Source organism: Manis pentadactyla, chromosome 1 (genome assembly GCF_030020395.1).
Source record: "Manis pentadactyla isolate mManPen7 chromosome 1, mManPen7.hap1, whole genome shotgun sequence".
Taxonomy (NCBI): Eukaryota; Metazoa; Chordata; class Mammalia; order Pholidota; family Manidae; genus Manis; species Manis pentadactyla.
Window position 1 is genome coordinate 92,741,769 of NC_080019.1, and position 144,179 is coordinate 92,885,947.

The following is a 144,179-nucleotide window of genomic DNA, read 5'->3' on the forward strand; positions in this document are numbered from 1 at the left end:
GAAGGGCTACTCCTCTTATAAATTATTTCTTTAAAAGTTTAGCTTATATATTCATGAGCTTTTATTTTTACATATACACTTTAGAGTAGGTTTATTATTAAGTTCCTCAAAAGCGTATTGGTAATTTGTATTGGGATTCATTTGAATATGTGAATTAATTAGAAGAGACTTGAGCTCTTTATATATTAAGATCTTCCATCCAAGGGCATGGAATATGTTTCTATTTAAATTAAATCACTCTGTGTTCTAGAATAGACTCTTAAATTTTTCTCTAAAGTCTATGCTATACTTACATTAACTCAAGCAATAATCACAGCAACCTTATAATATGGGTTATTTTATTATCATTTTCCAAATGAGGAAACTGAGACCAAAAAATAAGTATCTTACCCAAGAACACACAGCAAGTAACAGAACCTAGATGAACCTAGCTTCAAATAGTTTAGAGTCCATACTCTTATCTGTTTATTTATTATCCAGTATATTATTTTATTATATTTTCTAATCAATTGTTGAAGATGTAGAGAAATTTGGATGATTTTTGAAAGATGATATTTGCATTTAGTGAAATTGCTGAATTCCTTATTCAAAGGTCTGCTGTTTTTGTTGCTTTTTTTGTATATCAACTGTAAATAATAATTTTAACTTTTCCTTTCCAATTTTTGAATCTCTTATTTCTTTTTCTCACCTTACAGCACTGGCCAAGATTTCTAGTACAACGCTAGACACTATGTAGGAGTGATTGTCAGCAAGGAAGTTCTCTTAAAGAAAAGTAATGTTACGGAGAAGAAGGTTTTCACTTTATCTTGTCTAAAGTATGTGCAGCACAGCAGAGAACTGTACTACAAAAGTATAAGTCAGAAATTGTGTCTGGAGGCCAAGAATCTATTCTGAGCAGAGGCCCTGTGCTCATCCATGTCCAGAAATTACTTTCCATAAGAGACAGCCCTTCCAGGGGAAAAATAGCTCAATACAATAAACTTGACTTCATTCTGATTAAATCCATCCCAAGACCATATGGCCACAGCATAGCTCTACACCTGTCATTTGCTTCATATGATCTGCTGGACACAATTGTTTCTGGCAATGCATTGGTTTCTATCCCCATGGGGGGATTCATAGGCAGCAGCATTGGAAGGAGCTTTAGAGATCAACAATTACTCTTATTTTACACACATCTAAAATTCCCTATGGTGATGCCTCATCAACCTTAAGCCATGACCCATGTTGGGAGCTGGTGCCAACAACTGGAGAGTTCTTGATTCGGACCAGGAGATAACACAGCTTTCTCCTAAGTGGGTTCATCATCCCATCTTTAGTAGAGGCCAGTCCTGTGTAGTGTTTGTGGTAGCTATGGGATGCTACCTCATCCATCCTGACTTTAGTGGGGATCCAGAGGAAAGGAGGAGGAACCACCCACTGTTCTCTCCTGTGCCCCAAAAGGCTTTTCCTACCCAAGGTAGGTGCATCTACACAAAGGTGGGCACTGGTGGCTCCATAGGGAAGTCCTAGGGCCTGAGTACCATCAAACTCACAGAAGTTCTAAGTGGGTGACCAAACACACCCTTCCTTTCCCACACACCCAGGGTGACTAACCCTTGAGGAAGAAATGAGTGAACTGAAAAGTCCCACAGGAACCTCAAACCCAGCACATCTAAAGTGGAACTTCTTACCATCGCCTGCAAATTCAGTCTCCCCTTACAGTAACCCGTGTAGGACCTGGAACAACTTCCATTCAGCCTTTCTCAGAGCCTTCCTGCCCCTTATACCTGAGGACTTACCAAGCCTTGCCCCCTCCAGCACTGACAATCCCTCCTATGCCCTTCGCTTTCCATTCTTAAAGGAGCCTTAGCCACATCTTCCCAACTGCTCCATCCACTCCTGACCCCAATCCATCCTCCACACTGCTGCTAAAGGGAGTCTTTCATCATGCGTATCTAACCATGTCTCCTGCCTAACACCCTAGAAAGCTCCCCCACCAAACCTCAGAGCAGAACATGCACTCCTTAGCATGGCATCTCCTAGCACGGCAAGGCCATGGCCATCTCCAGCCTCACAACCTGACAGCAGGACTCCCCCTTGACTGTGCTTCTTGTTCCTGCTCCTCCCCTGCACCCCTCCCCCTGAAAGTGCCCTAATGCCTACTCACCCCTCAACACTCGGGCTGGGGGCTCCTGCTTCTGGGAGCCTTTGCTGCCTCCTCACCCACATTGTTCCTTCTGAGGTGCCCTCTCTCTGGGCGCCCAGGACCCTGTGCATCCATTACACTAAACTGTAATGGTTTTCTCCTGGACACTGTCAGAAACAGGATTCTCTAAAGGAGTGATTATTGCATAGACAGTCTGGTTTCATCCCTTTCTTGTTGAAAATGGTACCTGTGCACAAAACACATAGAGTTAATTCGGTGTGGAAGTGCCCCAAAAGGACCTGTTCATGGCTGGGTGTCCCGCACCTGCCACACTGTCAGCCTGGAACACTGTGGACGGTCTGAATAAAAAAATGATGAGTGAATGAATGAAGAATGATGAAGGAATGATTTGCCCACCCCCATCCAGAACTAGGCGGGAGGGCAGAATCAGGGCATCTCCTGCGAACAGCAGAAAAGTGGGGCCACTCCTCGGCGCCCCATCGGGAGGGGGCGCAGCAGGACCGCAGGGCGAGGGCTGGGCGGCTGGGGACGGGAGCTTCCGAGGCCGGGGGATGAGGGTGGCGGGCAAGGGGTCGGGCTTGCCCGGAGACCCAGCGCCGCGACAATGCCGGAATTTCGCTTTCCCTTTGGGGCAGCCGGAGGCGGCGGGGCCGTCCCGGAACGTCTGCGGCCAGGCTCCCGGGGAGTTAATCCGAAAGCGCCGCAAACCCCGCGGGCCGACCTCCACGTGTCACTAGAAGCTGATGTAGAGAGAGACCGAGAGAAAGAAAGCAAGAGACCGAAGTCCCGGGAAAGTCCTGTCGCGCTTCGGGGCAATTATAAAAATGTGACCCCCTAGGCCGGCATCCCAGCCACCGCCTCCCCTGTCGCGCCCGCCCGTCCGCGTCCAGCCGCCAGCTCCGTGCACAGCGCCCGCTCAGCATGGGTCCCACTCGCAGTGAGTTAGCAGCCTGAGCGCGGCGCTGGGGTGGGGAGGGCGGCCACGGGGGCAGGGGAAGCACAAAGTTGGGGCCGCTAAGGCGAGACTAGATCAGCAGGGCCTTGCCGAGGAGAAAGGGAGGGAAGACTTAGAGCGTGTTCACCGCGCACTAAATAGGAACGGCAGTGTCCTTTGAAACAGCCTCCCGAGCTAAGTCCACTTAGCAGTTTTGGAACTGAGGCCCCCAGGGGTAGATTTCTTGATCAGATTTCCTCTGCGACAGCTGTAAGAGGGTAGATCCCAGCCAGCTTGAAAGTTAGGCTCTGTCACCCCACTGTTCCCAAAACACTAGGTCATGAGTCTGAGCCAGACACTTCAGCACCTGACCTCGGTTTCCCTACTGGCAAAATGGAGGCTTTTTCTGGGTGAGCTCTGAGTCCAAAACCCTCATCCAGAGCTCATTAGGGGCTCTCATAGGGTGGGCTTCTAGCCCTAGAATAGAGCACCACCCTCCAGGAACTTGATTCCTCTCTCAGGTGTGGAAGGAAGACTGGGAATAAGTGGAGGTTGGTGCCCGGAAAGAGTGGATGGGTGGGTGGAGATGCCCAAATGGACTGAAGTGACAAGCTCAGCCTGCCTCTCACTTCCCTTCCAGGGCTCCTCTTCGTGGCCATGCTGGCCCTCCTAAACCACCTGGGCCACCCCGGTTTGGCCAGGAGCCTCCCCACAGCCACACCAGGCCTAGGAATGCTCCAGTGCCTCAGCCACTCCCAAAACCTGCTGAGGGCCGTCGGCAACATGCTTCAGAAGGTGAGCTTTTCGGTGTCCCTGTTCCCACTTTGCAGCCTCTGTAGGGAAGGGGCTTCTCTGAACCCTCGGTCACCTGAAGGAACTGCAGAGGAATTGTGGACGTTAATCAGGAGCTGTCAAGAGGGGGAAAGGGAACTTTACAAATGGCCCAACTAATAGCCAAAGAATCTCAGTGAAATTGTGTCCCCAGAGAAAGCGAGAATGGTAATAAATTATAATGGCATTTGTATTGGCTGCATCCACACAGGGGAAAGTGGATATTTACAGTGTTCCCGGTAGCTTGCCAACAGAGATGAAATTGTGTCAGGCCCACACTGTTTCTCTGACACACTTATCAATCCAGGAAACTGTTATGAGGTGCAGTCTCTGTGCTCCCAGGGGCTACAAAGATGAACTAGACTTGCCCTTCACGTTGCTCACCAGCTTCCAGTCTGGTGACGCAGTTTGTTGTCAGAGTAACATTTCAGTGGGCCCGTGATGCACGTCCAGACCTCATTTTCTAGTGAGAGAGCTATCTGATTTTTTTTGACAAAGAGTTTACCTATTTTTATGTATAGAGTTATCTATTTTATTTATGAATGAATTTCATTCCTTTTTTTAGGTTTCATATTTGATGCAAAAAAATTTTTTTTCTTTTAAAAGTGGCCCAATAAGCCATTGCTTTTGCCACAATGGCCAAAACCAATGTTTTTAAAAGCTGTCCTATTGCCTTCCTGCTAGCCAGTAAATCTTCCTTGAATATTTTCTAGCTTGTTGCTTTATGACTATCTCAAAATAAGTTCAATGCCACAAGGCCTCTTAAAGAATTTTCTCCCTTCTAAATCTTTCATAATGTGCTGCCTTACAGTTCAATCAATCTTAATTAAAAGGCGACTCACCAAGTGAAAACTGAAGAGATGAGTACTTTGATTCCTGAAGAAAGGTTCAATATTGATACAATTTTAGAGCTCCAATTTAAATAGATGCTTTATGTGAAAAGCTGACTCTTCTACTCCCAGGTACTGCGCTAAAGGTCAAAAAATCGTAGAACTCAACTTGATATTTTTATATCATTCCTTTGTCCCATTTGCCAGAAGAAGGCAGCTGGCTACTGCAGACAGGTAGCACATGCACACAGTTCACAGGCCATAAGCAGCCCACAGACTTGTATGGTTTGGCCCATGTCTTTCATACTTTATTTTGATTTTTGAGTTTGTTGGCACTGAAAAAGTGCAACTTTTCTTATTCTTTCATATAAGAATACAAATTTCCATCTTCCCTTTAAAAGCATCTGAAGAATGTTAACAGAGGGCCTGCATTTCCAAAGCTCTCTCTTTACGACCTGCTCAGGACAGTGGCTGCCCAGGTCTGCTTCAACACCTCCAGAAAGACTGCACCATTCCCTGTTGATGCTGTAACTGATTACCACAAACTGAGTGGCCTTACACGACACAAATTTATTATCTTACAGCTCTGGAGGCCAGAAATCCAAAATGGGTCACTGGGCTAAAATCAAAATCAGCAGAATTCTGTCCTTTTTTGGAGTCTCTAGAGGAGTATATGTTTTCTTGCACTTTCTAGCTTCTAGAGGTGTGTGGTCCCCTTCCCTCTTCAAAGCCAGCAATGGCCAACTGAGTCTTTCTTATACTGTGTTACTCTCCTGTTGACTCTCCGGGCTCTTTCCCTACACTGGACCCACCCTGGTGGTAATCCAAGATAACCTTCCTACTTTAAGGTCAGCTGATTTTGTCCCTAATTTTATCTGCAACCTAAATTCCCCTTTGCCGTGTACAAAACATATTCCCAGGTTCTGGCGATCGAAAGTGGGTGTCTTTTGGTTGGGGGACATTATTCTGTCTACCACAGGTAGGGATTTACTACTTGTTCCCAAACACATTCTGCACCCTCAAGCCTGGACTCATGCTTGCACAGTTCCCTCCACCTGACAGAACTCATTCTTCCTCCTCTGCCTGTCACCCTTCTAATCCTCTTAATGCAGATGTCCCATCTCTCAGGAAGCTTTTGCTTGCCTTCCAGCCAGCTCCTCAGAGCCTTCTTACCCTTCTTAGTACTTTTTACCTCCTAGTCATTTGGGCACTTGCCTGTCTCTGCAGCTGATCTTGGAACCCTGGGGCTGTAACATAGTGCTCTTGTTTGTCGTATCCCTTAGTACAGCAGTCCCCCCATAGCGATGGGGGTTGCATCCTAAGACCCCCAGTGGATGCCTGAAACCATGGGTAGTTGATAAAATGAGATGATAAAATGACTATGTGATGAGAGGAAGTGAGGTGAATGATGTAGGCATTGTGATGTTATGCTACTATGTTTGACCTTCTCACCTTATGGTCAAAGGAGAAGGATCATCTGTTTCTGGCCTGTGGTTCATCTTGGGTAACTGAAACTGGAAAGTGAACCCTCAGATAAGGGGGGGACACGTATGCCTAGCATAGTGCCTGGTACACATCAGTCTTATTAATTGGAAAAATGACCTTGATCAACTTCTTAAGATAAATATCATAGTTCAACAATCCTTTTCCAACATGCTTGTAAAATGATGTGTGTGTGCGTCTGTGTGTGTGTGTCTGTGTGTGTGTGTCTGTGTGTGTGTATGTATACAAACCAAATCTCCACTTATCTTTAGGATTGCATGTCTATTATAGCAATCAAGTTGTGACCTTAACAGGTCCCCCCCTTTAGAAGTTATACTTGAAAAAGATATTCATAAAACACAGGAGGTTTGGCAAAAGAGAAAAACTGTTTTCACCAAAAGCAAGTGTCACAGCATGGTCTAGATGCTGATTAGCACAGGCTGCTGAAATGATTTGTAGTGTTTACATAATGGAAAAACGTATCATCCAGAGTTACATGTCCTAAGTAAAGAAGAGGAGGTAAATGACCTGTTCCCTTTTGTCTTATGAAGACCCCAAATTTCTTACAGGTCAGAGAGACAGAGGCCAAGGACCGCCAGTTCTCTCTTTGCTCATGGGAGCCAGGAGCTTATTGATATTATAAACTGGGTTTCTCTTTTTATGTTCTCTTAACAGGCCAGACAAACCCTTGAATTTTACTCCTGCTCTTCTGAAGAGATTGATCATGAAGATATCACAAAAGATAAAACCAGTACGGTGGAGGCCTGCTTACCACTGGAATTAACCACGGTATAGCTGATTTTCTTCCCAAAGCATGTAATACAGTTAAGAACTAATAAAACCTCTTCTTCTTTCAAAAATTTTCATGGTTCTGGTCTCCATCATCAAGGGCCTTGAACAGGTCCTGCTTCAGAAGTTAGATCTGAAAAAATATTACAAAACAAATATGTTTTTTCACAATAATGTGAATATACTTACCACTACTGAACTGTACACTTAAAAATAGTTAAGATGGTAAATCTTATGTGTTTTTATTACTACAATAAAAAAAGATATTTTGGGGGAGAAAGTTCAGAAAAACATGTATTAAGAATTAACATCTTTGATGTGCAATTTTTTTTTTCTCTAGAATGAGAGCTGCCTGGCTTCCAGAGAGATCTCTTTCTTAACTGTAAGTCAGAAAATTCAAGGTTTCAGCCCATATTATGAATTCATATCATTGATGTCTGATTATTTTTTCTTCTAGAATGGGAGTTGTCTGGCCTCCAGTAAGGCCTCTTTTATGATGGTAAGACACAAAACTCTTTCCTCAAACACAGTGCAGGGAGATGGGGACATTTTTAGCCCATCTCAATGTTCCCTTCCCCATTTTATCATATCACCCAGACCCTGTGCCTTAGCAGTATCTATGAAGACTTGAAGATGTACCAGGTGGAGTTCAAGGCCATGAATGCAAAGCTTTTGATGGATCCTAAGAGGCAGATCTCTCTGGACCAAAACATGCTGGCAGCTATTGACGAGCTGATGCAGGTAAGGCCTTTCTATCAGTGAGAATACCTTCATGCTGAGACAGCCAGCCAGGGTCCCTGATGGAGAAATATAAAAACCAGCCCTTTCTGATTGGGAGACGCCTGAAATCCCCCTTCTAAAATCCCTGTAGAGCCATAGCCTTGAAGGTGCCTTCTAGAAAGAGCAAACAGGAGCATATCATGTTAAGAAAAGCAGCCTCCCATTTCTTGACTGTGTAGTAGGCACCAGAATCTCAACAAATGTTTTCCTCCTTATGTCATCCACAACACCCATAGCTGGTCTGTCTGTACACAGGAGGAAACCAAAACATAAGAGAGCTAGTCACTTGTCCAAGGCCACACAGCTTCTAAGTGGCAGAGGCAGGATTTTAACCCCCATCAAAGGGATTCCACTACACTTCGCTTCTTGTTCACTTCTGAAGGCTCCAGGATGTGCACATGAGGGGCCAGCATGCAAATTTCTCTGATATTACTTGAGAAAACAAGTGGGGCTAGGGTCTGGGTATGACCCCCTTTTGAACTAAAATGTGAATAAAGTAAAAGAATGACCTACCACTGAGTTCATCCACAATTGTACTCACAGACAGGTACTACTTTGTAATTTTCTCAGTCACCGTAACACATGATGCTGATACAAAACATAGAAATATCCACGTAAGACAGGGTGAGTGCTTCGGTGATCAGGGCATGGGATAAAAAATACGGTGTCAGGAATCATCTAAAAAGGAATCTTCCTTCCTTCCTTTTCTTTCTTTCTTTTTTGTGCCAATTACCTATTTGGAAGGCAGTGAACTTCACATATGCATCACAGAATGTCACCATACAGAGTTGTTATGATATTCCATTTCAGGTCCAAGAGTCAGGTGATCTGGGTGCTGGAATCAATTCTAATATTAATCAGACAGTTATGCTCAAGCCATTTCCCTCTCTCTGCCTCAGGCTTTTCCTCTACAAAATGGGATGGCTTCACTCACCTTACCTTTCTTTTAGGCTTTTTTGTGAGGAACAAACGAAAGTTCTGATCATTGTGGAAATATAAGGTCTTGCATTATGTTATCAAATTAAAGGGCTGAACCTGGGAGATCCATTGTCAGGGGTATTGATCTGACACAAATGAGTCTGTACTAAACAGGTCTATTACTGATAGAGAGTTCCAGTCAATAGCAATCTATCACCTCCCTGTTCTAAAAGGACTTAGCTTCTTAATATAACATAAAAAATTTAATTAGATATTGCAGCAGATGTCATCTTAACAGAATTGTTCCTTCCTAAAATATAACTCCCACTAAATGGTTTTCTAAATAGCTTTAAGGGTCTTTTCAGAGCTCACTGAAGATACACATGCTTGGATAATGAATCTTCCTTCTCTCAGGTTCGCCTGCCATCTGGCTGGGAGTAGATTTGGGTTGGGTTTAGGAGATGTAATGAGGGAGTGGGTTGCGGGCTGAGACATGTATTGGCTTCACCCATTTTTATGGACCGATGTTTTAATTTTGGGATACTGTATATGTCGTGCTTAATATTTCTCCTAGGCCCTGAGTTTCAACAGTGAGACTGTGCCACAAAAACCCTCCCTTGAAGAACCGGATTTTTATAAAACTAAAATCAAGCTCTGCATACTTCTTCATGCTTTCAGAATTCGTGTGGTGACTATCGATAGAATGATGAGCTATCTGAATTCGTCCTAAAATGCTGATGTCTCTCCCAACCTTACAGGCATTTTTATAATAATTTGAACCAAAGAAATTTAATAGGATATGGGTTAAGAACTGGGGACAGGATGGCCTGTCATGGCCCTACTAAGCTAATACAATAATTCTCATGCCTGTTTACATTAGTCACCACCCAAAATTTGAAGGCTCGGACTATAATATCCACATGATTCCTTTGGTCAAGTATATTTCCTATTTACTACAGATAAGTTGTTTTTAAGTTTTCATGAGCAAAATGCTAAGGAGGGAAAATGTCCTCACTGAACATGTTTTTCTTTTCCTTTTAATAGAAGAGCAAGAATTTATAAGCTATTTCTGTACCAAAGTGTTTGTAGGAACAAACACTCAAGCATAATTTATTTTAAAATATCTATTTATATAATTTTATGTTCATGAAAGCATGTGAACTTATATTTATTTATGTAATATTTATTAAAATATTTATTATCAAATGGATTTCAGTATAACATGTTCTAAAAATAAAATGATTGAATTAAAGTAATTCTCATACTTTTCTAATATAGTTGGAATATATTAAATGTTAAAACCACATTGTGGGAAAACTGAAAACTCTAATGAAATTTCAGCAAAATTCCCTTGGAAAGAAATGCCACAATATGCTTACCTATTTTCTAGGTCCTTTAACTCCAGATTTTAAAGGAAGCCTAGTAAGACTAGATAGGCTCTGATACTGAGGCCATTGAATGAGTTATGGTTTTTGAGAGTATGCTTCATGATTGTTCAATATCTGAATCTGAAAGTAAAATATAAAGAAATGTTTTTTCCCTCTTAACCACAGCCCTGTAACTGTGCATTAGACAAATACATAATACCGTCCAACTGGGAAAAACATCATTAAGAGAACTTCTAGTTAACTTATTCTAATTTTTATGACCTGGGTCCTCCAGGGGAACTTGTTTCTAAATTACAATGAGAAAAACTCTCCAATTGCTTTAAAATTCTGCCTAAACCACATGGATGATTGCCTTGCTTTGGCTTAAGAGATGGGCTTTTAATGACCCAAATATTAAATTCCATCTTTTCAATTCTCTAAACCATATAAATTTTAAAAGATTCACCTGACAGAATACCATGTAATTTTAGTACTCTGATAATCATACTCTTCCTTACTATGAAAAGGCTGTAAGAAAGGACCTCGTCAGAGTCCCTCCTTTGCTCCTGTGAATCCCCCTGATCCGTGTGGCCAACTGTCTTGCCAGTGGGTTTCAGCCCCGGGCAAGTTCGCTATGGATTCAATGTGACCAAAGAAATTGACAGCAAAACATTCTCGGGGTAAAAGGGTTATAACCAACTTTATTTCCAGTTGGCAGGTCAGTCACTAGAATCCCATTCACTCAGAGCAAGACTGTGTGCAGCAAGCCGGTCCCTGACTCTGGGCCCCTCTGTCCGCACAGCCATCCTCTGGGCCCCTCTCTCTGCACAGTCGTCCCACACAGCAGTCCTCTGGGCCTCTGTCCTCGGCGCTGCCACCACTCCAGCCTCTGCTCTGCTCTCCTGCAGCCTTGCAGCCCTGCCACCGTGTCACGCCCAGAGCACTGGGTGGAGCTCTTTTTATAGAGTCAACAGCCATGTAGTGTCCACGAATGTGCAGTGAGCTAGTCAACCATGGCCAGGTGAGAATCCTGGCCACAGGAACTCTCATTTTATCCACACTCCACCCCCTCCAGGATTCTCTCCTCTCAATCCATGTGCCCTTAGTCCTCTGCAATGGTCCCTGTGCAAGGAAGCTCAAACATTGTTCTCCAGCCTCTCCAGCAAAAAGTCTTGCAGACTCACAGGCCGGACTTGTGGCTCTGTCTCTAACCTCTGCCTCTTTGGTCTTAATGGCTGGAACTGCTGCTCTGGTTTCAGTTGTTGCCATAGCTCCAGTAAGATCCTATTTGGCTTCCCATCTAATTTCCTTCCATCTACTCCTGCCCATATAAAATCAACCCACATCTGGGTCTTCATAACCCTCATGAGGCCCCTCAAATTCCTCCTGTGAGTAACAGGTCTTACTTCTTTCCGGGTTCTCATTGCTTCAGCTACTGTACATGTCATCTCCCATTTTGTAATCGCTGCCTCAAGGTGGGCTGCACTGTCAGGGAAGACAGCTTTCCCATCTCTTATACCGACAGAACAATTTCATCCACCCCTAAGTCCCACAGCCACCAGCTCAGCCTGAGTATAGGGGTGGACCATAGAGCCCCAAGTCTTGGGGAGGGGCTGCTCCTCTCCTTGGGGAACTTTCAGCTGCTGGGTCTCTATTTTCTTTACAACCATTGGGCACGCTTTCAATACAGGAGGGGCCTGTGCCTCTGGCATCACCCCTTCATCCTTCCCCAGCTCCTCCATTTCTGGGGCTGATGGCACCTTTCTCTCCACTTCCCCAACTGCCTCCTCTGCTACAGTGCCTCGCAACAATGACAGCTCAGTCTTCAAAAGCTCTCTTACCTTCAGCTCAATGCTTCACAGCTGACTTTCTCGTGCCACTCTCCCTCAGGAGCTCATCCCTTTCCTTGATGGCCTCTTCCTCCTTCAGAACACCTGGCAGCACTGCCTTCTCATCTCCAATGGCACCTTGCTGCCAGTGCTCTCGTGCTGCCTCCTCCAGCATCAATGCCATCTCCTTCCTCAGGGAATCCACAGAAGTCTGCAGCTTGTGTTCTCATGCCACCATTTCTTGGGTCTCCTCTGTAGACCTTTTTAAGACTGTGAGAAGCAGCCAACCCACAGTCCCTGCTGCCTCCTGGGAATTTAGCTTCTCAAAGGATCTGCTTACTATACCAAGGGCCACCCCTACTGCCTCAGGTGTCCCCTCCACTTGCCTCCAGTCCTGGGGTGGGGCCCAGTCCTCTAGGAGGCAAGCCATCTCAGACCACATACCCACTGGGGGACAATCCACTGTCTCCCCATTCACAGGGGCAGCCCGCTGAAGCACCCCTCCCATAAGGGCAGCCTGTCTTTTCCTTGATCAACAATGAATCCTGCCAACTACACCAATTGTCTTGCCAATGGGTTTCAGCCCCGGGCAAGTTCACTATGGATTCAGTGTGACCAAAGAAATTGACAGCAAAACGTTTTCAGGGTGAAAGGGTTATACCCAACTTTATTTTCAGGTGGCAGGTCAGTCACTAGAATCCCATTCACTCAGAGCAAGTCTGTGTGCAGCAAGCCAGTCTCTGCCTCTGGCCCCTCTGTCTGCACAGCCGTCCTCTGGGCCTCTCTGCTCAGTCGTGCTGCACAGCCATCCTCTGGGCCTCTGTCCTAGGCGCTGCCATCTCTCCAGCCTCTGCTCTGCTCTCCTGCAGCCTTGCAGCCGTGCCACTGTGTCATGCCCAGAGCCCTGGATGGAGCTCTTTCTATACAGTCAACAGCCATGTATTGCCCACAGGTGTGCAGAGAGCTAGTCAACCAGGGCCAGGTGGGAATCCTGGCCACAGGAACTCTCATTTTATCCACACCAACATTCATTTTTCAGATTCACAGCCTACTTGATACACAATTAGATAGAAATCATCACAAGTTAGATCCCGTCATTCACTTTTTCTTTAGGGATTTCTTCACAAACTTGAATGACCTGCAAGTGAGTCACAGACAGGAGTCCCTTGCCGGTAAACGGCGCATTTAGGGTTTCAGCAGCTTTGATAGTGGTTAGAGCTTGATGGCTGGAGGCGGCTGCGGAGCTGCTGGCATCCCCACAGGGACTGGTGACTTGGCTGGTGTCTGCCGGTTGTCTGCGCCCAGAAGGAAGAAGAGGCAAGCAGATTGTCTATCTTATGGGTGGGCTTATGCAGAGCAAACAGAGGTGTTAACTTTGGTTCTAGAAATTATAACATATGCTTCAAGAACATGACTGGCCCAAGAAACGTCTTCACAATCAATTCCGTTCTGCATTACATGGTTAGTTTACCACTTTTTCCTTTTAAGCTGTGGTCTGCAACTTACAAGTTGTATAACGTGACCACATTGTTCTAACCTCTCCACCTGTTTCCTCTTCTAAGAAATAAAGATAATACTAGAACGTACCTCAGAGGATCAGAACCATGGTTAAATGGAACAACTCATACAAAGCACTAGCATTGCACCTGGCACATAATAAATGCACAATTCATGTGAGCAATTTTGGGAAATTACTAGTCTTCAGGCTTGGTGACCAAGTCAAGTTCATTAAACTCCCTTTGTTACCATTTCCTATATGTGAAATTCAGAAAATTGTATTTCATGGTGCTGTTGTAAGTATTCAATGACACATCACAGTGCTGCCATCTCTTTTGAGTCAGTGTTCTACACCAAGTTTTTTTAATTGTTAGATCATTTGTTTAAAGAGAGTGATGCCATCTCCCTCCATGCACTCAGCATATCATGGGTGTTCAGCAGAGGAGGGTCATCTGGTGCAACATAAGAGGGCAAAAGGCAGGGGCCCAGCCCTCATGGAATAGAGGGTGGGTAGCAAAGCACACTTACTAAGACTTGAGATCCCCCTAAAAATATTCCCCAGTCCTAGCCCATTAGAGATCCATTTGATTAACAAGTTTACTTTTTCAAAAAGAAAATAAACATTGAAAGTGTTTCTTTCACCTAAGAATGACTTAGTCAGAGAATCAACATGAAAAACAACTGACAGCTGCCCCACTGAGGGCCCAGAGGTTTGGAGAAAGAAGACAGTTCTCAGGAGCAATCTGGGCAGACAGTCAAAGGTGGGTATTGGACAACTCTAGGAGACGCAAAAGGGCCTTAGATACCCTGAGGAAAGAAAACATGGAGACAAAAGGGAAGAAAACCAGCTTTGTCTGGGGCCAATGCAGGCAGAGGTCACAAGTCCCCTTGGCCGTATTACCCTGGGCCATTCAGTTTTGACCTTATTTGGGAACTAAACATTTGGTTCTACCTAGAATAACAGCCTTCCAAGTTTAAGGCAAAGTGTATTACAACACTGTTATGGACTGAATGAGTCCCTCTAAAATTCTTCCACTGAAGGCCTGACCTCCAGTGTGATGGTTTTTGGAGATGGGGCCTTTTAGGAGGTTAGTTAGGTCCGAAGCATGAAGCCCTTATTATGGCGTTAGGGCCCTTTTAAGAAGAGACTCGGTGGCATCTCCCCCACCCCTGGTACCACTACATGAGGACACAGTGACAAGGGGACCATGTGCCAACAGGGATGAGAGCTCGCAGCAGACACTAAATCTGCCAGCACCCTGATCATGGACCTCCCAGTCTCCAGAACTGTGAGAAATAAACATCTATTAAGCTACCCAGTCTACAGTATTTTGTCATAGCAGTCTGAGTTGACTTGAGAAACTTACTTTAAATAAGACAAAAACTCAACCACATTTTTCAAAAATTGAATTGTATCAATTTTTTGGTTGAAATGTGCCTGTTTAGAACAAGTCAAAAACTAGTTATATTTATGTATCTTTGGGTATATTAAAATTATGATTGTGAATTACAGCGGCAATATATCAGAGACAATATAGTCAGAACCTTGTTAGAAGCAATAGAAGCTGATGCTCACCATGTGCCTACTAAGTACCAGGCATTTTTAAGTGTTAACCACAAATCCATAGAATCCTCCCAATAACCGTACAGGGAGGGACTATTGCCTTCCTCTTTCTATAAATGAGGAAACTGAGGTAAGAGGCTATATAAGCATGCACAATGAGCTAAAGATTCTGTGATGTGAACCCAGGTGGCCTGCTCCCAGCCTACGCAAGCAACCACTGCACCCTTCTTGCCTCTTGTATTAAGGTCCCAGGAAGTCAAGGGACACTTTCACCATAAGCATGCAAATATCATCACAGTTATTTATGCACCCCCCCACCCCCACCTCACTACACTGAGGGTCTCAAGCACAGGAAATATCATTTACTTATGTATTTGTGTTTCAGGCCCTGGCACTCAACAATGGAATAAAGACAAAGGCGAAAGGCAAATCTTCACAGGTTCCCACACGTCTCATTTCTTTTTCTAATCTAAGAATAAACAAGAAATTCTTTAGTCTTTAAAAACATCACATTCTTCCCAGTTACAAAAAAGTTTAAAATGCACATGCTTGCTTGGTTCAAAACAATTACACATGCTTATAATGGAGGGAAAAATCCAAACTTCATAAGCCTGAGTTAAATAATTTACATAGCTGTGATTCAGAATTACATGGTTACTGTCCCTTAATAACAATGTGCCAACAAAACGTAGCACATTGAAGAACTAGAAAACGGTTCCCTTCATTGCAGATGTTTTAGAACCAGACTCATGGGTGACAGTTTCAAGAGCCCCAAGCAACAGACTCATTCGTTCCCACGGCCGGGGGTCCAGCAGGGCTCCTCAATCACCCCACAGCCCCTCTCACCGAGAGCCACTTCACTTTTGAATGGTTTACCAATGCAAGTTCCTGGTAAGATTTCACAAATGACTTCTACAGCTAAGGAAAAGTTAAAAACTCAATGAACTAGTCCAAGTCCCTCTATGCAATTACATTTTTTTAAGTAATAAAACCACTTTTTTAGATTTCCCAACTTGCCTGAAAATAAAACATGCTACAAATTCATCGAGCATACTCCCTTCTAAAAATAACACTGACACCAAAAAGTATATAGCAAACTGCAATGGACCTCCAGGAAATAAAGATGACTCACTCACTCCGGGTTATCTAGGAATCCACATTCTGACCAGAACCAAAGGGACGTCTGTCCTCCAGAGGCCGTGGAGCAAAGCTAGACATTCCAGCTCAGAAGCAGGAAGGGCATCAGAATTCCATGCTCAGAATTCAACCCCAGGGCCCCTATTGGAGTATCAGCTGCTACTCGGCTGTTACCAGAAATGCTGGAACCATGGTATGTAGGCTGGAAAGGACACAGCCAGCAGTAAAGCCCTGGGTACCCAGATGGGATCACAGCCGATGATCACCCAGGAAGGACCTTCAGCGTGATCAACAGGCTGCGCCAGCTGCAGAAAATCACCATCCCCAAGAGGACACACTCAAAAATCAGCAAATTCAGGGGCCTCTTCAGGAAATTGGGTGAAAACACGCTTCCACGTGACATAGTAGGGAAAAAAGTGTTCGCCTAAAGCAATTCAATAAAATAACAAAATGAGTCCCAAATGAGAGAAATCATATTAAAGAGATCACAGGTAAGGAGCTAGTATGAATCCCCCTGGTTTTAAATAAGAACACACCTTTCCATCACCAGGGGGAGGAAACTATCGTTACTGGCGCAAAGAGGTTAAGGGGATACACAAGTTTTCCTGAACCTGTGCAAACTCCTGGGTGAACTAGTTTATCCTGGTTTACACTCCCTCAGCCTCAGGCCAAGACCTGGAGAGCTGGGTACAAAACCCACTAATGCCCAACAGCCAAGATAGCAGCAACTGAGGACCAGGATGCTTTAAAAAATAATTTGTAAGTAAATAATAATACAAAAAGACACATTAGCACTGTACAAATGCAGATTTATTTCCTTCCCTTCATCCACAGTATGAGTATGATTGAAAATTGTTAGGAAGCCAGCTTACATACAAACCACCTCTGAAATTATGCTTTTCCTGGGAAAACAACTTACGAAAAATAATAAACATTTAAAAATTCAAGTCCTTTACAAGTATTTTACACTTCTAAAACTCCGTGTTTCCTAAAATATAGTACAATTAAAAAAAATTCATAAAGTGACACTGATTTGAACTCCACAGGATCCCTGACAATTAAAAATATGTTCTTCCCTATAAAGTGAATTTGTTCTTCACAGGCAAAACAATAAATTGTGTTTCTTTGATTAATTCATTGAGATTTATTTTACTGTCCAGCTAATTCCTACAGAAGACTAACAGCTATTTAGTTTCTTCAGATAAGTTAACAAAATACATCCAAAATGTTAATCACCACATACGTCATTCTGAGAGTGACAATATCTACACATTAAAAAAAAACAAAACACTTCAATTAACAAGAGCCAATGTGGCCTATCATTCCTTGGAGCAAGTCTTCTTCAAGAAGAGATGACAGTTTTTCCGTGGTCTCACTAAGTCTATTTCTGAGTGGCAATTTTTTTCCCCCCAGAAAGTAAATGATCCCAGGTTGAAAGTCAAGAAATGTAGTGTTTGGCCTGGTGATATCATAAGGCTGATGTAACTTGATGTAACTTGTTCACTGATTCGGTGAACTTCCCCAGTGAGATTAGGAGATCACCTCTGAGCTTACATACCAACATCAGGATGGGGAGGGGATTACATTCCTTTGTAATCGTTCTACGACCAGGTGACATGATTGGCTTAACGGTTTCACAGACCATTAGCCAAACAGGTTAGTTAGTAATGGGAGATGTGAAAATCATATTCCAAATAAAAGGATATAGTATATCCAGGGGCAGGTGTATCTGTCGGAGTGGGAGCTAAAAGAACAGGATACTCTCTTCGTTATTAATGTCAATACGAAAAAGGTGAAAGTAAATTAGGGCAAGTTTAAGTACACCACCACTTAATTGCTAAAAATGTTGCAAACAGTTGATTGGAATTTCATACTTCACAGACTCCAAACGGAAAATCACCACATTTCTCAGCTGCCTGAGTTGAGTCATTTTAAGCACCCTTTGTGAGTATATGTGTTTGTGTGAGTAGGAGGTGCAAAAAAACAAATCCTGATATTATAGAGGTTTTTTCTTCCTCAAGTTTTCCAAATATTTTACATTCTCTTGGCCCCTGAATAATGTGAGCTGCAGTGTCCCTGTGAAAGGAGCTGCTTCCACAGACTGTGAAGTTCAAGGTCTCATCCATCTAGACCTAATTACCAGTTGAAATGGTCTTTTGCTGGTGAAAGTTCCTGAGGTTTCCTTTATCAGTTCATCCTCCCAACTTCACAGGAAACCTAACAAAAGAGAGAATCAAACACATTCAGGGTTTTGTTGCTAGGGGCAAAAGGAGGATGCTTTTAAAGAAAATCAATTTTCCATTTCAAAAAGGAACTTCTGGAAGTGGCTGGGTTTTCCTGCGCTGAAGATAAGCCACTGCAATTTAAAGGCTGTGGTTACAAGATACTAAAATGTCCTCATAAAAATACAGAATTCGACCAATTAATCAGGTATTTTGGCAACACAAGGGCACAAAATACCAATAAATTTGGTTTTTTGTTTTCAACTCACAGATTTTTTTTTCCTAGTTTGAGGAAATTGTACTAATATGTCTTTATGATTCCTAAAAAAATCTCACAAATCCCTTTATAGTTCTAATGAATCAACAAGTCAAATGTCTAACGACGTCAGGGACAGATAAAAACAGAAAACAAAGAAACAACCTGTTATAAGGGGTTGGCGAGATTTTTTCCACCTTTCTTTGATGGGAAGTGGCTGTGCTTATTCGGTTATCAGAACACAGAAGCCATCTTTGTCCACAGGCAGAAATGCCTATATGCAAATGCAGTAAAGGATGTAAATTACTGAGGGTAGGCTCAGTAATTTACATAACTTCAACATATCCAAGAATAAGAATTTAAGTCCAAGAATACTGAAACCAGCTCTTCTATTTACTTGAGGCTTCTGCACCCCAAGTCTACAGGGGCAGTTCAGGAAGCCTGTCCATGCTGCCTGAGCATATTCTGAGATATCATAGAATGCTTTTACTTCTCATATAGACTTTTGAATCATCTGCACACTTTTACATTCTTTTGGAATATAAAGTCCAAATAGAATTCCAAACAAAAACCTCTCTCTGACATACTAAGATTTCTGAGAAGTAACACTCCATTTGTTAACCATGGTAACAATATATAACAATCGGAGCTTTGAATTAGTTTGACCTCAGGTTTAACAATATGCTAAATCAAGCACAAATAAAGAAGTGCTTAAAAACAAAGGAAGGAACTGTGTGGTTTTCTGGATTGAGACTAGAAACAACTCCCTTTAGCCCCCTCTGGGCTCTGCTATGCCGCTTCCAGTCTTTGCCACCTGAGGTTGACTGGTGCCACCCCGTGGCCTCCCTGAGCACTGCTTTGCCCGGCGGGAGTGCCAGGAGGCTCAGTGCTACCAGTTATGTCTCATGTACCATAACGACGTTCGTATCTAAGCCCTTACCAAGCCTCACTACCTGCTTGGAGCTTCACACACATTACCTCTTTTCATTCTCACAACAAACCCAGGACACAGAGGCATCTGCATCCAATTGCCAGATGGGAACACAGAGGCTTAAAGTTAGGTTAAGAATCTGCCTAATCACAAAGCTCGCCAGCACTTGAGAAGAAATCTGAACCCTTCCTCTGACTCCAAGTGTACCTTTGCTTAGATTATGGCAGCCCACATACTTACTGCTGCATTTCCAGAATTCTCTGAACCCCAAGCTTATAAATAACCAATCAAAACATTCTGTGGTAAAATTTAGCTTTTTACATAGACACAGCTTGATTCCAAGTAAATGGCTGATTAAGATAATTTCCTGCTCACCTTCCAGCACATTTTGGATTTCAATGGAGACGGCGTTTTTCAAGCAGTTATATAAATTCTGGGCTGTGGCATTACTCTGCTCCTTTTCTTGCCACTTTTTCAGCATCCTAAACTTCCAAAGGGTAACATCTTCATTCTTCTTCCGGATGTCATCAACATCGTTGATATCCAACTCCAGGTTGGCAATGGCAATTTTTATCCAGTCCTTCCCCAACTTCCCAGCAAGGGTAATCAACTGAGTGTCAGTTAACGGGGTTCTAGTCTTTGCTCCATCTAAAAGCAAATGAGGAATTCAGTAGTTCCTTCCTCTCAACACTTCAATCATTTAAAGCAATTTATAATGAAAATGTATTCTCTTTACATAAAAAAGGATACCATGATTTGTAACTTTAACTGCTTTTAAAATATATTTAGGTGACAAAAATTCCCTGCTTTCCAAATAACTATTATAATGAGGAAGGAAACTATTTCATATAATAACAGTAAATGGGCTATAATGTTCACAATGATAATTCAGTAATTCAGGAAATCAGACTGTTTTACAAAGCAGCACAAATTCGGTTGGAAGGAAAAAAAATCAAGACACCAAAAATAATTTAATTGGGTCGAAAAGAAAAATAAACAGTTCTGCCCTTGCTTACCCCTGTGTCTTTAGCTAAATGTTAGTGCCACATACATACATGACCTTAGTGGCCACTAAAGGGGACACCAAGAGATATGAATTGCTCTTTCCATTATGCCATCTCCTGGCATTAGGGTAAAAAGTACATTTCATGGCAAAGTCATGAGATGGTATCTGTAACATCTACTGATCTCTACAAAATAGTATCATAATCTAGGAAGGGCATGTTTGCCAAAGCAAACCACTGACCCCGTAGAAAATATGAGGCCTACCATTAAGCTAGATTTTCTACTTTCACATTTTTTAGCTGGTTGTGCTATGGTGCAGCAAAGCTCACTGGCTGCAGAACTTTGGTTAAGGGTCCTCAAGGCGTTACAAATCCCAGAGGTGATATCAACAGGTGGGTGAGAGGTAAGAATACTACTTTCTCCCCTCCTCGAGGACCACAACACCTCTGCTCATCTATGTGGACCTAACAGTGGTGCTTGGACTCTTGCCCACTTCAGTTCCTTCTCTAACCTCCTATATTGAAGAACGGGTCTCCACGTGGCCTGCGCCCTCTAGTGGGGTCCTTATACGTGGTGGCTTGCTCCTAGCTCTCAGCTCTTGGCTGCAGTGAAAACTACACAAGGAACCTGTTAAAAATGAAGTTCCAGAACCATCACAAAGCCTACTGTAACAGACTCTGAACCTAAATTTTATCAACATCTCAAGGTGATTCTGTTAAGGTTGAGCACTGATCATATTTTTTAAAGCAACACAGTGATATACTGAGTCTAAAACTACCAGGAATAGTGATTTGATACCTCAAAGAATGTTGAAAAAAATACACAAAATTAAATCTTTATTAATTTAGATACCACACTATCAACTCCAAAAAGGTTGAAAATCCTTAATCTTTCCAGATACTATTTAATAATTTTAATTCTATTTCTAGCTAGTTGATATTGGAACTAATTTTAAATAGCCAAATAATTACATGAAACATGAAAAACTTTCTCTATATACCAATTTAATATAAAATTGTGTCCAAGTCAACTGTAAGTTCTGAGGATCTAATGTACCACATGACTATAGTTAATAATCCTGTACTGCATACTTGAAATTTGCTAAGAGTAGGTCTTAATAAGCATTCTCATCATCCAAAAAAAAAAAAAAGAAAGAAAAGGTTACTGTGAGGTGATAGATATGCTAATTAACTTAACTGATAAACATTTCACACTGTATACATATATCAAATCATCACATTGTACAATTTAAGTATATACAATTTAATTTGTCAATTATATCTCATAAAACTAGAAAAAAATTGTACTCCAATTCAGTTAAGTTGTAGAAATAATTCCAAAGCCTCAGTTATTTTGGGCTTTACTTATTAAAAATAATCTATAATTTCTGCACATGTAAAAATCATAAACATCATCTTCACAGCCTTCTGCTCTAGAAAGTGGATAGCATCTTGTTTCACTTTATAGAAAACGAGTTTATCTGTTTTTACAGATTCATCCCTTACAAGAGTAGCAGAAAAGGCATTTTGATAAAGGGTTAATTTAGAGAGATATTTGAGGCCCCTAAAGCCTTAAGACCTTGTCCCATACAATTTGAATCTGAGTTTTTAAGCTTAGGTTTGTGAATGCTGGTTGGACTTCAATTTTGAGGTACATACTCCACCTTCTGGCTCCTTAAAGAACTGTTGTTAAACATTTTAAATCTCTTTATTGTATTTCACAGCAAGGACCTTTGGTCTTTGCCATTAAAAGAAAGAAATTATGTTGACACTTGCCGCAAATAATAGAGCTGGAGGCTCTCCACCCACTCATGCAGCTACTAGCTGTGAAGCCAGTGAATGCACACAAAGACATTCATGATTTCATTCATTCGATTAACAGGTATCGCCTTCTATATAGAAGGCTCCATGCTCAGTGCTATAGGAAACAGAAAGATGGACAGTCTTCCGTTCTACTCCCACGTAGTGAAGGGAAGAAGTGGGGAGTCAAGCTGGGAAAGCAGGCTGGGGCAGACCAAGGAGGAACCACTATCCAGGCCTGAGATGCTGGGACACAGAGAAAGTTCCGAGGAGGGCAAGAACAACTGGGATGTGGCCCCAGGAAGACTGACCCAACAGCATAGGGTTGGATGAATGTCAATGGGGAGTCCAGGGAAAATAGTTTACAGCCACTGTGACATTTTTACAAACCTGAAGTGTCAACCTGCTTGATTCTTTTATCATAGATCTCCTCATCAGGTAAGCTGCTACTCATTTTTCGTCTTCTGTTACCTTACATAAACAAACAAACAAACAAATAAATAAATAAACAAACTGGCTTTCCCATATGCTCTTGTCTACCAACCTTCAACCTGGAATTTTTTTTTTTTAATCATTAGTCAGGTAGAAACAATTGAAAATGGATTCAACGGTTGTTCAGACAACTGAGAGTTACAGAACACTTAACAGATCCACAGCAAAAGAAAAATTCTGGTGAATCGAAGGAATAAAAGAGTAGGTTCAAACTCACTTACCACTTATGTTGCTTTTCGAGATGTTCTGATTCTGATCATGCTGAACCCAGTCACCTGTTAAAGTACAATAAGCATCAACTGGTAGAAGTAGTATGAAATTTGAATTGAAGAAATTAATTTGTGAAAGCATGTATAACTGTAGAGTCTTGCCGATCTCCCTGAAGTTCAAATATAAGTTTGGGATTTTAACTTGATATGTATGCAAATGTAGTAGACTTGAACTTCTGAGATAAATAATGAATAGTATTCCTTCCAACAGATCTCGTAGGGTGTTTGCCAAATGAATGTCACCTGTCTACCGCTGTCATGATTTTTGCCATACCCAAGGCCAGGTGACAAGTTATTAAGTATTTAACTCTATAACTACTGTAACTAGAACACTTGTACCACTTGCCATATGGATAAGGAAGCCAGAAAAATTAACATTTTTTATTCTAAATGTGTTTATATGTACTCCACCTAAAACAACCTCATATGCTATCATTCTGTACATTGGAGAACACTATACTTGTGAAATTACACATGTCATTGGGATTCTACACCACTTTTCCTGTTTGAAATTTAATCCCTGCTCTATGAAATGTCTGTTTCATGCAGGCCTTGTATGAGCCCCTTTAATGAGGATGCCTTAATATAGAGGTAATTTCAATTAATCATTAGCTTATATAAAAAAAAATAGTGGAGACCAGAAACATCTTACAATATAGAGTATTATTAAAAAGTTCTAAAAAAATCAAATATAACTAAACTCCTTATCAAGTGTTCTTTAAAACTACCAAGAGACTCAGTCCAGAGAACATCTGATCTTCGGGCTGCTACATGTCAAATATCTCTATTAGTGTAGCATTGCTGTGATTAAAAAGTGACATCTTTTAGGTTCATTTATTTGGACAAATAATGAATACCAAGAAAAACAATGTAATCCCCAATAAACAGTCCCAACTAGAATTCTTAACAGCTAAGTAATTTTAGCTTAGATAAAAAGGCCTGTTTTTATAGGGCACTGGCTAATTTATAGGGTACACTGAGAATAAGGTAATACTGAGAATCAAGAATCAATCATATCTATAGAAAAGGCTCATGCTTAAACTAGGACTGAGAATTCCAAAATAATTATATCAAGTTTCATTTCTAAAGTATAAAAACATGATAGGAAATACAGACTCCAAAGAACATTAATCTGTATTTTGGAAATAAAGATATAAAGGTATGCCTGGCACACAGCATCCACTCTATGTCACTGTTAGCAGTCAAATTCATTTGTCCACACAACCCAATGGATACAAAAGAAATAAGCTTAAAAAGAGGATTCAAATGTTCAGTTGATAAAGAGATTCATAGAATACTTAAGTCCTTGATATTATTACATTTGTGCAGCAAAATAAAAATTCTAGAGGATGAAAGGCACCGAAGAGAGTTAAAACTCCCTGAATGTCCAGCTACTGGCACATACCACTGATGCTGCCCTTCAGAATGATACTCTAGTCAACGCTGGACTAGGTGTGATACTGGGAAAGAGGGTATCATAATCCAAAATGAAATGATGCAGAAAAGCAATTCTACTACAAACATGCAGCACTGGCAGGAGGGACCTCAGTGCCATTTGCACTACAGCCACAACTGGGTTGAGACTTGCCCACACTCCCACCCACTGCTTCTGCCTCCCTTTTGGTTCCAAAATTCACTATACACATCTGTTTTTCTAACAACTTCCTCCAAAGAGAACTGGTGGTCAAGCTCAGATTTGCCTGAGGAGGAGGCAAGGGGCAGCGACCTGGTCCCGAATGTCCCCTCTCCCAGAGGCAGTCCACATGGACTGCAGCCCTCTCCCACCTCTCCCAGAGCAGGAGAGGATGTTAAAGAGGTAGCAGCCAGAGGGCTTCCCAGCACCAAAATATGAAACGGGAGGAATGCGCTCCCCCAGCAGAGCTGTAACCACAGAGCAGTAGCTCCCAGCGGGCAGGGTCAGGCCAACGAGACATGCAATCAACCAAAAAAGCAGGTCTCCATCCAGCTCACAGAAGACACTCTGTCACAACACCCCTAATTCACATTAAAATATCTGAGAGCCTAAGCTCAGGGTGGTAAGGGTAAAACAGACTTCTGAAGCCTCACTGACTAAAGTCCCCCAGCACATGCTTGCCGCACCCCCCACGGACCTCCAGGTACCGGGATGGTGGGTGTCTGAGAACCAGAGCCAGGGTACTTCCGTTCCAGGAGCCTGGGCCTTTGTTTCTCTTAATCAGGTTTTCAAACGTTATGGTAATGACAGAGACAATCACTCTGTTGGCCTTTACCTGCCCACCACCTCACAAACCAGAGTTTTCATTGGAGATACAAAAAAACACTTACATTCTCTCAGTTTTGCTTTCCACACAATTTCCTCAGAATCCATTTCAACCAAAAGTAATTTAAATTCCACGGGTTGCTCCAAATACACTTCAATATAACTTTTCAATTTCAAAAGTGAGCCATCAACAAATTCAATTTCCTTTAAAAAAAAGTGATATTATAAACTATTTAAAAGTTGGATTAATTGACAACAGAAAATGTCAAATAAGGAACAACTGAAGGACTCGTGCTTGCTTGACTGCTCACTGCAAGCCTGACCTTGGGCATCCCACTCCTTAATCACCTGGCCTCTTAACCTTCTGGCTTTGGCCCCTCTTTATTGCAATCTCCTTTCCTACTCTCTTTGCGGCTGCCAGTACCTTGGCCCTGTTTTTCTAAGCATAACTTTTCATCCCTTTCTGACTTCAGTGATTCATGCTCCCATACTGGAACACGCTCTCACTCATCAACCACCCTTTCATTCGTGCTTTTAAATGCCCTCACCATCTCCTGCTTAGATTGTTCTACAACCCGAAATTGAGTCAACAACACTTACAGAACTACACCGAGTGTTTAATCCACATTCCCTCATCGGATAAATGCCACCTTTCCCCAACAAGTCCTTTGCCTGCTGTGGATAAAGAATCTCGGAGAAGCTGATTAACATGCCCAATAAATGGATGGTCCTGACCTGCCCTCTCTCTTTCCATCCCAGATCACTAGCATACTCCTCACACGCTTCAGCAGGTCACCAGGGCCTACACAGCCCAGGTAATGCCCTCGGGTGGCCCCACTCTTCCCAAAGCCCTCTGCAGTCTCGTTTCCCTGGAGCTACCTGGGGCCTGGAGCCCAGCTGTGCGTTCCCATCACCTCCCTGAGGCACCTGCACCGCCTTCTTCCAGGAGAGTTCACCTCTGCTCCTGAATCCCTCTCCTCAACCCCAGAACAAACTCCTCACTGTGTGGGGAGCCTCCCTGGAAACCCACGGCGCTTTGCACCATCTCTGTGGTAACACCACACTGCATTAGAATCATTTATTTACATGAGTGTAGTATTTCTCTCACTACACTGGCATCATTTGTGTGAAAAGATCATGACTGACTCATTTTTAATTCTTAGCTCTTATCCCAGGTTGACCTGTGATTGGTACTTTTGATAAATGTCAGTTAAACAAATCATTAATGGTATGTAACTAATAAGAATGCCTTATTTACACAGTTTTACAACTCTCCAAGAGCCCAAAACCTTTACTTTATGTGATCCTTAGAGCAATCCTAGAAGATTATCCACATTTTATAGGCCAGAAGTTTGGTTAAGAGACAGCATACAACTGGTAACACAACTAAATTATTTAAAGCCCTCCAGCCATCAGTATTTGTAACAAAGAATGCTTGGGGCCATCTAGTTCTCTTCCCGGGTGGATTCACCCATTTGATATGTATTATTCCCTCTCCTAGTGGTTCTTACTCCTGGCAGCACATTCCAGCCACCGTTCCCAGCTTTGACGAGCCACATGCTGAACCCATTCCCAGACCAGTGAAATCAGCACCTCTGGAGGTGGGACCCAAGCCACAGACTTTTCAGCTCCCAGGGAATTCCGTTATCCATCAAAGACCAAGAATCACTGTTCTAAGTGAACCCTTCAAATTTAAGTCCACCTTTCCGACAAAGCTACAGTCTGCTTCTGGTGACTGTCTTGAGGTGCCACTGGCCAGGGCTTGATCAACTCGGAAGGGCTGGGAATCAGCCTCTCAGAACCCAGGGGAAAGACCGTGGCATGAGGCACCAAGGACAGAAGCGGCTCGGCGCCCGGCTCGCCCATGGCCAGGGCATGTGACTTGAGCAGAGCCCTGCGTGCTTTGCGCAGTAGTTTCTCCAGCCGCATCGCACTAAGGCTCCAGTGACACTGGGTGCAAAGGGACCGTTTGAAACTAAAAAGGAAGGTTTTGGAAGGCTGTCCGATTAACCTGATTGCTTCTACAGGGTACAAGGCCCCAGATAATATAATAAAAATAATGCAACATGGACCATTACAATTAGCTCTCTCTTGCTTCACATTTTAATATAATGGAATCCAAACATGTTTTCAACTTTTCATAAACTATAAAATAAACAAACAAAAGAGGTGTATAAAGGAATTTCCAACACAGATGTCTAGGCTAGATAAGCTAGGCATACATCCAGAGCACAAATGAAAAGAAGTTTTAAAAATAGTGCAGCAATTTTTGAGAAATCAAAAACACTTATAAATGTCATAGTGTGTAAACAGTTTAAAGCTAGTGACAATTTGTTCATGTAACTATTTTTCAAATGCCTTCCTCCCAGTAAGTAAAGCCCAATATCCCTCATTAGCAAGTCTTTTCCATTAACCTTCAATGCTCTGTGACTTAAACTTAAGGTTTTTATTCCTCTGAAGCTAACATTGTTTGAAGAATTAAATTAAAAATTCAAGAAAATTTGAAATCTTTTTAGGGGAAAGAGATTGGATAATCTATTTTTGCAATAGTTGCAGATTAATCCAGAAATTCAATAGCATCTTTGGAATAAGCTACAAGTTAATCAAAACAATTGCTTTCTTATAAATAAATTTTAAAAAAGAGAACAAAATGCCTTATTTTGAAACCTTCAAACTACCAAAATAATACATCCCTGTTGTTATTCCAAATGGTTTTTAAACTATATACCTCTGGGGTAATTTCAGCTTCTGGCTCACTGATCAGTCTGTATTTCTTCCCGCTCTGTAATAACTTGTGGCAAACAGGAGGCTTGTCGATTTTCATGAATTTCTTAGAGGAGTGCTTCACAGACTTGGAAATATCCTAAAGGTGGAAATAGGTTTTAGTTTTGAAATTCATCAGCAGCAACTGTTAAGAACTGTAAGAGTCCAAGCAGTGCACGTGACAGCCTGTATTAACTTCATCTCCTCCTACAAAATGACAGCAATGTAGTAACATCCACAGTGCTTCAAAAAGAAATGCCACAGAGGCTAAGGCGCCAGGCCTCTCTGCACACTTTCAGGCTCTTAGATCTCCAAACATCTTTCTGCAAGAACACAACAGTCAAAACTGACACATGTCCCCGTGCAGCACCAAAAATTTGCCTCTGAAGGATTTAAGAACGTTAAATTAGCACTAGCAGTAAATATCTGTACTAGTTACATTCCCATGCCTGAAGAGAAAGCAACTATTTTACAGTACACAGATTCAGTTTACTAAGAGTTTGTTTCTACCCAGCACTTCGTTATGTTCCCATCCTTATTTTCACAACCATTCGTCTGACGTGGCCATAGAGGGGACACTGACTTTACATGTATTACTCAAATGTCCCTAAGAGGTTAATGTAACCTTTGACCCAGGCTCACTTATAAAGCAACTGTACAGCTGAACATGAAATTTAGCTTTCCCGAAGGCAAAGTTCAAAGAAATCTTTTCCAACAAAAGAAAAAAGAAATCAACCAAAGAAGAAGGGTGTAAAAAAATAAAACATCAGCCAGGAAGGACATCCTGCCTTAGCACTCCCATTGTTCTAGTGGCACATCCTCTACATGTGCTGACAGTCAGCTCCTTACACCAGCTTCCAGGAAGTGTGAATAATGCCCTTTCAGTTAACTCAATTTACTGTTTAAAAATATAAAGTCCATATTTGATGAACTTAATATTTGGAATTGTACTTATTCTAAATCCAGGCTAATGCTACTTCAGATAGTATCATTTTTATGCCATTTTGAAGACTAGTTTTCCCACTGCAAGTATCAACTTAAATGAGATTACAAGAAGCATAGTTTACCTTCTTAGGAAGAAACTAAAAACCTATTACTTAATAAAGTTCTTAAACTTTAACACACATTGCTAATTATAATCAATATAACTTTATTTTTAAAGCCATGGAAATACATTAGAACTAGTACACTGGAAGTAGCTAGTTTAATGTAAAATCTGTAACTCAAACTATACTTCATCAATTAGTACACTTCAACATCTAATGCTTATTTTTTTAATTTATGTCAAACCCTGACTTCAAATCTGAAAGTGCAATTTTGGTCACTATTTATCTGTCTGCTTTGTTTATTTCAGTTTTCCATCCACCTCTAAGTCATTACAACTATCCTGACAGTGGCTAAAGGTATGAAAGGAGATTCAGTTATCACTATTCTAATTTATACAGGGCTTCAGAAAATGGGCTTAAATATCACAGCCTTGTTCTGTGTTCTGGAAAACTCGTTCCACTCATGGATATTCAAACCCCCACCCCTAAGGCCATGCTGCCTTAAACACAGTAGGTGTTTCATGAAGATTTGCTGCTACAAATCTCAGAATGTTGAATCCTTGAACCACAGGTCAACTTTTATCCAAAAAATTGCTCTGAAATGAGTCGACCTGGGAGTTCCATCTTATTTGAGGAGATTTCGGCCAAGGAGAAATCTCAGGTCACTCTACACTTGACTTGAAGACCTCAAATGGCCCCCCAGTGTATCCAAAGCAGATGCTTCTCCATCTCCAAAGTGCATCAGCATCCCTGGGGGGCCCACCTAGTGCAGGCTCTGATTTGTAGGTCAGGGGCAGGGCTGAGATTTCCCATGTTAACAAGCTCCCTGTGAAGTCGATGCTCCTGGCCCCTTGTTCCCAGATCAGATTTTGAGTGGCAAGGCTGTAAAAACTAGATGGCCTAGGCTGTATGTACATCAGGCAACCGCCTCCAAGGCCAGACCTGCTTCCCTGAGCCATCCACATCCCTGAAGAGCTATTTCACCATCTGTTATCTTCTTGGCACTGTTTACATGTATAAACAACTGTACTCCATGAATCTGAGGACCTGGCACACCTAGGCACTGACTTTATAATCTCTGCAGGTAAGTGCCAAATTAGGCCCACGTGGGGGGATACTTAAACCAAAAGGAAGAGGACCCAACTAAATGGGATGTCATGTTTGAACATAAAATATTCAGCACTTATTGTTTATTTTCATTGACTTTACCTTGATGAAGGACTCATTATTAGTTGCTACGTATACTCTAAAAGACAAGGATGGATTATGGTCAACGGCCTTGTACAGAATCACAGCCCCGTGGTGGTGTACGGTTTCCTCACTTTGAATGACAGGTCCCACAGGAGAAAGAGAGCTGACATGCCATTTGACATGGGTTGCAGAATGATCCACAGTAGATTCTAATGCAGCCCCGGTATTTTTAACATGTAAGACTTTGAATGTCATATTAGCATCGTGGTCTGTTAAAATATGAAGGTAAATTAGTATTCCAGGCATACATACACACATGTACACCCTAATTAAACGTCTAGTGAACAGTACTTACGACCCAAGCAGAGGGAATGTGGAAACTGAATGGAGGTAAGACAGGTTGGGTCACATTTAACATCAAACAAGGGTCCACCGACAACCCAGGGCTTAACAACCAGGTCTGCATATTTGCTCCAGGACAAAACGCAATACTTGATGTCAACTTTTCTGTTAACCTCAAATATCAGACCAGTTTCCGTGCACTGGTAAATTCCCTCGGTGTCCACCTTCAGTCTGCAGTGGGCAGATAAGAACACCCATTTAGTCCTAACGTCTGGTTAGGAGGATTTCTTAAAATTATTTATGTTAATTTCATTCAAAGCACTAGGGAACTCCATAGCATTTGGAAGAAGCATCATTATCAAAGAAAACAATCCAACTAATTACATAAAATGTGTGCAATTAGTTTGCTGTTTTGCATTTCCTACTTGGGGTTATTTTTATGTAGAAGATTAAATTACTGATGATATTAAGTCTCTGTATTCATAATTACTTACAAAAACTGGCCCCGGGAAAGGAGCCTGGGGGTCACTTGTTCATTGTGTTTCTGGAGAAAAAGTACATATATAAGTAAAAAATAAGTAAATGTTGTTCTCTTAAATAAAGGAAATTAGAGAATCACATTTTATAATTAAAAGATACTTACATTTTCAGCACTACAGTGTTCACAGTAAGGTTGGATTTTATTGAATTCTAAATGATAAAGAAAAAGTTTTGCTTATATGAACGTGATTGGCATTTTCAAATAAAAAATTTTAATAAATATACATAATATGCCCAGATTACAAAATTCAAAGATACATGCCCCTAAGCAATAATGATATTTAAAAGAATATTTTGGAAGATGTAAGTTTATACCTGAATTAAAATGATTTGTGGGCAGATCTTTATCCTCCCATCCTTCAGCTGTAAAACATCATCACACTTGTATTGACATCAGTCAGTCACAGAATAAATCATGTACTGCCTAACACCCACTTTCAGCTTCACAACCAACAGGAACTTTAAACATATATTTAAACATCTCTATAGTCGATTCAATGACACGTGACATGTCATCATATCTGTGAATCCCACTGTAAGGTCTAATACATGAAAATAAGCTTGACTGTGACAAGTTTCAATGCACCCCATTTTGTCACACAGTCTTCGTCCGATCCTTTTACATGGCAGCAACAGCTCTGTCCTCATACTTCAAACCTGATCCCCCACCTCCTCCTCTCACACCACAGGAAAGGAGAGAGCAGGATCAGTTAGAGAAAACAAGAGGGCAAGTGCCTTGCCTCCCTCTTACCCTGAGCAGAAGCTTCTTCGGGGGAAGACTCTCCTGGCTCATCATCTGTGGAGACAAGAAGGGTTTAGGGCAAGGGGGGTGGGGGAGCATGAACAAACTTCATTAGTTACTCCTCTCCTAGGCCAGCATCTCACGAGCTGCAGGAGTAGGAAACGAAGCTGCACTCATTATCCCCAAGATAATGCTTGGCTGGCAGCAGCTCAAGCTGCTATAGGATTAGAGAGAGATTATCTTGAGGCAAGAAAGGAATTACATCTGATGTTAGGCATATTTATGGAACTACTATACAAGTCTCTGACGTAGCAGGCCGACTCCTTCCCTGTGGCGCACACTGACCCCTCTCCCCTGTGTGAGCTGGCTCCCCCTTCCTCACCTCCTGTCAGCCCCCCACACTCACTCCCTGCCATTTCTCCACACAAAGCACGCTCCTGACTCAGGGCTTCCGCATTTACTGTCTCCTCCCGCAAAAATTCATGTTGCTCACTCCCTCACCTCCTTGCAGTCGCCGCTTATATGTCCCCGTGGTCCCTGCTCAATGCCGCCTTACCAGAGAGGCTTTCCTGATGACTCCACCCCCAAACAGGCCCTGCCTGACATACTCACTCTTCCCCCTTCATTTTCCTACAGGGCACCCCCATCCCCTGACCTGGCACACCGTACACGTTAGCGTTTCTGCCTCCTGTCCCTCTCCCCAGGAGGATGCAAGCTTCACGGGGACTGTCCCTGGGCCTGGGAAATGCTCAATGACTATTTTCTGAATGACTAGAATTCCATAACACAAAAATGCATTATGAAAGGCAACACAACGGATTTTCCTATTATCTGCACTGGCCACTAGCTGCGTAAGTTTGGGCTCTAGTCATGTTAACTAGGTCTCTCTGTACCTCACTATCCTCAGCTATAAAATTGGATTAGAATAATACAGCCCCACAAAGTTAGGAACATTAAATTACTGGTAGGGACTATGCCTGGCACTCAGCAAGCATCAGGCGAATGTTAGCTAACTGTTATTAACTATTATTTTGCTTTGTGGGACTCATTCAAAAATTCAAGAATTCCAAGGTGACAATGACCCCATCACTTAGGGGTAAGACCCAATGTGTCAAATGCTTGGTTTTACATTTTAAAGGTCTGAACATCCTTTGGGAGACTCACCCCAGAGGTGAGACAGGCATCCCTCCCTCCCTCACAGGTGCAAGACCCTATGCCGACACCAAGGCACAGGAGATGCAGGTGGGCACAGCCCCAGGACAGCACTACGGCCCGGGCCATAGGAGCTGCCCGGTGGGTCGGGCTACAGGGAGCCCAGGGCACCAGGGGCTGCAAGACAGAACCAGCTTTTAAAAAGAGCATTAAGATGACATGGCTAATGGAGACTGAAATCATGCAGAATCCTACACAGAGCACTGCAGACCTGCAGGTTCTGAGCTGCCAACCCAAGTCCTGCACCACACGCCCTCCGCCATTTCCTCAGCCACTGTCCTACACAAGATCATGACATTTTAAATTACTTATTGGCTATGCATCTACATGGCATTTCATCCACATCCCATGATTTTCTGTCTTGCTATTTGCTGTGGCAGCACAGAAAGGGAAAGAAGTTAGAGAATCCTAAGCAACTAGCCAACACAGTGTCTTTAACCAGGTCTTCCCAGCCAAAGCAGAGGAATTGATGCAATTCTCCCCAATTCATAAACCACAGTTTCTCTTCAATCCATGTGACACAGGTGGCCTCCGAGCTCATGCCTATGAGAGGAAGGCACGTCCAGTCACAGGGACGCTGGGCTAGTCTGCACCGCCAGCTAGACCACAGAGGCGCGGGCATCCCAGCGTGGCCCACTTGGGCCTCCCGCTGACCTGAGAACAGAGGCCAATGGGAGGGAGCCACTCCAATCTCTTCCCCCATGTGGAGAATAAAAAGCCTTATAACAAAGAGGCTAAGTTTAGGGGAAGGCAGGGCCCCTTGGATGGACCTGGGGCAGCCAGGCTAAGCATCCTCAGTTCACCCACAGAAGATGCCAGAGCACCTTCACTACCGGAGAATGTTCCGACTGTGTGTAATCCAGCCAGAGCCGGAGCCAGTCACTCCCTGGCCCACACAGGCCTTGCACCGACCCTGGCCCTCAGCCCAGCCATGAGCCTACCTTGAGCCTTACTAACTCCAAGTGCCTCCCACCTGAGTTGCTTGCCTCAGTGAGGCCCTGGCCCAGGTCTGGCTTCTGGACTCTGTGTCCCCATGGCCTTTACCCAGTTATTTGCCAGGGACAGCATCAAACACCTGATCCCAGTACACAGCTTTCTAATTTCATTTCTATCTTAGTTCAGTCTATGGAGGCAAGACTTTTGACTACATTTTGAAGGCTGAAACAATCCATAATGCATAAAAAGGACTGGGAGTAGGAGGGGTGGCACATACTATTTCCTTATGGGTGTCAGAATGTAACATCTACTCCGTAAGAGTGATGTAATTACAGATTCTTATCAATACATTACACATCGGCAAGGAGCCTACAATTACCTTCACAGGTTCTCCATCAGGAAACTGCAGAGAGAATTACATTAAATACAGAAGGATTTCTGAGTGAAGAGATTTCATTTATATTAAAGTATTACAAAGAAGCCCTGGGACTGCTCTGCTACAGTATTTGTGTTCACAGGCAGATATACTCTAAGAACTGGGGGAAAAAATCCTACAGTAAAATAAGTTAAAACATAAGCTTAGTCACTCACAAAACTTTTGACAAAAACCCTATTTTATATTTAGAAGCTATGTCCATAAAGTGGTTTCGGACTCAAGTTCCTCATAAATAGCAACAGCAAGCCAGAAACTTCAAACCACAAAATGGTACATTTTCAGTATCAAATAATTTGCTCTGCAATAATCTGTGAGCAGTGACCACCACAGAAGGAAGTCAAGGCCACTGCGGCTACGCTGCAGATTAGAGGCAGCCTCCCAATCTCGTCTCCTTGGGGAGACTGGACGGGCAGAACTGCACATACAGAGTCTTGGCATCAAGGCAGATAAAGCACACATTTCTTGTATGCCAAATGGAGTGAGCTCAAATTTTCAAAGTGCTTAGAAGTTTCCTAATGTTTAACTCAACTTTGCACAGAAAAAGATCATGAACAATCACCTGGCAACTTAAAAATCCCAAAGACTTCCCTTCCCTCTCTTCCTTTCAATGACAACAACAAAAGTTAGAGGAAGGATATACTCACTTGTTTTCTCTGGTTTTGGCTCCTCATTATCTACCAAAAAAATAAAAAGGCTAAGTCAGATTCAGATGACGACTTAGAGAAAACACAGGCTAATTGGAGAATAGGTAAATGTTTGCCTTTCACCAATAGCAACCATTTCCTGCCTTTCTTCTTCAGCTCATCCTGTTCTGCTACTTTGCCTGCCAGCTAGAAATTATTTAACATGTAAGTACTTTTTCAGTACTTTACAAAACCACCCTAATAATTAATATGTCCTCAAGCAATATAAGGGATGTGTGCATTATTTTAAAATAAAAATAAAGGCTCATGCCAGAATTCAGTAATTAAAGAAACACATATATTACTTACCAGATTCACTTTCAGAACTGCTCTCAGAAATGCTATCGTCTCCTAAATAAAAACATATGCCAGAAGTACACACTGAGTAAGAAGTAGGAACTATTTGTTTCAACTAAACATATTATAAAATAGATCCAAACTCAACAAATTTCTTCTTTAAATCAATTCTCACTGAGTCCAAAGTTGGTCTGGTTCATATAAAAGGAGGTTTATCCTTCCTTGCAAATGGATAATATACACCCTAGTTGTTTAAATATGAGCTCAAATCATACTTTGGCTTCAGTATTCATGTTATTCAGGTGTCCCCCACATCCTGCCTGGCTTTGACTTGATCACCTGTGCATCCGGGCAGTTCACGGGCACAAGGTCAAGGACACAGCAGTGTAGAACTCTGGAGCATAAATGCCATTTTACTGACAAACTCAGTCCATATCACTCAACTACTTCAGAAAGCATGGTCCCCAAGAATGCTCCCTCTGCTTCCTCACCCCCATTCAGTGCCTGGGCCCACTGCAATCAGGCTTCTGTTCCCACAACTCACCCACACTCCCTTCCCTAAGGCCCCCAAAGGCCCACTAACCCCCAGAAAACGTCTCCCACTCTCCCAGCCACTTCCTCCGGCCCACATGGCCCTCCCGCGGCATCTGGCCCACGTGGTGCCAGTTGTCCTCTTACCACCCTGGGTGTCCTCCTCTTGCCTTGCAGGTCCTCTCCACCATCCTGTCCTCGGTTACTAACCTCTCCCCACTCCCAGCCTCCTTTCCATCCGGAGGGCCCTGACAGCACCTTTTACTCTCATGTACATGCATTTGACTCTCATTTTACACACCTCACTCTCCACGGGCTTGGGGTTCAGGGGTAAATACATGGAAAGCCACTAGCATTATTCTCCCATCTTCCCTCCCTACCTCCAGACCCATGGGCTGGCAACAGTAACATGAAGGAAGGAAAAGATTGAGAATAATGATGAGAACAATATAATAGCAACTAACAGCTGTTTTTGAGTGGTCACTATGTGCCGGACACTTTATATGTATATTTACTCATTTATATTTATTTACTCATTTTGCATATATGTATACTTTATATGTATTATGGAAGTGCTTTTCATATACTTACACATTAATCCTCACAGTGGTCCGATGAAGTAAGCTAAGGCCAGTCAACCTACTGAGGCAAGACTCCCACCCACCACTCCCCCTGGGAAGTCGGGAGCCCAGATTTCAACTCAGGCAGTCTGGGTGAACTTTGCACTCTTAATCATGTTGTCACACTTACAAACATGCCTGTTACTGTTTCAGCAGGTCAACCCCCAGGAGCTGGCGACTGACTGGGCGTCAGGGGAGAGCAGGAGTAGAAGGCAGGTTCCTGCACCAAAGGATGCCTGAGTGGAGGGGCAGGCAGCGGGCAAGGAGGGACAGGCACCAGGAAATCAAGGCGAGGAGACACGGCCTTGGTCCTCCAGGGCTGGAAGCAAGGTGGTGGTTCTCAACCTTGGCTACCCACTGGACGCACCTGGGGAGCTTTCTAAATACACCCAAGCCTAGGACTCTGCCCTTCCTCAGAGGTTCTGATTTAACTGGCCTGGGGTGGGGCTTGAATAGCTGTATTGTTTGAAAGGAACCCAGATGACTGCAATGTGCGGCCAGGGTCGAAGCACTGGACTAGAATGAACCTATCTTAATCACTTCCCTGTTCCCCAAACTTGTACTCCAGGAGGACTGCCAAGCCTTCCTTCCAGCCTACAGCTGCCTCGCCACTGCCTGGAGAGCCTTTCCCCAGCCCCACATCCAGAACACCTGCGTTCTCCAGAACTCCTTTAAATCCCAGCATGAATGTTACTCCTGCAAAAGCCTCCTTCCACCACAGTCAGCCTTGCCGCCTTTGTGACCCCTCCTGTGCATTCATCCCACTACCAAACAAGGTGGCTGCCTGTGAAGCTGTGGACTGTGAGCCCTGAGGACTGGGGCCACGTCTCATCATCTCAATTCCCAGCACCCACCCCTAAGAGACACTCAATGAGCAAATGAATGCACTGCCCAGCTTTAGACCACCAAACCGAGCAAGACGAGCCTCGTAAGTTCCCCTGTCAATGCAAACAGCCACCTACCAATCTGGAATGGCGTGCCTCCTTCCTCTGTCTCTCTCTGCCCTTCACATAAGGTGGCCAGTTTGCCAGCCAACAGATGGTGAATGCGGGAATGTAAGAAAGTGCCTGCAGCCAATGAATAAAACAAAGAATCATTTTCTAAAACTGTTAATGTTTCATACAGTACAAGTTTTTCAATAACAACACTGAGTTAGAGTACCATACCTTTTTCTCCTGGACAGGCATTGTAATCATCGCTAAAACAAGAAAAGAGAAACAATTTTAAAAGCTGATACTAATTTTATACAAAATAATTGTGTATACAGAAAATCTTCAAAATGATCATTATATATATTACGTGTCTCCAGAAATGTTGCAGACTAGAGAACTCTCTCCCTCCCAATAGTCTTGCTGCCCGTCTCACTCTCCACCTGTGGCCTGACTCCTTGTCCTGCCACACCCCCAGGGTCACCACCACACCTTCCCAAGCTCACACACTGCCAGGTCCACTCCCAGCCACCTGGCCTTCTGCTGTCATGGCCCCAGTTCTATAATCCTGATCACCCCCAGGCCTTCCCTCGGGCCCCCTCCTCCCAAGCCTGCTGCTCTGCTTCTCTGCCATCTCCCTCACAGCATGCCTGGGAAATGACGGCCTCAAATAGTGCCCATTTAACTAAAAGGCCCCTTACTGGACTTCATGTTCCACCCTCACTGCCTGAATGCTCCCTGCCAGGCTCACAAGGAACTCACCATCTCTGCCCTAGACTCAAAACCATCTGGCTTCTGCTCTCCTACGTTACCAACACTGCCCTAGCTAGAGCCACCGATGACTCCTGTCCCATAGACCAGTGGGCCCTTGGTCCTCAGTGACCTCTCTCATTAGATGAAGCTGGGGACAGCCTTCTCCCAGCTCCCCATCACAGTGACCTCTCCTCTCTGCGTGCTCCATCTCCTGGCGCCCTCTGCTCCAGCCTCCTGGGGGCTGGCCTGAAGGAATCACATCAGTGCCCTCCCCTTCCCATCCCCACATGGCCTCAGGGCTCACCTCCCTCCATGCGAAGGCTTCAGACCCCAAATCCTACTGCCTTCCCAGTCACTTCAGCACTTCAAATTGAATACAGTCAGCACTTAACTAATCGCTGCTTTCCCTCTCTATGAATACCTGCTCCCCCTGATCTGCCTTTGCAGAGAGTCACACCTGGCACCTGAGGTCATCACCAGCTCCTGCTCCCTGTTCCTTATCAAGCAGCCAATCCAAGTCGTCCTAAGCCTCCTTCTACACCTCTTGCCAATATGTCCCCTCCTCGACAGACCCTGCTCCCTCAGGCTCTCTCCCAGCTCTCGCCTTGATGGTTGGTTATCATATCCTCATCATTATTATACTTTCCTGCAATCTCACTCTTGGCCCATCCCTCCTGTGACCATCAGCAGAGACTAGTCATGTGGCTTCTCACTGCTCCTGGCTGTAGCCTAAGTTCCTTGGCATGGCAAGCAAGGACCTGCACCCTTGCTTTCCACCCTGCATGCTCCCCCAGAGTGAAAGATCTTCGGTGTCCCAAACACACCCTGCATATCACACACACACACACACACACACACACACACACACCACTCTCTGTGCCCCCAACACACAGGGCCGCTGCCTGTGGCCTTGAGATCATGCAGCCCCAGCTCTGGGTGCTCCCAGGACATGTATTCTGATGTGTGGGCCCTCCCTGGAGTTATGCATGCATGTAAATGACAGTTCTGTCCTCCCCCTTGATGCCCAAACTCCTATTCATCCTTTAAGAAGAGCCTTTCTCAGCTTGTGGTCTGAGGACCATTAGAACTATATAGGGTGCCTCTAAAAGCAGTTTTTCTGGGCCCAATAAATCAGAATCTCTGGCAAATAAATGAAAAGGCAGAAAGTAAACAACAGTGGTGTTATTTGCACTTACCAGGTGTTTAAATTGTTCTGTAGTTTCTCATTTAATCATCCCAATAAGCCTGCAGGCTCAGAGAGGTTAATTAACTTCCTCAAGGTCACACAGCTAACAAATAGAAAAGGAAGCACTTGACCCTAGGTCATTATGACTTCAAAGCCCAAGTACTGACTTAATACCATTCTTCCCTCACTTCCCACCACTCTACCCACAGACCCAAACCCTAGTAGTAAACAGAGGAAAAAACAGAAACAACAGCAAGCCAACTGCTTGCCCTTTCCCTTCTCTTCTTCACCCAAGCCCATCAGGGCTACCAGACTTTGTAAACCTCCTTGCCTCAAGCTTTTATACTGGTACACCTTCCCAAGTATTTGGTGTTTCCCAAGCTCCATGATTCTGAGATATACATGGCATTCTCATTTTCAGACCTAAATCCTCTTGTTTTTTAATCCTAAACTGCTCAAATGTCAAGGAACAGTGGTGAGCCTGAGACTGAGAAAAGCTCCAGGAAACTAAGAAAAGGCTAAACTAAGGTTCTCAATAAAACGCATAAAAGAACAACCATCCATTAAATTTTTTGCTCTAGATGCGTACTTCCTGTACTGGAGTCACTATGCCTTTTAATTTTAAAATAATTATGAGAACATGTAGTAGAGTTAGCCATTCGTACTGGACAAAATATGTCTGCTTAAAACACACTTCTGTGTCCTCAATGACAAAACTGCATTGTTTCTCTTAACCAGCACTTTTACATGCCCTTTTCTATAGCTGCTTACTTCTATTTCCAGACATCAGATGTGTATACATCTGCTTAGATATTAGAACTTCTGCTAAAACCCAGAAAAACCTCTAAACCCTTCATTTTCTCCATGAAGTAGGAGAGATTACTGAAGCCTGGGGTAGAGAGCCAGTTCTCTGCACAGCAACCCCGACAGCTGAGGGGAATGGGGCCCACAGGCAACCTCCTGTGTGCAGCCTGGTGGAGGAAGCAGACCCCAGTGCACCCACAGGGCCTTGCCACACCACGGATGCTACTTCCCACGTTCTCCTTTTCCACGTGGACTGTTTCAAAGTAAAACCGCAGCCCCCATTCCAGGGTTCTCACTGTAACAGGGACTGAAGATATGTAGGGAAGGGGCGTGGACATGTACTTACTAGCACTTACACCTCCTGAAATTTTAATCTGGACTCAATCATTATTGCTAAGTATAATTTTATTGCAGTTCCAACATCAACATCAAATATAAATGCTGCCTCACGCCTATCAGCTTCCAGGCCCCAACTTATTATAGGCCTTTTTCCCCTGGCGGGGGAGAAGGGGATTAGAAACCTGCATCTTGGCACAGTAAAACCTCTGAGCTGCTACAGGACTGAAGAACAGGCTTAAGACTCAAAGGGGTAATATTCAATGAGTGCATTTATTGCATGCTTTTTGGGAGCAGATTACATCAAAATGTGCAAATGAGTAAACCCAACTGTTGGAATTAAATCATGACTACAGGGAAATGAAACCGGAGAGCCACCCCAAACCCTCATGTAGGCACAGCACCTCAGAGCTTCCAAAGTGCTCTCAAACCCCCAGAGCACCAGCTCCCCGCAGTAACCCCCAGGAACGCAAGACAAGGATGGCCATCGCCATGTGCCCGGGAGGACACTGCAGCTCAGAGGTGTTGAGTCACTCAGCCAAATGCAGAGAAGCTGGTGAAGGGTAGAGCGAGGATTCAGAAACTCCCACCTCTGAAGGGGCCTTCTCAGAGCTCTGGCCTGGACTTTATGTAGCCTGGGCAGGTAGATATTAAGCATTAGAACGATTTCACCTGAATTTGACACAGTAATTCTCCAGTTGAAGATTTTTAACAATTCTTTAAAAATATAAAACTGTAATACAATAATAGCTAATATTTATTAAACGCTTACTGCATTCTGGAAACTAAGCCAAGGACTTGGCATGCATCAGTTAGCTCATTTAATCACTGCAGCAACCTTTTAAACGCCTGACACTGAACTATTATTATTTGCTCTTTACAGATGAGGAAATAATCCTCAGAGATCTTGCATAACTTATCCAAGAATCCTGGTCCACCTGACCACAGCACCAAGCTTTTATCAGTACATTATACCACAAAAAGCCTAAAATTCTGCCAAGCAGATCAAGAAAAAACCCAGACCAGTTTCTTCCTTCCAACTGTCCAGCTGCCTGTGAAGGTAATTCTCAACTATAGGGAAACAAAAGTAGTAAGCATAATTAAATCCATAACAAATCCCAAATCCTCCTCTAAGTAACTTTTCACCAGAAATAAACCAAGCAGTGTTTTACTTCTTAGCCTCTATCAACCTTCCAGCAAACAGGTCATAAGTAAATGGGTTAAAGAAAGTGGAAAAGAGTTTGTTAGTCACCAACCAGAGTTAATCTGCCTAATCACATAATAGCTATGCTGCCAGAGCATAATCCCAACGGAAGTAATATTCTCTGTGATACAGACCTCTTTCTCAACAACTCGAATAACACACACCTCACTGTTTACATCACTAGTCCTGTGCTAGGCAGAGGGGATATAAAAGTAACTGACAAAAGTAACGGATGACACATGAAACCTGTCCCCAAGGGCACAGAAGAAGGAAGGAGACAGAAAATTACATATATATGATGCAGAAAGAGCAGAGTAAAAACAAACATAAACTCTAGTGTTTACCCAGGGCAGGCGATGATGATCTGGGAAGAACTGAGCTCTTCCACTAAGAACACAGGCATGTGACTAACTAGAAGGCCAATGAAACCACGACGCAGTGGCGTCTTTGATTGTCAAAGAGCACTACCTCCCCCCGAACAGGATTCTCTAGCTGTTACTCAGAAAAAAAAAGAAAATGAAAGGAACCGGCAACATCTTCAAGTCAAGTCTGACGCATTATTTTACAGAGGGGGAGATGGGGACTCGAGCAGAGGTTAAGTGATAAGCAACCAACACGACTCAGCAAGTTACAAGCAGAGACGGTCTTACACCTGGTCTCAGGCCTCGTGGCTTAACTCTTCAATTCAGACTTGACAAACATAGATGGATTACGTACTACCCACCAGTAAAACACAGCAACGGGGGCTGCGCCTCTGAGAACCCATCGGCCAGACAGGAAAGGCTGTCTTCCTGCAACTGGGACTGGAAGTGCCTTGAGAGAATGACGAGAGGCCAGGACTGAGGAATTGCAGAGGGCTTCCTGGGGCAAGTGACATTTAAGCTGAGCCACAAAAGCCAAGCAGGAATGGACAAGAGAGGAAGAATCAGTACGTATTGGGGAATCAGGAGGGATGTGTCTGAGGCAGGAAGGAGTTGATCAAGATCTAGGAACGGAAGGAAAATAAGTGTGTGGGAGAGACACAGAAGACGAAGGTCAGAGGGGTGAAGAAACCCTAACTCTGTAACCGAACTGATGGCAGGCACCAGGATGCTGGGCGGCAATCGTTCAGTCTGCGGAGGGGTTGCTGTATTTCCACCTTGGGAAGATTCAAAACTTGACAGCAGAGGAGGAAGTTAATAGTGCAGGGTCCCAGAAGCCGCTGTCTTCAGTATCTTCCGTGGGGATTGCCTGACCCCAAGTGACCCCCTGACAACCTGCAGGTTCAGACACTGCCTGTGTTGAGTACAGAGGGCCAAGCATTTCCCCAAAGGAAACCTCAGTCCCGCAGGCCACAAAAGACAGTGTACCCTGCCCAGAAAGTGACAAAAACTTCTGAGGGTAGGTAACTTTAAAGCATACTCCAGTGAACTGCCTCCATTCAGCACTAAGCTCTAGAAGCCAATACCAGAGCCCCCTCCATACCAGCCAGGGCGGAAGGACCTCCTCGGTGCCAAGCCCTCTGGGACCAGGCCCTGGCGGATGGATCAGGAACTCTACAAGGGGAAAGGGGCAAGCAGCTGGAAGGTAGAGGGGAGAGGAGGGCACACTTAGCAGCCAGCTATCAATGCCCCAGGGGAAACTTCCTGAGCCAATCTGGTTTCCCATATGACCCAGTTTCTTTTCTTCTAAGCACCCCCGGAGATCACTAATCTGCTCGCCCATGCTAGAAGCCATCCCATGGCTTTCTTCTTCTATGTCCAGGTCCCTGAGTGACAGCAGTCTTCAATGCTTCCAAAGGTACTTAGCACTGGCCCCTTCACCTACCCTTCTCCCTTTCTTTTTCAGTTAACCAATAGGAAAAATAGTGGTGAAACTGGCAGGTCTTTGGGTATCAAAAGACTAAAGGATTCATTGCACCACTACTTGTCATGGGAAAAAAAACTACCATGTTCATCAAGAGTAGAGTGGATGAATAAAATATGACACTGTCATATAATATCGTAAGCAATGTGAACATAAGATGGCTTACGCACAACCACGTGGATCTCACAAACATGATGTTGCACAAAACAAGACACACACAAAAGGGTTACAAAGTTAACAAATAAGAAAAATTAATCTCCATTCCTTTGTGGAGCAGGGATATGATGATGAGCAAGAGGGGTATTGGGTGGGGGGTGGTTCTATGTTTTATTTCGTGACCAGGGTGGTGGTTACATAGATGTGTTCATTTTGTGACAATTCATCAAGCTGTCCACTTAAGCTGCTGTGTTTTCTGTATGACTGTACACACACACACACACACACACACACACGAGGGTTTTCAGCATCCTGGAAAAGGAAAAGCAAAGTACACACACACACACACACACACACACGAGGGTTTTCAGCATCCTGGAAAAGGAAAAGCAAAGTACACACACACACACACACACACACACACATGAGGGTTTTCAGCATCCTGGGAAAGGAAAAGCAAAGTAGTCCTAACTTCAGCTTTATGGGCCACAGCTGTGAAAGGAGACTGACGACAGCGGGTAGGGGAGCAAGGCGAAGAGGCTGACTGTATTGAGGATAGGGCCTACGAGGCAGCTGGGGGGTGGCAGGAATCAGGGGGAACAGTTTCAGGGTTTACTCCCTTCTTCCTTCTTGTAACTGTCAATGAGATCTCTACACAATGTACTCCAAAGGGAAGTGGGCCAGTAGGGAAAAGGGCTAGACCTAGGCTGGCAGGGAGGAGGGAGGCAGCTGGCACATTTCCAGCAGTGAGAGGCCAAGGAGGGGAGGGGGAAGAGGGAAGAGAAAGAAATCCTAATGCCCAGGGTAGGCAAAAAAAGAGGGCCCCCCTGGGCTGGGATGTATGGGAAGGGGGAATTCCCATTAGTCAGCCCAGTAGAAAGGATCCCTTCTCTGCTCTCCTCCCTGAGCCAGCAACGCCTGATGTACACCTGGGGCAACTGGTTGCTTGCACTGCTCTGCTGTGCTTTGTTTGCAAGTCGGCATCCCCTGGGAACTAAACAAGCAAGGGGAGTGCGAATGAGAGAGGGAGAGAGAGCACACAGCACCCAACACACCGTTTGGCATATAATTTGCATTGAAAAAAAAATGTTCTCAAATAAATAAATGAAATAATGTGATGACATAAGACTCTATTCCTCGGTACTTTAAAAAATCTATAATAAATACATAATTAAAAATATAATAAATAGCCAAAAATGGTCAAATGGCGAAGTATCATAGTGGCATGCTGTGCAACTACTAAAAATGACAAGCAAGAATAGCCAACATCTGCAGGGTGCTTTACAATTTGCTGAGAACTGCACCTCACCCTCGTCTGACACAGAATTATATGGACTTTGTTGCCGCACTGAAATGTAAAAATGACACATTAGACACAATGTCCATGAAGGGGCCAGAAAAATCTGAGATGGTAGACTAGCAAATTTTCATGGAAAGGGGTAGGAGGACCCTCACCTTAAAGTAATACTAGGAAGGGCCGGTAGTTCTGATCAACCAGCAGTTTAATTAGCTCTGCTTGTGTAAATAACTGTGCTAATTTCACGTATTATATTTAAGTCAATTCCTATCTTGTTTTGGGGGGGATAATTTAATTCAAAGTTCTCTTTAACTGTCATTTGCAAGTCTTACTTTTGGGTGAATACCTCTGAAGAAGTGTGTTTGATGTTCATGGTGAACTGAGCTCTTGTCTTAGTGTGGTTTTATTGATGCTCCTAACACCAATAAATCTAATAGGAAAACCTATCTACACAGACTTTTCTAGGCTTGCACAAGTGTTTTAAAGGAAGAACACGAACAAACAATAATTCCTCTCTCCTCCTTGAGAAGCTGGGCCTAATGTTTAATGATGCATAAAACACAAGTCGTGGACACTTTACATTTGGCATTCTCTTCTTCGTCTAGTTGTTCCTGTAGAAACTTTATTTTGCAGGAGTGACTGTCCTAAAAGTAAATTATCTTCAGAGCCTTAATCTTTGCTGAGCGTTTTGGAGCTGCTGGGAGGACTTCCTGCAAGCACTAACAGCAGTAAAAGGATTAGCCACAGGATACATTTCACAACCCACCAATCACGTGTCTTTTGCTGAAGCACGACAACCAATGCTAAAGCCTCCTTTTTGCAGATTACAGTGGGGACCTCTGGGAGACCACGACCGGGACACCCTTACAGCATCCCCAGACCAGCCCTGAATAAACGTCACCCTGCAAAAAGCAGCTGCTTTAAAAGGCTATGGGGCGGTGTTGACAAAGAGACATTAGGGCTCCCGTTAGAGTAACAGAAAGCCTTCAAGTAACGCCGATTTCGCGCCTTCCGAATGCAAGACTGCGTCAGTGCTGCAGGCGGGTGAGGGGTAGAAGGGGGCGAGGCTCCTCCCCTCAAGGGCAAAGCGGAGGCGTTAAGGGATCTGAACCTAACCTCGCCTCAAACAAGTTGGAAGCTGGGTGGCCAGACCGCCGGCGGTGTTCAGAAAAACCCGAGCCCTCGCCGGGAGGTGCCCCCAGTCCTCCGCCAGATGGAGGGAGCCGGGACTCTGGCTTGCTGACGCCCGAGAGCTGGGGGCAGTCGAGGACAGCCGACGCCTGGCCGCGGGGCGGGGAGTCCACCCGCAGAGTTCGTAAGAGCGGTAGCGCGATTGGCCTTCCGCACCCGCGGGCTGCCCGCAGCCGCCGCTACCAGGAGGATGTGAACAAATCGGGCCCACCTGCAGCCACCGCGTGTCTCACGCGCGCTCCCCGGGTAGCACAGCGGCGGCAGCTGCAGGGGGCAGCAGCGCAGCCTCTAGGCCCCGCCTCCGGCCCGGGCGCGCGGGGCCTCCCCCTTTGCGCGCGGCCGCCTCCCGCGCGGGCACCTGCGCGCGACCCCGGCGCCCCCCGCCCTCCGCAGGTGCTGTGGTCCCGGCCCCCGGCTGGGGCTATGGCGTGGGAGTCGGGCGTGCGAGGGCGCGACGCCTCCCCCAGCTCCGCGCCCTGCAAAGGAGGCAGGCGCCGCCGCCGTAGGGCGCTTTGTTTGTGCGACGGGAGCGGGGATGCCGAGGCGGGAGTGGCGTCCCCGCCGGAAGAGGGGCAAGGGCTCGCCCGCTGAAGGGAGCACAGCCTCTCCGCTCGCGGCGCGCTGGGCCCTGCCGCCTCCCACCCCTGCTCGGCCCCTTCTCCTTCGGACTACCGCCCCCACCCCCAACGCCGCCGCAGCCCGGAGCCCGCTCACCTGCTCTCCACGACCTCCGCGCCGCCGCTCATTGTCGCTCGGCCGCTGGGAGGGGGCGCCACGCGCGCCCGGGGCTGGGCGCTCTGCTCGCGCCGAGGCGCCTACTCGAGGGGCTCGCGTACAGATCACTGCCCGGAGCACCCAGAGGCGGCCTGCGCTGCAGAGGGAGGGAAGAGGGCGAGCGAGAGCCACTGGAGGAGGGGACTGGGCGGGAGGGGGCGCCGGGCGCGCATCTGCAGCCGCAGCCCGAGGCGGCCGGGGCTCCTGTAACGGAAAGGCAGCTCGCCGGCGGCTCCGCGCGTGCACACCGGCGTGCATACTCGCTCACGTGCGCACCCTAGGCGCGCCGTAGCTGCTTGTTGGTGCCCTCGCTCTTCAGGAACTCAGTTTGGGGACACTAACGCCGAGGCTTCTGTAAAGAAAGCCAAGTCCCCATTCTGGAGGGGACAGAGAGCTCTTGTAACCCTGATGAGTGTTGGATATTAGCTGGGTACAAGAAATGCCGCCCTTTCCCCCAAAAAAGGATTCTCAGATTCACTTTTTGGGATTTGTAAATTCCCTGAGATTCTGTGCCAGCTTTGTATCTCAGTACAAGTGCCTGGAGAGAGGGATCAGAGCTTTCATCCGATTAAATAGCTGTGTGGATTCTCCCCAAACTAAGGATGGATGGATTAAACCAGTGACTTCCAATCTTTGAGGCACATTAAACCACCCAGGGAGTTTTTTAAATCACAATGCCCTGAGTGGTATCCCAGACCAATTAAATCAGTGCGTTGGGTTCCAGGCATTAGTAATTTTAAAGATCCCTGGTGACAATGTTCAGGAAAGCGTGGGAACTACTGCTTAGACTGTTGGTGGCCCTCACCATACACTTCTGTCTTTTACCCCATTTTCAGTGCGGTTGTTGGCTTGTCTGTCTTTTCCATGAGTGGTGGGTATCACAGCATCTAGCCCAGGTCTGACTCACTCAAGGTAGGTGCTCCCTTAAGATGTTTGTTTCAGGAAGGAGTCAAAGGCAGAGTCCAGGATGGGTCCTCTAACTTGCACTTTGCTTTTTCTGAAATTTCTCATGGGCTGAAATACTTCTAACCTCATGGAAATGGCCTCATGTAATGGCTGAGGCTGGGGGAGAAAATGAGTCATTGTAGCTCGAAAACATATCTGTCTTTTAGATTTCTCCAAAGGTCTCAGACCCAGAATGCCCCTACCTGGCTCACAGTGACTCAAAGAGCCAGCACTGGCCATGTGGGTAAGTACAGTAGAAGTCATAATCCTTATGGATGGAACACCCAAGAGTCCCAACACTGTGACAGATATTTTATATTCTCGGGAAGAGCTGACCAGGCACTATTACCTGGGCGTTGGTGTTCTGTTGAATGTAAACAATTTCAAACACATCAACATCAGACAGGGCCCCTCTGTGACCGTGATAGATCAAGACAAGAACAAGACCACTCCACAATCATGACTGAACACAGAAAACATGAACATTGTCCAAACCACAAAATACCAAACATACAGCTATTCTGGCTAATAAGAGGAACTGCTGCTGCTTCACCAGTTATGGCCTGAGCCTCGCTCTAATCTGCCCTCTTTGTGGATAAGATTTATGAAGATACACATTCATAGAATTAGCCCTGCTTTCCTAAGTCCTCCCCCAAATCAGCTAAAAGCCCAAACGCTTAATAATATTTTCTAACACCGTCTCACTGAGACACCACCAGGTGTGCATTTCCCTCACTGCAATGAGAAATGAACCCAACTTGTTAAAGTATAGGTGTATCCCTAGTGGTTTTTGGTCAGAGGGCATTAAAAATAAATTATTTAATCATCACGATAACAGACAAGATAATCATTACATGAGCTCACACAGGGCTAGCTGACTATCAGTGGAGAGCTAGGGTTCACATTCATATGAGTTTGTGAGTAGCCAGGCTAGCATGTTGCTTATTCACACAAAGTTTGTCTTCCAGAAGATCCTAATTCCAACCCCAGCTCTGCCCTTTCAGATGTCCTAATTTGAGCAAGTCAGTTAATCTCTCTTAACTTCAGCTTCCTTGCCAATAAGTAAGAGGGTGGGAGGCCTAGGAGCAGGTGTTTTTTATTAAGATAAATTGACATATAACATTATATTTGTTCCAGGTATACAACATAGTGATCTGATATTTATATATATTGTGAAATGATCACCACAGTAAGTTTAGTTAGCATCCATCTCCACGCATAGTTACAAATTTTTTTCTCTTGATGAGAACTTTTAAGATCTACTCTCTCAGCACCTTTCAAATATACAACACAGTGTAATGAACTATAAGAAATTGGTATATTTTTTATAAGCTCCCCAGGTTGCCCAACCCAGTGCTTGTTGGCACACTCTGGTTTGGGATTTACTGACCCTGTGTCCCTTCCATTCCCTCCTAATAGCTCCTCAACCAATTGTAACATCTTTCTCAGCCTGCTCCCCACTCTTGTTAAGGTTCCCGGTTACCTTGCCACTGCTGGATCTGAGGTACCCTTTCCCATAGACCTTTGAGTCAATTGACGGTTCTGTCCTTCCTGAAATTCTCCTTCTTTGGCTTCCAGGAAGCCTGCATGGTATGTATGACAACCAACTGACACCCTCAAAGAACTGAAGCTCTCAATTCAACAGACTGTAGGGAACTAGTCTGTGGGCTTCTAAGTGGACTCTTCACTCCAGTTGAGTCTTTTGATGACTGCAGCCCTGGTGGAATAGCTTGGCTGCAATCTTAAGAGACCTTAAGCCACAACTACCCAGCTAAGCCACTTCTGGATTCCTGAACCACACAAACTATGAAATAATGTTCATTGGATAAGCTGCCAAATTTGGATTTGTTATGCAGCAATAATTAATTAATATAAACAGGAAATAAGATCCTAGGGTTAGTGCAGTAAAATAACATTATTTGCATTTTAACTTAAATTCAACCTTACTTGCTTTGCAGAAGACGGAGAGAGAATAATTTATACAGTGTCAACAATTCTGTCTGCTAATCCAGTGAAATGATGAGATGAGATGAATGAGGTGAGTCTGCTTTATTAGTCAGACTGGCCCAGTCCTGGACAACTCTCCTGAAAGAGAAGGTCTCGATGCTGACTGTGCTGCTCATATTTTTAAATATCCATGTTTTATACAAAATGAGAAGAATGAGGTTAATTCACTGACTTGGGTTTTATATGTAATGTAGACAAAATGAAATCCCTTAAGGCATCAGGACCTGAGCCCAGGACTCCCCAAAACCAAGAATAGTACTGACCTTAGGCCAGTGTAAGAGGAGCCCGCCCTGGGATCAATGCTTCAGAGGGCCCTCCTCCAATCACACCTCCTACGGGATGAGGAACCAGTGATGTGCCCTTCCCAAGCCTGTTCCCCACCACGACTACTTCTAGACCAAACTCAGGGGATAAAAAACCCCAAATTCCCTGCCCAGATGGCCCTGAGCCCACTTTTAGGGCCTGCATATGCCTTTTCCCTAAGCCCAACTTTCCAAGGGTGGAACACGATACCAGAGGGCACACCCAGGACGAGGGGAGACCAAGGGGCAGCTCTTTAATGGAATGTGCATGGAGCTTGCACAAGGGAGCTGAGTGGGCCACACATGCACACAAGACAGCAGGGGAAAACCAGAAGAGTGACCTCTGGGCGCTGAGCCAGCTCTCCTGATGCTGCCCCACACTGGGGTTGGACTCTGAGGACTCCAACTTGACCTGGCCTTCCACATCATTTTGCAGAAATATTTTTAAAGGCAGGAAGATAGAATATATTTCATTTAATAGTGTGTTAGCTTGATTTATAACTTAAACCTGTAACTCTATAACATTTTAATACTTATATTTAATATTTAGTAATATACATTAAATGTATAAAATTTTAAGTATATAAACAGAAATATTACATGTGACTGTCGATTTGTACTCTATCCCAGGGTCCCACAAATGACCTGGAAGCCCTGGCTAAGAACTAACTTCTTTATCTTTACTCTTTAGTTTTGACCTCTCTTTGCCTGAGGGAGTAGAGGCCAAGGAACCATTTGAATGGGAGAGGAGGGCAATGGGATAAAATGATTTATCCATCTCCTTCTTCTTTTTTTTTTTTTCACTTTTATTTTGGTATCATTAATACACAATTACATGAGCAACATTGTGGTTACTAGATTCCCCCCATTATCAAATCCCCACCACATACCCCATTACAATCATTGTCCATCAGCATAGTAAGATGCTATAGAGCCACTACTTGTCTTCTCTGTGCTATACTGCCTTCCCCGTGACCCCTCTACATTATGTGTGTCCTTCTTTTATTTAGGTATGTTTGTTTATTTGCCCAGCATCTCTGGTTAAATCCATAAAGACAGTGTGCCTTCCCTCTCTGAGGTCAAAATCATGCTACTTCTTGGAAATCCCTTTAAGTAAACCTCATGCTTGAATTTTTGTGTGTTAGTGGTGGTAGTTTAATGTTCTCCCTGAGATAATTACTCATCTCATTTGGGAGTTAATGGTCCCAGACCATTTTCCCTGAACCTTCACAATATTATGGAAAACACTGTGTGTGTGTTTGCCTCAAAAATTGTATGACATATACACAATTTTTCAATTCATTTTTACTCTATAATCTATCTCAAAGATCTATCCATCTTAAGAATAAATTTTGCTGTTTATGTAGTTAGCACTATTCCATTTATAAAGCTTTACTTAAATAACCTCATTTTGATGCAAAATATATGAAATTTGTGAGCCATGCATGTTTTGAGATTAAACAGTAATTTTATGTATCCTAATTATTTGGAGAATTGGTGTTAGAGAAGAGAGATTTGAAGAGAAATTTCCTGAAGACACATCTTGGAGATTTCCTTAAATACTGCTATATCAGAGTAAGAATTTTTCAGCTAAGCTTTGAATTAGACCAGCTATTTCCTGATTTAAATATGACAGAGATTACTTGCTTTCCTTTCCCCATCTGTTGCTTCTGTCACAGTCTCGTCTGCTTTATCAGGCCACAAAAGGCAAGTGTAGCCAAGAAATCAACACTACAAAGTTCTTTGGTTGCTGACGTTAGCCAGGGGAAATCTTTAGTTGTGTGTTTAGGCATCTGTTGGTTTTCTTCCTAAAGGCTATTTGACATAATCTCTTGGGTTCTGAGCTACCTTGGAGTTTGTAGTGGTTGCTTTCTAGAACAAGGGCATCCAATATTTTGTATAACGTAATCTTCATGGCATTGCAGGGCGTGCTATGGATCTGCTCTTCCAGCAGACAAAACTGCAATATTCCAGCTTCCATGGAAAAAGGCAGATGTTGCCCACTGCTCTGCTGTCAGTCACAACTCACCATGGGGCACAGTCACCACAGAGGGACACACCACCACGGATTACAAGGACTTTTGTCCAGAACTGACAGACTCCCAGCAGTGGAGCTAACTCATTATCTAGAACAATCTTTATCTAGTTGTAATGGACTGCGTGGTTGTGGCCCCCACCAGATTCACATGTTGAAACCCTGCCTCCCAATGTAATGGTATTAGGAGGTGGGGTCTTTAGGAAGCAATGAGGTAGATGAGGTCATGATGGTGGGACCCCCAAAATGGATTAGTGTCCTTATAAGAAGAAGAGGAGACACAAGAATTCCCTATCATGTAAGAAAATAGCAAGAAGGCAACCATCTGCCAGCCAGGAAGAGGCACCCCCCTCAAGAATCTGCCAGCATCTTGGACTTCCCCGCCTCCAGAACTGTGAGAAACCAATGTCTATTGTTTCAGCCACCCAGTCTATGGCATTTTGTCACAGCACTGAGCAGACTTAGACACTGGTCTTTAGACTTCGTTAACAACAAACATTACACTATTTTGATGAGGAATACTCGGCTTCTTCCCTTAACCAGCTCTACTTTACCTCTTCAATTCATTCACTCAAAGAGACAGGGAGTATGTGAGGAGGAATCCCAGGGAAGTAAATTCAGCCAGGAAATTATCATACCTGCCTCCTGTATCCCTTATGCCCCCATTCTAATTATGCACCTGAAGATGTAACTGCCTCATACAGTGATTTCCAAATCTAGTTTGGGGATGCATTACCATGTCTCCAATTAATTCCAGAGCTGTTACAAAACAAATATCAATCAACATAATTTTAACTCTCCTTAATTTTAATAATTAAAATTTTTTTAGAAGATAATAGCATAATTGTAATTCCAGAAAAATTAGAAAATTTCCTTTTACTGTGTTTCGGTATTTGTTTTTAATATATTAGGGTTTTATTCTTTCTTTTTTTTGCAGATGTCTTTTTTCTTTTCTTTTTTATTAAGGTATCATTGATATACACTCTTATGAAGGTTTCACAAGAAAAACAATGTGGTTATTACATTCACCCTTATTATCGAGTCCCCCCCACATACCCCATTGTAGTCACTATCCATCAGTGTAGTAAGATGCCACAGAGTCCCTATTCTTCTTCTCTGAGCTACACTGTCTTCCCAGTGACCCCCCACACACAATGTGCACCAGTCATGATATTCCACAATCCCTTTTTCCCTCACTACCACCCACCCTCCCACACCCCTCCCCTTTGGTAACCGCTAATCACTTCTTGGAGTCTGTGGGTCTGCTGCTGTTTTGTTCCTTCAGTTTTGCTTCCTTGTTATATTCCACAAATGAGGGAAATCATTTCGTATTTGTCTTTCTCTGCCTGACTTATTTCACTGAGCATAATACCCTCTAGCTCCATCCATGTTGTTGGAAATGGTAGGATTTGTTTCTTTCCTATGGCTGAATAGTATTCCATTATGTATATGTACCACATCTTCTTTATCCATTCATCTACTGATGGACACTTAGGTTGCTTCCATATCTTGGCTATTGTAAATAGCACTACAGTAAACATAGGGGTGCATATGTCTTTTTGAATCTGAGAAGTTGTGTTCTTTGGGTAAATTCCAAGGAGTGGAATTCCTGGGTCAAATTGTATTTCTGTTTTTAGTTTTTTGAGGGACCTCCATATTGCTGTCCACAATGGTTGAACTAGTTTACATTCTCATGAGCAGTGTAGGAGGGTTCCCCTTTCTCCACATCCTTGCCAACAATTGTTGTTCCTAGTCTTTTCTATGTTGGCCATCCTTACTGGTGTGAGGTGATATCTCATTGTGGTTTTAATTTGCATTTCCCTGATAATTAGCAATGTGGAACATCTTTTCATGTGCCTCTTAGCCATCTGAATTTCTTCTTTGGAGAAGTATCTGTTCATATCCTCTGTCCATTTTTTAATAAGGTTATTTACTTTTTGGGTGTTGAAGCATGTGAGTTCTTTATATATTTTGGATGTTAACCCCTTGTCAGATATGTCATTTACAAATATATTCTCCCGTACTGTAGGATTCTTTTTTGTTCTACTGATGGTGTCCTTTGCTGTACAGAAGCTTTTTAGCTTGATGTAGTCCTATTTGTTCATTTTTGCTTTTGTGTCCCTTGCCCAAGGAGATGCATTCAGGAAAAAGTTGCTCCTGTTTATATTCAAGAGATTTTTGCCTATGTTTTCTTCTAAGAATTTTATGGTTTCATGACTTACATTCAGGTCTTTGATCCATTTTGAGTTTACTTTTGTGTATGGGGTTAGACAATAATCCAATTTCATTCTCTTGCATGTAACTGTCCAGTTTTCCCAACACCAGTTGTTGACGAGGCTGTCATTTCCCCATTGTATATCCATGGCTCCTTTACCGTATATTAATTGACCGTATATGCTTGGGTTTATATGTGGGCTCTCTAGTCTGTTCCATTGGTCTATGGGTCTGTTCTTGTGCCAGTACCAAATTATCTTGATTACTGTGCCTCTGTAGTAGAGCTTTAATTGGAAAGCAAGATCCCCCCTGCTTTATTCTTCCTTCACAGGATTGCTTTGGCTATTCGGGGTCTTTTGTGCTTTGTTTCTGTATTATTTTATGTCTAACCCTACCTGCCCATTTTTAATGACAGAATCTGTAAATGTCAGGCAGGGTGTTAGTTTGAGTTGAAAACAATTTTAGTAAAGCTTTGTGGCATGACGTGGAGCCCACAGGCCAGCAGCAGCGTCAGCCAGAGACAGAAATGCAGAATCTCAGGCCCTCCTAGACCTACTGAGTCTCAACCTGTATTTTAACCCAACCTCCTGATGATTTGTAAGACTGTACTTACTGAGAAGGGCTGACTTAAAAGATACTGGGTTGTTCACAGCCTCCAGGAGAGCCAGAGCTCCAACTCTGGGATGCTGCCGTCTGAACCAGCAGGCAGGTCACCCGCAAAGGGGCTCATTGAGGGCAGCAGCCTGTGGACCATGGGCTTTCACCACGGAGCCCACGTGATACCAGCCCCCTCTTCACTTCTCTGGCTTCCAATCCAAGGCACAGGGCCGATGCAGAGGGTTGCTGCAGCCCTGGACACAGCCTCCCTGCCCACCAGTTTAACAGAGACCAGGAAAGAGAGCAACACTTTCAGTTTAAGTAATGAGATGAGGGGTGCTTCCGAAGGAGAAAGAGTCTTCAATGTGTAGGCGAGGGGGTTCAGTTGCTGGTGGCCAAAAGGAATGACAACCCTCTGCTCCCTACAGATTTCTGTTTGGAAGAATGGTGGAGTACAGCTCTGCGCCTACCACCCAGTCACCCCTTGGCAAGTCCAGGAGCATCTCACAGCCTGTTTCCTTCTCTTTAATACCATTGTAGTATGATAGTTTCTATTTACAGAGCTTTATAGTTTGCAAAACATTCCCATGCATATGTTTTCATTTGGGCCCCAGGAGACCTCTCTGATGAAAGGAGTGTTATCTCCATTCAGCAGACTGGAAGGACTGGCACATAGTGCCTGCTTGGGGGTGCTGAGACCGCAAATCCTCAAGCCCTTCATACTGTGACCCTGTGTTAGAAATGAAAGCCACAGGCCCAAGAGCGAGTTCTGCACTAAGTCGTCAAACTGGGGCTTAAGGCCTAGCCTACCTGCAGTTTCCACCTCCCAGGAATGTAGTTTTAGTTAATCAGAACTATAGGGCCAGCACCATGAGGTAATATGTTGCATGACCCCTGTCCATCCCTTCACCCCAAAAGATTCTAAGGTGATCTGCATGAAAAAGACACTCTGCTCCTTGTCCTGAGGGAGGGTGACCATGCTGGAAACAACCCTTTCTTTTATCTTGTTAATAACTTTTTGTTTCCACCCTCCTCTCTGTAAAAACCTTCCATTTTGTTAACTCCTCAAAGCATGTTTCTACGTTCTAGAATGGATGCTGCCTGATTCATGAACCACTTAATAGAGCCAATTAGATGTTCAAATTCACTGGGTTGAATTTTGTTTCTTAACACCTGTAACCACAGTCAAATGAGTTAAGGTATGTGAAAGTAAGTTGAAAATTGTAATGTGTTATTCCAATAAAAGGTGTTCCTTACTACTCTAGTAACACTCACAAGTAAGCTTCTAACTGAACTGAATGACCCACCCACCATGATACTGTTGTTTCCAGATTCAGCAACCCCTTTCTTTCCTTATAGTATGGTAAAACTGTTACCAGGGAAAGTTAATAATTAACGTCAGTGGTAGTGTGCATATTAATGACAATAAAAGCACCATAAAAACGCAGATGCAAGTAACTGATTAAACTAAGACTGTTTCATTGCCTGGTGTCTTCTACAAAAAGTAACAAAATCTTAAATGTTTCTTTTGAACTATTTTGAAGAACATTCTGTTCTAGGAGTTATAAAGGCAGCTAAAGGACCAGGACAATAATAAAACCAGAATTCAGGTCTTCTGTTCTCAAAAATCAATGTTTATTTTGGGTTTCTCAGATAATGAGTCTCTTTATTTTTTTCTCCAGAAAGACACAATAGTTTCCTTTTATTTCTCTTTAACAGTAGGTCACACCCTATGTTTCTTTTATCATGAATTCTGCTAACTTCAGTTTTTTCTTTGTCATTGGTATTAAATCAAATGAAAGACTTTTAGACAGTTTTAAATTGAGTGAGGTCTCAGTGTCAAATGTCTTTGGCAAAGCCTGCCCAAGGAAATAAGTTTTCAGCAAAGCTGTGAAAAAAGGATTGCTACTTTTTTTTCTACTGTTTTTTTTTTTACTGTTATGAAGTCCCTGCTCTGCAAATACATGATGATAAATATTATCACTATCCCACCTAAATGGAAATATCTTCATTCACATTCATTTATTATTTGCCTTTTTGGTGGGGAAAGTGGTCCTTTTCTGTTTTGAACATGTCTGTATATATGTATTAGTTAACAACTGCCCATTTGTGTTGTGTGTAGTAATTGCAAAGGACTATCTATGCTAAGCATTTTAAATATATTATCTCAAATGCCCTCAGTACTATCAACATATCAATAGCATTACACAGTTGAATACTACTACTAATAATTTTTACTGCTTTTTACAATGTAGTTGGCAGTGGTGCTAAGCTCTTTCACATGTATTGGTGCTCAGTCCTCACATCTGCCTTATAAGGTAGCTACTATTATCATTCATATTTTACAAATAAGTAACTGAGCTTAAGAAACTTAACTAGAGTCATTCAGTAAGTATTGGAGTCTATCTCCATCCCCATGTAGGTTATTGCTAATGCCTTTTTGGTTCCCAAGAGTAGGTTATCTCTGAGTTCTGCTAAATTCTTCATAAATACAGTTGTCTTTGAAAGGCCTTTGAGAGCCTAGCTTAGCATTGGCTCTAGCATCTGACTGACCTGGGTTCAAATCCCAGTGAATTAGGTAGACGATAACTATCAGGACAGTTTCTCCCACTTCTGCCACCAAGTCTGCTTTCCAGCCTATGGGGAAGGCAGAAAGAACTCATGCCCCTTCCTTTCCTGAGCATGAATGACTTCTGCCCCCAGCCCATTGCTCAGAAGCTAGTCTCAAGGTGAGATCCAAGGGAGGCTGGGGAATGTGGACTTTACCCTGGGCAGCCATGTGCCCAACTAAAAATGTACAGATTTTTCTAATAAAAAAGATGAGAATGAATATTAGGACAACCGAGAGTCTTTTCCTCCTTTAGCTTCACCACTCTCTGACATTGGACATCTTCTTATCCTCTCTGAGCCTCATTTTTTGTCCTTGTGGAATCAGTGTAATGGTATCATAAACATATTGTTAGGATTTAGCTAGTGCATGTAAAGTGGCCAGCTCAGTGCCTGGCACAAAGCAAGCCCTCAGTAAATGTTAACTACTATTAATACTGAAGAAGGATTACATAATTAAAGTACTAGATTGCAACTAAAATCAAGAGATCTGTATGATGACTATAAAACTCAAATTATACTGTCAGCATACCACAAGGATTATTTTGCTGGGCATTGTGTAATTGCTGAGCTTTCTTCTATCTATATTTCAAGGAATCCTGGGAGCTTAATCAAATATTAAGATGAGATATTTTCAGATTCTTGGACAACTGAGGTTTAATTTCCCCAGGTAGGAATGGTGATCCCACTAGTACGTATGTATGTTAACCTATATTACCTAGATATAGTAGGTAAATATCTAGATAGTGACCTAGAGCATTGACACTTAGCCTTAAGTTTTTCAAAATTAAAGTTTGTGTCCAATTATTTCTAAGGCTACAATAAATTCTTAACTAAAATAAATTTTTATGCATACAGTATCCATAATATTTTGACATATTTTATGCAACATTTATGGAGCTCTGACTATGTACCAAGCATGCTGGTAGGCACCGGAGATACAACACCAAGTGAAGATAGACATGGACCCTGTTTCCTGGACTGGACAGTCTCTCAGAGGAGATAGGCTTTAATCACATAATTGCACAAGTCCTTGTTAAAACAGCAACTCTGGTATTGGGACTAGGAGGTACATGGTGCTCTGAAAATGTACAGTCAGGCAAAGTGGCTGTACAGGGAGATGGGGAAGGTTATCCTGAGGAAAGTCATGCCCTCTTACCATCTAAAGCATAAAGAGGAGTTGATGAGGAGTAGAGGACATGTTCTGATGCAATCTGAGTCAATTCAGGTTTTATGGGGCCTGAGATTATAGAATTTGGGAAGCCTTCTGATGGAAAAGGGATACACACATACCTTACTTTTGCAAACTTTACAGAAGCACATGACCATGCAAACACATTAAGGGCCTCATGCAAGTGAGTGGCTCTGGGACTCAAGCTTCCTCAGCTGTAGGTAACCCCTCGGGATGGGACAGACTAATGCTGTGATGGCTTTTGAGTGAGCAAGGGAAGTTTCCAGGCCCTGCCAGGGGAGACAAGTACTCTAGTTTCCTCTTAGAGCCAGGGACCACTGAGAACCCTTCAAGCAGTCTCTATGTAACCTCAGTTTTCAATTTAAAAGCCCAAAAGTGTTTGGGGCAGATTTTCTGAAAGTAGTACTCATGGGCAGAGAGATTCCCTCCATCCCCTATCCCCAATATATGCAACCCAAGGCAGAACACAGCTAGGGAGACCAACCATCTCAGCTGGCCTGAAACACTCCCAGTTTTAGCACTGAAAGTGCCACATCTTAAGGAAATCCCATAGGCAAATGAGACAGTTGGTCACCCTCACCCAGAAGAGGACAGCTTGTAAGTATTCACCACTCTGCTGTTTCCTCTGGTTGAAGTGGGTGACAGGAATCATTACTGCCCATTGCTGTTCCTTTCTATTTCCCAGGAGGAGGGAGGATTATACTTCTCTCCTCCTTTGAAGTTAGGTCACGTCATGTGGCTTGATCTGTCCAATAAAAGTGGAAAAGAGGAGTGTGACTTCCGGATAGAAGCATTTAAGAACCCAGGATGTGATTTTTCTATCTTCCCTTCCTCCTGCATTGGCAATGTCTTCAATGGGAGAGCCTTTGTCAGCCTGAGTCCCTGAATAAGGATGACATGGAGCAGAGCCCCTCACAGACCCTCAAGGTCACGTTGTGTAAGTGTGTAATAAACTATTGTTTTTTTAAGCCCCTGAGAACTGGATGTCTTTTGTTACTGCAGCATAACCCTGTCCATCCTGACTGATACAGGAAGTGAAACTGAAACTCTACTTTAGTCTGTAGTAATGATATATGTTTAATGATTTTCCTGCGGCAACAATCAAACTTTTGTACATATCCCACTATGGTACTGACACAAAAGAAAATCAGTATCCGTTTGCCAAACCATCTGCCAGGAGAAAGTCCCTGGACTAACCTGAAGACCTAGTGAGCAAAAGTCCCTGGGCCTCAGATTCCTGGAGCAGATGTTGCCCTCCAGACTCACAGGATGAGGCAGATGCATGGTGCCCAACCCCTTCAGATGAAAGGGGTCTCTGCCACAAGCATGTTAAACTGAAGATTATAAAATTAAACATGCTCTCTGATAGAAACAGCATTAAGTCAGATACTAGATATAGATACAGATATCATATATATAGTATCTATTTATATCTATTATATGTAATTTACATATATTTAAGTTTATAGAAGCATAATTTATATAGCATAAAATAATTTTAAGTATACAATTCCATGATTTTTAGTCAATTTACCAGATTGTGCAACTAATACATTATCATTCATTAGAATATTTCTGTCACCCCGAAAAGATCCCTCCTACCCATTCACACTTAATGCCCATTCCCATCTCTAGCCCCAGGCAACTACTCATGTATTTTCTATCTCTACAGGTTTGCCTTTTCTGGATACTTTATGGAATCATACAATATATAGTCTTTTGTGTCTGGTTTCTTTCATTTAGCATAATGTTTCTGAGGGTCATCCACACTGTAGAATGTATCAGTATTGTATATGAGTGTATATTGACAAGGCAGGATATGATGGAGAAATCACAGACTTCAGAGACTATCTAACCTGTGTTGAATCCCAGCCCCCTAGAAACTCCACAAATGTCAGTTCAATTACTCCCCACTCCCTTAAAATGTAACAAAGGCTCTTTACCTGTGTACAGATGCCCTAACATTCTCCAGGATCTCCTTCCTCAAGGTTTATTTTGAAAGGTAATTGTACATCAGCAATAGTATCTCTTTGTCCAGGGATGCAGACACAGGGCAGAGCCCTGGAAACCTCACAGCGGCCCCTCCTCCTTCAGCTCCCCAGCCCCACCCGTAGAGAGGCCGCAGATAGGTGGGAGGAGAATGGGGCAGGATGACTTCCACATCAGGCAAAGCAGTGGCAAAGGACACTGCAGACACAGGCCAAACAGCCTCAGGGGAAGCAGTCCTAGTGGAGGGGTTTTCTTGGGATACAAATATACCTATCTCCCTGCCCATAAAGCTTGTATTTCCTTACCACAAACTTTATATACTCAGCTCTTCCCATAGCACATCAAATATTTACTCTGCTAATAGATCATAAAAGTATAACTAAGAAGACATCAAGATACTGCAAAACATATTTAGGCCCTGAGCTGAGATACTGCCAAAATGCCCTATTCCAGAGGTTCCCAGCCCTGGCTATACACATCAGAATCATCCTGGGAGCTCTTAAAACTACACAATGCCCAGGCCATGCACCAACTCTATTACCACAAACACAGTGGCTTCAAACAACAGCAACTTATTCTCCCATAGTTCTGGAGGCTGGAAATTTGAAATCAAGGTGTCAGCACAGCCAAGGCTCTGGCGAGAATTCTTCCTTGGCTCTTGCAACTTCTGGTGGCTCAAGATGGTCCCCGGCTTTGGCTGTGTGGTTGCAAACTCTGCCTTCATCTTCACACGGCCTCATCTCTGCTCCACGCGTCTCTCCTCTGGGCGTCCCTTATGAAGGCATGTGTTGGATTTATGGCCCAAGTTGATCTCATCTCAATATCCTTAATTACATCTGTAAAGGCCCTTTGTCCAAATAAGGTTACATTCACGGGTTCTAGGAAGTGAACATATCTTTCTGGGAACAACCATTCAACTCACTAACAACTGCTAGACTGAATGTGTGTCCCCAGATTCATATGCTGAAACCTAATCTCCAATGTTAAGGTCTTTGGAAGTGGGGTCTTTGGAAAATGATTGGGTCCTGAGGGCGGAGCTCTCATAACTGGGATTAGTGCCCTTATAAAAGAGGCCCCAGAAAGCTCCCTCACCCTTTCTACTTGTGAGGGCTCTGCAAGAAGACAGCTGTCTGTAAACCAGAAAGTGGGCTCTCAACAGACATGAATTCTACTGATGCCTTGATCTTGAATTTCCCAGGTTCCAAAACTAAATGAGAAATAAATTTCTGTTCTTTATAAGCCACCTAGTCTATGATATTCTGTTATAGCAGCCCAATAGACTAAGAAAGAAATCAACCACTTACATGAGACTGTGGAATGTGGGCACTGGAATTTTTTAAAGCTTCCCTCATACTTCTGAAGTACAGCCAGATTTAAGAAACAGTGATCTGTTTGAACTGCCGCCTCCTGCCCAGCAGAGGTCCTGGTGAAGGAACAGACAAGAGGCCCAAAAAGAGCCCAGAGGATGTTCCTGTTTCCAACATACATCTGAACCTGAGAAAGATTGAGTAGACTGCTCACTCATAAAGGGAGATGAGGCAGGTGATTGGAAAGAGGGATCCCCATGGAATAATGTAACAAATGCCCAATGGGATGGGACAAGCTTCAAGTTTTTAAGATTTAAAATCTGGCACTGTGCCATGCTTGTATTTAGCCAGTCAGAGAGCTCTGGTTGCTGGTCTCAGGGCCACTACCAAAAGGACAAATTATTCTGGAACAACAAAGCACCTCTACAACCTCTGGTCACCATGAAAGTAGTCCAGGCGATGGAGGCAAGGGGGTGTTGAGAGTGTGCAAAAACCAAGAAACTACTAAATCAAAAACATACTCTGAAGAAGCTATCTCATTTTGTATATTGATATCATCAGTTTCCTGAAGAACTTGTAGTTAAATGGCTTGTGAGAGCACCCAACTCAGGAGAAGTTGTGGTGATTTTGGACGCTGCAGAGTACAACAGCGTGCTTGGTTGGTGCCGGACCCACAGCTTACTCTTCATCAGTCAGAGATAGCTGCACATGATCAAACACATAGCAGGTTATTCCCAAAGGAACAGCTAGCCTGGTGGACTGGAAAAAGCTACTGTGCAGTTTATTTACCCTGAGCATGTAAATCAATGGTTCCCCCCCTTAAATGTTGAATGGAACTCTCCAGATGATACACAGCTCATATGCTGCATATGCAATCCATGCTGGATTGGCTTTATGATGATCTGGATGTTCATCCACTTAATATGCCATGTGCATGTATGAGAGTAAAATGGCCAGGCGGTGAACAAAACCTTTTCTGGGACTCCTTGTTGCAAGATCCCAAAGTAATATGATTTCAAAACCTATTGTAGAGGTTCTACAGGAGACCACAGGTAGCTTTGGGGTATATCAGAATGCAACAGTGATGGGATTAAGGTATGAGTTTGGGCAAAAATTGGAATGTTTGAACAGACTTCATGTGAAATAGTTGTGTCTCCTTTACCTGAATGCATTACTGGGATGGATATAATATCTGATTGAGGAATACTTCCCCAATCTTCTATTGTAAAAGTGAAGACATGCTAGTTTGCCCTTTGGTTATTATTAATTGGACATCCTAAATGAGAACTGAATTGCTTAAGCCTAAACAGGTTGTAAATTTGACACAGTATTAGATATGTAGTGAACAAAAAGAGATCTCCACTTTAATTAAGGACCTGCTCCAGAGTTGCACTGCTGGAGCCAACAAATGCTCTGTACGGTAGCCTGTGTGACCCACGGAATAGAGAGATGGCTCAGGGAAACTAACAATAGATTATCGAGACTAGAATAAAGTAGTATCATCTACAGCATTAGATGCAAAAGAATACAAGCCAAAGAGACTGGTACTTAGTGATCGACCTGTAGAACCTCCACAATATCATGTTGCTTATCATCCTTCGAGTAGTGGTTTGATAGAGAATTGTCAGGGGCAACTGAAACATTTACTCTAAAATTGGGAGAGATAAAGGTATGAAGAGAGAGATAAAGGCATGAAGGGCTGGTTTTCATACCTTCATGAGTATGTGTTCCCACTCAACGTAAGGGGGTCAAGGAGGGCTCCCTGTTCATTAGATTCCTTCCCTTTTCTGGAAGCTTTGGAGAGAGGTTATGGGCAGATTGCTCATATTACTCTACAATAGTCTCCATATCACCTCAAATTTCTTTTTTACTAATTGTTGCAGTGGTTCTGGAACCAAGACTGCAACTGTGGGTGCTGGAAGCACCCAGAATGAAGTAGGAATGATCCCTAGGCAAGAAATTGTAACTATACTTCTAAATCTTTATTCCAGAATTCCTAAGGGTCTAATGGGTGGCACTGTGCTTCTACTCCGTCTGGCAAAGTCAGGCTGACAGAATACTGCTGCATTGCCCAGTGGTCAAGGCAGCCCATTTGTTCTGTACCTGCCCAATAAGAAGTGGGATTTTTATTCTGAAGTTGCCTTGGGCAGCCAATAAAAATGCCTTTAATTATCAGTGACTTTGATGGCTTTTGTCACTGTGTGCCTCACAATAGGCCTTTATAGGCTACCTTTCAAGCTAGTAATAATAATATTCTATAGTCACCCACCGAATACTGCTCCTCGTTACAGGCACATTCACCTTGTCCCACAAGGCCTAAACCGGTACACATCTCCCGAAGGCTATTTCCTGTCTTGTGAGTCAGTGTTACTGAATCCACTGTGCATGCTGCTCTGATTGTGTACTAATGGTAGGAGCATGAGTGGACTAAGGGGGAAGCACTTGCTAGATGGGTATTGCTGCCAGCAGTCTGGACCAGCTCAATGGCTGCCCACCTTCAAAAGGTGGAAAAGTTTGGGTAAAAATCAATGACAAATGGAGAGAAGGGGAAACAGTATCTGGGGGTAAAGGAATGACTAAATGGATTATGCAACAGGGAAAATCCAATATTGCATTGATGCCTCTAAAGAGGCTCAGAGCAACGAAAGGATATTATCTATTAGCACAATTCTATCAGACACCTGAAAGGGTGAAATTATATGTTTGCTAAAACCACCTCTGCTTGTGGAATCTGACAAAGTCAAGTACAGATCTGCAAACCTGAGTGGCGTTACTCTGGGAGAAATTTTAGTCATCCAGTAAAATGATAAACTGAGCCAATTGTTAATGACTGAGCAGAACTCTAGTAGGAATATTTCAGTATCTTCTGACTTTGATTTTTCAGGTTACATCTACTACAAAGGATATCATTAAGTTAGGATTTCCTGGAAATACTTTCTACTAGGCCATTGGACCATGTAGTATACAGTTTCTAACTGTCTGATTACTGTATAAAAACAAATCTTTATGATCAAAAGATTATAAAGGTCTCCATTTATAATGGCCAAAATCTCGCAGTGGCATGCCTAGTAAGCCACAGTGCACTGTGTACAAATACATATCACCCTTGTTTTTGTGAATCTAAGGCCTTTAAACAGAATAGAGGGAAATGATGAGTCTCTGATGGGCATAAAGCCATGGGCATCGTGTGGTGGATCCAGTTCCCCTGGGGAAGGGCCCCGCCCAGATGAAGAAGGCAAGGGGGTGCGTGATGGCAAACCCAGACTGAGCTATGTCTGTGTGTGACTACCGCTCTTTTCACCCTAGAAAAGGGGCCCAACATTCTTGAGTATAAAGCATGTATCCAAACTGCCCCCCCTGGACAGTTAGCAGCATGCACAGTGGATTCAGTGACACTGACTCACAGGACAGGAAATAGCCTTACGGGAGATGTGTACCGGTTTAGGCCTCGTGGGACAAGGCGAATGTGCTTCTTATGAGGAGCAGTATTCAACGGATGATTGCAGAATATTTTTATTACAAGCTTGAAAGGTAGCCTACAAAGGCTTATTGTGAGGCACACAGTGACAAAAGCCACCGAAGTCACTGATAATTAAAGACATTTTTATTGGATGCCCAAGGCAACTTCAGAATAAAAATCCCACTTCTTATTGAACAAGTAGCCAAAGAAATGTACCTTTATAACCAAAGAAATAACCAAAGAAAGGTACTCTGTACCTTTATAAAACCAGTATCCAATTAAAGCCATTTATTTTCAGAGTCTGTATCAGGACCATTCCTGCAAACTCTTGAACATACATTTAAACAAACTCTTAAACAGCATGGAGGTTAAGGTCGCTGACCCCCAACTAGTCAAAAATCCATGTAAAATTTTGACTCTCCCAAAACTTAACTACTAATAGCCTACTGTTGACCAGAAGCCTTACTGTTAACACACATCTTGTTTGTTATATGTATTAGATACTGTCTTCTTATAATAAAGTATGCCAGAAAAAAGAAAATTTTTTTTCAAATAGTTGCAAATCTCCAAAAAATTTTCAAATATACTTATTGAAAAAAAATCCATGTATAAGGGGATCTGCACAGTTCAAACTTCTTCTGTTTGAGGGTCAGCTGTATTTGTGTGCAGTTTGATTTTCTAAGGGTCACAGTTTTATGTCAGAAACATTGAAGTTCCACGTGAATCAGAGAAGATTCTTTTCATAAAACGCTTGATCTGTTGTGTAACAACTCCAGCTCCCAAAATGCTCTTTCATGGGCCTAGGCACATTCCTGTGCCCCTGCCTCAGAAGACCCCAACCAGTCTCCCCAAACCTCATTCCCTGAAGCTGCTGCTCAAACTGCAGAGTTTTATTGGGTTGGGAGGAGTACAGAATGAGTGCCAAACCATGAAGCAAATGGTAAACACTGAAATATTGATGGCGCCAAAAAGAACCTGAGGGAATCACAGAGGCTCACATTACTCAAAAACCTAGTGGGTTGATAAAGTTGCTTAGCCATATGTCTCAGGACAATAAACATAAATATGCTGCACAAACTCCAATTATGAGGGAGACTAAATCTTTCAAACAATAAAGAAAAACAGTTAAATTCAGGCTTTTAAAATATTTATTGTCATTTTCATCTGTTAGGCCCCATAGGAGGATAAATTGAAGAAAGATTTAGATTTGAAAATAAATGCCTAAAAAAAAAAATCCAAACTCAGAGCTTACACACTCTAAGAGAACTCCGCCCATAAGTTATCATTGTTTAGAAGCTCCACAGCTTCTGATAAAAGAAAGAAAAAAGATAGAATTGAAATGTTTGGACAACATATTTTGAAAAAATTTTTAAATACATTCTTTGGGGATTTTAAGTAGCTGGACTGAGAACAAAACACCTTCACATTTAGCTTATGGTAGAGAATGTTTGAAAAGTATTTGTATTTCTTTAGGAAGTTCAAAGCCAAATAATTTGGGGTAATTGCTTAACCATCTGGGAATACCAACCCTTTCATTATTTTGGTCTGATCTCAGAGAGATGCAAACATACACTGCCGAGTCGCATCAACTTTTCCACTGTTTATGTATCCATGCTTATGCAGATAGAAAAAGTCACAGGCAAAAATGAAAGTAGTTTGATTTATTGGGATGGATGGAGGGTTTATGGGCTATTTTTTTTCTTTCCGTCTGATTTATACTAATGTTGCTACTATTACCATGATTTCACAACCACATTTTCACAAATGTTTCCTGCATGATGCTTCCTGTAGAGCCAACAAGATCCAGTGCTGTACAAAAGCAGTTGTGGAGCGAGGAGGTTCTTGCCCAGATTTGTGTGGATTCCCCCTAAAGGCCAAGATGACAGCCCAGAATTCTGAGGGATCACAGGATAAAAATAGACTCTCAGCAAAACCCAAGTAACCTGATAACGTTATAAATAGGTAAAAAAGTAAAGGAACATATGAACCATTAGATAACAAATCTAGCTGCATGTCAGAATCACCTATAAAGTTTTTAAAATACAGCTGCTCAGATTCTTAGGCATTGTGATTCAGTAGCTCTGAGGAAGGGGCCAGATGTTTGTATTTTTTCAGACCACCATAGATTGTAGTCAGGAATGAGAACTTCTGTCCTGTAAGAACAGACAACTCCTAAAGACAGGGTAGGGGTTACTCTTCATTTTATATCCAAATGGATGTTTCGACTTTTTTTAGCATGTGGATGTATTTATAATTATAATTGTAATATATTATTATAAAAACAGTTTAATTTACAATAATACATACATCAGCATTTGTCCTTGCTGTATGTCCTACAAATGTCCCTCTTCTCTGCCCCTCCCAGAGCAGCTACTTATGTCTTCTCTGCTCTATTCCTTTGACATCCAAATGCAAGATCCCAATGAGGGCCTTTGGTCCTCAGCCAAGACTGCGCATCAGAATCACTAAGAAGCTTTTCAAATTATAGATTTCCAGCCCCTAACCCAAGAAGATACAATTCAGAAAATCCAAGGAGACATCAGAAATATGCATTTTTTAAACTCTCCCCAGGGAATTCTGTTCATTTGGGACCTGCTGTCTCAGAAAGGGGGACAGTTCTGCATCAGTCATCCGCACCTCAGAGTCTGGGGATGCAGGACAGATTCGGCCATAGCTGGTCAGGGAAGGAGAGGGCATGCAGAATGGCGCTCCATGTGGCGCGGGAGACACAGGCAGGAAGGACAAGCACACACCAACTATCCCAACCACAAGTTTTCTTATTCTAGCCAAAACCTTGCACTGGACAAATTTTGGCGTCATCTTTTACCCTTTCACAGAGTCCTAGATTGTAGAATACAGTAAGCTCTGTTGCCTTTCACCTGTTTTGGTGTTCGGGACTATTTTCAACTAAATAATACATGCAAACCCATGACACTAAAATGAGAAGCAGAGCGGACAAAATCTTAAGTTCCCAAGCACAAGGGTAAGACTAAAGATCCAGTTTCCCGGTTCCGGCGGTGCCTGCTGAGGGCCTGGCGGATGCCCAGGGGAGGTCCTCTGCTCACAGGAAGTCCCAACACGCCTCCTGGTCTTTTTTTCTAGCTCCTCGTCTGAAAGCGCTAGGACAAAATCATTCATTCAAATCCTCAGGGTTTTTGCTGGCAAACCACAAGAATGTTTTTTGAAAAACTCTGTGACCACCTGAATGAAAGTTGCTAGGAAGTGGAAAACTTGGTTAAATGTAACAGAATCAGTTCTAGACATTATCAATGTAGATTAACATAAAGCAAGTCTAGAATCAAAATAAAGTAGGAAAAGCCCAGGAGAGTTTTTCAAAATCCCGGAGAACTTGTGCAAATTGGGCATGAATGGCATTTAATTATCTAAAGAGCTAGTGAATCTGTTCACAATCATAATATGATAAATACATAAATCACAAAAAAGTATCAAAGCTTAGAATTTCTTTAAGCCCATATTGTAAAGACATATTTACTTATTCAGACACATTTACATCCATACTGATACTCAAACAAGATTCAGGAAACAATATACATGAAGGTGACACTTCAATGATATTTACTTTTGCTTTTGAAATGGAGATCTCTCCCTCTTTAAACCATATGTCTTGATTCACAATAACATCTTTTCCTTCAAATCCACTCACTTGGTTTAATTTTTCTAAGTGCTTTTCTTCACTAGCTTTCAAATAAATTATTTACCCCGCTGAAAACGTTTTAAACATCAACCCAGCCAAAGCTGATGTAAGTGAACCCAGAGGAATTGACGACACACAAAGTGAAAGTTTTTTTCGTAAGTGGGGCTACAGAAAAACAAGGAAAAATGGATTGAAGAATAACTTTAACTCTCCATTTCCAAGGAGGAGAACTGAGTGCTAGCCAAATTGGGAGATGAAGATAATATTCCCAGATTTGTCCTTTTCCACACAGGGGCAATGATTAGTATATTCAATGATTAGCCTGTTACAAATGGGCAGGTTGCGGGCAGGTTGCTCATTTTCAGAAGTAAATTGTTCCACAAAAGATTGTTAGAGTACTTTGTCAAAAAAGGACATATTGCTGCAGGCTACAGTAAACACTTAGTGTGGCTGAGTTAACATACAGGATTTAATTAAAGACTTTAAAAAACAAAAGTTATCAGTGGGCAGAAATTTCACGAAGACTTATTTTGTGGCAAATGACCAAGGACACACAAAAAAAGAACTGGGATTTTCCTCAGGTTCACAAAGCAATAATGAAAACTTTTAGACTCTGACTTTTACCCTTAAATAAATGGGAACAGCTTTGGCCAAAAAGGGGATTATGTACTGGGTAGCTTCCCACCTGGATTTACAAAAATGCTCCCAGAGGATGAACAATACCCCTTTTAAGTTTACCTCACCTCAGCTGGATGCAAAGGAGCCAGAAACATGTAGAAAACCAAGAGAAACGGGGCGGAGCTTCTTCGTGAAGCAAGTGTGGGTGAAGCAACGAGCTGGGGTACGTTCCCACAAGAAATGTTTATATCTTCGTTAAACCAGAGACTACAGCCAAAGAGATGCCTCTGGGGACTAGGAATCAGAATTCTTTTTAACTTTAGCTTGTAATGAACTACTAAAGAGATAAAGTAAAACAGAAAGGAAACCGCCTTACTTTCCTACCCACGGACCCCAGATCCCTAGATTCAGAGTGAGATGGATCTTGGAATTCACAGAATCTGACTTCTCCATTTTATTATTTTATCATTGAGAAAACTGAGGCTCATGGGAAGTTTTTTTGTAAACTTCCTGTTTTCCCTCCGTGCTCCAGTCTGGTCACTTGCTAAGAACCTCCGCTCACTGCTGCGCCAACTCTGCTCTGGAGCCCTCTTAGAGGCAATAATTTTGGTTGGCAGAATCCTTCGATGGAATTAACAAACTGCCCACAAGCCACCTGCTCCCTTTTCCATGCACACGTGAGTGCACACACAAGCTCGAAACCTCACCCACAATGGACAAAAGCAAGAACAAATCCTTCACCTACACAGTGGAATGACACGCAGTGAGACCTGGCACATGGACACGATGGAGTTATTGTAAAAGCACAGGGCTGGAGACCACTGCTGTATAGGAATATGATAATGAAATAATATGCAAGAGAAAAAGGCAGATTAAAAAATTCTATTTATTTGCTTTGGAGAAACCTGACAAACATCGACAGTGGTAAGTCGTGTCCATAGCATGTACTTTTAATAGAATGTGATAAAAATAGCAATTTACCTCTGTGGTCTGTTCCCAAAACATACATCCCCAGTGTAGGCATATGAAAAACACCAGACAAATCCCAACTGAGAGGCATTCTGCCTCTCAATACTCTCAAATACTTGACTAGTCCTCCTCAAAGCTGTCAAGGCCAAGAAGAGCAAGGAGATATGACGATTAACTCTGATGTGGCATCCTGGATGCCATCACTAAACAGAAACAAAGACATTAGATAAAAACTAACGAATTCTGCATAAAGCATGGACTTTAGCTAATAATACGGTGCCAATATTGATTCATTATTTGTAAAAATGTACCATACTAATGTAAGACAGTTGGATTAGGAGAGACTGGGTGCAAAGTATAGAATAACTCCCAATACTGTTTGTGTGGTTCTTCTGTAAATCTAAAACTGTTCTAAAATAAAAAGTGTATTTTTAAAAATTCTATTAAATGGTGCACATACTTGTGGTTTTGAAGTCAGAGAGATCAGCTTATAATCTAGTTTCTGCAAATTAACCTTGTAACCCTGAACAAGTCTTGCCTTCATTTTCCTCATCTCTAAGTGTTGTAGAAACTGAAGGGTGACCAAATATGCCAGCCCAAACTATGTCACACTGGCCTAAGGATTCTTTTGATCATTTTAAACTGAAGGCAATTGAGAAATAGCAGACACAGGACGAACTCTCTGCCTTCTCCCTTTCTGTCTGAAAGCAGGGCATGTGTTCCCCTCTCCCATGCCAGGAAGAAAACTAGCTTCATCGCTGGAGAAGGCACCTGGAGCTGTAGTCAGCATAACAAGTCTTACACAGGAATATGTAGGTAAAATGAAGCTACCATACATACCCAGCCAATGTCACACAATCTACCACCCCTAGAGCTCCTAATACCCTTTTCCTTTATTTAATCACTTCTCCACACTTTATCACCCCCTGTTAAAATCACATATAAGCCCCCAAATCTAAACATTTATTTGGGTTTTCAATTCTTTTTCTGTGAAGCCCCCATGCTCATAAAAACATTAATAAAATCTGCCTCCTTTTTCTCCTTTTAATCTTTCCCTTTGTCAGCTTGAATCACAGGCCCTAGTTACGAGTCTAAGAGGGTAGAGGAACAGTTTTTGCTCCCTTACAAAATCAAGTGAGATCACATAAACTGTATGTGGGATTACAGCTAAGAGATAGGAGTCTTCAATTATTTCCTTTTTATATGACTGTGGGAAGTACCTTCTTCAGAATTCAATTTCCTCATCTAAAATCTAGAGGTAATAATAGCACCTTTATCTCAAAAAGATGTAAGGAAAAGATGAGATGATGGTAATGTAAAATGCCCAACAGGGTTCAGGACATGTGGTCCATTACTGTACACAGTCTCTGCTGCCTAGTGGGCCCTCGATCAGAGACCATTCCTTTCCCTTGGCTACCCAGGTAAAGGCACCATGGGGCCAAGGTCTGCTCCCCAGCTTTGTTAGTTTAAAAAACCACATTTTATCCATCCAGTTATGTGTGATGAGGGCCAGAGAAGCTGAGTCATCTTAACCAAATTTTCAAGAGATTGGCTCACAAACCAGCAGCCTATTACATTAAGTTGGTTGGGAAATATAATGGTCAAAGGGACTATGTCTGGCTGTGCAGCTAGTTCCTCCCACTTGCAACATCTGCTTGAGAAACCATCTCAGGCTCAGAAGCCTTCTCGGGAAGGACTGGGATGGAGTGCAAAGGATGTGATGGTCTTGATGGAATGTGTAGCCAGCTCTCGGGAATTAGTTGCTTGTCCACTGCTATGAGCTAAACTGTGTCTCTTCAAAATGCCTGTGTTAAAGTCTTAACCCTCAGTACCTCAGAACGTGCTTATATTTGGAGAAGAAGCCCTTAAAGAGGTAGTTAAGGTGAAATGAAGTCATTTGGGTGGGCTCTGTTCCAATTTGACTGGTGCCCTTAAGGGAAGAGAAGATTAGGACACAGACAAGCACAGAGGGAGACCTTGTGAAGCCACAGAGAGAAGGAGGCCATCTGCAAGCCAAGGAGGAAGAAACCAGCCCTCCTGACACCTTAATCTTGGACTTCTAGCTTCTAGAACTACAAGAAAATTAATTTCTGTTGTTGAAGCCACCGAATCTGTGGTACTTTTTTATGGCAACCCTCACAAAATGATACCCCCTTGGGGAGAAAGGCCTAGAGGGCCCAGGACAAATACTTCCTCCTGTCCCATTCTCTTCTCCAGCTCTCCTCTCAAAATGTAACTACAGCACATATTGAGTCATGTTACAATTCATTTGCATAAGAAAGTTGTATAAATTTATTTGTATGAAAAAATTTTGTTTATAGAAATAAATTTATTTTTAGAAATTCCTACAAATAGATCATCAGAATCCCTTTCTGAAATTAAGAAAACACTCTAGTATGGAGTTTGTCAAAGTAGGCTTTTCTACAAAAAAATGATTCTTGATAAAACACATTTGCAAACTGCTTCATACTATAGTTTCTTTTAGAAGTTCACCATGTACATTAATATATTTAAAATTCTGAGAAGTCCTTCAAGAGAGATGTGTTTCAACACAATTTAATCCAGTTTTTGCAGTGATTATTTGGTCTTGCAACTCTTTCTTTCTAGCAGGTTTCTATTTACAATTCACTCTGAGAAATGTTGTTCTGGTCTAATGCTTCCCACTTACCCATCATCACTTAAATGTGTCATTTCCTCAGAAGTGAGTTAATGTCATTCTTTCTATTCCCACAGCTTTTGTTTTTCAGCGGGTGACAGTTCTTGGCTGTCTTTCAAGATTCTCAAACTTCTAGTTTTTTTTACACACTACAGAAGAATTAAATTCTCCTTGTAAAACAAGGCAAAAGGAAAATAGAAACCACTTGGGTTAGTATCATTATCTTGTCAGAGCAGTTAATAATAGAAGTTTCTACAAAGAATCAGACAATATAAGAAGCTTACATGTACTTTTTTAAAGGCCATCTTTTTTGAGGCTTTCTGAGGATCACAAATAGCTGGTATTTTCAAGGGCCAGATAAATAAGAGACCTAGCTGGGAAGCTGTTACCTGTGTGATGGTTGAAGGGACCTTTCTAGAAATGAAAATTGATCTTATTTCTAACTGTCTTCGATTTGAGGTTTTTCTTGATTATAAAAGAAAAGTTAACTCAATGAGTTAAGAACTGCTGTTATTTATAACAGATTTTTATCTTCTCCTTGGCCAATTGACCAATGGAACAATTATTCCTCTTTTGATCTGTTCTTCACCTTCATCTCTCTTAAGACCCTGATCATCATTTCAGACTCAGCACCTTGGGAGACAGCAGCTTCTCACAAACAGATAACCAGCTGGAGAGTGAGTGTAATGACTCAGTTTCTAAAATGTGTGAGCTGGGATGAAACCTACAAACCTGCTAATTCCTCTTTAGAACCACAAATAGACTTAAGAAACTGCTCAGAGGTTTAGAACTGAAAAAGAAAACAGTGACTGCCCCATACAACACCTACCCGCTCCCCATTTTTCTATCAATAGAAGGAGAGACATGGGACCAGATTATAAGGGGCACTGTGTGGTACCCAGCAAGAGCAGGCAGTCTCGAAGAGCTGGCTTCCAGCTTGGGCTAGGCTACTTACCAGCGGGGTGACCCTAGGCCATCCAGTCAACCCCTCAGCCACACTTTCTCCCCATTAAAATGTGATCTCTGCTGCCGTGCCCTCCTGTGGGTGGCTGCAAGGAGTTAAATAAAATCAACTGAGTTTGTAACTGGATGACATTCATAGGGGAGGTACAGACTGGTGGCCCATCATTTTCCTGATGTGATTTCCTGAAATTTATTTTACCTTCAATTTTTTAATTGGGAGATTTTACTTAAAAATCCAATTTTTCCATCAGAGTTTTAGAGACTTGGTATAAATAAATTTATTTGCAGAAATGTAAACAAGCAGCTAATCAGAACCCCTTGTTGAAATTAAGAAAACGAGGTCCTCTAACATTGGGCCCACAATCCCACATAGTGCACCCCCTTTTCATGGGGCACAGGCTGTCAACATTACCTTTCTGCTGACCACTACCCATAGGTAATAAGACCTGCTGGGTACACACAGGCTTTTCATTTCTTAACCCTTGTGAAGGAGTGAGTTGCAATACTAGGAGTCAGACTATCTGCATTCCAACTTCTTCCTGGACAGGGTGCTTCTTTGCACTGGGGTTGGAGCTTGGATTTACCTATAAATCCAGAATCACTGACAATATTGAGTTTTACCCAAGCTCTGTTCTAGAAAGCAGGAATTAATCCTGCCAGCCTTTTGTTTTCTGAAATTCTTTACCCTTTTGTGTTACTAGAAAGAGCTTCTGTGAAGAACCATCCTTCCCCTTATGGTTTAGATAAGACTTGAAGACATACTTTTGTTTACCTATGAAAAAGCCAAAGACCCTCCAAATTCCTATTCTTTGTCTTGTTAAAAATTAAAATTAAACTGAGTAAATTTGAAGATCAAATTGGCTTTATTCAACGATTTATGAATCAGGGAGCATCCCATCTAGCAAATAGAAAGGAGCTCCGGTCAGCTGTACCAATAGGGGATTTTTATAGGCAGAGGAAGGTGGGTCTGTTGTGGGTCGAATTAGTTCTCCTCAGGTCTTGTCCCCACCAAAACAAAGAACTCAAAGACAGAGACACAGTAGCGAAGCAGAATACACTCCAAGGGAGGAGCAGGCCAGAGTCTAGGCAGACAAAGGCCCCAGTCTGTTAGGTGGGAGGCCTTTATACTACCTCCTGGCTGGGAGGCGCCTCTTTGACTGACAAGGTGGGGTTATTTGATTGACAGGTCCACCTGTACAACCATCAAAGTACCATGTCCTTTCCCATGATGAGGTGTGGTTTGGGTGGTTCTTAGTTCTGTTCCATTGTGCCCACGTTGGGATCTGGTTGGAACCGGTTTGGCCTGGTCCCAATTGGCAGGATGTTATCTCCCTACAAAGCCTTTGTTGTCTCCACATGGGACACCCTCCCCTCTACCTGGGCAGAGTTTGGGTGGTTTTTTCTTTGAACCTTATCTGGGCAGTTATTTCCTTGAACCTTACCTTCCCCTTCCACAGCTGCTCAAGTCAATCTTTCTACCTACCATTCCTAACAGGTCAGCGAAGTTACTGGGGAGGAATGGATTGTTTCAGGCAAAGTAACCTTCCTACAGTGGATGGCAGGGGTCTGTCATGCGGATTGCCTCACTGATGTTGACCAGGAACTACCAGACTGACTGGTTAAGATTATATTCCTGGGATTGACTGAAACTGCAATTAAGTTAGTTACTAAGTTTTGGTTTGGTGACAAGAAGTTAACACAGGTGACTCCATTTGGGGCCTGTTGTCTCTTCTTTAATAGTCTCAAAAATAATTAGCTGAATTTACCCCTTCCTTGCTATGGGTAAAATTGTGATATTTCCAGAATCTCTCACCTGGCCTTAGTGCATCTCCATATCAATAGGTGTTTCCAAGGAGTGGAGAGAAGGAGTCCATCTCCATATCAATAGGTGATTACACAGGTGACAGAGTGCTTATCTGGACCTGAGGGGATGGGTGGGGCCCCTTTTCCTGCAGCTGGCTCACCAGAGACACATGAGAGCCCAAGCGGACGACTGCTTGTAAGCAACGAATGCGTTTCCCCCACCTTATTTCTCCCTTTGACTGATTTCAGTTTCACAGGTATTTTGCCCTGGGATTTTCCCCCAGAGTTACAACCCCCAAAAAACCCCAACTAACTAGACACAAAGATAAAGTGTCTTGTTCAGCTGCTTGACTGGGGCTTCCTCTGAAGGCAGAAGCAATCCCAGCTGTAAGATCACCCCGCCTATAATTCCCTACTTGGCCCGTGAAAGTCTAAAGCAAAACATCCTGCGGAGACACTCTGATCTTGACACGTGGAAGGCCCTTCCTATTGCAGCAACCCAAGTAAAATTTTCTTACTTGTTCAGGTTTTGTTTTGTTTTGTCTTGACTTTGACATCCTAGTTCCTAAAAACTGTATAGGGTCTTTGCACAGACCAGAAACCCCTTTTAAGCACTCAGACATGACTGAGCCACAGTGTTGAACAGAAGTTGGTGGCTGAATGTCCTAGCTTAAGGGCTGTTGGAGAAAGGGAAGATCTAAGGAGGCCAAGAGGGAGAGCAGAACAAATCTGGAGATGTTTTGAAGAGAAGAGTGAAAGATACGCCTTTGTGATGGGCAGAAAATGCTCTGTAAATTATGTCTATTCACTCAAGACAATTCCTCAAGCTAAGATTTGCCACCTCCCCATTCTACCTCTCTAGTCCCATCTCCTCAGTTCCCTTACTGTGGTGTATGCTCTTCACAAAACCTCCAGTTATCTAATTAAAATCCAGCCCTGGTCACCTCAGTGATCTATTCAAAAGACTGTCGTTATTCTCCATTGTCTTTGGAGTCAAGACCAAAATCCTTCTCCCTGGCACAGGAGATGCTTCATTGCTTGGTCCTATCCTGTCTTTCCTGCAGCTTCCTGCCACCAATCCTCCAGCCACACACCCTCCTGATAAGCGATCCAAATGAAACAGGTATCATTATAACGAGAGGCCCAGGGCAGACCTGGCCTCCACACCCATTATTAAAATTCTGGTGGGCCACTGCAGGCCTCCAGGAGCTTTGTTTACAGAAGAACCAAATGCCCTGAAGGAAACAAGTTAAAAACAGGAACCCTGGCTTTAAGGTTATCTCAGTGCAAATGGTGCCCAGGATTTGCTGGCTATCAAGGGAAAGAGATGCATGGGGGTTATAGAAAAACATTGCCCTTCCTGTAAAACTAGGCTTTGTCTAGAGGACATCACTCAGATTAGATGATTCTAATCTTTTATTGTCTTTGAGCTATTTTACAACCTTTATAGTTGTAAGTAATTGATAGTAATACATAATGATTCCGATGGAAGTACAAATTCTGTCTGACCCAATAATGATTCCAATGGAAGTACAAATTCTGTCCAACCCATTGATTTCTCTAGCCCCTGTGGAAAAATTAGTTTGCTGCCATTTACATATTCATGTCAATATTTCTGATCTATCAATACAACTGTTCTTTGAGTTATAACGCCTGCTTGGTACTTTCATTAATTAATGAATAAAATAAAATCTTTAATGCACATATATATATATACATATTCATGATTTTAATTTTACTTACCTTCTAATAAAGTGTGAGATGCTGTCTGGTCCCACCCAGATTTCTTCTAAATCAACCCAGACAGAGGATGTCCTAGCATCTTCAGGGAGTTCCAGGAGACTGGGATAGTGCTATCACCACCTCAGGATTTTTTTAAGAGTTCTGAAACAGGAGAGACCTTTGTCACCTAGAGGGAGTGGCTCTAGCAGCTCTGCAGACACCTACACCAACAGGTAGAGGCTCCTTCTCCAGGTGAGTCAGAGGCAGCACTGTGCCCGCTGCCAGGTTCCGTGCTATAGCAGTGGGCGAAGGAGGGCCGGGTGGACTGCTGACCCTGGTGGGTTCTGATGGACATGAGGTCCAGTCATGGCAGAAGGGGAACTTGGAGTACAGGCATGGATGAACCTTTGAGCTCATCCAGGCAGGCATTATAACTCCAAGAATGATGTATGTACTTACAGGTCAGAAATACTGAAATGAATATGTAAATTGTAGCAAACTGGTTTTTCCACAGGGGTTTTGGGAAACCAACTGGACCTCTATCAATAGGCCTCAGACCACCAGACTTTTCTGGCTGCCATTGTTAATGTTTCCCACATCCTTTGAATATCCTCAAGACAGATGTAGGGCTGCAGAGGGAATCAAGACTCAGGTTACACTGTGCTCTATCAAGGAGTTCTCATAATTCTAGTATTCAGGATAAAAGAAACTGGGATCCCAGATCAGGCAGGAAAGCAAATATCTTACAATATAAAAAATACCCTTTTAGGATGCCCATTTATTTAAGTCATCCCTTATTCAAACAAAGCACACTAGTATCTGTACCAATTATCAATCAAAGATGCGGTCAACCTCTCCCCAGCTGTCAGACACTGTAAATGTATCTGCCATTTTCAGGTGACATCCATGACGATGGAGACTACAATCAATTACAAAATGAAATTGCAAGTCTTCTAAAAGATGTAGGTTTGTGAAGCAAAGAGTGTGATACCGGAGAACTGTTTGTGTCATGCACAAAGCCATGGCAGACAGGAAGAAACAGTTAATAATGGAGAAAGAGAAAACTGAGCTGGTAGATTTGGCAGACATCACAGATGATGACATCTCCCAAACCCTTCTTTTCTTGCCTGTCTCTAATTCAGAGGCTGGAAAAGATGAAATCACCTCTCTCCCTGTCTTCCCTGCAACCAGCAAGAACCAGACAGCCCATGTTCAAATCTGGCTTTGTCTCTGCCTAACTATGTGATCCTGAGCAAGGCACTTAACTCTCTTTCACTTGGTTAGCTATAAAATGAACCTCCCTCATGGAGCTGTTCTGAAGATTAAATGAGTTAATATATAAGAAACCCTACAAATAGTCCTTGGTGAAGAAAACAAAACACTAACTCGGGAAGATACACGAGTCCCAGTTCACTGCAGCATTATTTATGGTAGCCAAGACATGGAAACAACCTAAGTGTCCATCAGTGGGTGAATGGGTAAAGCAAATGTGTACATACCATAGAATATATTCCACCATAAAAAAGAAAGAAATCTTGACATTTGCAACATGGATGGACCTTGAGGGCATTATGCTAAGTGAATAAGTCAGAGAAAAGCAAACACTGTATGATGTCACTTATATGTGGAATCTTCAACAAACAAAAAAACAGGTTCATGGATAATGAAAACAGATTGGTGGTTTCCAGAGATGGAGGGAGGGTGGCAGAGATGAGTGAAGGTAGTCAAAAGGTACAAACTTTACATGATAAAATAAGCTAAATGTAATTACAGTGTGGTGACTATAGTTAATAATACTATATTACATATTTGAAAGCTGCTAAGAGAATAAATCTTAAAAGTTTCCATCACCAGAAAAAAAATTCTGTAACTCTTTATGGTGGTGGGTATTAACTAGACTTATGGTGGTGATCATATACACAAATATCAAAGGATACATTGTACAACTGAAACAAACATAATATTTTATTTCTAAAACTAAAAAAAAAAATAGTGTCTGGCAAATAGCAAGCACTCAGTAAGTGTGACCAGGAATCTAATTGATCTAGAAGTAGGGTCAACCTCTTGGTGGAAGCGAGGAGACGTGGTTAACAGCCCCACAAACTGAATATGTTGGAGGCGGGTGACGTGCTGAAAGAAGCTAGCTGCTGGGCTGGCCACAACCCTGGAGGTGCACCAGCTCTGCTAAGTCACCAGGGATAGCCCAGGGCAATTGTCATAAGTCATCCACTCACCCATGGGCCAAGGAGAAGGCATATAACCCCGAGACTATTAATTCCAGAGTCATCACTACACCCTTGGAAGGCTAGTGCCGAGCCAAACAAGTTTGCAAAGTTCTTTTTTTCCTCCCCTGATACCCCTCTTACATTTTCTTGTGATTAATTTTCTCAGCCCTGTATCTTTTCACAGTATTATGATAAACACTCCTCTTCTCTCTGTAATGTTAATCTGTGATTGTTTGGAATGCATAATCTTGCCAACACTTGGCTGGCTATACATCATCATTAGCGAAACCATTTCACCTCACTTCAGTCACAGTGGCCAAGTTCCTACTATTTGTATGGCACCTACTCTTCTCCCTTAATAATTTTTGGTGAGCCCCTGATTTCTTCCATCTTACTAGTATTTCTTTAATGGTCCCTCAGTTTTCCTGCCCCCTACGCCAGACTCTTCAGGGACTCAGCCTGGCTTTTCACTGAAAGGTAGCCTGGCTGAGTATTTGTGTCCCTTTTCTTGGCTGCTCTTGATCCCGGGGCTCTTTCATCTTCCTCTAGAGCACAGCGATGAGTAATTGCACCCAAACCTCTTGTGTATGCAGTGCCAAGAGCTAACAGGAGGCCCTCAAGCATAAAATTGTAATTTCAAACTGAGGTAATGTTTTTCTAATCATTTCCTGCCTTTCTCAATTCCTTCCATCCCATCTGTAATCATACTCCCTAAAGATAAATATATAATAAAATCTGGTTATAGAATCTCTGAACATTAAGCAGATTCACTGAAACACAGGTTGTAAAGCTTCCACTTTGTGCAAATTTCCAAGTTGAAGAGAATAAGTATGCAACCCATCTGTGAAATTAATAAAACAGAATGTTATTCCATTAATAGGCAGTCTAATTCAACATGGTCATATGGAAAGGAACATGATGAGTAACCAGTGAAATATACTGGAACATGAAATGGGAACCTAGTGTTTGCAGCACTGTAAAGTTGAGTCTCTAAAAGCAGCATGAAAGGGAAGAACATCAACATTTGGAGAAGGAATTTCTCAGTTGTTATTTTTGTGTGGTCATTGATATTTTGGCAATAATGTTCAAAACATAATTTTTAACTTAAAATATTATAGGCATGCAAACACTTCACAGTAGAAGAAATTCCAAAAGCTAAAAGCACATTTTAAAAAATGTTCAACATCATTAGTCATTAGGGCAATGTAAACAAAAACCACAGTGAGATATAGCTATCACATACCTACTAGAATGCTTCAATGGCTAAATGTAAAAAGACTGACAATCCCAAGTGTAGTCAAAACTGTAGAGCAACTAGTACTCTTATACATTGCTGGTGCAGGAAAAAATGGTACCGCTACTTTGGAAAACAATTTGGCCATTTCTTAATAAACATACTCTTACCATATGAGCCAGACATTCAACTTCTAGCTATTTATCAAGAAAAATTAAAACAAATGTCCACACAGTCTTATACATAAATGTTTTTAGCAGCTTTATTCATAATAGCTACAAAGTGTAAACAACCCAAATGTCAATCAGCAGGGGAATGGATAAGCAAAATATGGTATATCCATACAAGGAGTCAGCAAAAAAGGGAAGATGAAACAGCCCCGGTATCAAGAGCAGCCAAGAAAAGGGACACACATACTCAGCCAGGCTACCTTTCAGTGAAAAGCCAGGCTGAGTCCCTGAAGAGTCAGGAGTAGGGGGCAGGAATCAGTTGCATGGATATATGGAACAGGGATGAACCCCAAAATCATTGTGAGAAATGAAAGAAGCCAGACATTAAAACAGTATATGCTGTATTATTCTATTTACATAAAATTCTGAACAATGCAAACTAATCTATAGCTAAAGGGCCCCCACCCATAAGATGGCAAAATTCCTGCTTCTCTTCCGGGTCCTCGGTTCCTGCCAGTGCCATCTGAACCCCAATCACCCCTTGCCCCCTAATCCCAGCACCTAGCCAATAGCCACCAGCCCCGTAGAAGTGACACCACAATCACCCCATGCCCCTTCCTATATAACCCAGCACCTTTCCCTAATAAAGCGGAATTCTCTGGTGAAGTGCTGCTGTGTGTCGCTCCTTTCCTTTCAATAGCAACAGTAAAGCCATGGTTGCTTGGACACAGGAATGGAGAGAAGGTAACCTGCAAAGGGTCACAAGGAAACTTTTGGAAGTGAGGAATATTCTTTTTTCTTGACTGTAGCAGGAGTCTTACAGATCTGTCAAAACTCACTGAACTGTGCATGCTTTAAACAGATGTGGTTTATTATATGTAAATTATATCTTAATATGGTTGATTCTTAAATTATTACGGGCCAAGTGAAGAATAGCAATTACTATTGCAAAAAGCAGAAAATCTTTTTCTTCTTGGAAGATGCCTCCTGAGAAAATAATAAATCCTTTAGGCTTTTTCTTACTATGACTAAGAGCAAAGGAGAGATGTCCAAACTGATTTGGTTTTCTCCCTAGAAGATGCCTGGTATTAGCCATTCTCAGACCTGGCTCAATTCATAAGGCAAAAGAGATAATGCTTTGCAGATTTAAAATAGTTTGTCTACCTGAGTGCCCTAGGGCGTGGCTCTTTACCTTGAAAAGAATTTGAACAGGGACTTGGAGTTTATTCAGTATCTTTTACCATGGAAAGGCCGTTCTCTCTCTGGGTATTGAGCTTCTAGACTGGTGAGTAACGTCTATGAGCTGAGAAAGGGCAAAGACGCCCATCACCCACACTCTGAACACTTCCATTCTGCTACCCCTGTCCTCCAGACAACAAATAAACTGTCACTGCCATTGGGCACATATTATCAGTAAGCACTTCACGTGTTTTAGCTCACTTAATTTACCATAATAACTACAAAAGGGAGATACTGTTGAGTCTATTATACAGATGAGAAAACTGAGGCTCAGAGAATATATATAATGAACCCAAAATACATTGCCAGTAAGTGGCACAGCTGGGATTATAAACCAGACATTCTGATTCCAGAGCCAACATACTTAACCACCCCTCTCCTTTGCTGACTATAGAGAAGGCATCCCCTTGTGCTCGGCATTCCCCCTGTAAACCTGGCTCTGGAGCAATAGGCATCACAGGGGGTTTGGCCCCTTGTGGCGGGCGGGGGAGGGGCGGCTGGCTGGGGCTTCCACACCGGTTTCCACCTGGCTGCCTGATTACCCGCACAGGAGACGGCCCACACCTTCCCAGACAAAGCCAGATCCACGAGGGGATTGATTATCTCAGCGACATGCAAGAGGAAAGCATTTCAGGCTTAAAATCTCATTTCTTGGGAGCATGTCTCTTATTCCTTGTAGAAGTCACGGCCTTTTTGCCATGAATATCTGTTTAAGTAAGAGACACTGTCTAGATACTTTTGCAGAGTCCAGCCCCAGGCCACATCCGGTGTATGATTTTTCAGGCCCAATCACAGGCAATTGTAAAGGCTTTATCTGCCCGCGTTGTGGGGGAAGCAGAGCTCCCTGGCCAGCCCCTCTCCTATGCATATCTGCATAAAGGCCAGGGCCACACCAACCCAAGATAGGCCAGTTTGGCTTGTAGATTATGTCAGAGCTGAAAACAATCAAGGTCAAAAGACCCAGAAAAAACTTTGACCAATTCCCACTAACCCCCATTCCTCAAACTGCAGAAAAATAATATGGATGGAGAAACTGCCCCAGGAGAGCTACTACCATAGATAATTGCTTTATAACAAATGTAACAAGGCCCATTGAAACTCTCCGTGTCCCATTGTTTCTGTGAGGCCCTTCAAGCATTTGTTTGCTAAAGATTTACTCTTTCATATTCTGTGAATTGCCTTCCTTCCCTGCTTCCTCTCCTTAGTTCAAGAAGACATACAAAGCTCACTGTCCCTGACTGTCTTTGGAATCTCATGTCTATGGATTCCCCATTCGTATGTAATTTAAACTTTGGGTGTTTTTTTCTTGTTAATCTGTCTCATGTCAACTTGACTACTAGACCAACTAGAAGACCGTTGAAAGGTGGAGGAAAATTCTTCCTTCCCAACATCTGCCTTCCTAGCCCAGGTGCCTCCAACAGGAAATATCTTTATTGGAGAGCTGAGAACTGTAAAGATACTTTTCTCCTCTTTGACACTGTACTCAGTACTTTATATTCCTATCTCTTCTCTCTTTGCCATTTCCCAAACCCTGGCCACCCCCAGCCACATAAAACTGCTGTGAATTTATTTTGTGGGACCCCCTGCCTCCATTTTGTATCCTCCATCTTGAATAACTATGACCCATACATGACCCCCTGCCTCCATTTTGTGTCCTCCATTTTGAATAACTATGTCCCCTACATGACCCCTAGCCAACCAGACGCCTCCATTTTGTGTCCTCCATCTTGAGTAAAAAGTTTCCCGCTCAAGCCACGCCCACTCCCATGGAAACCATGCCCAGCAATCTGTGCAACAAGACCCTGACCCTCCTCAGCCAATCAGCTAAGGTCACAATAAACCACCCCCCTTGGAAAGCCCCTAACTGTTCCAAAAGTATAAAAGCAAAAAGGGAACTTTGTTCAGGGTCTCAGACCGCGTCCTGTGTTCTGACGGGCCACTGAGACCCTAGTTCGAACTAGCAATAAAGACCTGTTTTGCTCTTGCATCTCGCGACTGGCCCTGGTGACTGCGACTCCACACGGGGGACTCAAGGAAACGGGGCACAACAATTTGAGGGCCCCTCAGCAAGGAGATGACCCTCTGACCCTCCACATCTGCACTGATCCATCTGACCTTTGACTGATGAGCAGTTCTGCAAGGGGAAATGGACCCCCAGGGAGTCGACGCTTTCTCTGGTGTAAACTCCTGCTTATACCATTGCGTTAAGGGTTACAGGCTCAACTGTCACCTGTCTTTGCTTTAACGGCCTGCTCCAACACCTGGCGGCTCGGCTCTCTCCTGCTCAGCGGAGCTCCGGACAACTCTAGTCTGTAAAGTAACTGCCACAGAGACACAGAGACCTGTGTCATACGGCTCTTCTGACATATTCTTACCCACAGCTACTTCTTTCCTTTTCTCTTTGTTATGTTACAAGGCTTTGCATGAGCCTCTTTCTTTTAAATTCCTGTCGCTCAGGGCAGTGAGGGTGCTCTCTCAATGTCCAGATACTGCTCCTGCTCGGCGTGCAGACCAGGCGTTCACACAGATAACTCTCCGAGGGTATAGACAGGCCTCTCTGTACTTCGCCTTGGAGGAATCATGTAGGCAGTGACCTCCCTGTGAGAGAATGTAACGTGGCAAATAGAGGGTCACCTCCATGTCTGACAAGTCACAGCACTGGGAGATGATGGCTAGAGGTGTGTCCGCGATGGGCCCTTCCTGCGTTAGGGTGCCCCAGACTAGATCTTTGGGGAGAGAAGGGCTCCGTGGACTCCCTACTTGATTCGGCCTAATGTGACACCAAGTTAGTAGACCTAGCTGTAAGTGACGCAAGTCTCTGAATCTCACAGTAGAGGTGATGTTCCCTACTCTTATAAGACTGAGTTCCTCAGGGACAAGGACCCTGGTTAGTTCACCTTTGTACCCCTGTTGCTAGATGTGACTCAAAAAATCTGACTATATGTAGCAAGCCACAAGCGTATGTTACTGGCACACTGAAGAAATGGGACTTCTGGAACACTGTTATACAGCAACATGCTTTTACCTAACATGGTCTCGTACATTTATCTAGTGGCACTTCTCCCCATGCCCTGCTCTTGTATAAAAAGTCAGGCAGGTCCTTAGACTTCTCTGTCCACTTCTTAAGTCGCAAATCCAGCCTCAAATGCAGTATTTAATATGTCTAAGGCAGGATAACATTCAAAACTCCAATCGGGATTTAAAATCAAACTGTTTCTCTTGGGTGTGTGGTCGCTGGAGCCCCTCAGACAGGAAGGCTCCATCTGGGAAAGAGGCTGCGCGGGTCTTCTCTCTTGCTCCTGCCTTGCTGATTCCTGCCTCCTCCATTTTGCCCGCTATGGTTTCTGATCTCTCCAGGGCCTGAGTGTCACAGGAAACCTCTGAATTGACTGGTTTTGTCATTTGCTGGCTCCACACTTTCTTAGTCTAGCAGGTTCTTTGGAGCACTCTGCCCCCCTGAAAGAAGACGCAGATCATCCAGCATGTGTTTATCTTCCCTGGGTGGTGTCAGCTCTCTCCCCCTGGAACCTGACAGGAACCCAGCCAGACCTTCACGTCCCCGTAGCTGTGTTTACCCCTAACGGGGGCGTCTGAGGCAGAACCTAAGATGACCCCATGCCATTGTGCCTCCATATTGTGACCCACATTTTGTATACAGGAAACACATGCTCTTGGTTTGACAGTCTGGGAATGACATCTGGTCACAACCTAACCCTCGTCTGGCCACCAAAATTTCTGGCCAGTCACTTCTCAAGTCCACTTCCCAGGCCAGAGTTGACCTCAGACCCATGTAACCCAATAGTGGAAGCCCCCATCTAGCTCTCCTGAGGCTGATCGCTCTGGGTTTGAGGTGGAGGCATTCCTCACCCCTTGGCTAGGGTCTGATTCCAGGGAAACAGCATGTCTGCCAAAATCCACTTACATGCCTCTCTCTTGTCTCTGTTCCCTTCAATCCTTTATATGCCCTTGATACAGGTGAAGAGTTCAAGAGTCTGTGAGCACTTCTCTGATAAATCCTGAGGAAACTTGCCCATTGGAATGTGGTATCTATTATGAATCTGATGCCTCAGCAGCACATATACATCTAAAGAAACTGAAGCATAAATGTTATTATTAAGCTTAACGTAAAACTAATTTGCCTGCTCAGTGAAGGGAAAACTGGCTGAGGACCTGTCCTGACCAAATGACTTGCATATGTGCCCTGACAGCTCCAGGGGTGCTGAAGGGGCCCCACAAACGTGAGGGTGAGCTTTCCATAGATGGAAGATCAGAAAGGTTTCCTCTGAGGGGTCTGTAATGGCCACGCCTCAGTGAGAACAGCCGGAATGAAGCAATGGGCCCACCCCACAGCTGTCCAGGGCCCTGGTCATGGAGAACTTGGGGTTTGCTGCAGGCTGTTTCCCAACAGGCCCTGTGGAATGGAAGTGAAAAGTCCATTATAAATTCCCCCAGGAGATCTAGGGGTTGAGGGAGCTTGTAGATAGTTGGGGCTGGCTTTAGGAACATCACTCCAGAGGTCAGCCTACCATCTACCTGTGGCCAAAGAGACAGAAATGGTTCTTAGGGGTTTCTCCTGAGCTCATGGTGTAGGTGACATGCTGTGATGGATGACCACAGACATGGCTGACATTTGTAGGAAAGGCACAGGCATTTGAGTTCTAATAGTGGTTTGGGACACTGCCGGGTAGTGAATGCCTGAGGGAACTACATTTGGAAGATCATTCCACTGAGAGCTGGGAAAAGTCAAGGGGATTTAGGGGCAGAATTGATCATTCTGTAGACCTTTGGGAAGTGGAAGTCATTACTGCTGCTGTTGAATATTTTAAGTTGAAGGAATTGAGAAAACAGCAGAAGCAGGAAGGTCCCTTTCACACCCCCACCGCCCTAATGCCCCACTCCCACTGCCCTTCTTCCCTGAACAGGTCATAAAACCCTCACGTGAAAGGGCTTTCCCTTTGTCAGGAGAAAAAGAGCATCCTAATCGCCAAAGACAAAGGGCCGCAGAGAAGAACGCTGCCAGGCCTCGCAACTTCCCCCTATTTTACTGCAATTGCCTTATACTCCTTAGCCTGTCATATTTTTTCATGGCTGTTCACTCTTATCAAACCTAGAATAGAGATACTTAGGTTTGAGGCTTCTACTTGGATCTTCATTTCCCTATGACGGCTCCATGTCCTTAAAACTTACATTAAAGGAATTTGTATGCTTTTCTCTTGTTAACCTGTCTTGTCAGTTTAATTTTGAGACCCGGAAAGGGTTGAGGAAAATATTTTCCTCCCCTACAAATATTAACCCCTACACCGCTTAGACTTCTTTCTTTCTGGCACCACATGTAATGGCTCAGGATCCTGAAAAATAAAACCGATAGAAGATCCAGGGCCAGATTTTTCCCAGGATCCTTGCTCCTCCTCCAGGCTCAGGAAGAGGGTGAGACCATTGAGAAGGAAACGAGGAGGCTCTCTTTACTTCTGGAGCCAAGGACCTAAGAGCCTGCTCTTGGCTTCTTCCCATTTGAGCCAGCAGAGACACCACCCCAAAACGCCCCATGCAATAATGATTTCCCATGATCCTTTGCCAAGAAGTTTCCAAAGAGTTCACCAAACAAGCCTCATTAGCTTTCATATCTTTGCTTTCCAAGTAAAAAGCCTACCCACCTACCAAACCCTCCCCTCTTCCTCTCATGGGGAGGAAGGAAGAAAGCAGGATACATCTGCCAGTACCTCTGAGCCCAAAGGAGCCTATTGTTTTTTCTCAACTTAACATACAGCATGTTTTCCAAGATCTCCTTTGTGAAGGTTGAGATAAAGAGGTGCAAAGATTTCTAAGGAACTAGACTAAGAAGGCCAATAACCGATGGAAGTAAAGGTTCAGGCTGGGGAAATCCTTAAGACCCAGGAGAGGAAAACATACCAGGTATGTGGCAAATGGCACAGGCATCAGGAGAAGCACTTTGGAATGGGCCAGAAATTGCCACTCAACCCTCAGGTTGAAAGGCCTGGCTTTCCCATAAATTAGGCAGAGGCACAGGGTGAAACATTTCAGACTACTGTATTATCCCAACTAGTTGAATTCTGCAAGTCTACCAAGTGGCTGTATGAGATACTGATTTGCATAACTCACCCAGAAACGGAGTATAGAACAGGGCTGTGGTGCTAAGTGAGCTCCCAGAAGCAATGCAGAATAGGAATTCTTTCATTTGTTTGATTGGAAGGGAACCAGGAGGACTTTACATAGGAAAGAGCCGTAGGTACTTGTGTGCACAACTCACATATTTTTGTGAGATATTTTTTTTTGAAACATACATTTAGCCTTCGTGGGAGAATGGAGGAAACTTATTTATTTATTTTGCTAAAATGTAAATCTTACATAAAAACTGAAGTCTGAATGACATGGGGTGGCAAGTGATAGTGTAATTCATAAGAGTGTGATTTCAGAGATTAAAATTAAAGTTTGCCAATGTTTATATCAGGCTTTTACCTGTTATTCAAATATACTTTAAGTGAAAATACAAATCTTTCAGTTTCTGTGTTACATTTACGTTTTTTAATTTCCTTTTTTTTGTCAAAAATCTCCAGCTGTTTGAAATGTGCCAAGCATCCCTTAGACTCTTTCCTGAGCACATCATTCACAAGCCAAAGCCATTTGCTAGGGAGCAAAAAGGCAGCCTTGAAATTAGACTTTCCTGTTTAGAGGGTGTGTAATTCACAATGATTGCATGGGCCGAACAACTAATTTATTTCATAATGTAAATATTTTTAAATTTAACCCATGGTGTGAGTGTGTATGTGTGAATGTGTGCATAGATTTGATATCCCTTGAGGTTCCAACTGCAAATTTTGAGCATGTTGAGCCATGTGCTATGTATTTTCAGCAGGCCGGTTCTGGTAGGAAATTGAGTTCCTTTCACTCAAATGAAAAAAGCATCCATTGCCCTTTAATGGGATTTAAAATTTGATTAGTCAACAAATGGAAGGAAGAGTCTACCAGTGAACACATTCCAGATAACAGAATTAAGCTAATTTACTTCAACCTGATACTACTTTTTCCCTCCTAAAACACAGTGTATAGTTTAGAAAATTCTTAAGTTTCCTTTAATCTTCTTGGTTCTTTCCCATTTTGTCTGTGCCTGAAAACATAGATGCCCCTGTATGAAATGTGATTCTTCATTCTTAAATTAGAAGAGACCTTAATAACTAACTCATTATTTATCACTAATCCTTGGCCACAAGAGTGTACCTTTCTGTATCTGCACAAAACCTGTCATAAAAAGGCCAATTGACTGTTCAAGGTGACCTATGACAGTCTCCGTGGACTGAAATAGGTATTTCTTCCTCCTATAAATGAGATTTCATGGTTTAAATGAACTTCTATAAGGCATATAAGATCAAATAGGTTATAAAATTTAGGTATATCACCATAAAAACCCTGTTTAAGAACAAAATAACTTCATCCTAACCCTGTGCAGGTGAGCGAGATGCCAGTGAAACAGGGAGTTCTATGGACAGTCTTCCTTCTTCTGCAGATGTCCTCTGGTTGAAATTCCAGAAGTTGGAGCTTTAATATTGGTTCAAGAAGGTCAGCTTTTGAAAAGAGCATTCAATACTGAGTAAAGACATCGCCTACCAAATATGATTATGAGTAAATATATTTGAAAATGCATGTTTGTGCAAATGATCGTCCTTCCCAGCTTTCCCCTGTCAAACATCATAGCCCTGAGCATCTGGTTTTACCAAAACAAGGGCAGCATCAGCGACAATGAACACTGCAGAGGGGCTTAGTCCCCTGGAAAGTGGGGCAAAGCCTAACTTTTCCCCAAGTCTTCCTCCAAGGGGGATGCATCAGCAAACCAGAGTTTGTTGCTGGGTTTAGGGCTTTGAAGGAAGTAGGCTTGTACCTCCCTTGGCCCCGTAAGGTGCTGGTTTCTTTGGTGATTTATAGTGACCCAAGGTCCTGCCCTCAGCTTGGTAGGTCAGGCAATCAAGTCTTGGGAGTGTCCCAGGTTTGATTGAAGGCTGACTCAGGTCAGAAGAGGCTACTGTACAAAACCACATGCTCATTTATTAATTTCCAGTGAGAAATAGAACTGTTAGGTGAGCCAAATGTGCATGCCAACTGAGCAGTTCACTTTTTCCCAGAGGCCAAGGAAGCCAGTTTTGCTGGTGGTCATCTGGCAGCATGGCTCAGAGCAACGGGGTAGGAGACACCTGAGCCAAGGGCTTGGTGCCAGCAGATTCGGGTGGCCCCCTAGACCATCTGTACCATAAATTCCTGTGCCACACACCAGCTGGGCACTCTCTTCCCTGGTGTGGAGTAGGCACCAGTAACATTGGCTTCAAGGACTGTCCTTTTTCCAATTTCCATGGCTGACCAACCTGTCAATGATGATTTCTTTCTTTAGATAAGTTAGTGCATTTGATTGAGTTATCGGCAGTTGGACTACTGGGAGCCACTCTGTATCTTTAAGGTGACTTAGTACACCTCTGCTCTGAGCCCTTTTGGGCTCAGAGGATACTTTATATACCCTTTTCCTGACTGTGGGCAGGGAAGGGCACTCAGTTCATGGTTGCCTCCCCTGAAAACCCATATGTAACACCAAAGGAAAGCAGATAAAGATCCCTGGAGGTTGTATATTATCAGGAAGGTGTGTTATCCTTGGGAAGGAGCTTTCAAGGTTAGATGGTCACTGACCTGGGGGAGAAGAGACAGAAGTCATGCCAGATGATGGGATGGTAGTGGGGGATGCTGGGCAGGGGTCTGGGATGGCAGTGGAGAAATTATCTGAGTTAAGATAAGGTGTTTGTGTGACAGTCTGTAAGGCTGGGGTCCTAAATTCTTCTCAAATGTATCTCTAGCACCTAGCAGAGTCTGACGCATAGCAATTGCTCAGTAGCTACAGTGGAAGGGCAGAGATCAAGAAACCAAATAATTTGGAATAAAATAGGGTTCATCCTGAAATGGGATTTCATGCTGGGCTGTCCTAAACCAAGGGAAAGAAAAACTGGGGCTAGAATCAGATCTGAATTGTGTGATCTCGCGTGTGACAGGAAGCAAGGCAGTCCCCCCTGAGTTCAGTTTCCTCATCTGGACACAGGATGATAACAATCACTGTATCCACTTCACAGGATTGCTGTAAAAGGTAGGCACCACAGCAAATGGAACACTTCTTTGGAAAGCACAGTGTTTGCAGAAAGTGGTGGCAGAGATGATAAATAACCTCACTCCTTAGGCTCCCTGCGGAAAAGCCACTAGAGAAGAGAGTTGTGTCCATCTCTGTTGCGTTCCCCATCTGCTATGCAAGACCTTGGGTATATCTGCTGATGAGGCTCCAGGGGACTAGAGAGGGAAGACAGGTTTCTCACCCAGAGCCTGCAGGCTTGAACTCAGACATGTTTCTTTATTCCTTATATCTTCACTAGGCTTCCCTGCACGGTAACCTTACAGCTGCCTGGAACTAGCAAGGATCATTAACCTGGACTTGTCCTTAGTCCTCTCCCCTGAAGCTGGTCACAGGTTGGTGGTGGTAGGTGGGGGGGTGAGGCTGAGAGGATGTTGGTTGATAAAATGTATGTTTCAGAGCTGAGACCAGACATGGAGTCTACATGAACCATGCCAAACCCCTTTGGCAGCACCAGGAAGATGAGAGTGCTGCATAACTCTGAGAAGCTTTGAGGCCTTTCCAGTTTCTGCCTTAACCCCCACCTGTCTTCGCCACTAGTATACAACCTGTCCCTCGGCCCATGGGGTAAGGCATATTTGGGGAAGGTTCCCTGCCTTCTCGTTGGGCTGTCATTCTCTACTTCAAACCCAGTGACTCAGTGATTGGCTTACTGCACATGGACACACGAATCTGGAGTTGGGGGTTGGGTAACAGACTGGCCAAAATTAAGAGAGCAATCAGAGCTGAAAGACAGATAAAGAGCTGGGTTCAGTTAAAAAAAAGAGATCCCAAATAAATCCCAAAAGCGATGGAGGCATCCAAAGTGGAAGCACAAAGCCAGGAATCTGAGAGCCATGAAGACAAGACAAAAGTAATGTCCTAAATGTAAGCATATCCCCAGAAAAGAGTGACTGCCTGTGGTTACCTTTTCTTAACAACTTTATTGAGATATAATTCATATACCACACAATTCAACCATTTAAAAGGTACAATTCAATGGCTTTTAATATAGTCACACAGTTAAGCACCCATCACCACAATCAATTTGAGAGCATTTCATTAGCCTACGAAGATAACCCACATACTTAGCCATAACTCTCCAATCTCTGTACCTCCCCCGCCATCCCTCAACTATTAATCTACTTTCTGTCTTTATAAATTTGCCTATTCTGGACATTTCATATAAAAGAATCATACAATATGTGGTCCTTTGTTACTGGTTTCGTTCAGTTAGCACATCTTCAAGGTTCAATCAACATTGCAGCATGTATCAGTATTTCATTTCTTTTATTGCCAAAAAATATTCCATCTTAAGAATATGCCACATTATGTTTATCCATTCATCAGTTAAGGAACAGAATTCTATACCCAGACTAACTATCACTAAAGGCAACCTTATTAAGACATACCCAAGGCTTATGCTGAAGAAAGAGACTAAAATTCTAGATGATTGTTAGTCATGTTTCATTCTTTATATCCACATATGAAAAAAAAATAATCCATGTTATTCACTTTAAAATATTGAGTCTAGCCACCTCCACCTGACGTAGCATGTAGACAAGAGCTTGAATTGACCCACTGAATGTAAAACTAATAAAGTCTAAATTTTATCATGTGAAAAAAAAAAAAAAAAAAAATATTGAGTCTGTTTCCTCTAAGGGGCAATTCTCCATAGAGAAAATGTTCATTTGGGAAGTTCAAGGTAGTACTTCTGTGTGTAATACTGTTTTCATTGCTAGTCACGAGAAAATTAGATGTCTCACTAACTCTACTTTAAAGAAAATTGTGAACTACCAGAAAGTCCTTGCATTAAGGGATTCTTCCTTTCACTTACATGCTATCGACAGAGCAAGTGATTCAATCTGTGTTTCTAGGTGCATTGAGCCCCTGTCTTGTGACTGGAATAGCTGATGACCAGCCATTCAAGCTAGGGCTTCTGTAGGACAGAGGAGCTTCTGCTGTGTAAAAGTCACACACTCATCCTGGCACCAGCCCTCTAATATTTCCTCATTAGCTGCATGAGCCCCCAGCCCCAGACTTCAGGCCCCAGCTGTGGTTATTAAAGAGGGTTCTAGAATTAAACACTACAAGCTTGGGTCCCCTCTGGTTGGGAGCCTTGATAGATGGGATGATGGAGTCAAAGCCTGCCCTGGGGGAGGACCAGGCAGCTGACCTGGATCTGCCTTCCCCAGCTGTGAAGGGAAGCTGGAAGCAAGCAAGTAAACATAGGAAGATGCTTTTTCTTCCAGCTCATGCTCACCTTTGGTTGAAAACTACTGTCATACTTGTTCATTTCTGGCCTTCAGCCTGGGACCCCTTCTTGCTCTATAAGATTTCCTCTTCGAAAAGATGAGCAAAACAGGGCCTCCAAACAGGTTTTCTTGTCTGAATTGTGTGCTTGTTGTAGTTTGTGGTTTTGTGACTATTTAAGCAGCACATTCCATGAAAACTTGAAGGAAAAGAAAGCAAAGCAAAAAGTATGACAAAGAAAAGGACAGTAACCTTCAGCTCAGGTTTAGTCTCTGCATCTGCTCCATTTCTCATTCTGGAAGTTTCTGTTTTATACATGTGAATATACTGGATTCGCATCGTGGCTTGTCTCTTCTCTGTGTCATTTTTGTCTCTGTTCTACTCATTTGTCTTCTTGCCCTAATTTAGCATCAGCCATGTCCACCTGCATCCACAGTATGTCCACATGTGGCAATTGTGTTTATCTGTAAACAACCTTCCTGCCCCCACCACTCCACTTTTCCTATCTGCCTGCTCCTTTGTCTTTGATGCAATATGCACTTAACTCTCTGAGGACACAAATTAGAGATAGCTTAAGGCTTCCTAATGGGCTTGAAGTAATACTCTCAGAAGGGAACACTTTTGTCTGAACATTTTTCTCAAGCTAGTCTCCTCTTTTTCTTAAAAAATAATCTTTTAATCTTTCTGGTGGTTTTTCTCCATATAAAGGAGCTGTCCCTCTGTGTCCAGTATTGGGAGGGGAGATAGATTCTAGCAGCAACCTTGTGGATCCCTGGTAAAATCCCACAGTCCAAATGAGGAAAATGAGTTTAGATTTTCTGTAGTTCTGCTTTCCCAGATTAGAATTCTGGTTGCGGTGGTAAGTAGATGAGGCCAGACAGCTGGGGGCAGATTTGCAGCAGCCTTCCCCATGCAGAAGTTCCTGTTCTGCACGTGTTGTGCAGCCCAAGGTTCCTGAGGGCATCTTGCCCTTCCTCAGCTCCTTTCATATTTGGAGCTGCCATCCGTCTGCTCCCGCTGGAGGCTGGGAGCCCTGAGCTAGGGCCGCCGTCGGCTCCTCACCATGCAGGCTCTGGCCCTGGTGGAACTGAGATTTCACACTTCACCTCAGGTCTTCCCATCACCACCCCTGACTTCCCTGTGGATGCTCATCCCTCAACTTCTCCTCCAAGATAAGAGGTTTGGTGGTGGGGGGCCTGTTGGGCTCCCTTCCACTCACTCACTGCAGCAGACATGACAGCATGATTTGCCTGCCCAGTGTCCATCCTCCTTGCCTGCAGAACTGTGTTTTTTTTCCCCAGGACATTGTGTGCAACCCACGGCAGACCATGATTCACCTAAGTAGTGGTTCTCCAAGAAGGTTGCTAACTACACCAGAGGGTGATTTGGAAATTGGGGGACGGGGGAAGCAGCAGGGAGAGTAAAAGTCACAATGATTGAAGGGCATCAGAGTGGGGGCATAGTGCTAGGTGCCCTGTAGTGTGTCAGGCAGTTCTGCTGCATAAAGACTAGCCCCTGGAACTTCATGCAGATAATAAAAGCATTGTGTCGTCTGCACCTAGCAATCTAACTCATTCATTTCAGAGCTTTAACAAACACTGAAATTTTGAAGGAATGCTGTTATTGTATAAATCAAGGAAACATTGTGCTATGCTTTGTTATGTCTGTATGTGTTTTCAAAATTTACCAGAAGCTGTTCGTTATTACAGAAAATTACATCACTGCTGGGTGTCACCCCTGAACTTGAGTTGACAGTGCCACACCCCAACATTGTAGCTGTCACATGTGATTATGTGAGTGGGGAATTTGAGTCTCTGTTAACAGACTTAGAATCAAATACTATTAAATAAGTAGTAGAGATGCTTGAAACAAAATAGTCTGAGTTCAATTCATTATTAAAAGTTGTTTTCAAAATAATTTCATGTTTGTCATTGTGTATTTTCAAAACTGTTTTGTTTAGCCTAATGATGTCATGTCTGTGTGGTGTAAGAGCAATGACATTCATTTATTTTCAGGTTGCCTATTTTTCAACTTTATTTTAATTGTCTTGCCAGAATTATACCAAACACCTTTTTCTACAGCCTCTTGTATCATGACTTTTTTTCTATTCCATTGCTCATTGAAACACAAGGTCTCCAAGAAGTTTCTAGGTCCTTGGCTAGGCATCTGTCTTGATATGTGTTAAGTCTTCAAGATAGGACATGTTTTCTGTAGTGTTTCTCCGGTTTCCTGTCCTGTGTCATAACAGAAAGAACTGTTTTTGACCCTGCACTTAGCAATAAGGCTCAGCTCACTTGAAAGAACATCATAGCCTTCATTGTCTCTGCTTCAAATTACAAATCACAGTCTGTAATTTGTCTGGGCAATTAAGGTCTTTCTCCCTCTTTCTTGTATCATATGCAAACAAGCCTGGTTCGTTACTACTTATATTTACACTGGTTTTCATTAGGGTGCACACTTGAATCTCTGCTTTTTCTTCTTCCTGTACTTCTTATATGGAATATCTTCTCATCTTTTTTTATCTTCTTAACTACTCTTTAAAAAGAAGTGTGACATCTGACAATGACATCATGTCTTTTGGTGGAGACAACTGAGGTAGTTATGTATTGAAATTTTGTTTAAATATTTTGTTTAAGTTACTTGCTTCTTATTTCTTACTTTTATGTGATGGCATTATTCCGAATTTATGGATATAGCTGGGATACATGATCTCTTCCTTACCTTTCAGGATAGAGGAGTGTTACAAAATATTCATTTTCTGAAAGAAGGGTGTAAAGGGAAGGTCTGTTCTGATAGGGTTGAGTCCAGGGCAAATGTGAAAGTCCTGCTCCCTGCTGTCCCGGCCTCCCTGGGATCAAGAAGACCCAAGCAGATGTCTGCTGGGCTTAGGGGTGTGGGAAAGCCTTCTGTTTTCTTAATAAAAGGGGACATGGTGGCTTGCCTGACTCTTCCTCCTTGGTCACCTGGAATGCTGATGCATGGCTGAACTACAGCTTGTGACCGTGGAATGACTAGTCTAAGGAGGAAACTAACACACTAAAAAAGGCAGACTGGAAAGAGACAGCACCTGGGTGCCCAGATGACATCTTTGACCTACATGACTAATGTCAGTAACACCCTACTTCTGGATATTTAATTATGTGGGTAATATTTTTGTTTAAATCATTATAAATTGGCATTTCTCTTACCTGCTTAACTAATGACTAACCAGTCTTTTGCCTCCATGAGTCCTGGGTTGGCTGGTTTCACCTGTAGCTACCACCTCAGTGACGGCAGCATCCTGAGTTGGTAGTCACCAGTCTAGAAAAATCTGTGAGTGACTTCCAGTATGCACCACTATGCTTGGGGAAAATGCCCATATGCTTTCCAGAAGGCTGTTTTGAATGCTTATTCAATCTTTTGAACAAAGTAGAGGAGAAAACTTGATCGGTGATTATTGATCTTTGGCACCTTCGTGGGAAGGCAGCGAGGCAGTACAGGCATGGCCTTGGACCCTAAATTGCTGAGCCCAAAGGTTCTGTAGAACAGCATGGCACCGGAGCTCTGTTGTTAGGTAATGCCAGTAGCATAGGGGAAATAAAAGCACATCTATTAACTCTGTTACTGTAAGCACTTCAAGCTAATTATTTAAGTGAAGTGGTTTTACCTTAGTTGTGGAACATTATTCAATTACATTACATTTGACTACCCATAAGTTTTGTTCAAGGAGCACTTCACATATAAACACCACTAATCAGAGCATAAAGCACTTAAACAAATGTTTAATCTGGCTAAATGGAAGTGAAAATTGTAATGCTTGATATTCTTCCTGCTAAGGGAGCTCTTCAACCATTATGTCCGACCAAGACCAGGCTTTAGAACTAAAGAGCAACTACCAGCATTCACTTAGAACACTTTGAGGAGTATGGGAACGACACATAAACTGTATTTGTTCTTCACAAAATCTAAAAAAAAATCCTTGAAATCACCCTTGCTCTGAAATATAAAATGATGGAAATTATATTTATTTACTCCCTAATCAGCCAGCAGAAAATACAATAGCGACTTTAAGAAACAATTTGTCATAGGACATGGAAGATATTTTGTGAAGAAAATAGATCACGTGCCATAGTCTTTTAGAAAAGGTTTAGTTGGTGCTCAGAAACTGCTCTCCCATTCAGTGCCCAGTTTGCATCAGGCCATGTGCTGGGTGTTGGCGCATCAACAGCAGGAGAGCCACTGTCCCTGCCCCCTCTGAATTGGCAGTCCAAGGGCTGGAGCAAACGATCCCGAAAGAAAGTGCAAGGGCAGACACCAATGAGTCTTGGGGACAGACATGTCAGGGATTTGGACTTTGTTCTAAGGACACAGAGAAATCATTGGAAATTTTGCACAGCAGTCTCTGTGTCACACTTATGTTGAAGAGGAGTAATTTTCCTTTACCCCTCAAGGATCTAGCTGGTCTAAAAATCAAACTGACATGAGACACAGGAGAAAAAAACACAGCTTTATTATGTATGTGTGAGGAATCCATAGACTCCAAGGACAGTCAGGGAGAATGAGTATATATGTCCTCCTGAACTCAGGAGAAGAGGTAAGGGTCTGATATTTCAAAGGAAAAAGGAAGCAATTCACAGGAATATGAAACAGTATATGTTTGTTAAACAAATGTTTGCTGGGCCACATAGAAACAATGGACATAGAAGGAATTTTAACAGACTCTGCCATATTCCTCCCTGTCTATGACCTCTAAATTATATTATGATATACTTATCTATGATGATTGCTCTCTTCTTGCAGCAAATCCACTAATTCTTTTTATGCACATGGTGGGGTCAGGGGTGTCAAAGTTTCTTTTGGAGTCTTTCGGGCCTTGCTTGTTTTCAACTCTGCAATAATCTGCATGTCACAATGGTACATGGGGGAGCAGCCTGCCCTTGGCCCCTGCACTTGCCTTGTATGCCTATTTCTGTCTGGCTGTGGTGTGGAGACTGGGTGGAGAGCAAGCAAGACTGGGAGCCAAGAGTCCAGCTGACAGGTACAGAGGTGAGACAGCAAGGAAGCAAAATTAGATGGCTTGGTGACATATTTAGGTAGCAGACTCAAAAGGACTTGGTGAATTAGTAGACATTGGGTTGGGATGATAACAGTTCAAAAGGTCTGATTTGGTGCCCAGGAAGCTAAATATCTTTGAAAAACAATAGCCAAGAGTTTTGGAAGAACATAGCATTTCCCCAATCTTCACTTCATGATTGAGAAACTAGAGACCTAAGCCTGGAGAATAATATTCCCTCAGTCACTGAGCCTGAAAATGTGGCTTCTCTCTTGGTTAGTTGGCACTTCATACTTACTTCAGTATTCTGCCTTTCTTTCTCTTCCAGCAGACTGCTGAGCAAAACGGAGATGACCGATCTGTCATACAGGATTGTGGGGTGAGCAGCCTTAAAGGAAACCTCCCACGGCCACTGTGCTAGGGGAAGAGGTTAACAACATTTGCAGAGGGTCTGCCCTCATGTCAGGTGCTGGCTAGATGCTCCACTTTATCTCATTTAAAACAATACAAACATACCTCATGTTATTGTGTTTTGCTTTATTGCACTTCACAGACAATGCTTTTTATGTAGCAACCCTGCATCAGGCAAGTCTACTGGCGCCAGTTTTCAGCAGCATTTGCTCACTTCACATCTCTGAGTCACATTTCAGTAATGCTCATAATATGTCAAAGTTTTTCATTACTATTGTATTTGTTATGGTGATTTGTGATTGGAGATCTTTGATGTTACTATTGTAATTGTTTTGGGGTTCTACAAACTGTGCCCAAATACGATGGCAAATTTATTCACTAACTGGTGTGTGTGTTCTGACTGCTCCACCAACTGGCCGTTCCTGCATCTCTCTCCTCTTCAGGCTTCCTGATTCCAAGACACAATATTGAAGTTAGGACAACCAAGAACCCTAGAGTGGCCCCTAAGTGTGCAAGGGAAGAGTCTTTAACTTTTAAATCAAAACCTAGAAATGATTAAGCTTAATGAGGAAGGCATGTTGAGGACCAAGATAGGCCAGAAGCTAGGTCTGCACCAAACAGCTAGCCAAGTTGTGAATGCAAAGGAAAAGTTCTTGAAGGAAATTAAAAGTACTACTCCAGTGAACACATGAATGATGAAGCAAAACAATCTCACTGCTGATGTGGAGAAAGTTTTAATGGTCACATAGAAAATCAAGCCAGCCACAGAATTTCCTTGAACCAAAGCCTAATCCAGGGCAAGGCCCTAACTCAATTCTACAAAGGCTTCAGGAAGTGAGGAAGCTGCAGAAGACAAGTTGGAAACTAGCAGAAGTTGGTTCCTAAGGTTAAAGGAAAGAAACCATCTCCATAATATTAAAGTATAAGGTGAAGCAGCAAGTGCTGATATAGCAGCTACAACAAGTTATTCAGAAATTCTACTAAAATAATTAGTGAAGATGGCTACACTGAACAATGAATTTCTTTTTTTTAATCAAAGGTATATCACAGTGGTTCGACCATCCCCTGCCCCCACTCCCCTCCCCTGTGGTAACCACCAGTCACTTATCAGTGTCTCTAAGACCAATGCTGTTTTGAACAACAGATTTCCAACATAGACAAACAGTCTTCTACTGGAAGAATATGCCATCTAGGACTTTCATAGCAAAAGAGGAAAAGTCAGTGTTTGACTTCAAAGCTTTGTAAGACTCTGTTGTAGGGGCTAATGCAGCTGGTGAATTTAAGTTGAAATCAATGCTCATTTACCATTCCAAAACCATTCCAAAAATCTTAGGGCCCTTAAGAATTACACTAAATCGGCTCTGCCTTTGTTCTATGAATGGAAAAACAAAGCCTGAAGCACATTTGTTTACAACATGGTTTACTGAATATGAATATTTTAAGCCCACTGTTGAGACCTACAACTCAGAAAAAAGATTGATCTCAAAATATGACTTTTCATTAACAGTGCACCTGGTCACCCAAGAGCTCTGATGGAGATGTACAATGAACTTAATGTTGACTTCATGCCTGCTAACACAACATCCATTCTGCAGCCCATGGATCAAGGAGTCATTTCAATTTTCAAGTCTTATTATTTAAGAAACACATTTCTTAAGGCTATAGCTGCTGTAGATAGTATTCCTCTAATGGAACTAGGCAAGGTATGTTGAAAACCTTCTGGAAAGGATTCACCATTCTAGATGCCATTAAAAACATTCATGATTCGTGGGAAGAGGTCAAATATCAACATGAACAGATGTTTGGAAGAAGTTGATTCCAACCCTCATGGATGACTTTGAGGAGGTTCAGGCTTCAGGGGAGGAAGTAAATTACAGATGTGGTGGAAATAGCAAGAGAACCAGAATTAGAAGTGGAGCCTGAATTAAAGGATGTGACTGAATTGCTGGTGACGATGATTGAAATGACAGAGGCTTTAGAATAGTACATAAATTTAGTTGATAAAGCAGTAGTAGATTTTGAGAAGATTGACTCCAATTTGAAAGAAAAATTCAATAATGAGTGAAATGCTGTCAAACAGCATCACATGCTACCAAGAAATTGCCCATGAAAGGAAGAGTCCATTGATATGACAAACTTCACTGTTGTCTTATTTTAAGAAATTTCCACAGCCATCCCAACCTTCAGCAACCACCTCCTTAATCAGTTAGCAGATATCAACACTGAGATAAGACCCTCCACCAGCAAAAAGATTATCTGGCTGAAAGCTCAGAAGATGGCTGACTTTTTTAGCAATAAAGTATTTTTAAGTTAAGGTATGTACACTGTTTTTTTAGACATAATGCTATTGTCCTCTTAACAGCCTACAGTACAATGTAAACATAACATTTATATGCACTGGGAAACCAAAAAGTCATTTGACTCACTGTTGGGATATTTGCTTTGCAGCGGTGGTCTGGACCCAAACCCACAATGTCTCTGAGGCATGCCTGTATTATTATTCCTGCTCTGATGAAAAAAAAAAAGAAGATTCAGAGATGTTAAGTGATCTGTCTAAAGTCACATGATTAGGAATAGGGTCCCAGTTCAGGTCTGACTGGTTCCAAAGAACATGCACATTATACCACTGTTTGGTGCCTTGGTTGGCAATAGCCATAGTGGGGTGTAAATCACAGAGCTACTCCCTTTTTTACCATCATAAAACTACCACATGGTACATGGCTGAGCCCACTCCAACCAAAGTCCCATCTTAAGCCTATGACTTGTGATAACTCTCTGTTGATGGGCCCATCGATTAACACATCTGCCAAAATGTCATGCTGCAGGCAGTCCTTCGCTAGCATTGTGGATCTGACCTTCCACCCACTCAGAGAAAGTGTGGAGGCCTCTTCCACTGTCAGATACAAATGAGATCCAGCTGTCTATGACTTCAGCCCTAGGCCAGATGTTTTAAATGTTAAGTTTCCTGCCCAGAGTATCTTTCATTAACCAATTTTTTTAAACTGTAGTCTGCAACCCATTAGTGATCTTAAAATCAATTTAGTGGATCACAACAGCCTTTTAAAATATTGGAATAGGATAGAATAGAACAGAACAGAAAATATAAGAATGTATCCCACTGAGTAAAGGGTATTATTTTGTGAAAGTTATGTCAATTGTGTTTGTCTATGATGATAAGAAGTATATTTCTTACTCTGAATTGTGGTTAAAAAAGAAAGAAAGAAAGAAAACCACTGCTTTGGAGGGCCTTGGTATCTTTCCTTTGGTTCTTGAAAGAGCAGTTTTGTCTGCCCACAGGAGAAAGTTAACTTAAAAACAAAAGACAGAAGAGAAAGGAGAAGTGGAAGGTGGAGTCTTAAAGCAGGCAGGAAAATAACAGCTCACAAAAAAAAGAGTTTGTTCTTGTCAACAAGTCATTTAAGGCCAGTGTCCTCAGAGAGACTCTATCGTGTAGAGTGAATTACTTTGTTTTATCAACTTTACTGTTTTCCCACATCTCAAGATTCCTTCAGGAAACAGCTTTGTGTATACTCAACAGTTCAGCTTTCTGGATGCTGCAACATGAAACAAAGAATTGTGTGTGTGTTTCTTTTTTAACTTATTATTACGGAAAAAATTTAAACATGTACAAAAGTAGTCAGGAATAGTTTAATGAGACCCTTCAGACGATCACCCAGATGCAATTATCATCAGGTTGTGACCAATCTGGCTTTACCTACACTGTACCCACTTTCCAGCTATCCTTATCTTTTCATCCGTAAGTATTTCAGTGTGTATTCAAAAAGGTGATTTTGGAGTGTTTCTGTCTACTAGGGTTTTCCAGATCTAATCTTCGTGTGCTGCAGTAGGAGAGAACTGCCTGCCTTGAGATATCAGGCTTTGGCCAAAACACAAGCACAGGCAGTTGGGCTCCATAAAAAGTAGGTCAGGTCGCTTATGTTCCCTCCTAACCCAAGACCCCAAGAAGCAAAACTGGTTACGTATCCCAAAACATCCTCCAAGAAAAAAAAAAAAGAAACAGAATGGCTTTATGAAAAGTAGGACACAAGAGCTCATAGTCACCACAGCTGACTACCAGAGGCTGTCTACCGTCATTTTGAAGTAACCCAGGCCAGAGGGGAGGTGATGTGGGATAAAGGGCCAGAGGATGACTCTTTTGGTCAAGTCCAGAATCCACAGCCAGGCCATCTGTGGCCCCCTGTCCCGGGGGCCTCCACCCCACTCATCTCTGTGCCGCCACCGTGGGATTGGTTTTCCTTCTGGGTCCCGGGCCAGGCCCTGCGGGGGTGCTCTCTCCTGTGTGAGACCTTCCTTCCTCCTCTCACTCTGTGCCTTACCCAGCCTTACCCATCCCCTCTCTGAGCTTTGAGAAGCCTTGTAAGCCCAGACACTCAGCCTCTCTCTCTCCCATTCTGGGTGCCTACAGTATTTCAAATCGGTTTCATTCACACTGGTGCTTTTTCATATTGTCTTTGAACTGTCTCACCTTGTCTCACCTTGTCTCCCCTGGTGATCTCATCTGGCCTCTGCTCTCCTGGAGGTTAATATTCTCTTTTTGTGGACTATGTCCCATAGTGAATTAAATAGGGGCAACTTCTCAGTCAATAGAGAAAGCAGAGTACTAGGAAATGAGCTTTGGAATCAGAGTTCCACTGCTCAGTAACCATGTGACTGTGAGCAAGTTAATTCACAGTCCTGAGCCTCATTCTCCTCTTGTAATTTAGGGAGAGTAATATCTACCTGGCAGGGTAAACACAAAAATGTCTACTCTCCCTGGTGATTTTGAGAGTCTCTAGGAATATGTCAGAAGCTGCTGAAAAATTTAATGCCACATCACTGGGTGGACAGAAGCACAGATTTAATTCTATATCATCACTTTGTCAAAAGCACCCCCAGAATATAATGGTGCCATAAGCCAAGCCCAGGGAAGCTTAAGTCAAACTCTGTTATAACTGATATTATTAGCAGTAACTCTTATAGATTCAGCAAAAAGTGCAAAGTGCCATAAGGAGACTGGTTAATACAGGTGGTCAGCACAGCTGGAGCCTCAAATGCTTTGTCCTAATACAAGTTCACTGTTGCTCCTACTGCTCAGGTGAAATTAGACACAAGTCAGGAGGCTGTCCTCTGCTTTGTAACCATGAATTTGAAAATGTACCTCTAAGAGCACCACAGCAGAGGAGAGGAATTAAGGTAACAGCAGATACCTGGGGGGACACAGGAGCCACCAAAACACCGTGTCACTGACATAAGTGTCAGGCAGAAAAATAGACATGAGTGGGGTAGAGAGAGAATAAGGCCAGTAAAGCCCACCAACAGGGACTCAAAGAGTTAGCCAGTTAAAACTAAAGAGCCAGAAAAGACTTGCAGAATTAATGAGTTAATCAGTTGAAGCTCCAAAGGCCAGGAGTAACTTGGAATGTCCGAAGAATCCCCAGATAAAAGAAAGTATCTGAGCACAGCCCATGTCTTCATTGTGTGATTAGATCATGCCATTGTAAGATTTACCTTAGCCTGCTGCTAAAAGGCCCAGCTTATTCTTTAACTTAACCTATATGCTGTTTTTTCCTCCTCCAGCCCCTAATCAGGTAATTTGCAACCTGGGCAGGAGACAAGCACCATGGTTAACTTTTCCTGCCTATGATGAAAAACACCCAGAGATAAACAGCATAGTAAGAACAGGAAAGATTCCATCTTAAAGTTAAGATTCCATTTTAAAATCCAAGAAGTTAGGTAGTAAGATTCCTACCAAAAGTCTTTTGGTCACATTGGCTGCCAGAGATCAACACTGGTAGGTTTTGATGCTTTGATCAGAATGACAATATTTCTAGATTTCCAGCAGCCCTTAAAGGCCTTCCATCTTTGTTCTTGTCATTTCTCCTGTCTTAGCTCTAAATACCAAACAAAGCCATCTCCCTTCTCCTGCTTTTTCTTTCACTTCATTCAAATTTTATAGTCCCTCCTTCCCTCTTCTGTTCCAAAACCACTTTGATCTTTTTGTCCTTTCCCTCTCTAAGTGTTTTGTGACCCTTTTCTGCAGAAGATGCACATTTTCAGCAAAGCTCTCATCTTCATGCCCTCTGAGACTATCACAGAACAGCTAAAAGTGCTGAGTGCATTAGGGAGGCAAAAGCCACAGACGGGGAAGGTCAGAGAGAGCTGAGCTGACAGAAAGGCCTGGGCAGGAGTCCCGGCGCGGGTGCGGTGGCTCATGGGCTAGTGTGGCTCTGAAGAGGGCTCAGAGGCCATGAGGCCATCGCCTGAACACCAGCAGTGTCGTTAGACCATTAGCCCCGAAGCTGCCCTCCTCTCCTGACATCCCAGGCTGGCCCTCTCCGTTCCACAGGACCGTGGTGAGCACGGGCCTCAGAGATAGCAGAGGGAAAACGTACCATGCTATGGGTTTGTCAACTTTTCTGGACCGTGACAACCCAAAGGAGGGCCCACAGACAAAGTCTGGGGACATTCAGTGAAACAGCATTTGCATCGGCCCTCTGTGTACCTTCCCCATGGTCCTCGCCACACCGTACAACACACATACAATTTCTTACTTAATATTCTACTTTCAACTCCTCACTTTTCTTCATGTGTGTTCAAAGAAATCTTTATGTCAAGGTCAAGAAAAATAGGAAAAAGGAAACTATCAATGGGGAAAAAAATACAATGAAAACTGAACTATGATACCAAACAATGCTAGTCTAGACACATGTCCTGCCAAGCCCTCTAACCCCACGGTCACGGTTTTCAGTAAGCAGGGTCAGCTACAATGAGAAAGAAAGGAAAACGAGGGGAGGTGCTAGAGAGGCATTAAAACTATAGTACGATTAGGCTTTGACTTTACCAGAAGGATTGAAAGGGGGAAATGCTCTCAACCCCTAATCCCGTGGTCTGAAGTTCTGTGCCCACATGAGGACACCCAGCAGCCAGTCTGGGCCCCGCCTGCTCCTGCTGCCACCGCCGCTGTGACCTCCCGAGGGCCCTGGCGGGGACTCTGCCGTGGCCACCCCAGCTGGGCTCCTTGGCCCAGGCAGCCTGCCGTGAGCCCCCATTAGGAGGGCCTTGACATCCACACAATAATTACACTTTACTGAGCTCTTCTTCTGTGCCAAGGCCTTAAATACACAGAGTGTCTGATTTCAAGTCTCACGTTAACACCCAAAGGTATATATTGTTGTTTGCTGTTTAGAAATGAGGAAGCTAAGAATAAAAATTATGTCACAATTCAACCCCAGGACTGTCTTACTCCATACCCCACTGCCTCCCGCCTTGTAAGATATCAGCTCACTGAGTTCTTGTAAAATCACTGATTTTGCTCCGCAGAGTGGCTTTCGAACTCTTTTTTTATTTTTATTTATTTATTTATTTTTACTTTTTTTTTTTTTTTATTGAAGGGTAGTTGACAACAGTTTTACATTACATTAGTTTCAGGTGTACAACACAGTGATTCAACATTTATATACATGATAATTCTAGGTACCAGCTATCACCATACCAAGTTGTTACAATATTTTGACTATATTCCTTATGCTATACATTACATCCCGGTTACTTATTTATTTTACAATTGGAAGTGCATATATACATATATACATATGTATATATATATATATATATTTTTTTTTTGTCAGGGCATCTCATATTTATTGATCAAATGGTTGTTAACAACAATAAATTTCTGTATAGGGGGGTCAATACTCAATGCACAATCATTAATCCACCCCAAGCCTAATTTTCGTCAGTCTCCAATCTTCTGATGCATAACGAACAAGTTCTTACATGGACTACAAATTCTTACATAGTGAGTAAGTTACATGGTGAACAGTGCAAGGGCAGTCATCACAGAAGCTTTCTGTTTTGCTCATGCATTATGAACTATACACAGTTCAAATATGAATATTCATTTGATTTTTAAACTTGATTTATATGTGGATACCACATTTCTCTATTATTATTATTTTTAATAAAATGCTGAAGTGGTAGGTAGATACAAGATAAAGGTAGAAAACAGAGTTTAGTGTTGTAAGAGAGCAAATGTAGATGATCAGGTGTGTGCCTGTAGACTATGTGTTAATCCGAGCTAGACGAGGGCAATAAACCATCCACGTATGCAGAAGATTTCTCTCAGAACAAGGGGGGGTGAGGTTCTAAGCCTCACCTCTGCTGCTCCCCATTTTCTCACCAGATGGCCCCCTGCGACTGTGCCTGTCTTAGGTTGTTCCTCCCTTGAGGAATCTTACCCGTCTCTGGCTAACCAGTCATCTTCTGGGGCCACACAGGGAAATGTTAAGTTGGTAAGTGAGAGAGAAGCCTTATTGTTTGAAAAGGTTAGCTTTTTACTTCTTTGCATATTTATATCCTGTGGCTTCTATGCCCAGCATTTGTCTTGAGGTGTCTTTACCACTTAGAAGAATTATGATACTCGGTAAATTCGACATGTGGCACGAGTTCTATTTAAAGGTTGTGATTAGGTAGGAAGAAGAAAAGCTATAGAAGTAGCAGGTGGAAGAAAACATGGGAAGATTGATTATTTCTTTGACATATCTTCTTGTAGAGTAACTTCAGCATGGATAGGTTTTAAACTACTAATTAAATTGTGCACACACATTAACATAATAGGAATATAGTTACATAACCAAAGCATACCTGTAATTACCTGCCATCTCCAGTGAAACCAAGAAAACCAGTTAGGCACCTTAGGCATTTGTGAAAGCTTATCTATGATATGGTGGATATTGTCCAACTGAACTTAAACAGTCTGAGAGAATTCAGATAAACTAGAACAACCCATTCCTGGGGACTGTTCATATCCCATATGTTCTTTTAACAATAAATAGTCTGTGGTTGTAAGATTTTGGAGTGCTACAATTTGCACTTCTCCTAATTCTTGGTTGAGTTCCAACAGTATAGATCCAGTCCAATTTGTTGTTTTACTGTATGCACAGGCCAGCTTAGATATCTCCTTCCTCATTCCCATGGCAAGTCCAGGAGCTGGTGGGATGAGTGCATCTACACCTGTAGCAGTGCGTGGATCTTTGTTGGAGTTTTTTTTTTTTTGCTGACCATCTTCTGGCATGAGTCTTCCCAAGAGTGCTGATGTTGGAAGTTCTTTTTCATATCGTATCTTAGTTCATTTTCGGGGTAGCCAAATTAGGCTTTGATCCTCTGTATAAACACAAACAGACCCTTTGCCTACACTTTTATATGCCCTTTATATCATTGTGTAGAACTCATTAGAGGTCACCACATAGGAACTGCTTTTTTTTTTTTTTTTTTTTTAATCATTAATCTACACTTACATGACGAATACTTTGTTTACTAGGCTCTCCCCTATACCAGGTCCCCCCTATAAACCCCTTTACAGTCACTGTCCATCAGCGTAGCAAACTGTTGTAGAATCACTACTTGTCTTCTCTGTGTTGTACAGCCCTCCCCTTTCTCCCACCCCGCTATGGAAGCTAATCTTAATACCCCTTTTTTTCTACCCCCCTTATCCCTCCCTACCCACCCATCCTCCCCAGTCCCTTTCCCTTTGGTACCTGTTAGTCCATTCTTGAGTTCTGTGATTCTGTTGCTGTTTTGTTCCTTCAGTTTTTCCTTTGTTCTTATATTCCACAGATGAGTGAAATCGTTTGGTATTTCTCTTTTTCTGCTTGGCTTGTTTCACTGAGCATAATACCCTCCAGCTCCATCCATGTTGCTGCAAATGGTTGGATTTGCCCTTTTCTTATGGCTGAGTAGTATTCCATTGTGTATATGTACCACATCTTCTTTATCCATTCATCTATCGATGGACATTTAGGTTGCTTCCAATTCTTGGCTATTGTAAATAGTGCTGCGATAAACATAGGGGTACATTGGTCTTTCTCATACTTGATTGCTGCATTCTTAGGGTAAATTCCTAGGAGTGCAATTCCTGGGTCAAATGGTATGTCTGTTTTGAGCATTTTGATGTACCTCCATACTGCTTTCCACAATGGTTGAACAAGTTTACATTCCCACCAGCAGTGTAGGAGGGTTCCCCTTTCTCCACAGCCTCGCCAACATTTGTTGTTGTTTGTCTTTTGGATGGCAGCCATCCTTACTGGTGTGAGGTGATACCTCATTGTAGTTTTAATTTGCATTTCTCTGATAATTAGCGATGTGGAGCATCTTTTCATGTGTCTGTTGGCCATCTGTATTTCTTTTTTGGAGAACCGTCTGTTCAGTTCCTGTGCCCATTTTTTAATTGGGTTATTTGTTTTTTGTTTGTTGAGGCGTGTGAGCTCTTTATATATTCTGGATGTCAAGCCTTTATCGGATGTGTCATTTTCAAATATATTCTCCCATACTGTAGGGTTCCTTTTTGTTCTATTGATTGTGTCTTTTGCTGTACATAAGCTTTTCAGCTTAATATAGTCCCACTTGTTCATTTTTGCTGTTGTTTTCCTTGCCTGGGGAGATATCGAACTCTTTTTTTAAAACTTTTATTTCATTTTTCCTGCTGTGTAACGAACTATCAGAAAACATGAAATAAAACAGCATTTTATTTTGAACACCATTCTGAGGTCCATGACAAGGTAAGCAGGCTCGGCTTGGCTCTACCCCACGTGACAGCTGCTGGAGACAGAACGTGCGGTGGTGCCTCCACATCCCCCAGGATAGCTCAGATGGCCTGGGGCTGCATGTGGCAGCCCAGTTAGGGGCATACATGGTGCCTCGGGCCCCACTTTGGCTGGTTCCTTGGCTCTGTGCCACGTGGTGCCTTCAGCACAGTAGGAGTCGCTCTAGATGGCAGCTGAGACTCTGGAGCCTGATATCATGACAGAGCAAACGGGGAAGCTGGCAGGCCTCTTACGAGGGGTGCAGCATCACTTCTGCCACATTCTTTGGTTAAAGCCATCACAGGACCAGCCCAGATTCAAAAGCAGGGTAAATGAACTCCACCTCTTGATGGGGAAGTAAAATAATTTCTTTTACCACACTGCTGGAGGGAATGTAAACTGGTTCAACCATTGTGGAAAGCAATATGGAGGTTCCTCAAAATACTAAAAATAGAAATATCATTTGACCCAGGAATTTCACTCCTTGGAATTTACCCAAAGAATGCAAGTTCTCAGAGTCAAAAAGACAGATGCACACCTATGTTTATCACAGCACTTTTTACAATAGCCAAGACATGGAAGCAACCTAAGTGTCCATCAGTAGATGAATGGATAAACAAGATGTGGTACATATACACAATGGAATATTATTCAGCCATAGGAAGAAAACAAATCCTACCATTTGCAACAACATGGATGGAGCTGGAGGGTATTATGCTCAGTGAAACATATGTAACATAAAATTTACTATTTTAGTCACTTAAGTGTATAGTTCAGCAGCATTAAGTACATTTACATTGTTGCGCAACCAACACCACCATCCATCTCCAGAGCTTTTTCATCTTGCCAAACTGTAACTCTTTGTCTATTAAACAATAATTCCCGATTCCTCCCTCCCAACCAAACCTTGCAACCAACATTTTACTCCTAGACTACTTTCTAACTCACCTTTTCTTTCACTTAATAAAAGAGAGGGTCCATTGCTGACTAGTGGGATTATTTCTATATTTGTTGGTCTTCTTGCATATACATGATTGAGTTTACTGTAAGACAGGTAAGAGAAAATGGGTTTGAAGAAAGACAAGTGCCAAATGATTTCCCTCATTTGTGGAGTATAACAATGAAGCAAAACTGAAGGAACAAAACAGCAGCAGACTCAGACTCCAAGAAGGGACTAGTGGTTACCAAAGGGGAGGGGTGGGAGAGGGCAGGTGGGGAGGGAGGGAGAAGGGGATTATGGGGTATCATGACTGATGCATATGGTGTGGGGGGTCACGGGGAAGACAGAGTAGCACAGAGAAGGCAAATAGGGACTCTGTGGCATCTTACTACACTGATGGACAGTGACTGCAATGGGGTATGGGGGGGACTCAATAAGGGTGAATGTAATAACCACATTGTTTTTCTTGTGAAACCTTCATAAGAGTGTATATTAATGATACCTTAATAAAATAAAGAATTTCTGGCTATCTTTCATTTGCCACAACGTTGAGACCTTTGAGAGGCTAAATCATACACATAATTTAAATGTGCAAAACTGATCAAGGGAGGGAGGTGTATTGGTTTGAAGTGGGGACACAGGAGGAGGGTGCAGAGCCTGCCCACCCTGCTGTTCCCTTGGACTTTAGATGAAACTGAGGTCTCTAGGGAAGACAATTCTGAAAGACTGCGTGACTGACAATTTAAAACCCAAACTCCTTGCATGGCCTGCCAGGTCTCCCCTGATCCTGTCTATGCCTGCCTGTCCAAGCTTGCCCAGCCCACCCCACATCTTCTCTCTGAGCTTGGTGCTACCAGCCTTCTTTCCATTCTTCAACCACAGTCCTACCACAGAGGCTTTGCAGAAAGTGGTCCCATTGCCTGGAATTCTCATCCCTCAGGACTTCACACGATGGGTTCCATCCTGCCTTAAGATCAGGGAGAACTCGCCCCCACTCCCACTGCACTTAAGGAAGCCCTTCCCAGCCCCCAAGCACTTTATGTTGCACAAGCCTACCTTGTTTCCTTATAACACTTACTATCTAGAATGTGTCTTATTAAAAAGCTCCCCAAGGGCAGGGATCTCTTTTGTCTTGTTTACTGCTGTCATTTCTGGCACTCAACACAGGGCCTACCACTTACTTAGGCACTTGATAAATATGCATTGAACAACAGTGTGATTAATTGAATGAATGGAAAGCATTCAAGAAGAGGCTCTTTTGCCCTCTTCTCTTCTCTATGTGTTCCCAAGGCATTCCAGAAGAGGAAGGATCCTTTGGGATTATGGAACTAGTGATTCCTACACAGGAAACAATAATATTCCTACAACTAATAAAAGCAGCCTTGACAGGGGCTCAGTCACTACCCATTGGCCAGCCCAGGTCTCCAGACCCCTTCAGGAGCATTTCCAAATCAGGTCATCCCAAAGTGAGGCCAGGTGAATAGGCAGAGCTGATAGGTAGAATCCACACAGGCCCTGAGAAAAACTTGCCTGGAGCACTCTAAGAATCTCCACCATAATAAAGGCTCTGGAATATGGCCTTTGTGTCACACTCTGCCCCAGGCTACAGTGCTTGGTGAGGGACAAGGATAAGACTTCTTGGTCCTCCTCCCCCATGACAAGTGCCCCCACCACCCCAGTGCCCCATCTGTGCCCTGCTTATTTCAAGTTCACTGTGAGATACGTGTGTCCAAGTGTCCCCTGTGACCATTCTTCCAGAGAACCCAGCTGGGTGAATCCAAGCCTTGAACGGACCCTGTCAGCTTAACGCTCAGAGCTGTGACATGAAACCTTTGTCCCAGAGAAAAGAGCCTTCATTCCCAGACCATTCTGTTCAGCTGGGCGTCTTCAACTGCTCACCAGAAGAATGTATGAGTGACTAAACGCTAAACGCCATCCTATGCCTCAAAAGAAGGCTTCTGTTTAGAGTATGATTCTCATGACAAACAGCCTTTGTGCCGTGGCAGACAGTATTTAGGCAATTCATTCTTAGAGAGTTCTGAAAAATCCACTTGGGGTTTCCATTTTAACATAAAGATTTCCCTGTTCCCATCCTAGGGAAGATAATTTTTTCTTACAGATTTCAAAAGGCATCATGATCAGTTTTAGAGAATCCCAAACAAGAACAAATAGCTCTTGCTTTTAATTTATTCATGAATGTAACCTTTGTTTCCTTGGGCTATACCAGCTGTGGAGGAAAATCAAACATGTGGGTTCTAATCACAGCAGAAATTGACTTCCAGTCCGTACCCCATTTGTTACTGGAGCTCTTGAGTCTTTCTGCATCTGTAACTGTCCCTGGGGCTGCTGCCAGCACTGCCTCATCACCCAAAGGTTCCAGATGCCTCCTCCGTGGCAGCCAGCCGTGCTCCCACATGGCAGAAAGCCAGGGGAATGGCTCGTTCCCCAAGAGTCACTTGTCTTCCAGCCAAACTCTGGACTTTTGGTCTTGTGTATGCTCCTTGTAATTCCCTGGGGTGGCGATGGACAGTGGGTTTCATTGAGAGACTCCCTCTTCAACACTGGAACTGCTTTAGAAGCAGGGCCATAGCTCTGATTGCCTCTTCTTCAATGGGATTCTCCGCTCTTTTCAGTCATCTGATGACCCCAAGGCCTGAGGCAGCTGAAACTTCTTTCTCTTCATCTCAGTCCTGACTGTGAACCCTCATGCTCACTTTCCTGTTTCCCCAAAGAGTCCTCATGCAACCAGAAGTCCTGGTGGCCTGCTTTGCAGCCCCCTAAAAGCCTGCAGATTTGCAACACCTTGACCTTTCTAAGTAGAGATTAACCTAAATAAGGTCATGCTGAAAACTAACTCCTGCAAACATGGCAAAAGAAAGATTTTTTTTTTTTTTTTTTGCCAACACACTGTCTACAGATCTGAAACTTCTTCTAGATAATAAATACTCTATACTTCAGGGACTAATGGAACCTAATAGGCATTCCATGAAGGATCCACAGTTTTAGGACTTAATTTCATACAACATCCAACCCTCCCCCAAACTCTGCCTGAATGCTTTGGAAAAGATGCCCAAGGTCATCCATTTCATGATATAGCTCAGAGTGGATTGGGAACTATTTCCCCCAAAGACAGTAGGTCTTGGTTTATTATATGCTACCTTGATCTTAGCCTATGCAGCTGTCCTTTAAGACAGTGGTTCTAAAGATGTGAACCAATGATCTTTTGGCTTGGAACATTACTCTCCACAGTATGTACTTTAGGAGCATGAATTAATAATTAAGTTGTGATCAATTTTCTTGTGATAGCCCTTCTCGGTGTCTCATCAGAAGCACCACCACCCATCAGGAGAACCTATCTGCATCCACAAATAGGAGGTTTGGGGGATGAAAGGAGAAAAGAGAAAGGAGTAGTCCATAGACTGACACTGTTAAAAGAGATGTGTGGACCAAGTGCTACATTAAGTGCTCAGGCCTCGCTTGGAGAATGCTGCAAAGATGTTCCTGGGGTAGGGCCCCAGATGACTCACCATGAACAAACCATTTCCCCAGCCCCATTTAAACCTTGGAAATAGAAAACCACCTTGGCATAATAATCGTAGTAGTCCAGAATCATCAAGGACACTAAGATCAGTGGATGGAAGTATGATGAGAACCAGCATATTTACACATTTCTACACAATACTTATTAATTACAAAGGAAAAACACCAACAGAGTGGAAAAACCTACCAGATCCACCTTAGCCAAGCGATCAATGTCAATACCATCATTTATGGCACAAAATGTACCCTCTGATATGATGCACTGAGAAGGGTATTCTTAGCAAATACGTAAAAACTGAACATAAGCATGAGGAAACATTACACAAACCCAATTTGAAGAACATTCTACAAAATTACTGCCCACTGCCCCTCGAAAATTTTGAGGTCTTTAAAGACAAAGACTGAGGAACTGTCCAAGATTAAAGGAGACTAAGGAGACATGGCCAGCTAATAACTGGATTTGGATCCAGTTCAAAAGAAGGAAAATTTCGTAATTGTCCCAATTAATGAGACAATTGGCAAAATAACATCTTAGATAAATTGTATTATATCAACATTTATTTCCTGGTTTGGATCATTATACTGTGGTTATGTAAAACATTACAATTCAGGGAATCTGAAGAGCATATGGATTTTTCTTGTGTTGTTTTCACAGTGTTTTTAAGCCTGAAAGTACTTCCAAGGGAAAAGTTAAAAAATCTTTAGACACAGATGAAATCAGGGGAAAATAATCATCAACGCAAACTTGATCACCAAATGAAGATTTGAAATAACAGAAATAGCCATTCTTTCAACAAAGTGTCTACTACATGCCAGAGGCTGTGCTGGAGCTGGGGACCCAATGAGGAAGACAACACTTGCTATCAGTCTGGACTAGAAGGATCCAGACACAGAAGTGATAGGATGTTGTGGTGCAGGCTGTATTAGAAACAAGAACAAAGTGTTATGGGAACATAGAGGGAAAAGAAGTAATAAAAAAAGGAGGGTGTGTCAAAAATGGGCAAAAAGCAGCCTGAAGACATTACAAAAGCCTGGGAAAGAGAAATCCTGTGGAGGGAAAGAATGAGTGAACGTGAGAATTATGCAGGAGGCACGGGCAGAGTGGGAAAAGATGCAGCGAGCTGACAAGGGAGTAGCCGAGGGACTTGGGAGACACTGGGAAGAAGATGGAGAGAGGGTGTGCAGGCAGCAAGAGAAGGAGTGGTTGGGGTGGAGAGTGAAAGGGAAGCAGTAAGAGCTTCATCTCTCCGAAGGAAGGAGGACCTAAGAGCTCCTTAGAAAGGTCCCTTGGGGGTAGGCACACAGCGAGGCCACAGAGAATGTGAGGGTGGGAGATGGTAGTTTCTCGGGAGGCAGAGAAGAGTAGTGCCCTCACTGCCAGCTCAGAACCAGCCTGACGATGGGTCAGTAAAGAAGCAGGCCAGTGGGTGCTGACAACAATGAAGGGCTGAAGGCAGGATCCTGGGTCTCCCTCAGCTCCGGCTCCTCATGCTGCCAGTGCCGTGGCAGTGACCTGAGCCACCTGAGTCACCGAGCCAACCCACTGTCCAAGACCCCAAGGAAAGCTTTAATGACATGTACTGATCCCAGCAGGCTGCAGTCTCACAGGCCAAGACCTAACGTGGCTTTGTGAAGGCCTGACATGGCTCAGTCCCAGGCAGAGCTTATCTAGAGCTCTCCCCCCAGCAGCTCGTTTATCAGCTCTTCTTACAGCATCTTCAACCAAACAAAAAATAGGATGGCCAATTAAAGGACATTTTCTTTCCTGTTTAACATTGATGGTGATTAAGAATATAAGGTGTATTAGCTCTGTGTGTGAGTTCAGCGAGTCTTAAGAAGGAAAATTGAAAACATTAGGTGAAGTTCCTTTCTTGGGACAAAGATTCAAGATTTGGAAGGCCAAGACTATGTAATAACCAAGCCAACAAGAAGGGAAACATGTCTAGTCTGCATCTAAGACAAATCTAAAATCCAAACTGAAAAGAAATGTTTGCCTCAGCTAAATCAGTGTGTCAGCAAATCAGGTAGCCTTGTGTGGTAAGATGCTAGCTGTGTGTGTGAGTGTATATGAGAGAGAGAGAAGTGGGGTGCTCCCACCTGAAAAGACTGCTGCAAAAAGTATTTCAACAACCCCATTCAGAAAGCCCTTGAGTTTTCATTCCTGAGTGTGGCCAGCAGGTGGGGGTAGTTCTTTATTGGTAGACAATAACAGCTCTCACAAGTAACTACGTTATGACTTTCTAGGATGAATAAAAAGAGAAATCAGTTTAGTATTGTTAGGCCTGTATTTTCCTTAGATAACGTCAAAAGGATGCAAGATCGGTATTATCACTCCCCTACTGAAGTAATGACCAGAATTATCTTCCTCTAATATTTATTGAGAACTATGTACCAGACACTGTAGTAGGCACTTTAATCTTCCAAAAGCCTCTGAGTAGGTAATATACAAGTTTAGCTGACCAAGGTCATAGAGCTGGCGTGTGAGACAGGTGAGATCTCATCCTAGCCTATGTGGCACCAGGCTGTACTCTCATTCCGTTACATCCTGCTGCAGTGTAATGTGGGATTTGCTGTCAGATAAACAGATATGGTTTGAGCTTGGTGGAGGGCTGGAGGAAGGAATATAATAATAAAATACCTATTAAGGGTACATATCAGAAAAAGAATCACTTCAGAAACAGAAGAAACTGTCAGACAAATATTTTCCCATGTTCTCAAAGGAATTAGAGAAGAGATGGACTCTCTGGGAAAAATAAAACTCAGAGAAGAAATTGATGAGATCAAATAAGATGTGGTAACACAACAAAACAAAGCTGGTAGAGTTTAAGACAATAAAAGAAAAACAAAAATATAAATATTACAAAAATGAGACATATTAAAAGGAACAAGATGCAGAATAGACACTGCTGAAAACAGCCAGGAAAAATAGTTTTCAAGTGCACACTAAGAATTTACAGGAAGATGACAGAGCTAAAGACAAGAAAAAATATGAACTGAAGAAAAATAAGAATTCTAGAAATATCCTGGAAGAAAAACCAAGTCACCCAAACATGGGATAAATCAAGCTGGCCTCAGACTTCTCTACACTGTCCTGCAATATGCAATGTCAGAAGACGGTGCTGGAATATTTACAGAATTCTGAGTGAAAATATGACTAAGAATGTTAGACGTAATGCATATGTCATTCACACAGAAGAGGCAGAAAAAAAAAGACATTCTCAAATATGCAAGAACCCAAGACAAACTCACCCATGAGGTCTTACAGAAAGAATTATTTGATGATGAATCCCAGCAAACCAAGGGATGATATAAATTAAGTATTCAGAAACAAAGAAGCCAAGAAGAGTCTGGTGGTACTGAGAGCATATAAACATATTATAATACTAATTTTTATACTATCCTCAGAACAGAGTATATAAAAAATCAGAAAACGTAAGAAATTGATAAATGACATAGTTCACATTGCAAAATCAGTGAGGAGATGATAAATTATCTAAGTCAAATTGGTAGAATTGGTTTCACAGTTGGAAAAACAAGCTGGTTCACCTCCTAAGCCCTTACATTATAATAATTTATAAATAGATGAAATAGTTGATGTTAAAATATTTTAAAGTAGCTATAAAAATACTAGTATATGTATTTTCTTCTATAGACAAGAAATTCCTAAGCATGACCCAAAAATCCAGAAACCAAGAAAGACAGATAAATATGACTAACCTAAACTTCCTCCTGGGCAAAAAATAAAGAAAATAACAATCTTGGGAAAATAACTGTGACAAGTGTGATGGACAGAGGCAATTTTTGTAATGTAGGAGCTCTTAAATCAAAAGAAAAAGAGGAAAAAAGCAGTGGAAAAATGGCCAAAGGACATGAACAGATAGTTCATTCTAAAAAGTAACACAAATAAATATGTGAAAAGACGCTCCACCACTGTGTAATCCAAAAATTCAAAATAAAAAAAGAATGAGGGTTTTCACTTCTACTATGACAAAGTAAGCAAGGAAGATTTTTCTGGATAAATCTAAACTCTGGAGAAAATAACACAACACACACATACAGATCTGAAGGCCCTAGATAGTGAACAAAAGCTACTAAAATATTCTGAAGGAAAGTTAAAACTTGGGAGAAGGAAATAAAGAAAAGTGTTTGCTTCTAAGGCTTTTAGCCTTGTCAGACTGAAGTCAGTGGTACACAGAGTGACTAACACTGTGATAGAGAAAAACAGTCTTTGTGTGCTGAACAACCAAAAGTAGCATTTTGAGCAACTACAGACACTGGAAAATGGGAGGAATCCAGAAAATAGAGAATCTGAGTGGAGAGGGCCTCAAATTCTGAGTATAAATTATACCCAATTCTCTGGATGGGGTAAACTCAAACTGTCCATATTAAGACAGAGTACTGAACTGACTTTGAGCTCCCAACCAGAAGACAGTTTGAAGCTTGAATCCAATCATGTTAACTGCATCCAAAGCAAAAACATCAAAACTCTTGGAAGGATATAACAAAGTTCAGATTCACACAAAATATCACAGTGTACACAATAAATGAATGGATAAAGAAGATGTGATATGCCTATGCAATGGAATATTACTCAGCCATAAAAAATAATGAAATCTTACCATTTGCAACAACATGGATGAACCCAGAAGACATTATGCTAAGTGAAATAAGTCAGATGAAGAAAGACAGTACTGTATGATTTAACTTATACATGGAATCTAAAAAAGCAAAACAAATGAATAAACAAAAAATAAATACATAGATTCACAAAGAGAACAAACCAGTAGTTGCCAGAGGGGAGAGGGGTGAGTGGATAGACAAAATAGGTGAAGGTGATAAAGAGGTACTAACATCCAGTTATAAAATAAATAAGTCATGGAGACGAAAAGGACAACACAATAAATATAGTCAAGTATATTGTAATAACTTCATATGGAGACAGATGGTAACTACATTTATTGTGGTATTTTGTAATGCATATAATTGCCAGATCACTACATTGTACAGCTGAAACTAATATGATACTGGATTCAACTATAGTTTAATAAAAAATAAAAACAAATGTAAAACAGCAAAATAAAAATAAAGTCAATTTAAAAAATCACTCTTAATGGCATCTCTATTAAGGCCTCCTTTAGAAAAAAATCACAGCAAAATGATGATGATGATGAAAAATCAAAACCTTGGATATAAATCAACAGAAATTATCCAAAGTGAAGAACTGAAAAAAATTACAAAAAATTAACAGAAGCTTAGGGATCTGTGGGACAATATCAAAAAGTCAAACAAGCATACCTTTGAGTCTCAGAAACAAAAGAGAGCATGGGGAAGAAAAAATATTTGAAGATATAATAGATGAAAAAATTTCCAAATTTGGTGGAAAACATAAATTAACAGATTAAATAATTCAGTGAACCTCACACAAGATAAATATGAAGAAAACCTTATCTAGGTATTATTATAGTGAAATTTCTGGAAACCAAGATAAAAGCAGCCAAAGAAAAGTAGTATGTTGCAGGAGAACAATGATTCAAGTTTCTGAAGATCTGAATTATAAATTATGATGTTTCTGAAGATTTGAATTATAAATTACGAGGGCCAGAAGGCAGTGGAACAACATCTTCCAGAGTTTTAGGTGATCTCCAATTTACAATGGTTAGATTTATGATTTTCTTACTTTATAATGGTGTGAAAGTGACACATGTTCAGTAGAAACCTTAATTCTAATTTTGAATTTTGATCTTTTCCTGGGCTACCAGTATGTAGTACAATCCTCTCTCATGATGCTGGTCAGTGCGGGAGGCCACAGCTCCCAGTCAGCTACTTGATTAAAAGGGTAAACAACCAATACATTAAGAACCATTCAGTACCTCTATTACCATTCTGTTTTTCATCCTCATTGCTGTATTCAATAATGAGATATTCAACACTATATTATAAAATAATAAAATAAGCTCTGTGTTAGATGATTTTGCCCAATTGTAGGCTAATGTAAGTGTTCTGAGAATGGTTAAGGTAAACTAAGCTACACTGTGATGTTCAGTACTTTAGGTGCATTAAGTGTACTTGCAACTTGCAATATTTTTAAATTATGATGGGTTTGTCAGAATATAACCCCAGTGTAAGTTGAGCAAGATATATGTTAAGAGAAAACAACACAGAACCTAGAATTCTATATCCAAGAAAAATATCCTACAAGAATGTTGGCAAAATATAGTTTCAGGTTTAAACAACAAAACAAAACAGATCATATGTCACCCACTACACACTCCAAGAAATAATAAAGAAATTTCTTCAGTCAAAAGGAAAATGGTACCAGATGGAAACTAGTAATAAAGAGCATTGGAAATAGTAAATATATGAATAAATATAAAAGTATGTTTTCCTTTTAGCTCCTTAGTTCCTTTAAAATACACAGTAATACTTAAAGCAAAAATTACAAGTTTATTATAATAATAAGGGTTTTAAATATAGACGTAATAGATATATCAACTACAACAGCAGCACAGAGGGGAGTAAACAGACCTTTGTAATTGCAAACTTTCTACATTTTACACAAAGTGACACCATATGAACCCTAGAAAGGCTGTGCAAAGTTGAGAAGCTATAGTATAACCTCAAGACCAATCACTAAAAAAGAATGCAAAGAACTATAGCTGCAAAGCCCAACCGAAGTGTTTCACAAAACTTGAAAAATTAGTTCTATATCTTTTTGGAAGAGCGATGGTCAAAAAGAACTAGGACAAATTTGCAGGGCAGTTTATTCATAAAGAAGGAAACCTAAATGGCCAAGAAACATCTGAAACTCAGGAAAATGAAAATAAAGCAATGCAATACCAACTCCTACCCAACAGACTGGCAAAATAAGTCTGAAAATACAATGTGCTGTCAACGCTATGGGAAAATGAGAATGCTTATAATTGCTTGTGTGAGTACAAATTAGTACAGCTTCTTTGAAGAGCAAGGTAATAGTACCTAGTAAAGTTGAAGATTTAAAGCAATTGTAGTAAAACATTAACATGTATTTAATCTTGGCAGTGTGCACAGTTATGTATTATATCTGTTCTGTACTTTCAAATAAAACTGGAAATAAAACAGATTTATTTAAAGGATCATCATGGAGGCAATGTTTATAAGGGAAAAAGAGGAAATCTACATCTCCAACAATAGGGAACTGGTTGAAATAATAAGCATGCAATTAAATGGGGGGTTTATATATGTATGAAAAAATGTATCAAATGCTTTACTAAGGGATGAAACCAAGCTATAAAGCAATAATGTTCCCATCTATTTGTTTAAAAGTGACATACTGTTTTGTTTGTACATACATCAAAAATGGCTGAAAAGATGCCCAAAAATTGTTAATAGCTGTTACCACTGGAATTAGGACTGGAGAGGGGGGTTTCTCACTTTTTTATTTATCCTTTTCTAAATTATTGGAATTATTTCTAAAACACCTTTTTAAAGTTATTTTGTGCATAATAGCTGGCACTAGTTGACGTGCTGAGTCATTCCAGATGCAGAGTTTTAAAAATCTTTTCCTCAAGTTTCAAGTAGTGGAGAGAGCTTAGATTTTACCGCCATTACTCATCTTATTATGTCTTTTATCTCTGTTTGTTTCGCCTCCACAAAAACCCGGGGCTCCAGGTCACCTCCCTTTTCTACACTCTGAATCTCACATAGCTCTGCATGGGCCTCCCGAACTCCGTGCAGCTCCCAAACTCCTGAAACTCTTCCCTGGGAATTCAGGACCCTCGCAGTCATCAGTAAAATGCCCCCTATCCCAGCCTTTTTGCTAGACCTAGCCTTCACCTTGCTCTCCCAGGAACCCAGCTGTGCCCTAAGGACACTGCTCCCTTGCAGCCCCTTTGAGCAGCAAAACTGCCCCTCTCATGAGTTTCATGCTACTGGATTTGCCCAGGCAGTTCCTCTTGCCTCCCTCTGTCCTCACTATCTGCACCCTCCCAAATCTTTGAATCTTGGGTCATCAGGCGGGACCACCCATATCCCTCCCTGTGCGGTCATCTACCAGCTCTAGAATGTGTCCTCAGAGCTTGAAGATGATGGCTCCTGGCTCACTGTCAGTCTCTCCTGCTCCTGCTTTAATTGTCAATGATTTCACATCCACTGCATGACCCTCCCAAAGCCCTGGCCTCTCAGTTTCTTTCTTCTCATCCTGTGATACTGCCCTCCACCTTACCCTGGCTGCTCACATCCAGAGTCATATTCCAAATATATTTGCTGACACCACCTCCTATTTTCCATTTCACTCTTTCCGGTACTTCCACTGGACTGATAACCCATCTATCCTAGGACCTCCTCATTGTCCCTTAGCTCCACTTCTTCCCTCTTTATCCAGTTTAATTTCCATGGTCAATCTCAATTCAACTCCATCTACTCTGCCTGTGCCTGCACAGCGGAATGAGTCTGGGGACAATGCAGAAAACGCCAAAGGGTTGGGTGGATGAGGTGTACGGTATCTGGGAAAAGAATAACCCAGAGACAAGGAAGAGTGTGTGCCAGGGCCCCAAAACATAAGGGTGCACACAGGTCTGGAGGAACCAAAGACAGCCAGGCAGCTGAGCAGAATGCATAAAGGAGAACATGACCCAAGATGTGCTCGTGGAAGTGAGAGCCAACCAGGTCATTTAGGGCTTTGCAGGCCATGGTGAAGTCTGCATTTTCTCTCAGTGAGATGGGAGCCATCAGAAGGTTTTGGGGAAAGAGTGACATCAACTGGTTTCTATCATCAAAGGTTACTCTGGTTGTGGGGTTGAGAATAGATGAGGGAAAAGTAGGGTAGGAGCAGGGAGACCGTCTCTCAGACAATAGTGATAACAATCCAGGCAAGAGATGGGGATGGCTTGGGACAGGCCGGTAGCTAAGCAAATGCTGGAGGATGGCCTGATTCTGGATATACGTCCGGGGTAAACAGGTAAGGTGACTGATCGGATGTGGGTATAAGCAAATGAGAGGGATTATTTTATGCTGTTATTAATTTTTATTTGTTTGCTTTTTTGGGATGGAAATGCCATCAACTGAGATGGGAAAGACTGTAGGTGGAACAGGTTTTATTCTGGGAAAGAGTCTCAGGCAAATCTTCAATGAGGCTATTCTTGATCACCCTATTTTAAACTGCACTTCCACCGCGCAGCACTCCCCATCCCTTCCCCTGCTGTATTTTTTGCAGCATAGATAAAGGAGAGTCTGTCCGACTGGCTTCCCCACACACCAACCCTTGCCTGGGGAGACCAGGGCACCGCGTTACCTGTCTCTCAGATGATGCACTCCAAGGAACTCCAGGAGGAGATGAAGATGAATGGGAGGGAATGGGGGTTTAGTGGGTAAGTAAAAACAGATGTCCATTATACAAGCTATAAACAGAAAAAAAAAAAAAACCAAATCATTCCCTTTCCATTTGTTTCTTTTTAAAATCAGTTACAGCTGCAGGAACAATAAATATTTTCCCTTCCCTATCAGGGATTTAAACCTAAACATCTTACGATGTGGTTCTTGCCTGCTGCGACCACATCCTTTTCCTGCTTTCTACTGAAACAAGTGACCTTAACAAATTGGTATCTTCCAGAACAACAGGGTCCCTGCCTGAGGTGTGATTTGGCAAGAGGCCACTCAGTGTGGTCTGGCCATAATTTCATTTTGACTTGAAGCAGTGCAGTGGGATCAAATAAATACCTTGCTCCATTAAGAACAATCTCAAGTAATGTATCTGTTCATTCTCCTAGGCATTCATCTCTCCAGAGGATTCATACAATGCCTTTTCACAATTAATATTCATGTAAGCACCTGCCTTTTGCAAACTGAAACAACCAGTTATCCAGTCCTCATGAGGCTGGGCCCCAGCTTCTTCGCTTGTTCTCCTTTTGACTGGTGTGCCTACCATCCGACAGCTGAAGGGCAAGGACCCGAAAGCTGAAGAACATTTGGAAGATTCAGCCAAAATATGTTCTCATTCTTGGTCATCTCTACAGAGTACACCTGGTTCACACAAAGAATAGAGATTTTCCATAATCTCTAGCAGAGGCTGAGATTGAGACAAAAGCCACAGTGTTTGGGGACTTCACAACCAGAGGCAACAGCTAAGCCAGAGGCCGTGAGTGTGTGCCGGCAGGGTGCCCCAGAAGACCCAGTGAGGCCAGCTGCTCTTCGGCTCCAGGCCTGACCACAGCAGACAGCCTGCCACAGGGACCACCATGGATACAGAGCACACTTGTGAACCTACAGTTCTCTCCTCCTCTCACTTCACCACAAGGTCAACTAAGCCTCCCATATCCCCCAGATATCATTTTGGAGAGGATTCAGGGCAAGGGTTAAAGAAAGGGAGGTCTATAACTTACTTGTATTAGTCAGGCTCTCCAGAGAAACAGAACCAACAGGATACATATACATACAGAAAGATGATGATAGATAGATGATAGATGATAGATAGATAGATATAGATAGATAGATAGATATAGATAGATAGATGATAGATAGATAGATAGATAGATAGATAGATATAGAAAGATAGATAGATGATAGATAGGTATAGATAGATGATAGATAGATAGATAGATAGATAGATAGATAGATAGATAGATAGATAGGTGATAGATAGATAGATAGATAGATGAGAGAGAGAGAGAGAGAGAGAGATTTATTATAAAGAATTGCATCACATGATCATAGAGGCTGGCAAGTTCCAAGATCTGCAGTCCACAGACTGGAGACACTGAGGCACTGATGGCACAGACCCAGTCTGAAAACCAGCAGTCTTGAGACCAGGAAGAGCTGATGTTTCGGTTTGGGTCTGAAGGCAGGAAAACACCAATGTCCCAGTTCAGAAGCCATCAGACAGAAAAAGTTCCTTCTGACTTTGCAGGAGGGTCAGCCATTTTGTTCGATTTAGACCTTCAACTGATTGAAAGAGTTCCACCATTGTTAGGAAATGCTATCTGCTTGACTCAGTCTTCCCAGTCAAATGCTAATCTCATCTGGAAACACTCCCACAGACCCACCCAAGGTAACGCCTAACCAAATATCTGGTCATCCCACAGCCCAATCAAACTGACACATAAAGTTAACCATCACACTTATGTTTTTTATTTTTTGGTGCTTTACATCTTGGGACCTTTCTAATCCTGGAAAGACTGCACCTCCCAGGATTTGCTAATTCCTAGAGATAGCAAACAATTTGCCTGCAAGTTTACCTTGCATATACAGACCACCCAACTGAGAGCCAATATCCTCAACCACCTTCTTTATCTAATTCCCACACCTTGAGCCAGTCATCGCCTGCCCTACATCACCCCAGGTCAGGTAACAAACAACAAGGGACCAGCTCTATGGCCCAGAGCCTACTGTAGTCACTCACTCTCCAGTGCTAACCTTGCTCGGTGTATCTACCCATGCTTGCCCATTCCTTCCCATAAAAAACACAATAATGGCTCTGGCCCATGCTGTCCTCCCACCTCCAGACCAACTCCGGTGCTTCCCCCTGTGGCCCTGTGTGGAGTGGTGTGCCCTCTCCTCTTGGGAATTATAGGTAATAGCCTCTTCTTTCCAGGAAGCTGTCTCCATGTCCACCACCTTACTACACCTAATTAGAACATATCCAAGGTACATTTTAAAACAGAAGATAATCAGGAAGATCATGCACTTATCTGAAAGAAACAGAATCTTCCAAAGGAGTTTATTTTAAATGGGAGAGATTGTGACACTCTTAACTAGCAAGTAAAATTTAAGTTAAGTTGTGATGTGTGAATAAATTTTTCATGCCACAGTGGGGAAGACATAGACGCTTGCAGGAGGTCCATCACTTAGGTATTTGGTCAAATATCACAACAGAAAGAAAGCTATAAACAGAATAATGAAATGGCTGCTGCTTTTCCTTCTATTAGTGTCTTAGCCTGCTTGGGCTGCCATAACAAAATACCATAGACTGGGCGGTTAAAACAACAGAAATTCATTTTCTCACAGTTCTAGGGGCTGGAAGTTTTTCCTCGGACTGGGTTCCAAAATGTTCCCACATATGTAAATGAAAGCCAAGATTTTATCAAGCCCTGCCACTCTCAAAGCCAGCTCAAATCCAATCTCTTCTCCTAAGCTTTTTCTTGACTGTCTTGCTCAGAACTGGCCTCTCTCATCTCCGAGGTTCTGAAGCAGTTACAGCGTGAACCCTGGAATCCAGTACCAAACCACATAATACATGGCATTGGGGCTGCCTTCCCTCAGCGATAACTCCCACCCATTCTTCTTCCACCATTCCCATGTCCATGTACCACCTATTTCCTGCCGCAAATGAGATAGTTCCCTGGTTCTCCATCCCCTGCACACACTTTGATAATTCTTGCTCCTGTCACTCGGGGTTCTTATTTGCAAGCAGCAGAAACCAGCTCTGCCTGACTTAACTGAAAACTAACTCGTTCAAAGTGGAGTGAGCAGCGCTGTCATGGAACCGGCTCACGAGAGCCAAGTGCGAAATTACCAGGAATTTTTGTAAGCTAGTTGCTAACACAGACATTATTAAAAATTAAATTATATATACTTAAAATTAAATAAATTATATCAAGACAAAATTAATCAATACTCAAAACTGAACACCTCCTAATTATCTTACTACATTTTATTGTCATCTGTAATCTTGAGGTCATGCCTCGTGTCTGTCTGTAAGGCAGAAATACCACACAGCAGTGTTGTGGGCCATCTCCCCCTACTCCATGCTCAATGACATCACGTTTTAGCTTGAACTCAGCAGTAGTGCTTTTACACCATGGGAATTGGCAAACACCACAAAACAGTTGGTCTTTTTTGGTACTCAAAGAGCTGGTTGCTAAATGTTTACTGGTACAACTCTAGTATTAGGTAAATTGCCAACCTCTAGATTTGGCTGAGGGACGAGGTTTCGATTTCTCAGTCAAGATCAATAGTCAAATCTTCAGTCAGAGCCCGGGACAAGTTCCACCATTTGCAGGTCCCTTGTTCAAAATGAAGAATTTTAAGACAGCTGCAGCAGAGCATTAAACTAAGTGTGGGGCCCTTGTAAGTGCAGGGGCCTTGGGGCTGTACAGGCTGCACGCCCAAGAAGCCCGCCCTGCACCCCCGAGAGCCACGCTCAGTCCTAAGGTCCCACGGCCCTAGCTGCTGAGAGCGGGACTGCCGCCCCACCACCGACCCCGCGGACACTCCACCGACGGGCAGTAGAACCGCCGCTCCCCACGGAGTTTCACCAACCACAGCCGTGAAGGGAAGGGTGGAGAACACCCCCAAAGGAGAGAGACAGGACCCAGGTCGACCCCAGTCTAGGCTCCCCCTGCCCCAACAGCGCTGCCAGCCCGGCCCAGCGTCAGGCAACAGAGGGGGACTTAGAAAACTGCGGATATGGCTCTCCAAAATGCGGGTCCCCTGAGGCAGAAGGTTGGGGCAGGGGCGGGCCCTGGGTCCAAGAGAGGGAGCCATAGGTGGTCTGATGGGCAGCGGCCACCACCTGTGCCCATATCCTATGTCTGCAAGGGAGGCTGGAGGAAATAGGCGTCCAGCATTTTCAGCTTTTAACATTTCTCATGAAGTGGAAACCACCCTGGGGAATGAACTTCTCTCCATCTACAAACACGTCTTTAATCGTTCTTTCTGCTTCTGCTTTCTGCCTTAGAAGAAGGCATTTCTCTTCCTTTATCAGGTAAATAACACCCCTAGCCTTCTTGATCTCATCCCTTCTGCCGCCTCTGGAATTTCAGGTCATCAGCTGGGTTCCCTCTTGTGTGTCGTCCTTTCTTCTCCCCTGAGTCTCCACTCTGCGGTCTATAAACTTACTTAAAGCTTCTTCACACTAAGAAGGGAGGGAGGGAGAGAGGGACAAGGGAAGGGGGCAGAGAGGAAAAGAAGCCACCTTGCCCTATGTGTGCTCCCCATTCAGGCTTCTGCCTCGTGTTCCTCCATTTCACTCTCACTCCTCTTAAAAGATAATTTAACACTTAGCGTCACCTTTCACCCTTCAGCCCATTGCAATCTTGCTTCTGCTCCTACCAATCCTTTGAAACTACCGTTCCCCATCCCCTCCCATTCCCTCGCATCCCCTCTCCTCCCCTCCCTCTCACCCAGTGCAGCGGCTTATTTTCAGCGCCTTCTCCCTGGCACACAGTAACAGCTGAAGCGATCGATCACTCTCTCCTTCTCGAAACTCCTCTGGCTTCTGCAACACCCAGTTTCCCTGGGTCTGTTGCTCTTTCGCTGACTGTTTTCTTGGCCTCCTCTGCCGGCTCCTCTTCTGTCCCTTCCTCACACCTTGGTGTTGCCCTCAGAGCGCCAGCCTTGGACCTCCCTCGTTTCACTCAGTGTAGAGTCTCTCCCTGCAAAAAAACGCTGGTCTTCACCCATTGAATGCAGAGGAATCCTAATCTCAATCTCCAGCTCAGACGCCCCCTGTAAGATCAAGATAGGCCACCACATACTGGGCTTCAAATATCCTCAAAACTCAAAATGTACAAAATGAATTTACTTTACCTTAACCACTTCCCCAGACCAGTGTTTCCTCTTAGGTTTTCTTTTTCAGGTGTTGGCACCATGATCAAGAGTTTGTAGACAGCTCAAGTGAGCTACTCAATGTTCCATGACAAATATATTCTAATAAATACCATCTTCTATAACAGACATATTTTACAGGCTTTGTGGGCATCATAGGTTCATGGTTAAAGTTTATATTGGTGGGAGAATCACAAAAATCTTTTCTAATTAATAGCTGAATACCTTAAAGGTCTCCTTAACCTTCTCAGAAAATATAGAAACAAAAATTCTAATTTACCACAACAGAACATACACAGATTTAGCCCTAAGGAAGGCATTGCTCCCCTGGGCTAATGTTCTTTATTTGTTGTTCTCCTCCAGTCAGTGGAATACAGAGTGTTCCTCAACCCAGTCCAGCCCCTAGCAATTGTGGAGCGTGGATCAATATTATAAATGGAGGCCCATATATCACTGTCTAAATAATTAGAATTTATAATTCAAATGACAAACTATAAAATAAAATATATTCTATCTGCTCACTTTGACAAATAAAATGCCATAATGACAAAATTTTTAAAATATGTGTAAGCTATGGCTTTAATATGACTAAAATTGGCAAACTATCAAAGATAATTGAATCTAATTATTGCTGCACAAGTCTGGATATTTTGTGGATGTGCCAGCAATATTTGGATGAATAAAATAAAGAGCAAAGTGGTTCATAAACTATTACATGTTTATTCCATAGAATTTATTGTGCCTTCATTTCAGGAAAATCACTATGTTTTATACTTGAGTCCACATAATTCATGTTCCATCAACAATAAGGATTTAACAGATTGAAAAATTATAATGTATGTTCAAAGTAGTCAAAATTTGAATGTTTCATCAAAATATAAATATAAAATAAAAAATAAAAATTATTTTTCATATTATTACGAAAAACTTATTCTCATCTATTAAAATAGAAGGCTACATACAAATTAATTAGTCAAAAATACAAATTTTAAAGTATTTAAATGAAATGAAATTTGATTTGATTTCTTGAAGATCCAAAGAAATATTTAATATTTTTATAAAAGGCATAATCTACAATGTAGCATTCACATATATCTGGCTGCCAGTGTAGGGAATCAATGCCATGTTTCATATATTTTAGGTCTAAAGTTTATATATATAAGCTTTATATATATACACACATACATATGCAAATATATACATATATACACACAAATATGCATATATGTACACAAATTTAAGAGTAATATGACTTGTACTAAATTGCAAACTGCTCCTCAGCTACTATGGGCAATGTTGCAACCCATCCTAATTTTTGAGTACCTTTGTGACCAAATATTGGAATGCAAAGAAAAGCCAGAAAATGCATGTTCCATGTGCCAGAAAATACTGTGTCACACAGGCATTTATTGTATCCATACTATCTGTAAGGAAGTTCAATTGTTTTTCTGATCTAAATGTCTCTGCTACTCGAATCCTCCTGCCCTCCAGAGCGCTGTCCATCACTAAGAACAGTTGTGCAACCCCAACTTCCCAGCATGTGTCCTGTGTTTCAAGGGCAGAGGACAGGAGTCATGAGAAGTGTTTCCCTGACGTCCTTGGAATACATATAATCCCAATCCAGGCCAGCTGTAAACATTTTTGGGACCTGGGTCAGAAAAACAAATAGAGGCTCACATTCAGTATGTATAAATAATTGAAAGTTATAAATCAAAATGATAAATTTCAAATCTTGACAAAGTATTAGTCCATCAGAGTCCAAGCTTAAGGTTGAACATTTGCACTAAGCCAACATTAAACACTGGATCCCAAGGAATGGAGGCACCCATATGTGTGATTTTTTTATATTGTTTCTATAATTTTATTTTGACTAGAACAAAGCAGTTCAAAATATTCATGCACCAGGAGGTTACATTCAAGTTGGCCTGTGACCCAGGGATGTCCGTTACAGCAGGAGGGTCCAGTCCAGGATCACAGCTGTCATGTCTCTGTCAGGCACTTTTAATCCAGAATCACTTTTCAGTCTTCCCTTGAGTTTCACACCACTGACATTTTAATTATTACAGAGCAGTCGGTCATTCTGTAGTCTGTCACATAAACGAGCCAGCGATGGCCTCTGTATGTTGGTCTTCAGGTTATTTCTTTTTTTTTTTTTTTTTTTAATAATTATTTTTTATTGAAGGGTAGTTGACACACAGTATTACATTACATGAGTTTCAAGTGTACAACACAGTGGTAGAACATTTATATACATAATTCTAGGTTCCAGCTATCACCCTACCAGGCTGTTACAATATCTTGACTATATTCCTTATGCTATACATTATATCCCGGTTACTAATTTATTTTACCATTGGAAGTCTGTCCTTTTTTTTTTTTTTTTGTGAGGGCATCTCTCATATTTATTGATCAAATGGTTGTTAACGACAATAAAATTCTGTATAGGGGAGTCAATGCTCAATGCACAATCATTATTCCACCCCAAGCCTAATTTTTGTCAGTCTCCAATCTTCTGAGGCATAACAAACAAGTTTTTACATATAGAACAAATTCTTACATAATGAATAAGTTACATAGTGAACAGTACAAGGGCAGTCATCACAGAAACTTTCACTTTTGCTCATGCATTATGAACTATAAACAGTCAGTTCAAATATGAATACTCATTTGGTTTTTATACTTGATTTATATGTGGATACCACATTTCTCTCTTTATTATTATTATTTTTAATAAAATGCTGAAGTGGTAGGTAGATACAAGATAAAGGTAGAAAACATAGTTTAGTGTTGTAAGAGAGCAAATGTAGATGATCAGGTGTGTGCCTGTAGACTATGTGTTAATCCAAGCTAGACCAGGGCAATAAAACATCCACGTATGCAGAAGATTTCTCTCAGAACGGGGGGGTGAGGTTCTAAGCCTCACCTCTGTTGATCCCCAATTTCTCACCTGATGGCCCCCCTGCAACTGTGCCTGTCTTAGGTTGTTCCTCCCTTGAGGAATCTTACCCGTCTCTGGCTAACCAGTCATCTTCCGGGGCCATACAGGGAAATGTGAAGTTGGTAAGTGAGAGAGAAGCCTTATTGTTTGAAAAGGTTAGCTTTTTACTTCTTTGCATATTTATGCCCTGTGGCTTCTATGCCCAGCATTTGTCTTGAGGTATCTTTACCACTTGGAAGAATTATGATACTCGGTAAATTTGATATGAGGCACGAATTCTATTTAAGGGTTGTAATTAGGAAGGAAGAAGAAAAGCTATAGAAGTAGCAGGCGGAAGAAAACATGGGAAGATTGATTATTTCTTTGATGTATCTTCTTGTAGAGTAACTTCAGCATGTATAGGTTTTAAGCTACTACTTAAATTGCACACACACATTAACATAATAGGAGTATAGTTACATAACCAAAGCATATCTGTAATTACCAGCCATCTGCAGTGAAACCGAGAAAACCAGTTAGGCACCTTAGGCATTTGTGAAAACTTATCTATGATATGGTGGATATTGTCCAAATGAACTTGAACAGTCTGAGAGAAATCAGACAAATTAAAACAACCCATTCCTGGGGACTGTTCACATGCCATATGTTCTTTTAACAGTAAATAGTCTGTAGTTGTAAGACTTTGGAGCGCTACAATTTGCACTTCTCCAAATTCTTGGTTGAGTTCCAACAGTATAGATCCAGTCCAATTTTGTTGTTTTACTGTATGCACAGGCCAGCTTAGATATCTCCTTCCTCATTCCCATGGCAGGTCCAGGAACTGGTGGGATGAGTGCATCTACAGCTGTAGCAGTGCGTGGATCTTTGTTGGGGTTTTTTGATGATCATCTTCTGGCATGAGTCTTCCAGAGGGTGCAGATGTTGGAAGTTCTTTTTCATATCGTATCTTAGTTCATTTTCGGGGTAGCCCAATTAGGCTTTGATCCTCTGTATAAACACAAACAGACCCTTTGCCTACACTTTTATATGCCCTTTATACCCTTGTGTAGAACTCGTTGAAGGTTACCACACAGGAACTGCCCTTTTTTTTTTTTTTTTTTTTTTTTTTTGCTATCACTAATCTACACTTACATGACGAATATTATGTTTACTAGGCTCTCCCCTACTCAGGTTATTTCTTTATAGCAGACTAGAACCTCAGAAGCCCACTGAGGCCAAACTCAAATTTTTGTACATCCAGTTGTGTTCAGCTCAGCTCAGATAAGCAGGATTTTAGCTATTTAAATCAGATAAATCCTGTAGATATAAAAGATCCCAAGCCACTGCCATCCTTCAGAGCTCTCTGCCCCCCAGCTGTGCTGCGGAGTGACATAGCCCGGGCACGGAAGGCCCTTTCCCTGGGAGTTCGCTTGTCCTCGTCCCCTCCTGGGCAGCAGCCCCCAGCATGTAGCCTGTGGAAAGTGTCGTTCCGTGAGGAATCTCTCCACACGCCTACCTGCAATGTGTTATCCACCCAAGTATGTGCCACTGTCACACTGTGACCCTCAGCCTCCAAATCTCTCGGACTCACTCAGTGTCCCTCTGTTGGATTTGTCTAATGTGTCCTCATATGTAGACCCAAACCATACATCTTTGGCAGAAATATCACAGGAGTGATGCTCATTGCAGCCTATTAGGTGGCTTATGGTGTTGATTTGTCTCATCACTTGTGGTAGTAATGTTGATAATTTGATTAAGATACTGTCCAAAGATTTCTCCACTGTCTTCAACCTGTGTGATTAATAAGTATTTGATGTGGGGCTACTCTGCAACTGAATAAGCGATCCATTCCTTGTCCTTCTTTCATGCATCTGTTTTCAGCATCCATTGATGTTTCTTGTCTGAATTAATAATTACTGGGATGGCTGCCACATTGTGTTTTTTTTTAACTCCATCATTCCTTCTGTTGTTTGTTAGTGGACATTCTCTTGTGATGAAGAGCTCTCTCTCCTCCCTGTTTATTTATTCATTGGTTTATTTAGATGCAGAGGTAGGCAAACTATGACCCCAAATCCAGGCTGTTACCTATTTTTCTAAATCAACTTTTATTGGAATGCAACCACTCATGCATTTTTGTATTGTCTGTGGCCATTTCTGTGCTAAGTGGTAGAGTTGAATAGTTGTGACAGAGCTTGCCTGGCTCCTTAAGCCTAAAATACTTATCACCAGGCCCTTGATAGGAAAGGCCACTTTCTGATTTATATCATGTGAATTAATGAATCCTACCTGATTCCGTTACTAACATTATTTATTTTGATGCTCTATTTGTCCTAGAGTGGGCCATTGGGAGTGCCATAAAGCTGACTACTGTATCCTTTTGATGGGTTTCTAGTGTCCTTTGCACCCTTCCTTACTTTCTGATACAGCAAGATCATCTGGGCTTTCCCCTCTTCTGCCATGGAATCAGCCATTTGTCCCAGGAAGCCTGGTTCCTTTCAGTCAGGAGTGGTATGTAGAAGTCAGTGTCTGGACACTAGGTGGCCATTGACCTTGAGGTGTCACTGAAAGACATGAGAGGTCATGTTTCACAGGTCTAAAATTGGAAATTGTGAGCATATAGATGACCTATAAAGCTGTGAACAAAGTAAGATCCCTCAGGAATGAGAGTAGGGAGAAAGGACCCAGACTAGACCCAGGCTCTCCAGTAACAGAGAAACAGTTGGAGAAAAAGGTATTTGCAGGAATACAGCTCAGGATTTTACTATCTCTATCTACAAAGAGCTCATGTATGTAGGTAAGAAAGTATTTGATATGGGGTTACTTTGACCCCACTGAAGAATAAAGGGTCATATCAGACCAGTCACTTAATTTAAATAGCAATTAGTACATCACCACAAGGAAAAATGTCTAACCTGACTCATGAAAGAAATACAAATTAAAACAGGATACAGTTTTTGGAAATTGGGATTTTTTTTCAAAATTTTAGCTGGACTTTTCAATAGAAAAGTATAGAAAAGAGAACAGTGAACATTTGTATACCCAGCATCTAGATTCAACATTTGTTAATATTAGGCTGCTTCTTCATCTTTCTTTTGACACAGCTCACACACTTATTTTTCCTGCTGAACCACTTGAAATTAAGTTGCCGCTAGCCTGTCATTTCATGCCTAAATACTTCAACATGCATCTCCTTACACAGGACATTTTTCTATAGAACCAAAATAACATCATCATACTTCAGAAAACTACTTTTTAAGGGTTTGAAAAATTTTTAACTGTGGTAAAAAACACATAAAATTTACCATCTTAACCATTTCTAAGTATATATTTCAGTAGTGTTAATTATATGCACCTTGTACAAGAAATCTCCAGAAATTTTTCATCTCGCAAAACTAAAACTATACTCATTGAACAAGTTCCCATTTCTCCTCCTCCCAGAAAATTAATTTTAACTCAATAGTATGTCTAATATACAGTCATTATTCAAATTTCTTCTGTTGTCTTCAAAAAGATTTTATAGGTGCCTTTTTAACTGCCATGTCATTTTTGTTTCTTTTATTTTAGAAGACTCCCCTGCCCCACTTTTGCCTTTGAAGACATTGATTATCTTTAAAAATCCAGTTGTGTTGTAGAAGATCTTGCCTTCTGGGTTAGTTTGATTGCCTCTTTAAGATTATATTCAAATTAAACATTTTTGACAAAAATATTCAGCAGATAACGTTGTGTAGTTCTTATTGCATCATATCAGGAAGAACATAAGACTGGGTTGTGATGGACCATGGTACTAAGTTTGATCATTTGGTTAAGGTTTTGGCCAGATCTTTCATAAACATACTTTTCCCTTTGGAATTAATAAGTAATCTGTGGTGATACCATGAGACCATGTGAATATTTTGTTTCCTAACACCCTTCACAAAATTATTAAGTCAGAGGTTGCAAAATGACTTTATAACTCATTTGTTTTTCGTTTATTAGCTGGCATTCTACTGTGAAGAAAAGCTCTCCCTTTCTTTCCCCTTTCTCTTCCTTATTTATTTACTATCATTATACCCTCACAAATTCTTGTATTCAATATGCTATCATTCCATTACTGCCATCATTCTTTTGGATGCTCATAATGTCAGTTGTGACCTATGGGGCTCCCTTCAACCTGTGCTTTTTGACATGACCCCATTAGTCTTTGAGCATTTTCTTACTTTCTGACACAGCAGAATTTTCCTGCCCTGACACTGAATTGGCCATTTTTCCAAAGAACCTTGTTTCTTTTTAGTGGGAAATGGTATTCAGAAACCAAGACCTGAGCTCTAATGTGCTCATTTCTACAAGTGTATGTCCTTGTTTCTAGGCTTTGTCAATATACTTACCAGGAAACACACACACATACACACACACAGTTTTTCAATACCTCCCATTCACATCCAATACCCTAGCCTTCCCCCACTCTGTTTGTGTGTCTCTCTTTACTCATAGTGAAAATTCTGGCTCATAAAAGCATTAATATGTTCATTAACTTGATCTACACACTAATACAAGATTTTTTCAAAATTATATCACCAATACCACTAGTAACCACAAATCTACCATCAAGTCCAAAATTTCTTTGCCAAAATTTCTTCTTGTTCTTAGAATGTACTCCACTAAGAAAATGTAGAGTGCTGTGCTCAAAAGTTAATCAAATTTATTTTTCCCCCAACTTATCAATTTGATATACAATTAGATTCATTTGCTTCTGTTTTTATTTAATCTTAGGGTTTGTTTATTATGCCCTTAAGTTTGTATTTTGAATGTTAAACATTTAGGAAATTCAAAAATTAAAGCAATAGAAAAGGTATACTTAAAGAAATTCTATTCCCATCCCTTTTCCTTCCTTTCCACTGGCTCCTTCTCCCTACATAGAACAATTTTAAATAATTTCTGACTAATTCATCTGTTTGATTTTTTAAAAAACATCGGCATATATATTTTTTTCATGTATGTATGAAATAATGCCATACAAATTCATTAGATCTCCCTCATATCAGACTTTGTGCTTTCAGACCAAAAAGAAAGTAAAGATAAATGAGATAATGGACTGTGAGAAGGAAAGAACTGTGATGAAAAGATTCCTTATGTTTGACATAAAAAAACAGATGGGGATTTTTCTCAAGATGGTGGCGTGAGTAGGGCAGCGGAAATATCCTCCCAAAACCATATATATTTTGAAAACACAGCAAATATAACTATTCCTAAAAGAAAGACCAGAAGATACAGTACAACATCCAGGCTACATCTACATCTGAAGAACTCAGCATCCCAGAAGAAGGGTAAGCTACAAAGCCATAACCCAGTGGGAACTGAGCACTCCCTGGACCCCAGGAAAAGAATCAGAATGGGGAGGAAGTGGAAGCGCAGGACTGCCAAATAACCAGCCCTAGTAATCTGCACTGGGAGCAAATACACACATTGCATGGTGTACTGGATATTAGAGAAATGGAAAAGTAAAATCCGAGACCAAGACTACGACTAGGTCCCCACAGTCAGCTGCCCTGGGACAAAAGAAAAGCTGGCACTTTAAAAGTCTAAAAGGGACAACAGTTTAACAGGTGGACAAAATTGTCCCAGCACACTCAGCCTAGCAGGCTGGGAATTGTAAGAAACTTCAGGCACCCTAAACCCCTGGGTGGCAATGCAGCTCCGAAGCCCCTCACAGTGATAAGCAGCCTGCCATTCATTCCCTGCCGATGGCACTGCAAGCAAAACAGCTGACCCGCCATTGCTGCAGACCAGCCAGGGAGCAGCCCCACCCACACCAACCACACAGAGTCTTCTCCCAATGCACGGCTAACCGAGCCAGAACCAGAGGCTCCCCCAGTGCGTGGGTGCTTGGCACAGACAGAGGAAGCCAGCAGAAGATCTGGAAGGCATGAAGGGGTGCTGTTCTCACAGAAGAACACACGCCACTCAACTGTGACCCCCACCAATGCACTAGGCTATCCTGAGGGCTGCCCCACCCACAGCAGCTCAGGGGATTAACCCAGAGAATACTCCCTGTGTGCAATTAACTGGCACAAGTAATGGAGAAGGGCAAGGCAACCAGCTAGCAAGAAGGGACTTTGTTCTAGCAGCTGACACATATGCTCCTTGCCAGTGATTACTTCTATCACCATGAAAAGGCAGAAGAACTTGGTCCAGTCCAAAATCACTCAAACGCCAGAGAGAGGGCCTGGTGAGACTGACATAACCAAGCTTCCTGAAAAAGAATTCAAAATAGAAGTCATAAGCATGCTGATGGGGCTGAAGAGAAATATGCAAGAGCCAAAGGGTGAATTCCAGAGGAAGATAACAGAAATGAAATGAACAATGGAAGGACCTAAGAGCAGACTGGATGAGATGCAAGAGACAGTTAATGGAATAGAAATCAGAGAACAGCAATACAGAGAAGCTGAGGCAGAGAGAGATAAAAGGATTTCTAGGAATGAAAGAATATAAAGAGAACTGTGTGACCAATCCAAACTGAACAATATTCACATTATAGGGGTACCAGAAGAAGAAGAGAGAGAAAAAGGGATAGAAAGTGTCTTGAAGAAATAATTCTGGGAAACTTCCCCAAGCTGTGGAAGGAAATAGTCTCTCAGACCATGGAAACCCACAGATCTCCCAACACAAGGGACCCAAGAAGAACAACACTAAGACATATAATAATTAAAATGGCAAAGATCAAAGACAAGGACAGGGTATTAAAAGCAGCCAGAGAGAGAACAAAGATCACCTACAAAGGAAACCCATCAAGCTATCATCAGACTTCTCAACAGAAACCTTACAGGCCAGAAGAGAATGGCATGATATATTAATGCAATGAAACAGAAGGGCCTTGAACCGAGAATACTGTATCCATCAAGATTATCATTTAAATTTGAAGGAGGGATTAAACAATTCCAGATAAGCAAAAGTTTAGGGAATTTACCTCCCACAAACCACCTCTACAGTGTATTTTAAAGGGACTGCTCTAGATGGAAGTGCTCCTAAGGCTAAATAGTGTTACCAGAGAAAATAAAAACACAGCAAAGAAAGCAGACAAACCAAATACTAAATAAAGGCAAAAAAGAAAACCAGCTATCCACAAAAGCAGTCAAGGTAAACACAAAAGAGTACAGAATAAAACACCTAACAAACAAAGAGTGGAAGAGGAGGAATAAGAAGGGAGAGAAATAAACAATCATCAGACTGTGTTTATAATAGCATAAGTGAGTTAAAGTTAGACGGTTAGATAGTAAAGAAACTACTGTTGAACCTTTGGTAACCATGAATCCAAAGCCTACAATAGCAATAAGTACAAATCTATCGATAATCATCCTAAATGTAAATGGACTGAATGCACCAATCAAAAGACACAGAATAATAGAATGGATAATAAAGAAAGACCCATCTATATGCTGCTTACAAGAGACTCACCTCAAACCCAAAGACATACACAGACTAAAAGTGAAGGGATGGAAAAAGATATTTCATGCAAACAATAGAGAGAAAAAAGCAGGTGTTGCAGTACTTGTGTCAGACAAAATAGACTTCAAAACAAAGAAAGTAACAAGAGACAAAGAAGGACGTTACATAATGATAAAGTAAAGGGGTCAGTCCAACAAGAGGATATAACCATTATAAATATCTATGCACCCAACACAGAAGCACTGATGTGAAACAAATACTTACAGAATTAAAGGAGGAAAAAGAATGCAATGCATTCTTTAGGAGACTTCAACACACCACTCACTCCAAAGGACAGATCAACCAGATGGAAAATAAATAAGGACACAGAGGCATTAAATAACACATTAGAACAGATGGACCTGACTGACATCTACACCCAAAATCAGCAGGATACACATTCTTCTCAAGTGTACATGGACATTTTCCAGAATAGACCACATACTAGGCCACAAAAAGAGCCTCAGTAAATTCAAAAAGATTGAATTTCTACATCCTAACTTCTCAGATCACAAAGGTATAAAACTAGAAATAAATTGTACAAAGAAAATAAAAAGCCTCACAAACACATGGAGGCTTAAAAGCATGCTCCTAAATAATCAACAGATCAATGGCCAGATTAAAACAGATCAAGCAATATATGGAGACAAATGAAAACAGCACAATGCCCCAACTACTGTGGGATGCAGCGAAGGCAGTTCTAAGAGGAAAGTATATAGCAATCCAGGCTTATATAAAGAAGGAAGAACAATCCCAAATGAATAGTTTAAATTCACAAATATTGAAAATGGGTAAAGAAGAACAAATGAGGCCCAACATCAGCAGACAGAAGGACATAATAAAGATAAGAGAAGAAATAAATAAAATTGTGAAGAATAAAACAACAGAAAAAAATCAATGAAACCAAGAGCTGGTTCTTTGAGAAAACAAACAAAATAGATAAACCCCTAGCCAGACTTATTAAGAGAAAAAGAGAATCTACACACATAAACAGAATCAGAAATGAGAAAGGTAAAATCACAATGTACACCACAGTAATACAAAGAGTTATTAGAGAATACTATAAAAATCTGTATGCTAAGAAACTGGATAACCTAGAAGAAATGGACAACTTTCTATAAAAATACAACCTTCCAAAACTGACCAAGGAAGAAACAGAAAATCTAAACGGACCAATGACCAGCAACGAAATTGAATCGGTAATTTAAAAACTACCCAAGAACAAAACCCCCAAGCCAGATGGATTCACTGCTGAATTTTATCACACATTTAGAGAAGACATAATACCCATTCTCCTTAAACTTTTCCAAAAAATAGAAGAGGAGGGAATACTTCCAAACTCATTCTAATCACTCTAATACCAAAACCAGGCAAAGACACCACAAAAAAAGAAAACTACAGACCAATATCCCTGATGAACATAGATGCAAAAATGCTCAACAAAATATTAGCAAACCAATTTCAAAAATACATCAAGAGGATCATACACCATAATCAAGTGGGATTCATCCCAGGGATGCAAAGATGGCACAACATTAGAAAATACATCAACATCGTCCACCACATCAACAAAAAGAAGGACAAAAACCACATGATCATCTCAATAGATGCTGAAAAAGAATTCGACAAAATTCAACATCCATTCATGATAAAAACTCTCAACAAAATGGATATAGAGGGCAAGTACCTCAACACAATAAAGGCCATATATGACAAACCCACAGCCAACATCATACTTAACAGCAAGAAGCTGAAAGCTTTTCACCTAAGATTGGGAACAAGACAAGGATGCCCACTCTCCATACTTTTATTCAACATACTACTGGAGATCCTAGCCATGGCAATCACACAAAACAAAGAAATAAAAGGCATACAGACTGGTAAGGAAGAAGTCAAACTGTCACTGTTTGCAGATGACATGATACTGTACATAAAAACCCTAAAGAATCCACTCCAAACTAATAGAAATAATTTATCTGAATTCAGCAAAGTTGCAGGATACAAAATTAATACACAGAAATCTTTTGCATTCCTATACACTAACAATGAACTAGCAGAAAGAGAAATCAGGAAAACAATTTCATTCACAATGGCATTTAAAAAAAATGAAATACTGAGGAATAAACTTAGTCAAGGAAGTGAAAGACCTATACCCTGAAAACTACAAAACACTCTTAAGAGAAATTAAAGAGGACACTAACAAATAGAAATTCATCCCATGATCTTAGGTAGGAAGAATTAATATTGTCAAAGTGGCCATCCTGCCTAAAGCAATCTACAGATTCAATGCAATCTGTATCAAAATACCAACAGCATTCTTCAATGAACTGAAACAAATAGTTCTAAATTCATATGGAACCACAAAAGACCCCGAATAGCCAAAGCAATCCTGAGAAGGAAGAATAAAGTGGGGGGGATCTCGCCTCCCAACTTCAAGCTCTACTGTAAAGCCACAGTAACCAAGACAATTTGGTACTGGCACAAGAACAGACCCATAGAACAGAATAGAGAGTCCAGATATTAACCCAAGCATATATGGTCAATTAATATATGATAAAGGAGCCATGGATATACAGTGGGGAAATGACAGCCTCTTCAACAGCTGGTGTTGGCAAAACTGGTCAGCTGCATGTAAGAGAATGAAACTGGATCATCGTCTAACCCCATGCACAAAAGTAAACTCGAAATGAATCAAAGACCTGAATGTAAGTCATGAAACCATAACACTCTTAGAAAAAAATATAGGCAAAAATCTCTAGGACATACACATGAGCAACTTCTTCATGAACATATCTCCATGGGCAAGGGAAACAAAAGTAAAAATGAACAAGTGGGACTATATCAAGCTGAAAAGCTTCTGTACAGCAAAGGACACCATCAATAGAACAAAAAGGCATCCTACAGTATGGGAGAATATATTAATAAATGACATATCTGATAAAGGGTTGACATCCAAAATCTATAGGGAGCTCACGCACTTCAGCAAACAGAAAGCAAATAACCCAATTAAAAAATGGGCAGAGGATCTGAACAGACACTTCTCCAAAGAAGAAATTCAGATGGCCAACAGACACATGAAAAGATGATCCACATCACTAGTTATCAGAGAAATGCAAATTAAAACCACAATGAGATATCACCTCACACCAGTTAGGATGGCCAACATCCAAAAGACAAACAACAACAAATGTTGGTGAGCATGTGGAGAAAGGAGAACCCTCCTACACTGCTGGTGGGAATGTAAATTAGTTCGACCATTGTGGAAAGCAGTATGTAGGTTCCTCAAAAAACTAAAAATAGAAATACCATTTGACTGAGGAATTCTACTCCTAGGAATTTACCCTAAGATTGCAGGAGCCCAGTTTGAAAAAGACATATGCACCCTTATGTTTATTGCAGCATTATTTACAATTGCCAAGAAATGGAAGCAACCTAAATGTCCATCAGTAGATGAATGGATAAAGAAGATGTGGTACATATACACAATGGAATATTATTCAGCTTAAGAAGAAACAAATCCTACCATTTGCAACAACATGGATTGGAGCTAGAGGTATTATGCTCAGTGAAATGAGCCAGGTGGAAAAGACAAGTATCAAATGATTTCACTCATCTGTGGAGTATAAGAACAAAGAAAAAACTGAAGGAACAAAACAGCAGCAGACTCACAAAACCCAAGAATGGACTAACAGTTACCAAAGGGAAAGGGACTAGGGAGGATGAGTGGGAAGGGAGGGATGAGGGGGAAAAAGGGGCATTACAATTAGCACACATAATGTAACGGTGGGGGGCACGGGGAAGGCAGTATAACACTGAGAAGACAAGCAGTGATTCTATAGCATCTTACTACACTGATGGACAGTGACTATAATGGGTTACATGGTGGGGACTTGATAATGGGGGAAGTCTAGTAACCATAATGTTGCTCATGTAATTGTGCATTAATGTTACCAAAAAAACAGAAAACAAAAAACAGAGGAGCTTGTAAAAATTCAGAGATGTCTTTTAAGAAGGAAGAAGTGACAAACTGCACCCAGTGGGGCTGAGAGCACATGAAAGAGGACATAGGGGAAGAGTTGACCAGGATGGAGTCACCGGTAACCTGGCCCCGAGTGGTTCCAGTCAGTGGTGGAGATGAATGACTGATTGGATTGCAGTGGGTCAGAGAGGGACAGAAAGGGGAGGAAGTCACACCTCAGTATGAGCATGTCTTCCCAGGGGCGTTTCAACAAAGCAGAGCAGGAAAATGGGGCTAGGGCTAGATGTGAGCTTGAGGCAAGTGAAGCTCTTTTTCCACATGAGAGGTACTACCACATGCCTGGGTACTGACG

General features: G+C 42.3%; 2 protein-coding genes and 1 long non-coding RNA gene across 3 annotated transcripts; 1 reads left to right on the plus strand and 2 right to left on the minus strand.

Moving 5' to 3' along the window:
* The first annotated feature begins 2,353 nt into the window (after nt 1-2,353).
* IL12A (interleukin 12A) lies at nt 2,354-9,923 on the plus strand. The gene is made up of 7 exons (XM_036904081.2): nt 2,354-3,086; nt 3,724-3,878; nt 6,902-7,015; nt 7,356-7,397; nt 7,473-7,514; nt 7,613-7,756; nt 9,288-9,923. Exons 1-7 carry the CDS (start codon nt 3,071-3,073, stop codon nt 9,441-9,443), a joined length of 669 nt encoding a protein of 222 aa, XP_036759976.1. The 5' UTR covers nt 2,354-3,070; the 3' UTR covers nt 9,444-9,923.
* A 6,976-nt stretch (nt 9,924-16,899) lies between these two features.
* Nucleotides 16,900-47,501, minus strand: LOC118921937 (uncharacterized). The gene is made up of 17 exons (XM_036904079.2): nt 47,075-47,501; nt 37,826-37,857; nt 37,622-37,726; nt 35,521-35,562; nt 35,173-35,202; nt 31,954-31,998; nt 31,518-31,565; nt 31,306-31,352; nt 31,157-31,206; nt 30,676-30,893; nt 30,339-30,589; nt 28,049-28,183; nt 25,386-25,524; nt 23,034-23,087; nt 22,711-22,791; nt 19,892-20,164; nt 16,900-18,324 (listed from the first exon to the last, which is right to left on the minus strand). The coding sequence occupies exons 1-17, from the start codon at nt 47,104-47,106 to the stop codon at nt 18,314-18,316; spliced, it is 1,593 nt and encodes a 530-aa protein (XP_036759974.1). The 5' UTR covers nt 47,107-47,501; the 3' UTR covers nt 16,900-18,313.
* Nucleotides 47,502-66,927: 19,426 nt separating this feature from the next.
* Nucleotides 66,928-78,323, minus strand: LOC118921936 (uncharacterized). Its single transcript, XR_005028560.2, has 3 exons — nt 78,197-78,323; nt 74,643-74,736; nt 66,928-68,288 (listed from the first exon to the last, which is right to left on the minus strand). It is a non-coding gene; the product is annotated as an uncharacterized LOC118921936 (long non-coding RNA).
* Between the last annotated feature and the right edge of the window lie 65,856 nt (nt 78,324-144,179).

Excerpts from the sequence above, each read along its gene's own strand:
- IL12A (XM_036904081.2), top strand. Across the intron at positions 3,879-6,901 it reads TCGGCAACATGCTTCAGAAG|GCCAGACAAACCCTTGAATT; the intron begins GTGAGCTTTTCG and ends TTCTCTTAACAG. Across the intron at positions 7,757-9,287 it reads CTATTGACGAGCTGATGCAG|GCCCTGAGTTTCAACAGTGA; the intron begins GTAAGGCCTTTC and ends TATTTCTCCTAG.
- LOC118921937 (XM_036904079.2), bottom strand. The coding sequence starts at position 47,106 with ATGAGCGGCGGCGCGGAGGTCGTGGAGAGCAG. Across the intron at positions 31,207-31,305 it reads AACACTGTAGTGCTGAAAAT|AAACACAATGAACAAGTGAC; the intron begins GTAAGTATCTTT and ends CTTTTTCTCCAG. Across the intron at positions 20,165-22,710 it reads CAAGCAGGTTGACACTTCAG|ATGGAGCAAAGACTAGAACC; the intron begins GTTTGTAAAAAT and ends ATTTGCTTTTAG.